This window comes from Pristiophorus japonicus, chromosome 12, assembly GCF_044704955.1.
Source record: "Pristiophorus japonicus isolate sPriJap1 chromosome 12, sPriJap1.hap1, whole genome shotgun sequence".
Taxonomy (NCBI): domain Eukaryota; kingdom Metazoa; phylum Chordata; class Chondrichthyes; family Pristiophoridae; genus Pristiophorus; species Pristiophorus japonicus.
The window spans coordinates 76,658,159-76,802,337 of NC_091988.1; the positions used below are offsets into that span (position 1 = coordinate 76,658,159).

The 144,179-nt window shown below is 45.6% G+C and overlaps 3 protein-coding genes across 5 annotated transcripts in view; 2 read left to right on the forward strand and 1 right to left on the reverse strand.

The window, feature by feature from the left end:
* Positions 1-9,895: 9,895 nt before the first annotated feature.
* On the reverse strand, positions 9,896-47,096 carry mcm2 (minichromosome maintenance complex component 2). The gene is made up of 17 exons (XM_070895701.1): positions 47,003-47,096; positions 45,010-45,197; positions 38,816-38,988; positions 36,578-36,666; positions 35,469-35,643; positions 34,742-34,961; positions 30,535-30,742; positions 27,159-27,293; positions 26,186-26,377; positions 24,890-24,983; positions 23,322-23,572; positions 21,938-22,064; positions 18,811-18,923; positions 17,945-18,187; positions 15,701-15,883; positions 14,061-14,216; positions 9,896-10,531 (listed from the first exon to the last, which is right to left on the reverse strand). Exons 1-17 carry the CDS (start codon positions 47,006-47,008, stop codon positions 10,421-10,423), a joined length of 2,664 nt encoding a protein of 887 aa, XP_070751802.1. The 5' UTR covers positions 47,009-47,096; the 3' UTR covers positions 9,896-10,420.
* A 139-nt stretch (positions 47,097-47,235) lies between these two features.
* On the forward strand, positions 47,236-117,208 carry tpra1 (transmembrane protein, adipocyte asscociated 1). 3 transcript variants are annotated; one of them, XM_070895703.1, is made up of 12 exons: positions 56,324-56,504; positions 80,138-80,307; positions 85,422-85,639; positions 90,747-90,879; positions 97,338-97,424; positions 99,082-99,154; positions 99,689-99,768; positions 102,363-102,473; positions 110,094-110,154; positions 113,849-113,951; positions 114,757-114,837; positions 116,155-117,208. In XM_070895703.1, exons 3-12 carry the CDS (start codon positions 85,434-85,436, stop codon positions 116,375-116,377), a joined length of 1,158 nt encoding a protein of 385 aa, XP_070751804.1. In that variant the 5' UTR covers positions 56,324-56,504; positions 80,138-80,307; positions 85,422-85,433; the 3' UTR covers positions 116,378-117,208. The 3 variants fall into 3 exon arrangements, with proteins under 3 accessions (XP_070751805.1, XP_070751804.1, XP_070751803.1); XM_070895704.1 differs by lacking the exons at positions 56,324-56,504; positions 80,138-80,307 and adding an exon at positions 47,236-47,287; XM_070895702.1 differs by lacking the exon at positions 80,138-80,307 and having other exon boundaries at positions 56,325-56,504.
* A 25,183-nt stretch (positions 117,209-142,391) lies between these two features.
* Positions 142,392-144,179, forward strand: part of LOC139276947 (MICOS complex subunit mic25a-like) — a 556,647-nt gene continuing 554,859 nt past the window's right edge. Inside the window, exon 1 of the mRNA XM_070894945.1 lies at positions 142,392-142,567. Within this exon, the coding sequence (XP_070751046.1) occupies positions 142,487-142,567 (81 nt within the window). The 5' untranslated portion in view covers positions 142,392-142,486. The remainder of the gene's footprint in view (positions 142,568-144,179) is intronic.

Below are 144,179 nucleotides of genomic sequence, written 5' to 3' on the forward strand. Positions count from 1 at the left end.
CTCTGATGATTGAGGGTAGGTTGGTTGGTCACTAATTGAGTCTTCCTCAGACTGTTCCGGTTCATCCGTGTGCTGCAGGTTTATCTGATCGACATGTTTTCTGCATGTCTGCCCATTCTTGAGCTTAACGATAAACACCCTGTTACCCTCCTTGGCCGTAACAGTACCGGCAATCCATTTGGGACCTTGACCATAATTCAGTACATACACAGGATCATTGATAGAAATGTCACGTGACACAGTAGCATGATCATGATACCCTTGCTGACTTTGACGTCTGTATTCGACACGATGATTCAAGTCAGGATGGACAAGAGCGAGCCTGGTCTTGAGACCTCTCTTCATCAATAGTTCAGCAGGGGAGACCCCGGTAAGCGCATGGGGTCTTGACCTATACATAAGCAATATGCGTGACAAGCGAGTTTGCAGTGAACCTTGAGTTACACGTTTCATACTCTGCTTGATGGTTTGGATCACACGCTCTGCTTGTCCATTGGATGCATATTTGAATGATGCTGACCTCACATGTTTAATACCATTGAGTTTCATGAACTCTTGAAACTCCATACTGGTGAAGCAAGATCCGTTGTCGCTTACAACGATGTCAGGCAGACCATGCGTAGCAAACATGACACGAAGGCTCTCAATGGTAGCTGTGGATGTGCTGGATGACATGATTATACACTCTATCTACTTGGAATAAGCATCCACCACAACTAAGAACATCTTTCCCAGGAAGGGACCTGCAAAGTCGATGTGGATCCTGGACCATGGTTTAGATGTCCACAGACTCAGCGGCGATTCCGCTGGTGCTTTACTAAGCTGCATGCACACATGATTCCAGATCAGAGTCAATTCCAGGCCACCATACATGAGACCTGGCAAAGGCTTTCATCATGACAATACCGGGACATGCTATGTAGATCATGTACAAATTTCTCTCTACCTTTCTTGGGCATAACAACACGATTACCCCACAGTATACAATCTGATTGAATGGATAGTTCGTCTTTTTGACGGATGTAAGGTTTAGTCTCCTCACACATTTGCTTGGATATGGCAGACCAATCACCACTAAGGATACAATGTTTTACAACCGATAATATCGGGTCCTGGCTGATCCAGGTCTTAACTTGTTGGGCCATGACAGGGGTTCCTTCACTTTCAAAAGCATCCATAACAGTAGGTCTGCCGGTTGTGGAGTTTCCACTTCCGGTGTGGGCAACGGCAGACGGCTCAATGCATCGGCACAATTCTCAGTGCCAGGTCTGTGGCGAATGACATAATCATAGGCAGATAATGTCAGCACCCACCTCTGGATGCGGGGCGATGCATTGGTATTGATACCTTTATTTTCCAAAAACAATGAAATAAGTGGCTTGTGATCTGTTTCCAGATCAAACCAAAGACTAAACAGGTACTAATGCATCTTTTTAACCCCATACACACAGGCTAGTGCTTCTTTCTCTACCATGCTCTTTCTGCCTTTGACAAACTTTTAGAAGCATATGCAACAGGTTGTAATTTGCCCGACTCATTAGCTTGTTGGAGCATGCAACCAACTCCATATGACGAAGCATCACAGGCCAATGCTAGATGCTTACACGGATCATAATGTACCAAGCAGCTTGTTAAAGCAAAGCAGATTAGTAGCTTTCTCAAAAGCTCTATCTTGAGACACACCCCAAACCTAGTTGCCGCCTTTTCTTAGCAGCATGTGCAGTAGCTCTAATAAGGTGCTCAATCTAGGCAAGAAATTACCGAAGTAGTTGAGTAGACCAAGGAAGGAATGCAGCTCCGTCACATTCTGAGACTTGGGTGCATTTTTGATGGCCTTGGTTTTCGAGTCTGTAAGCCTGATACCGTCAATAGCAATTTTCCTCCCCAGGAATTCGACTTTCGGTGCCATGAAGACGCACTTCGAGCATTTCAGTCTGAGTCCCACTTTGTCCAGACAATGTAGAACCTCTTCCAGGTTGTTTAGATGTTCGGCGGAGTCACGATCTGTGACCAGTATGTCATCTTGGAACATGACGGTTCTGGGGACGGACTTCAGTAGACTCTCCATGTTCCTCTGAAATATGGCTGCAGCTGAGCGAATTTCAAAAGGGCACCTGTTGTGGATAAACAGTCCTTTATGAATGTTGATGCATGTAAATTTTTTTGACGTGTCGACCAGCTACTGTGTCATGTAGGTGGACGTCAGATCCAGTTTTGTGAATGACTTGCCCCCGGCTAGCGTTGCAAACAGGTCATCAGCCTTCGGTAACGGGTATTGATCCTGTTTCGAAACTCAGTCTCCACAAATCCTGACAGTGCCATCACTTTTTAACATGGGAACAATGGGGCTGACCCATTCGTTAAATTCGACTGGTGATATGATCCCTTTACACTGGAGCCTGTCCAGTTCGATTTCGACCTTCTCCCTCATCATGTACGGAACTGGCCGAGCTTTCTGATGGACGTGCCTTGCATCCGAGTTCACGTGGATCTGCACCTTGGCTCTCGTGAAATTGACGATGCCTGGTTCAAACAGCGAGGGGAACTTGCTCATCACTTGAGCACATGGAGTATCCTCCGACGATGACAACGCTTTGATCTCGTTCCAGTTCCATTTGATTTTTTCTAACCAGTTTCTGCCAAACAGTGTTGGACCATTGCCTGGAACAATCCATAACGGCAAATCGCGAACCGGACCATCATACAACACCTTGATTACAGCACTGCCAATCACCGTTATGAGTTCTTTAGTATACGTACGCAACCTGGCATTGACTGGACTCAGCTTAGGCCTCACAGTCTTAGTATCCCACAGCCTATCAAATGTCCTCTGGCTCATTATTGATTGACTCGCACCCGTGTCCAATTCCATCGATACTGGCACACCATTAAGTTTTACATTAATCATTATCGGTTGGCTCTTTGTTAGGAACGAATACAGTCCATACACTTCCTCCTCTGGTATCTCAGATTGCATATCCGGATCCGCGCTAGACTGGTCATCATCCTCCACGTGGTGTGTCGCAGCACTCTTGCTCAGTTGCGGACACATGCGCTGAAGATGCCCCACTCTCGAACAGCCTTTACAAATATACTGTTTAAACTGACACTGATGATGCTGATGATTTCCCCCACAATGCCAACACGGTGATATCGGATTCATTCCCGTTGGCGGACTTTGAGCAGCCACAGGTTTCGTGAATGCAGTCGGGTAGGCCCTGCCATATTCAGCTCTGCCAAACGATGATACTATCTTGTTTACAGTACTTGCCAAGTTCCGATTTTTCAATGATATCTGCTTTAAGCTTTTGTCCATCGTCATACATGATTGGGCAATTGTGATGGCCTTGCTCAAATCCAGCGTCTCTGCCGCCAGTAGCCTACACAGGATAACCTCGTGGTTGATGCCGATTACAAAGAAGTGCCGCAGCATGTTTGCCAACACAGTTTCGAATTTACACAGTCCAGCTAGACGTCTTGGGTCGGCAACGAATTCCGATACATCCTGGCCCTCAGAACGAACATGCGTATAGAATCGATATCTTGAGATGATGCTGCCTTCATCTGGTTTGAGATGGTCACGTACCAGAGCACACAATGTTTCATATTCCTTGTCCGTTGGACTTAAGGGCGAGAGGAGATTCTTTGAGTCCATAGATTTTCGGACCACAAACCGTGAGGAGGACCGCCCAGCGCCGAACTGCGTCTGCCTCTTCCTCCATTTTGTTGGCCACGAAGTACTGGTTCAAGCCGGCTACAAAGTCTGCCCAATCTTCTCCCTCCATGAATCGCTCCAGAATTCCAATTGTGCTCATTTTTGCATGCAAATGTTCTTGTTACCTCGTCACCAAATGTTGTGTATGAAATAACTCAATAGACAAAATACTGTAAACTCCGAACAGGTACAAACCTGGCTCTACTTTATTAGGGCCCAAAAGTGATTACATTACAAGATGGCTGGCCCTTTATACCTGGGCCTCACACACGTGCGCACAGCCCAATGATCTCCGACAGTAGCTCCACCTGGTGGCTAGTAAATCCAAGCATACATACATGACATCACTCTAGGGACTCGAGTACAAAATCTAGGCAGACAATCCCAGTGCAGTATTGAGGGAGTGCTGCACTGTCCGCGTGTCGTCTTTCAGATGAGACGTTAAACTGAGGCACCGTCTGCTCTCTCAGGTGGTTGAAAAAGATCCCTTCCACTATCTCTCATCCAATGTCACTAAAACAGATTATCTGGTCATTATCACATTGCTGTCTGTGGGAGCTTGATGTGTGCATTTTGGCTGCTGGGTTTCCTACATTACAACAGCGACTACACTTCAAGAATACTTCATTGGCTGTAAAGCACTTTGGGAGGTCCTGAGGTTGTAAAAGGCATTAAAAAATGCATGTCTTTTCCTTCGTGTATGAGCTAAAGTCCGCAATACCGGCAGAGTATTCAAGCACTGGGACCATTAGATCCTAAAAAGAAAGACTTACATTTATATAGCACCTTTCATGACCACCGGACATCTCAAAGAGTTTAACAGCCAATGAAGTACTTTTGGAGTGTAGTCACTGTTGTAATGTGGGAATCACGGCAGCCAATTTGCGCACAGCAAGCTCTCACAAACAGCAATGTGATCATTACCAGATAATCTGTTTTCTTATGTTGATTGAGAAATAAATATTGGCCAGGATACTGGGGATAACTCCTTTGAAATAGTGGCATGGGGTCTTTGACGTCCAGCTGGGAGAGCTGACGAAATCTCCGTTTAACAGCTCATCCAAAAGATGGCACCTCCGACAGTGCAGCACTCTCTCAGCACTGCACTGGGAGTGTCAGCCTAGATTTATGTGCTCAAGTCCCCGGAGTAGGACTTGAATCCACTCAGAGGTGAATGTGTTACCCACTGAGCCACAGCTGACACATTTACCAGGTTTTTGGGAAAGAGCAGGGGAGTGGGACTAATTGGATAGTTCTTCCAAAAAGCCGGCATAGGCATAATGGGCCAAATGTCTTCCTTCTATGCTGTATGATTCTTTGGTTACTTTTAGAAGTATAGTAACTGTTGTAATGTAGAGAAATATAGCAGCCAATTTGTGCACAACAAACTCCCACAAACAGCAATGAGATAAATAACCAGATAATCTATTTCAGTAACATTGGCGGAGGGATAAATGTTGGCCAGGACACTTGTTCTTTTCTTCAAACAGTGCCATGGAATCTTTTTTGTCCACCTGTGAAAGTAGACGGTTTAACATCTCATTCGAAAGACGGCTCCTCCGACAGTGCAGCACTCCCTCAGTACTGCACTGGAGTGTCAGCCTACATTTTTGTGCTCAAGTGTCTGGAGTGGGGCTTAAAATTGCAGGGATGCAGATGTACAACCAACCTCTCATCCCAAATAATAATTCTTTATTTCAGCGCGGTACGACATTTGACTGGATTGGTGGCCCTAACAGCATCACAGCTGTTGTGATGTTCAAATAAATATATACACACACTGCCAGCAAGTTGGGGATGGAAACTGCAGCTGTTTTTTTCCTGCTGCCTCGCCCAGGAACTTCAGCCGCTGCAATAACTGCAGATGTTGCACTGGCTATGTCAACTTTCACCCATACAACAACAACTTGTACAGCACTTTTAATGTAGCAAAAGGTCCCAAGGTGCTTCACAGGAGAGTTATCAAATTTGACACCAAACCACATAAGGAGATATTAGGACAGGTAAGGTGATCTTCCCTCCATTATAAGGTCAGAAGTGGGGATGTTCGCTGATGGCTGCAGTGTTCAGTTTTATTGTCAAATTCCTCAGATAATGAAGCAGTCCATGCCCACATGCAGCAAGACCTTGTCAACATCCAGGCTTGGGCAGATAAGTGGTAAGTAACATTCACGCCACACAAGTGCCAGGCAATGATCATCTCCAACAAGAGAGTCTAAGCATCTCCAGTTGACATTCAACAGCATTACCATTACTGAGTCCCCCACCATCAACATCGTCGGGGTCACCATTGACCAAAAACTTAACTGGACCAGCCACATAAATACTGTGACTACAAAAGGTGGTTAGCGGCTGGGTATTCTGCGGCGAGTGACTCCCCAAAGATGTTCCACCACTTAAAAGGTACACATCAGGAGTGAGATTGAATACTCTCCACTTGCCTGGATGAGTGCAGCTCCAACATAACTGAAGAAGCTCGACACCATCCAGGACAAAGCAGCCTGCTTGATCGGCATTCCACCCACCACCTTAAACAAGATGCACTGCAGCAACTCACCAAGGCTACGTCGACAGCACCTTCGAAACCCATGACCTCTACAACGTAGAAGGACAAGGGCAGCAAGCGCATTGGAACACCATCACCTCCAAGTTCCCCTCCAAGTTACTTAGAGACGTGGACCATGTACAGTAGACACCTCAAGTTGCTGGAGAAATACCACCAACGATGTCTCCGCAAGATCCTACAAATCCCCTGGGAGGACAGACGCACCAACATTAGCGTCCTCGTCCAGGCCAACATCCTCAGCATTGAAGCACTGACCACACTTGATCAGCTCCACTGGGCAGGCCACATAGTTCGCATGCTAGACACGAGACTCCCAAAGCAAGCGCTCTACTCAGAACTCGCCCACGGTAAATGAGCCAAAGGTGGGCAGCGGAAACGTTACAAGCACACCCTCAAAGCCTCCCTGATAATATGAGACATCCCCACTGACACCTGGGAGTCCCTGGCCAAAGCCCACCCTTAGTGGAGGAAGTGCGTCCGGGAGGGCGATGAGCTCCTCGAGAATCGGCGCCGAGAGAATGCAGAAATCAAGCACAGCAGCGGAAGGAGCGTGCGGCAAACCAGGCTCCCCGCCCACCCTTCCCTTCAACTACTGTCTGTCCCACTTGTGACAGAGACTGTGGTTCACGTATTGGACTGTACAGCCACCTAAGAACCTATGCTAAGAGTGGAAGCAAGTCTTCCTCGATTCCGAGGGACTGCCTATGATGACGACACACCATCCCGACTTGGAAATAAAACACCATTCCTTCATTAGCACTGGGTCAAAATCCTGGAACTCCCTATCTAACAGCACTTCACCACAAGGACTGAAGTGATTCAATGCGGCAGCTCACCACCACCTTCTCAGGGGCAACTGGCGATGGGCAATAAATGTTGGCCTTGCCAGCGACACCCACATCTCAAAAGCTTGGTCAAAGAGGTAGGCTTTAAGGAGCGTTTTAAAGGAGAAGCAGAGGGGTTCAAGGAGAGAATTCCAGAGTTTAGTGCCTAGGCAGCTGAAGACATGGCCGCCATGATTAAAACGGGATTATCAAGAGACCAGAATTGGAGGAGTGCAGAGATCTCGGAGGATTGTAGGGCTGGATGAGGTTAGAGAGATAGGAAGGTGTGGCCATGGAGGGATTTTAATACAGGGATGAACAAACGTCGCAGCACTAAGTTGCATTGTGAAATGTGCAGTATACGATCATGGTGATAACAACTGCAGAAAATCCACTGCAACTCTTGACTTATTGAGGGCAAGAACCCATTCCAAGTGTTACTGAAGATGCCGTAGTTGTTCCTGTTTTAAGCGCAAAGGATAAAAAATCTGACACTCATCATGCGGGTACGGTAGTGCAGTGGACTAGTAATCTAGCAAGTTAAGAGTTCAAATCTCACCATGGAAGTTGGAGATGTTAGTGTTCAGTTGTAACAAAAAAATCTGGAAATAAAAAGCTGGTATCGGTAAAATTACCATGAAGCTAGATCCAACAGGTTCAGTAATGTTCCTTAAAAGGAAATCTGCTGTCCTTACTCGATTTGGTCTATATATTGGTGGGACTGGAGTCACTCAATTGTATCAGCAAAAGACTGGCATTTATATAGCGCATTTCAGGACCTCTGGACATCCCAAAGTGCTTTACAGCCAATAAAGTACTTTTGAAGTGTAGTCACTATTGTAATGTCGGAAATGCAGCAGCCGCCAATTTGTGCACAGCAAGCTCCCACAAACAACAATTTGATAAATGACCAGATAATCTGTTTTTGTAATGATGATTGGGGGTTAATATTAGTCAGGACACCTGGGAAGAACTCCCCAGGGAAATTCAGGATGGGAAATAAATGCTGGCCTTCCGAGAGAATGGAAAAAACCTCACTAATTTGAACTTTAATTCTCCTCTCTACTCCCACTCTGACCCCTCCACCCTTGGCCTCCTACACTGTTCCAATGAAGCTCAACGCAAGCTCGAGGAACAGCACTTCATTTTTTCTTTAGGCACTGCTCAGCCTTCTGGATGCAACATAGAGTTCAACAATTTTAGACCATAAACTCCGACCATATTTTTTTCTCATTTCCTCCCTTTCTTTTTATAACCGCCCCCCCCCAACCCCCATTTTATTCTCTTGCCCAGGGCAGCTGGTGATGATTCCACCATTCACACCCCATCTAGACTCATCTTTTGTTTCTTAATTTGTGCCATTACCATCTCATTTTTGCCCATCATCCCTTTTGTATCTTAAATCGCTCCTGCCTGCCACCCTATCGCAGACCTTCCCTTTTGTCTTTCCTCCCTACCAGCTTTCAGTGCCCCTGCACTTCAAGAATTTGTTATATCTCGAACTTTTTACAGTTCTGACAAAGGGTCAGACCTAAAACGTTAGCTCAATTTCTCACCACAGATGCTGCTTAACCTGCTGAGATTTCCAGCAGCATTGATTTGGACACAGTGAGGCCCTTCACCATCAGCAGAGACTACTCCCAGCTGGGGAATAAATTAAGCTGCCCAAGGCCATTAACCATCAGCAACTCCTGATGGCAATACATCAGACACATTTGCCATTATAAATGGAGCAAAGCCAGAGTCTGGGTTGTTTTCCCACAGCTATGCTGGAGAATGCCACAAAGCAGGTATCGGCATGCAATACTGGATGGAGAGCAGCGTTGTCAACCTTAGTGCACTAAAAGTGGAAACTCATAAGCAAACTGAAGTTCACAAATGACGGGTTACCTTATGTCTCTGTTGTGCATGCCCTTTTCTAAAGCTGACCCATAAATTAGTATTGATCAGTGTGTCAGGGGCAACTTTGCGGCATGGTGGTTAACCTCCAGTTTAGAAGTGAAATTATGCACCAGAATAGACTGGGTCAAGCACAAAGCTAAAGGGCACGGATAGCTTTACATATCTGGCCCACATACACAATTACAGCAGGAAATCAATAGCTATCTAAAAGGCACAAAGCCAACAGTAACTAACATAGCCTGAAGCTGTGCTCACTATATTTTTAATGGCCATTCTTTTCACCATGAAACACTGAAAAATGATTGAAGACAACAGAATCTCTCAGGCAAGTTAAGTGCCATTGACCACCAAACAACTTGCATTTATATAGAGCTTCTAACATAGTAAAACGTTCCAAGGCGCTTCCACAGGAGCGCCATCAGACTAAAATTGACACCGAGCCAAAGAGGAGCCATTAGAACAGGTGATCAAAAGCTTGGTCAAAGAGGTAGGTTTTAAAGGAGGTGATAGGCGGAGAGCTTTAGGGAGGGAATTCCAGTGCTTAGGACCTACATAGCCGAAGGCACGGTCACCAATGGTAGAGTGATTAGAAGTCGGGAATGCGGAGGAGGCCAGAATGAGAGGACGCAGAGTTCTCGGAGGGTTGCAGAGCTGGAGGAGATTACAGAGATGGGGTGGGGCAAGGCCACGGAGAGATTTGAACAAAATGAGAATTTTAAATTCCACTTGGATTTATTTAGTTTAAAACACAAAAAAGACTCCCAGAAGTAAGGAAGGAAAGCGAGGAATCGAGCGGACGAGAAATGTGGGAATTGTATATTAATTATATAAGCTTGAAGTTAACAGTTTGACAATGTTTGGAATGGTTTGAAACCAAAACACAAAAGCTTGGAAAAATCATCTTTATTGACATTTACTGTAACAAGTTAGAGAATGTACACCTAATTTTAATTATATAGTGAAAAGAGCACAAACTGGGTGAGGGTGGAAATGGAAGGAAGTTACAATGCAAAGTAGGACAACTTCAGCTAAAAATTGCATGTGACAGTCTTATTACAAAAAGACAACATTACATTGAAACAAAATGGAGAAAGTTTTGCACAAGTTCTTTTTTCCCCAAATCTGTTGAAAATGCAGACATTAGTTGGTAAAGTTGGAATCATTCGGCAGGCTGGATGGCAGAAACAAAATTGCTAAGGGGACATTCACAATGCAACTGGATGAGACAGTTCAGGTACTAGAAGGAATGAGCTTTTGATGAGTCGAATGGCCTTTTCTCATCCCACACCTATCCTGCGTTAAGTACACAGTTCATCGCTGCTATCATCCAGAAATGCTCGTCTGTTCCAAGGACATGTGGTCAGTCTTTGCGTTACGCCAGTCTCCTCTCCGATTTCTTCTCTCTATTTTTAATTAGAACTGCTGTACAATTAACTTCCTTCGCACATCGTGAGTGAACTTGTTAATTCTGAAGAGGTCACTTTCGTAGAATGCAGACATGTTGTGAATGCTGATCTGACGAGCCTAGAGGGGAAAAAAAAGAGCAATTCAGAAATCAGCAACCTTAAAGCAACTGAAGACAAATCACGGTAAAACAAAAGGCTCCTTTAACAGGCTGCGCGGCTCATTCAAAAGTCCACACATGCGTGTTTTTTTTCAATTTAAAAGCCGGCTACGCGGGACTCCTGGAGCACAGTGCGGCCATGCAGCTAAAAGGGAACATTGCTCTCAACAGCTTCTTTTGAACTAAATACAGACAAAAAAAACGATTGGATTCTGTAAACTTCACTATTACTAGTAAATGAGGACACAGTGAGGAAGGACCAAATGCACACTTCAGAAGCGATGTTAGAGAGAGTGGGGGGGATAAGTGGACCAGGTAGCACAAATATAATTCAGTCCCCCATTGCCATTATAAGTTGCTATGACCACATTTACAATGGCAAACTTGTCACACTGTAATTCGATCCTCCAGCTTGTTCGTTTTCACAGGAAAATGGACAGAAGAGTTAATGTAATTCCCTAAACACCAGGTGAAAACCTTGGAATTCCATGCAACTGAAACAGAATTAATTTATTCAGTCACTAAATCAACATGGCTGGTTATGATCCAGAAATTCCTAAATTTAGAGCACTTCCTTAAAACAAACTCTGCGCACAGCAGTGTTTTGTTGACAGTTCTGTTTTTACAGCGACATGACATTATTTTGCAATTGCTGAGATATCTTGGATGCTGACTGGGCATGGCAGTTACTCAATGCATTTAACAGCACAAGATCCCAAGCGGATCAGTTCCCATCATCATGGGGAAGTTGCAGAGGAATTTCCCAGATTTCTCTCCCTCCCCCCAAGCCCCCAAATTGGCCTGGGTTTTTAAACCTGGTTTTGTGCCTACCCCAGGAGATCCCATGGTTTTTGGGCGAGGTGGAGAGAGCGTGTATATATCGCGATACACGAGGTATCACAATTGTGCAGGGCAGGCTAGATGGACCAGAGGGTCTTTCCCTGTCCTTCATTGTTTGTATAAAGAGGCAGAGGCAATTTAAAATTGGTTCTTGTGAAGGTGAGGCAATGGAACAGAGCATTCAATTGGCTAAAGTAGAACAGCATTCTGTTCCACACCACAGCACAGGTCCCCAAGTCCTAGAACTGACCCCGCTGTACATAGTTCAGAGCCCAGTCATAATATGGACACACACTGATGGAGGATGTAGAAATAGCTGCAAATTAAACCACCCACCTTTACAGGCCAGTAAACTCGGTGGTGGGTAAACTATTGGAAAAAATTCCAAGGAGCAGGATAAATCTTCATTTAGAAAGACACGGATTAATCAAGGACAGACAGCATGGATTTAAGGGAAGGTCTTGTCGAACTAACTTGATTTAATTTTTTGAGGTGGTAACAAGGAGGGTCGATGAGGATAGTGAGTTTAATGTAGTGTATATGAATTTTAGCAAGGCTTTCGATAAGGTCCCACATGGCAGACTGGTCACGAAAGTAAGTGCCCATGGGATCCAAGGCAAAGTGGCAAGTTGGATCCAAAATTGTCTCAGAGGCAGGAAGCAAAGGGTAATGGTCGATGGATGACTGGAAAGCTGTTCCAGTGGGGTTCCACAGGGCTCGGTACTAGGTCCCTTGCTTTTTGTGGTATACAGATTGAACCTCCCTTATCCGGAACCCTCGGGACCTGGCATGTTCTGGGTAAGGGATTTTTCCAGACGAGGGGTGGTCACATTAAATTGGATGGTATAGGTACTGAGCAAGGGATATCGGCGCTGTCTGACTTGGGGCTGGGAGTGCGACAGAGAGATCATTTGGGGGGGGGGGGGGGGGGGTGGATATGGGGTCAGGCCAGCAATTGCAGGAGTCAGCAGCGAGGAAGGACTTCAATTTGTTCATGTCGGAGTTCTACGCATGTGCCACCAGATGGTCGGGAATGGTTCTGGATGAGGGGTGCTTCTGGATAAGGGAAGTTCAACCTGTATGCCAATGATTTAGACTTGAATATAGAGGGTAGACTTAAATAGTTTGCAGATGATACAAAAATCGGCCCTGTGGTTGATAATGAAAAATAAAGCTGTAGCCTGCAGGAATATATCAATGAACTGGTCAGGTGGGCAGAACAGTGGCAAATGTAATTCAATCTGGAGAAGTGAGAGGTAATGGATTTGGGGAAGGCTAACAAGGTAAGGGAACACACAATAAATGGTAGGACGCTGAGAAGTGTAGAGGTACAGAAGCACCTTGGAGTGCACATCCACAGATCCCTGAAGGTAGCAGGCCAGGTAGATATGATGGTTAAGAAGGCATACGGAATATTTATTAGCCGAGGCATAGATTATAAGAGCAGGGAGGTCATGCTTAAACTGTATAAAACAATAGATAGGCCACAGCTAGAACACTGCGTGCAGTTCTGGACATCACATTACAGGAAAGATGTGATTGCACTAGAGAGGGTCCAGAGGATATTTACAAGGATGCTGCCTGGACTGGAGAATTTTAGCTGAAAAGATTCGATAGGTTGGGGTTGTTTTCTCTGGAACACAGGGCTGAGGGGAGACCTTATTGAAGTGTATAAAATTATGAAGGGCCTAGATAGAGAGTGGATAGGAAAGACCTATTTCCCTTAGCAGAGGGGTCAATAACTAGCGGGGCATAGATTTCAAGTAATTAGTAGGCGGTTCAGAGGGGATTTGTGGGGAAATATTTCTGCTAGAGGGTGGAGGAGCTCTTGAACTAACTGCCTGAAAGGGCGGTAGAGGCAGAAACCCTCACATTAAAAAAAAGTTCTTGAATGTACATTTGAAGTACCATAACCTACAAGGCTACAGACTAAGAGCTGGAAAGTGGGATTAGGCTGGATAGCTCTTTGTTGGCTGGCACGGACATGTTGGGCCGAATGGCCTCCTTCTGTGCTGTAAATCTCTGACTCCCATCCCTTCAGGTGACATGCTAACTAATGCTGGGGCATGGTTGCACAGGCACAGACTGCCTTGTGTTATGTTACCCGTTATCTATTCGCAAGTGTGTGTGCCTAAACAGTGTTGGTAAATTGTTGGAACATGGGGGTGTGGGTGGCGGGGATATATATACCCAATCGTATCCTTGGGGTGCATCCACTTTCTACTACGGATCACTAGATAGTGATTAACACTGGGAACCAACGTTCTCCTTCTACCGACCCCCCACCCCAAATCTAAAAAATTAGAGGGAACATTGCAGGGAACCCAAGTTGAATTTCCCCCCCTCCTTCTTCGCTCATGGGCCACAAATCCCTATTGCTGCCTTCGCTCAACCAAACCCATCTGAGAGTTTCCTAGTCCACAACATACAGGGCAATGTACTTACCAATTGGATCATCCGGAGTTGTGCTGCTTAGGTTTCATTTTCAGTTATTAATAATGGATCTTAAGATTGAAATGGCTAGTCTTAGCAGAAGTAACTTTTTAAATAAAAAGGGGGTTAAAACAATGCTGGTAGCAGACTACATAAATTTCACTACATGACTGCATCAAATGAACAAAAAAAAAAGACAACCATATTCTCATTTACCTTTTCCACCAAATCCTTTTCTGGGATTTCAATGGAGTCCTGCTGTGCTCCATATCTATTGCGTTGGTAAGTGGCCTGTTCCGCCACTAATTGCTTCAGGATGAAGAGCAGCAGCTCATTATTGTCTCGTTTGAATGTCAAGTATCGTGAAAATGTCTGTGTGGGGGAGAGAGAGAGAGAGAGAGAGAGAGAGAGTGAGAAAACATACTTGCGATGGTTATAAATAAACCTTTTTTTGATTAACACATCTCCCACAAGTTCAGTTTAAAAAAACCAAAATGAAACTTAACAAGCAGGGAGCCAGGTAGCACGGTTGGCTAAGAAACAAGCCTTTTACTTGCAGCATCCATTTTAATTCTGAACGATCCAATTCTCTCCTCCTCGTTCCCCATGTGTAATAGATTTGAACAGTTCTAATCTAGCTTTTAGTGAACATGGACCCACAACACAATCATAAATGTCCCCGGTGAGATACCATTACTGAAGGGGTCATAGTGAATCTCAGCAGCACCAAGGCACCAAACGCCTTTAATAGATTCCCTCAGGCAGCTGTACCAAGCAGAACTCCAGTTTGTACATTAAAATTTATTTTTTAATTTTTAAAAATGATTTCAAGCATTACCAAATGAAAATTTTATTTCCCCAGGGCACCAACATTTCTACAATTTGTGGACCCGACCAGTCTCTTGCACCTGCAATTTCTGTCGTTGCGGTCACATCTTTAAAACAAACTGAACTACCACTCCTGCACTTAATTCAATGTTGTCAGGTGACATAATCGTACAACAGATGGCACACTGCCACAGATTAAACCATAGGTGTTTGAAAGCAGGTCCGTGATGAGATTCCAGACGATCCGCAAGGTGAGAGTTATAACCACCTGAAATCAGACAGCAAGAATTCTGCATTTCAAACAATTATTTTTTCCTCGTCATTGTTGGCCTGCGAGCACATTATCTTTTTGTGCTGTATACGAAAACATTTTTTGTCACCATGTTCTTTTGGCTAGCTGACAATAGTTCACAGGGTTCCCCGGGTGCACGTCATTCAGAGGCTCCTGCTCACGGAAAACCACTGGGTTAAACCCGACAAATTCCGAGCCAGCCTTGTAGAATGCTCTCTGCCAGTCCACGACCACGCGTGCCCAGGAGCTGGACGAACACCGGGTCAGTTTGACATGACTCGGTAAGGCCAAGAATATCGAGGGGAAAAAAGCAGAGATCACAGCGGATTGGAAAACCGCAAATGTAACGCCCTATTCAAGAAAGGAGACAGAAAACTGTGGAGGCTGGGTCATTGAATATATTTAAAGTGGAGATAGACAGATTTTTGAACGATAGGGGAGTCAAGGATTATGGGGAATGGGCAGGGAAGTGGAGTTGAGATCAGCCATGATCTTATTGAATGGCGGAGCAAGCTCGAGGGGCCAAATGGCCTACTCCTGCTCCCATTTCTTATGTTCTGATACCCATGTATTTTACTTGTACGGCAATCTATTTATACCGAGTAGAAAAGGATGAAAACAATTCATATTTAGTCAGTCACTCAAAATTCAAGCCATCTTCTGCCTCACCCCATGAGCAAGTACACAACTTCCTGTTCGAATAGACATAATGGCAGCAAGTGTAACAAGGGCTCACCTTCCTCATGCTCCTCATGACGCTAAACTTCTGAGTGTCGATGAAGCTCTCCAGCATGACCCGAATGGCCATGTTGACATCATCCTCCATCACATAGTCTCTCAGGTGAATGCGAGCATGTGCTTCGGCCATGCGAATCATGGATTCGATATGTCGCACCGTGATGGGAATACTGCCCGTGGCCTTTAGAGAAACAAAACGTCATTACCGATAAACCTATACTAAAAAGGGTGACATTCGAAAATGCCTAACAATTGGCACAGATGATTTTTTGCAAGACAGGGTTAAGCCCCCTACATGATGCACATTTAATTCATTTTGCTGTGTTTGTAAGTCTGTCCGTCCCACCCTACCAATTATTTAAGCCCGTCGGTCAGTAACTAAGTTACTCAATAACCAATTAAGTCAGTCAGTACAAATGCAAAATACTGCAGATGCTGTAAGCCTGAAATAAAAACAGAAATTGCTGGAAATACTCAGCCGGTCAGGCAGCATCAGTGGAGAGATAAACAGAGTTAACGTTTCAGGTGTGTGTCACCGGCCTGAAACATCCAGAGGGTGAACTCACTGCCTGAAAGGGTGGTAGAGGCAGAAAATCTCATCACATTTAAAAAAATACTTGGATGTGCACTTGAAGTGCCTTAACCTACAGGGCTACGACCAAGAGCTGGAAAGTGGGTTTAGGCTGGATAGCTCTTTTTTGACCAGCACAAACACGATGGGTCAAATGGCCGCCTTCTGTGCCGTAAATTTCTATGATTCTATGAAATTACAGTTGAGTTCTATTGAGAGTGGATGTGTGCTGGATAACTGGAGTGTGCCCAATGTAATATCCATTTTCACAAAGAGAGCGCTAACCCAGATAATTATAGGACAGTTAGTTTACCATCTATGAGGAGGAAAACTTGGGGAGTTTTAAAGATTAAATGATTACAAACCAAGAAGAAAAAAAACAATTACAAGCAGTAAACATGGATTTCAGAAAGAATGATTGCACTTGACAAAGCTGATTAGAACTCTTTTTTTTCAGTCGACAGATATAGCAGGTGGCAGTAATGCAGTGGATGTGGTATATATGGACTTGCATAAGATTCCAGCAGTTGTCACACAGAAGATTGAGGGGTATGGAATTGGAGTGAGAGGGTATTAAATTGGATTTAAAACTAAAGAGTTGGAATTAAGGGCAGTTTCACAGGGATTGAGTAGTGAGTAGCAGTCTCCCACAGGGTTCTGGGACCACTTTGGTTCAATGTGCGCATCAATGATTTACAGAGTATTTACAGCACAGAAACAGGCCTGTGTTCATGCTCCACGCGAGCCTCCTCCCACTCTTCATTTCATCTCCCGCTATCAACATATCCTTCTATTCCTTTCTCCCACATGATTTATCCAGCTTCCCCTTAAAAGCATCTCTGTGATTTGCCTCAACTACTTTCTAACCAAGCTGAGCGGCAGCTTGGGTTTTACCACTAGATGACACGCTTGCAAAAGTGTCACGGGAACAGGGTGAAAGAAAAAGATCTGAGGTGGCGCTGCCCATCTCAGCCAAACTGTAAAATGTATTTCCTGCAGTCGATCGTGGAACTGTTTTGATAACTCTTAAAATTTGAAATGACTGTGCCTTGATTCAGTGTGATATGGGGAGAGTCTAATTTTCCATTAAATTAGAAGCTGGCAAGACAGCAAATAAAACTGCTACAGATTGGGGTGGGGGTGGGGAGAAATGTGCTAAAAAGTATTAAATGTTGTTTATAAACAGGGTAACTGTAAGGTAACACTTAGTTTCATTGTTTATGTATATAAAAGAAAAATCACTTGCGCGAAAAGAAAATTGCATTCAGAATTTTAATTTAAGAGAACGAGGTCTGTCCCAACTTGTAATTCATCCTCAGAACTAAAAGAAAGTGATGGTGTGGTGGCTTAGAATGCTAGATTTTGACATCTCAAAGATCTGGAGAAGTCAATAATTTGGACATAGGGCAAGAGAGAGTGGTCAACGCTCCCTTTGAGCTGTGTGGCTATATAGCGCTTCAGGGTTCCTGCCCGTTAAAGGGGCAACATAGCCCCCCAAAAATTAAAAGAGTGGCACCCAAATTTGCAGACGACACTAAAATAGGAGGCATAGCAAAGAAAGAAAGCTGTATGGGGATATTGATCGGATAGTTATTGATAAGAGTTAGCAGGAAGTAAAACAACAAATGGGTCAGAAAGAGCAGAAATGCAATAACCAAAGTCTTTTCCTACCATCGACTCCTTTCGGAGGTCACTGTACATCTTGGCCACTTTGTCCTGGTCCATCTGGTTCAGCTTGGGATGGACTTTCTCTTTACCGTAGATTATGTATTTCTTCAGCAGCTCCTGTGGAATGGGATCCACCCCGTACGTGTTTGGTAAATAAACTTCGTCTGGTTCTCCGTTCACATGATCTTTGTTGCTTGGGTGGTTTTTAATGTGACTGGACACAACAAAACGAGCCAGCAATTCATCCTGTGCGAGAAAGGCAGTCAACATAGAATCGTTAATAAATGACATACAGCATCAAAAACTCTCAAGTTAGTAGTGGATAAGGGATGGCACTGTATTCCGGTAGCCCACTAGCTCTCTTCCTTTAAGATGCTCAACACCTACATCTTTGACAAAGCTTTTGGTCACATGTCCCAATATCTCCTTCAGATTTGAGAGTTCCACACTTCCACCACCCTTTGCGTGAAGTGTTTCTTAATTTCTCTCCTGAATGGCCTGCCTCTGATTTGAAGCAAATATCCCCTTGTCCTAGAGTCTCCTACCAACAGAAAAAAATTCTCTCCATCTACCGTATCAATTTTTTCCAAAATCCCCCAAAACTCTCAATAATTCCTGTTGGAAGGAGTGCATGAATGGAGAAAGCGGAGGATCAAAAGGGTACCTGGAGAACAGTACCCTGGCACAGAAAAACACACACACAAGGACAAATCGTACCATTTATATCACTGCAGCAACCTAGGACAAATTGAAATCACAGCTGAAGTCAGTGATAGGTAGAACCCTTCTATTTTAAGCGGGAGGAGGGATAGGTGGAGATTTACACCAGTAATACCATGCCGAAAACAAGGACAGAATTTAATTCATACCTGAACAGGGTCAATGGTGTCTCGAACAACACAAAGAACGTCAAATCTGGACACAATGGGCTCGGACAGATCCACATTCTCCGCAAAGGTCAAAGAGGGGTCATAGCGACCACCTGAACAGAACACAAGTATACAAAAAAAATTAAACATGGCCTCACAGATCATTCCTGGAAAGTTCTTTCATCATTTGTCATCCGACGTATCAATGATGTTACATGCTGAGTGTCAGCTTGGATCAGCTGGGAGAATAGGCTAAAGCACCAATGCAAGACTGACGGGTGCTGCATTGTCAGAGCACTGTCTGAAGAAGAGATATTGGAACTGGGCCTATTTCACTGATTCAAGTGGTCATTAAAGATCTCGCGGCAGTATTTAAAAAAAAAGTTTCCCCCTCCCACCCAATGTACTGGTTAGGATTACTCCCCACCCAATCAAAAATATCAAAAGCCAGTCATTAATCTCATTGCTGTGTATGTGTAGCATTTTGCTTTGCATAATATGACTGCTGCATAAAGTTTACAACAGCAGTGACTATACACAAGTTTGAGATTTGATCAGGTACTATATAAATTCCAAATCTTTTTCATATGAGAGCTAATAAGAGTAAAACTTTACCGTTAGCAGTGCGAAGTTATTTGGAGTATCGAAAACAACTCAAATCTCTTAAATTGTATGCAGTTAGACACACACTGTAGAACCATGATATGGATGATTCAAATATTGGCTTGGTCCCGGCCTGCAAGACCATCAGCAGGCCGGGGCCATTGGAGGGAGCAACGTGCGTCGGCCCGGAAATCGGCATGGTCCCGGCCTGCAAGACCATCAGCGGGCCGGGGCCATTGGAGGGAGCAGTGTACGGCGGCATACCACTGCAGGGAGCAGCGCGTGCTGCTGCAGGAGGGCGACGGCTGTGAAGCCAGGTCGCTGATTGCAGTGCGGGTAGGCACAGCAGGAGGGGTAAAGGAGCAGCAAGAGTTTGTCGATGGAGGTGACCGGGGCCCAGGAAAGGCGTGAGTTTGGGACTCAGCGGAGGCGAGGGCCCCGTGGGTAGCATGGGCCAACCCACACTGCGATATGTGCGCGTGCTGAATCTGCAGCAGAGCTGGTCTCCAGTTGTCTTGGTTAATCCTTGCCACTGGACCAAGACCTAGCTCTGTCAAGCCCGTGTGGTGGCTGGTGTGCAATGGCCACCACACGTTAAAAAAAATCCACGCACAGGCATCTTCCACTCTTCAAGATGTAGTTCAGGATCTGGAATATTAGTTCGGGATCTGGAACATTGAAACACCTGTGAACTCATCCCTTATTGGCGTGGAAGCAAGTCATCCTCGTTTCGAGGGACTGCCTACGATTATTCAAAAATCAACATTTAAACATGCGGTTTCTCTTTACAGATGTGGATGGACCTGCTGTGTATTTCCAGCAGTTCGGTTTTAAAATTCAAACTTCCAGAATTTGCAAGTTTTTTTCTCTTTGGACACAGTAATTATAAGCTAAACAAATCTATAGTTTTTCAAATCCGATCTCTAACTTTTGCCAAGCATGCCATTTTCTGATTCCCAGTGCCAGTAGCTAAAAAACATTTTCCAGGAGTGAGCGCTCCCTTTAACTAAAACGCAAGACTTGCACAGACTAGATGCAAGTACCAATTTATGCTCAGAAAGACCCCACAAACAGCAATGCGAAAAATGACTAGTTTTTGGCAGTATTCAATTGAGGGGAGAAATGTTGGCCAGGACACCAGCTAAATTTTCCGCTTTACTTTGAACAGTACCAAGGAATCTTTAAATCCACCTAAACAAGGTCTTGGTTTAAGACAAAGGACAATACCTCTTCATCCCTCAGTACTGCCCTGGAGTGTTTTGCGTGGAGCTTGAGCACACAACCTTCCAACACAAAAGGAAAAAACTTGCATTTCTATGGTACCTTTCACGGCTTCAGGATGTCCCCAAGCACTTTACAGTCCATTAAGTACTTTTGCAGAACAGACACTGCTGTTATATATGAAACGCAGCAGTCAATTTGCGCACAGCAAGTTTTCACAAACAGCAATGAAATAAATGGCCAGATAATCTGTTTTAGTGATGTTGGTTGAGGGATAGATAGTGATCAGGACACCAAGTAGAATTCCCCTGCTCTTCATCGAAGTACAGTCATGGGATCTTTTACATTCACCTGAAAAGGCAGATGGGGCCGTGGTTCAAAGCACTGCCTCAGCACTGCACTGGGAGTGTCAGTCTAGGTTATATGCTCGAGTCTCTGGAGTGGGACTCGAACCAACAATCTTTTGATCAAGAGTGCTACCCACGGAGTCAAACTACCCACTTACTTAAGCGGGATGAAAAATGTTGAAAGCAAGATATTTGCATCTCTTTTAAAAGGCTCGACTGTTGTGTACATTTGCTATCTTTGTTTCAATGACCTATTTTTCCTGTTCATACAACCAGCGCTGAAAAAACTAAAGAATTGGTTCAAATTGTATAATACACCGATAGTACAGAGGAAGTGAATGGAGTATCTGTAGAATTGAAATAATTAACACTGGTGTATTATCTACTATTTCAACCACATAAATTGATTCAGCTCCTTTGGGGAACTGGCTTGAAGGGTACACATCAGCCCAAAAAATACAAAGACCACAAGCACAGGTAAATCTGATAGATTTTGAATCTGTTTAAGACTGTTACAATGAATTGAAACAGTGGGATTTGTTTATACTGTGAATGCACTTTATATTCAGAGAAATCCAATCTTTGCTTCCAAAAGTAGGAACATAGGAAATGCTTGAGAGATCAAAAAAGATCCGTCTAGTTCGCCTTCTACCATTCTGATAGCCACTTATTACAATGATAATGACTGATTGGAGCAATCAATTAGTCCACACAGATCTAGACACGACACGAGGAAAACCCCAGTGGTGGAGAGCTTTGGGAACCATAGGTCCACACATACATGTGTAACCGCTCAAAGACTGTATATCTACCTAGATTTTCTCCAAGTTACTCATAACAAACAATTAATTCTGGTTTGTGCTCTCTTGGGGCACATTCCAAATTCAAGGCAGTTTGGGTTTTGGATTCTGCACCCTGAATTTATTGCAGAGACAAATGATCTGATTTATTCCCACCTATGGGATTGGCAGCAGCAATTATCGTGCATCTGGCCTGTAGAGAGGTCACGATACCAGCCTTCGAGATGGAGATGCTCTGCTGTTCCATCGCCTCGTGAATACTAGTCCTGTCCTGTTCGTTCATCTGAAAAAGAGAGCAGCATCATACACACGTTCTTCGGTATACGTTTGAAACTTTTGACAGGAACCAGAACAGTCCCAGGCTCAATTCCCAACCGGTGGTGTGGAGTTCGGCAGCAGGCAGAGTGTTACAACTGGCCCAATAATCCGCTGATGCTCTCTGGGGAAGGTAGGGAGGGGAGGAGGAGCCAGAGTTCCAAGTCCAGGGGCCGGATTTTTGGCTTTCGGGGTGTTTTGGCGAAAACGGTAGCGATATGTGAAACTTACCATTACCTCGGTAAGGGGGGCATTGCACAAGCATTCACAGCGCAAAAATGTGAGTTTCGCCAAATTTAGTCCTGGGCCGGGAGCGCTGCGAGGCACACCTGGCAGGGGATTTTCAAAAAAAACATTTACAAGACATACCCTTAAGTATCTAATAGCTGCAAAAAAAAAAATTAACTTACCATTGCTGGCACAGCTGCGTTTGACCTGTTGCTATTCTGGGCGTGGCGTTTGTGTCAGAGAGATGAAAGTCTGTTCCAAACGCAATCCGCGTCGTTGCGCCTCTCCCCGGCTGTACTTGGAAGCGCCGCCACGCCCGGGCTTTGAGACTGGGTTTTCGCCGCAGAGGGTCAAATTGTGGCAAAAACCCTGTCGCAAACTTCTCGAAAATCCGGCCCTATATTTCTTGAGTGATTCCTAGGGGAGAGTGCATGTGTCTTTTTTTCTCCATTCTGAAGATGGGCATTTACTACCCATCCCCAGTTGCCCTCAAGAAAGTGGCCATGTTCCACCTTCATGAGCAGCTTTTGATGCAAGCAGGTGGTTTGCGAGACCACTTCAGGAGTCATATAGGCACAGACTGGGTAAGGACGACAGGTTTCCTTCCCAAAAGGACATTTGTGAACCAGTTGTTTTTTTTAAATAAAAAAAACGACAATCCAACAACTTTACTGGCATCAGCTTTTTCATTCCAGATTTCTTTTTAAAAATCAGGTTTAAGTTCTCAGACAGCTATGGTGGGATTTGAACTTGCGCCGTCTGAATTAGCAGCCCAGTAACATCGCCACTACGCTACCATTACTAGAGTGCGAGTAACAGGCAAGGATCGGACTAGGCTCAGCAGTGATTCCTTCTCGAATAAAAAATAAATCCCCTAAAAAGAGTGGTAGTGGAAAAGTACAAGACCACAGCTGCACCCAGGAACCAACCCCGCGCATGACTGTCTTTAGAAGGCGGGGAAGAGAAAGTAGAAACAAAAAAGTGTGGTCTTTCTTACCTTGTCGAATTCATCTATGAGACAGACTCCTCTATCTGCTATCACCAGAGCACCAGCTTCCAAGGTCCATTCCCTGCTCACTGGGTTCCTCTGAACGTAGGCGGTCAGACCCACAGCAGAAGCACCTTGGCCGGTGGTGAAGACCGCTCGACTGGAGACCTTCTCGACATACTTCAGGAACTGAGATTTGGCCGTGCCTGGGTCACCACACAGCAGGACGTTGATGTCCCCGCGCACCTTGTGCTTCCCACCTGAAACCCAAGCAACCAGAAAACGAGAGATATTGGTTTAAAATCCTCAAAAATAGTGTCGGGAAAATCTGAGGTCTTCGTCAAGTTAATTCATTAATCGCCACTTGTGGGAAATCCAAGGCTCGGGGTTACAAATATAAGATAGTCACTAATAAATCCAATAAGGAATTTAGGAGAAACTTCTTTACCAGAGAGTGGTTCGCAATGTTCCGTGTAATTTACTTTTGGCCGGCAGCTCATTCTAAATTCCACGCATAGGCGAGTTTTTCAATTAAAAAAAACGGCTGCGGCTGCGCAGGACCCCAAGAGCGCTATGCTCATGGAAACATTATGGAAACATTAAGAATTTGAGCAGGAGCAGGCCAGTCGGCCCCTCGAGCCTGCTCCGCCATTCAATAAGATCATGGCTGATCTTCTACCTCAACTCCACTTTCCTGCACTGTCCCTATATCCCTTAATTACCGACATTGGTGGTTACTATGTGGAACTTTCTACCACAAAGTTGAGGCAAGCAGCATTGATGCGTTTAAGGGGAAGCTGGACAAGTACATGAAGGTGAAAGGAATAGGAGGACATGTGGATAGGGGGAGATGAAATAGGGGGGGGGGGGGGAAAAAGGAGGCTCGTGTGGAGCCGAATGATCTGTTTCTGTGCTGCAAATTTTTGTACAATATATCAAGGTCAGCTGCTAATTGAAAGATAGAAACAGCACACCAAAATAATGCACAGGACTTCCAGGACAAAATAAGCAAAGAAGGATGGAAGATAGTACCCAGATCATTAAAAATCTAGATAGCTACAAACATCCAAAATGGTCAGGAAGACACCATTAGAACAACCATCAACACTCAAAAGCCAGCCTTGTGCACCAAATTGTTAACGATGCTAACTTTCGGGGAAAGGGGGAAACGGTGCACAGATTAAAAATAGGAGAAGATGTGATGGATCAAGCAGTCGTAGTTAAGTGAAGTGAAGCCTTAAAAGAAAAAACACCATTTTACAGAAAAATAATTGAACTCAAAATACATACACACACTGGGGGGGGGGGAAGAAATAGCAGTTAATAATTTATAAAGAGCCCCTTTAATGTACAAAAGCATCCCATGGCGGCATCAAAAAAATACGAGCACTCCAAAGGAGGAGATATTCGGTGGGGTGATGAGAAGCTTGGTTGAAGGGGTGGGTTTTAAGAGTCTTGAATGGCAGAGAGGAATGTGGCAATGCAGAGGGAATTAGGGAAGAGAATTCCAGAATGTGGGACCTGACACGGCTGCCAACATCACTAAGAAAAGTTACTTTCTCAATCAATGGGCCTACCTGGGTTTTTAGCTTCACCTCCAAACAGTGCCAATGCAAGGCCCCTTTTTATGCCCTCGTGACCGTATATAGAAGGTGCGATACTAGCAAAGATCTAGATGAGAGGAAAAACAGATGTTATAATCGGCAGGCCCAACTACAAAATCAATTGCAACAGAATGCTTAGCCAGTTTAATCCTTGTGCAGTATCGCCAGAGCCTATCTGGTTAATATCCAGTGGTGTAAAATGTCCCGTCTACCGTGACCCACTGTGTACAACAGGAATACGGTTTATATACATCACACGCAGACAAACACAAATGCTTGACCTCGCACAAGAGCGAATTTCAAAAATGTAGACTCCATGAATACCACTGCTGGTACAAAGGCACAGAACAATTGCAAGACTATGCTGATCTGAGTCAATCAATCTTTTACACATAAAATATACAATTGTCCAATTTTCTCAAAAAAAAGCATCTCAAGTTTAATTGCCCAAAAGCTGTTCAAATTTATATACAGCTCAAAATTTGTGTGCTCTTTCGGTGAACGGATGCTGGTGCTGGGAAGGAGAGGGGGTCCAAAATATTTTCACACTTCTGGTATCTAGCATGAGCATCAAGGAGCAACAGGTCTGGAGCAGGAGCAGCTGTCCATCACGTCAGACAACATGGTGGACATCACTTTAAACTACCCACGTGGGACATAGAGCATCCCCCCCTGATTCCCCCCCCCCCACCCACTACTGTTGGGTGTATGCTCAGTAAAGCCCAATCGTGTAGATTACTGTGCAAAAACCACAACCTCTGGATGCAACAGGTGATCACTCCATTTTGCACACCAGATTCCCAATACCCTCTGGACACAGAGCCAAACTGTATCTGGGGGTGACTGGCTTGGTTTGGCTTAGTGCGGAAACTCACGAAATTAAATGATTTTCTAAGCATTGATTGAGAGGGCGAGATATTAGGCCGGGCTCAATTATCAGGTGAAAAAAAATAAGCGCGGTGGTGTCAGGGTAATTACATTTTAAGCGGCAGTGTTCTGAACCTAATGTCCCCTGGAAGTATGCCAGCTGCCGGCAATATCCAAGTGTCCAGGACACTCGTTTGAAACAGACACTTGGCTCCTTGAACATGCTAACCAGGGAATAATGCTTGTTTCAAGCCTACAGCCAGGCAACAACGCGTGTATATGTAAATAAATACGAATTTCATTTTATTTTTACGCAGAAAATAAAACAGCACACATTAATCAAGTTTGAGAGTTGACTAGGAGTTTTGCTTCAGAAGCCTCACCATCACAAAACATACTCACCCTCTCTCCAATTCGCTCGTCTTTGGAGAGACCAACAATGGCTTTAACATCTTCATCTGTTAACTCACCAACCGCCACTTTATTGTCCTTCTTGGTGATGTGATTCGCCATAATCACTGTAGCGAAGACGGGGAACCCGTTGGCAGTATTGAGGGAACCATCATAGTTGTTGTGATAGATGCCGGTGAGCTCCTGCAGGAGCAGACAGGACAAGCTTACAAATGGTTCACCCGTCAGAAGGGCTGCAAATTATATTACCGTGCAACTGTTAAAATGAATTCTTACACGTTCGTACTCATCAAACCATAAAATATAAATGAGGGCGATTCATTCAGCTCACTTGGGGATAGGGTGGGAAAATAAAGTTGAGGTGGAAGATCAGCCATGATTTTATTGAATGGCGAAGCAGGCTCGAGGGACCGAATGGCCAACTCCCATTTATGTTCTTATTTGGCTCAATCTTTACAATCTTCCTTTCCTGCCCCCTCCCTCAGCAAGTATTAGGACTTCACTCTGCCATAACACACTGGCAAAACAATTCTTCAGCAACACATTTCAAGGTTGATGTGCTAATTCAACCTTCTGACGCTTTACTTTCAATAGACTGCAGCCCATTATTCCATAGTTTTTTTTTGTTTTGTGTGTATAAGTTTGAGACCAGTAGTTTAAGACCATCATGGAACCAAGACCAGTTATACTTCAAGTCTGACAGTCGGGATAAAGTTTGTCTGGCACAGATTGCAGCTATACGGTGCTCTCAGTTTGCCCAAATTGGAGTCGGGCAACTTTCCACAGATTTGTATTCTCTCAAGTTGGCGTAGAGCTGAAAGTGCTTCATGCAGTCACAAAATGACTAGCACATAAAGTGGCCATCCTTTTAAAAAGTTGATTGAAAAAGAAAAAGCACTTTCCTGGATAACAGTGGCCCATTTTTTTTGTACGTTTCCCCACGTTAAAAGGTTTGATGACTTACAATTTCATCACCCGGTTTACAGCTGTCCACCAGATCGGAGAGAAGAATGGCATCTTTCGAGCGTGGCAGCCTCCCGGCTGCAACCTTGCCTGGACTTTCTTGAATGGTGATCCGTTGGTAATTCTGGTACACGGTCTGAAGGGAAAGAGACACTGATCTGTAAACAGGACATCGACACAAAACCCTTCTCAAGATGAACATTCACATTTAACTGGAAGAGCATGTATAGGTAATGATTCATTCAAGCGAATCAATCAACAACTGGCATTTTAATAGCATCTTTAATGTTGAAAGATAAGGCGCTTAAACACTGTCCTATGTCAGAAGCAAACAGGATTTTTTTGATCTTCTAACAATTTAAAAAGGGCTAATCACCTGAAACAGGTAGGCTTTCCAGATGCCCAATAAAAGGCCCCTTTAAGGATGGCAGCAGCCAGAGTACCAGCGTAAACAGGGAGGTAAGCCCCCTTCATGTTGCCTTAGTAATGCATGGTGGCCCAAGTCAAAATCGACACCTGTGTGTCAAGTGCTTCATTTTGTTTTTTTTGTTTTTCTTGTTGGTGACCATGTTTTCAAAAGTGGGCTAAGTGACTCCTTTAAATAAAAACTACTGGACAGAGACACACACAAACCCCACACACAGGAGCGAGGAGGAACAACAACTTTTATTTATATAAACACCTTTAATGTAGTAAAACATCCCAAGGCGCTTCACAGCAGTGTTATAGGACTAAACAAATAAATTTGACACTGAGCCACATAAGAAGAAATTACGGCCGATGACCAAAAGCTTGGTCCAAGAGGTAGGTTTTAAGGAGTTTTAAAAAGGAGGAAAGAGGTAGAGAAGCGGAGAGATTTAGGCAGGTAGTTCCAGAACTTAGGGCCCAGGCAGCTTAAGGCACAGCCAACGATGATTGAGCAGTTAGAATCAGGGATGCACAAGAGGGCAGAATTTGAGGAGCGCAGACATCTCATGGGGTTGTGAGGCCGAAGGAGATTATGGAGATAAGGAGGGGAGAGACCATGGAGGGATTTGTAAACAAGGATGAGAATTTTGAAATCAAAGCTTTGCTTAACCGGGAACCAATACAGGTCAGTGAGCACAGGGGTGATGGGCGATCGGGAATTGGTGCGAGTTAGGACACGAGCAGCCGTGTTTTGGATTACCTCAAGTTTACTTAGGGTAGAATGTGGGAGGCCAGCCAGGAGTGCATTGGAGTAGTCAAAACTCGGGATACAAGGTCAAAACTTTCAGGCTCACAAACGTCAGAGCATAATGGCAAATGAGAACCGTGAGAATAGTACGGAGTTATCAGTTTTGGAGGATACCGTAGATCTTTGCAATGCGACAGTTCCTTGGCTACCAGAACCCTGGAAATACCATGCTCAGGAAAACAGCTGGCCAAAGGTGAATCAGGATAGTATACAGGTACAAGGGATCAGGAAGGCCAATGGTATCTTGGCCTTTATTGCAAAAGGCATGGAGTATAAAAGCAGGGCAGTCTTACTACAGCTATACAAGATACTGGTGAAGCCACACCTAGAATACTGCGTGCAGTTTTGGTTTCCATATTTAAGAAAGGATATACTTGCTTTGGAGGCAGTTCAGAGAAGGTTCACTAGATTGATTCCAGGGATGAGAGGGTTGACTTATGAGGAAAGGTTGAGTAGGTTGGGCCTTTACTCACTGGAATTCAGAAGAATGAGGTGTGATCTTATTGAAACGTATAAGATTATGAGGAGGCTTGACAAGGTGCATGCAGAGAGGATGTTTCCACAGATGGGGGAGACTAGAACTAGATGGCATAATCTTAGAATAAGGGGCCGCCCATTTAAAATAGAGATGAGGAGAAATGTCTTCTTTCAGAGGGTTGTAAATCTGTGGAATTCGCTGCCTCAGAGAGCTGTGGAAGCTGGGACATTGAATAAATTTGACAGAAATAGACGGTTTCTTAAACGATAAGGGGTTATGGGGAGCGGGCAGGGAAGTGGAGTTGAGTCCATGACCTTATTGAATGGTAGAGCAGGCTCGAGGAGCCGTATGACCTACTCCTGTTCCTATTTCTTATGTTATGTAAATTGTAACCTTTGGTAATATCCTGAAATTTCACTCATGTCCTCTGCAAACTGTGCAGAATTTTTCTTACAGAAATGAAAATTTACAGAGACAAGGCAAACTTCACGGTCCATAAAAGCAACAGACTTATTCCCCCTCCACTAACATTCACCCTTCCACTCCTGAAGGTGTTAAAAAACCTTCTGGGTTGTATGGCTATGTCAAGAAAAAAGGCAGATGGCTGACCCAATAGAAGGCTTAAAAATTATGAAGGGATTTGATAATGTAGATGTAGAGATGCTGCCATTTGTGGGGGAGACCAAAACTAAGAGTCATAAATACAAGATAGTCACTAATAAATCCAATTATGAGTACAGCAGAAATTTCTTTACATAGTATTTACATCACAGAAACAGGTTATTCAGCCTCACAGGTCCATGCACACGAGCTTCCTCTGACCCTTCATCTAACCCCATCAACATATCTTCCTATTCCTTTCTCTCTTGTGCTTATCTAGCTTCCCCTTAAATGTATCTATGGTAGTCTAGGACAAAGCAGCCCATTTAATTGGCCTCCCATCCACCACCTTAAACATTCACTCCCTCCACCACTGGCACACCGTGGCTGCAGTGTGTACCATCTACAAGATTCACTGTAGCACTCACCAAGGCTTCTTCTACAGCACCTCCCAAACCCACGACCTCTATCACCTAGAAGGACAAGGGCAGCAGGCGCATGGGAACACCACCACCTCCAAGTTCCACACCATCCTGATATATCTACGTTCCTTCATCGCCTCTGGGTCTAAATCCAGGAACTCCATACCCAACAGCACTGTAGGAGTACCTTCACCACACAGACTGCAGCAGTTCAAGAAGATGGCTCAGCTTCTCAAGGGCAATTAAAGATGGGCAATAAATGCTGGCCTTGCTGTGAGTAAATACAGTGTGTTTAAAAGACTTGTTTGGTGGTTAGAATGTGGAAATTGCTACCACATGTAGTAATTATGAATAGTAGAGATGCATTTAAGGGGAAGCTAGAATAACAAACGAGGGAGAAAGGAATTGAAGGTTATGCTGATCATGTTCGATGAATTAGGCTGGGAGGAGGTTCGTGTGGATCATAAACACTAATGTAGAGCAGCTGGGTCAAATGGCCAGTTTCTGTGCTGTAAATTCTAGTTACTTTTAAAAGTAAGTAGTGGTATGACCAGCGTGTCATTCCACCTCTTGCGTAGCTGCCCAGGAGAGTAATTCAACCAAATAAGAGACTTTGTAGATGATACCAGATCTAGTCTCCTAATGGACCACGTAAATTTACCTCCTCCATGTTGATTTCAAATGGCCCCATAGATTGACACTCGGGACAGGAGCCTGGCTTCACTTCCTGGCTTTGGGACTGGAAGAATGGTCCCAGGATGAAGTTACACTTGTTGCAGTTGTACTTGACCATGCTGAGCTGCGGTAGGACCCCCGTACAACTGGTGACCACGCCACTCGTCCGGATCAGCTGATTCAAATGAAGTTGTCTGTAATGAAAACAAAGAGGCACTTTGAAGGTGGCAGGACAAGTTGCGTTGGTGGTTAAAAAACACTACAGGATCCTGGGCTTTATGAATGGAGGCAGAGTACCAAAACAAGGAAATTATGCTGGATGTTTATAAATCATTGGTTCGGTCTCAGCTGGAGTACTGTGTCCAATTCTGGGCACCAGACTTTTTGAGATTGCATAAACTGGGATTCTTCTCTTTCAAGCAGAGATGGTTATGGAGAGATCTAATAGGAGGTGTCCAAAATTGTGAAGGCTTTTAATAGAGTAGATAGGGAGAAATTGTTTCCACTGGCTGGAGGATCACAGAATGCTCCCCCGCCCCCCCCCCACCCCCGCAAGTCAATCGGGAGGTCCCACGCTGGTCAGTTACAAGCTGTTGTTGCTGGAAGGTACCATGCAAATTTAAAGGGACAGCGCATGGAAAACAAATTAGAGGAAACACTGGTCACAGATGTAAGATAATTGGCAAAAGAACCAGAGGGTAGATGCGAAGATGTGCAGCGAGTTATGATGATCTGGAAAGCACTGCCTGAAAGGCTGGTGGAAGCAGATTCAATAGTAACTTTCAAAAGGTAATTGGATAAACACTTGAAAAAGAAAAAAATTGCAGGGCTATGGGGAAAGAGCAGTGTAGTGGGACTAATTGGATAGCTCTTTCAAAGAGCCGGCACAGGCACGATGGACCAAATGGTTTCCTTTCTGCTGTATCATTTTATGACTGCTGATGATTCTGGGTTTATCCAATCATGATGGTTACATTTTGACAAAGCATTTTTAGTCATGTGCAAGAACTCAGGAGGCCTGGAGTTCAAAATTATTTAAACTTGACAACCTGGATATAGATGCACTGTGAAACCAAGATTCAATATTCAAGTCTGTACCAAGTGAGCTGATCTTAGTGAGGCAGCAGGAGCTATAATTGGCCATAGAACACATTGGTTTAATTAAGGAAAAAAAGAACAGGGATGATTCCAAGCACCAGACTCTATGGAGGTGCACGCTGAGGCTTAACTGTGATGCCTCCTGCAACTGAATAGCATGTTGAACCCACTGGGTAAACTCAGAATAACCGCACGAGTGTGGAGAGGGAGCACTGCTCTCAGAGTGACACCAATTTTAGTTGGACTAAGCTGGAGAAATAAAGCGATCCAGTGGGAAAGGTGAATATAAATTCAAACTAACACTACGGGCCCAAGTTTCCACACAATAAAAAACGGGCGCCCATCCGAGCTGGGCGCCCCTTTTTCGTGCCTAAAACAGCGCCGGAAAAAAAAAAACGCGCGATTCTGGAGCGTTCTGCAGCTCCTTGTCTGTTTGGCGCGGCACCCAGGGGGGCTGAGCCTACACTCGCGCCGATTTTTTAAGTGGGAGGGGGCGGGTACTATTTAAATTAGTTTTTTTCCTGCCGGCAACGCTGTGCGTTGAAGCGTTCGCGCAGTGTGAAGGAAACATTGGCACTCGGCCATTTTTGTAGTTCTTTGTAGCTGTTTAATTTTTGAACATTTTTTTAATAAAAGCACATTGCCATCAGCACAGAGGCTTCCTGCTTACTGCCCCTTCCTCCCTCCCGTTCGCGGGAACGACACTGAGCTGACTGTAAGGCTTCCACCTCAAGTGGAAGGCTGCTTGCTGCCTGGTTACTGCCTGCCTGCCCCTCCCTCCCTCCTTCCCGTTTGCGGCAACAACGCCACATCGCTGAGCTGACTGAAGCACTTTCACACAGGTAGGAAGATGGTTTATTTAATCTTTTCTTTGCTTATAAATGTTTATTCAGGTTGGATTTATTTGTATAATAATATTTGTAGAAGTATAAATAAGGATAGATTGTAGAATTTAATGACTTCCCTTCCCCGCCCCCGCCCCCTCCCCCCCCACCTCGTTCTGGACGCCTAATTTGTAACCTGCGCCTGATTTTTTAATGTGTAGAACAGGTTTTTTCAGTTCTACAAAAATCTTCACTTGCTCCATTCTAAGTTAGTTTGGAGTACGTTTTCACTGTGGAAACTTTGAAATCAGGCGTCAGTGGCCAGACACGCCCCCTTTTGAAGAAAAAATTCTGTTCCAAAGTAGAACTGTTCTACCTGACTAGAACTGCAGAAAAAAAATGTGAAGAATTGCGATTTCTAAGATAGTCCGTTCTCCACCAGTTGCTCCTAAAAATCAGGCACAAATCATGTGGAAACTTGGGTCCTACGAGTGTACAATCACTGTCGGCAAGACCATCTCACAGCCTGCAAGCATCATTAAGAAAAGTGGGTGGCACAGTGAATTAGCACAGCATCCTTGCAACTTGAGAACCTGGATGTGAATCCAGCCCAGACTGATGGGACCAAGGGCCTTCCTCTGTCAGCTGTAAGAGGTCTGTGCAAACTTGTTAACCCAGTAATTTGTGGGCGCGGGCTGGAAAAAACAAACTCTTCAAGCTCAGCGTGAGCTGAAGCTCAGAGAGCGAGAAAAATTGACTGGTGTGGGAAAAAAGCAACTGGTGCGGGAAAAAAGCAACTGGTGCAGAATGATGTCTTAATTAACTAAAAATGAGACGAAAAGTAGTCCAACTAAAATTGACATGGTTTGGCAAATTAAAATTAGAACTCATGTTCTTATGAAGTCTAAAGAAAGATTTGGATTTATATAGCGCATTTCATGACCTCTAGACGTCTCAAAGCGCTTTACAGCCAATGAAGTGCTTTTGGAGTGTAGTCTGTTGAAATGAGAGAAACGCGGCAGCCAAATTTGCCACAAGCAAGCTCCCACAAACAGCAACATGATAATGACCATACAATCTGTTTTTTTGTTATGTTGATTGAGGGATAAATATTGGGCAGAACACCAGGGATAACTCCCCTGCTCTTCTTCGTAGTGGTGCCAGGGGATCTTTTCTGTCCACCTGAGAGCAGACGGGGCCTCGGTTTAACGCCTCATCCGAAAGACGAAACCTCAGCACTGCACTGGAGTATCAGCCTCAGAGTGGGACTTGAACCCACAACCTTTTGACTCAGAGGCGAGAGTGCTATCCATTGAGCCACAGCTGACACTACAACTGAAACTAGCGATCAAAAGAGACAAGACCAAAATAAACACTCCGGACTCAAGTGATGGTAACTAATCCAGAAACCTTGTAAAAGAACACAAACCGAAGCAAAACAAATGAAAAATTGGGTACAAAAAACTGCAGATTAAAACTAGAGGTCCAACAACAAAAAGAAACAAGATTGTGGTGCATAGTGGCTTGCTCGGCTGAGGTGAGGTTTAGCCTTTTTGTTGAAGCAAAGTATACAGTACACATGCCAATGCAGTATTTGACCTAGTGGAGCTTGATGTTGACACTAGCTGTTCACACGTATCCTTTTTTTTTGGCAACATACAGCACAGGAGTCCATTTGGCCCATCGTGCCTGCTCTATGAAACAGCTATCTTTTTAAATTCGTGCACAGGAGATGGGCATTGCTGGCAAGGTCAGCACTTATCGTCCATCCTGATTACCCTCGAGAAGGTGGTAGTGAGCCGTCTTCTTGAACTGCTACAGTCCATGTTGTGAAAGTACTCCCAGATACTTCTCTGTCGCAGTTTGGTAAAACCGAGTGGCTTGCTGGGCCATTTCAGAGGGCAGTTAAGAGTGAACTACATTGCTGTGGGTCAGGAGTCACCGGGTAAGGACGGCAGATTTCCTTCACTAAAGGACACTAGTGAACCAGATGGGTTTTACCAGTAGTTACATGGTAACCATTACAGATACTAGCATTTAATTCCAGATTTAATTAACCCATGTCCCAATTATTAGCCCAGGCCTCTGGATTACTAGTGCAGTAACATAACCACTATGCTACCGTACCATAACAATTAGGTAGTTAGTATCACATTCATATATGTTTTTTTATGAACAGCATATAACTACAACACACAAATTCAAAACAGGGCAAACAAGTCAGTCAAACACAATGGTACACTTCTACTGGAAAGCACCGGGATACTGTACCTCAGTGATCGGAGCTCCTCGACCAGTGGCAGGCTAGAAATCCTGACATGGATCTCTTTGGCGATCCGGTCATACTTCGGGTACATGGAGAGGACCACCTCTTTGGCCGCTTCGTCGAAGATCTTCAGCATTTCTGCTGGGGCCTCAGGCAGAAAGTAGGCCAGCACGTGCTCCCTGGCAGCCAGGTCCTCATAATTAACCACCAGACTCTCTCTGTTTTCTGTAAGTACAACAGCCACTCCATGACCACAGGCAATACTAGCTGAAAGGCTGGTGTCATTTATTAGGATCACTTAGGAGAATGTCATCAAAAGTCTCACTATGCATTCTAACCCTAACCCTAAATACTGACACCACCGTGTCAGCCAATAATTTGGGGACAGGGCAGGACGTACAGCAGTCAATTTTACTGCAAAGTCTAAACAGAGTCTCTACGAACTACAGCAAACAGAACTCAATGACCGAAACTACAGCAACATCTCCCGATAAATGCAGGCTTATTTTCCTGCAAAATGCAATGAGTGGAGGATAGCTATATAATGCAAATTGTGCACAAAATCAATACACCCCCCTCCCCGATCTATAAATGATGTTTTTTGGCCAACTTGGTTTTCATGAGCACTGGCAAGCTGTCTCTTGTCACTCCTGATCTGACCTGGTCACCAGGATTTGTGCAAGGGCTGATGTTCTGTGCTCACCTTCACACCGATGCCTTTATCGGACTAACCTTTGCACATGTCACTAATCTTCCCCTTGAAAACATTGTGCCCATGCTCATCGACATGGGTCCTCAGGAAATTCTTGAAACGGTGGTAGATCTCCAGTCTAGGTGCTGCCATGGAGACCCACTCCCTGACCGAGTGGCCTTTCATGTCCTCCAGGTTCTCAATACTTTCAATCATCTGCACGAGATAAGGAAAAAAAAAAATAAACCTCGCACTGCTGAGTTAGAAGCTTCCATATGTCCTACTTTATAAACTCTTAAAGGGATTGACAGAGTAGATGCGGAGAGGCTGTTTCCTCTGGCTGGAGAGTCTAGATCTAGGGGGGCACAGTCTCAGGATAAGGGGTCGGCCATTTAGGACAGAGATGAGGAAAAATATTTTCACTTGAGGGTTGTTAATCTTTGGAATTCTCTACCCCGGAGGACTGTGGATGCTCAGTCGATGAGTATATTCAAGACTGAGATCAATAAGATTTTTGGATACTAAGGGAATCAAGGGATATGGCGGGAAGTTGGAGTTGAGGTAGATCAGCCATGATCTTATTGAAGGGCGGAACAGGCTCAATGGGCCGTACAGCCTACTTCTGCTCCCAATTATGTTCAACAGTTTTACCGTTAAGTCCAAAAGGATAATTTTCCTTCCTGGCTTTGCACCATATTCTGATTATATTATCTAATTGGGCCCCAGGATGGCTCAGAGTTTGGGCAAAATCAATCGTTCTGAACTAGCTGAGACAGCAATAAACCTAGCACAAGATTTCTAGATTTGCCTGCATCCTGCTACAGCAAGTCAATTTGGGCTCTGTCTTGTGCATCTCTAAATGCGTCAGTGACCAGGTACACAGCATTGGATTATTGCACAGTGCATTTTGTAGTCAATCCGTCCTACCCATTTTAGCAAGTTTATAGGATCAATATAATGAACCCAAATTCTGAGTTGGCCTGTTTCTTTACTCAATCTGATTCCCGCCTCTTCCCGGAGATTACATGATGGGTGGGGAGTATATGTATCGTGATGCACAAGACATCACAACTGTGTGGGATAGGCTGGACGGACCAGTAGGTCTTTTCCTGTCCGTCATTTTCCTCTGTTAGATCAGGGTTGCACTCACCTCCTCGTCATCCTCGGCTGCCCCGTCCGCTGCTCGCTCGGCCAGGCGGCGCTTTCTTGCGGGCCGCTCTTCATCCTCATCGTCGCTCTCTGAAGCAAGAGGAGACATTTCTGTTGAATGTGTTTCCCTGATATCCCTATGCCTCCACACACACATTCAAGCTTTGTGTCAGGTTTCTGTACTTAAAAAAAAAAAAAATTGTTTCCTGCATATTTGATGGAATACTATAAAAAAAAATCTCCATAATAGCACCTCAGAGCAAAGAGCCTGCTATATCCACTAGTGTGTATGAAGGGAAAAAAGTTACAATTCTACATCTGCCTCCTGACTGGAGCATGACACTGCCTTGCTTCCAAGGTGAAACACTGAATTTCTTTTTAATCCCAAGCTGCTTTTGATGTCACAGTTTGGATTACAGGGCAACTGTGGTGTCCACGATCTGACTCCAAGCTCCCTTATCTGGGTGACAGGCTTGTAAATCCAGTCTTTCCATGACCACTGGCTGCGGGGAGCCGGATTTCGTGGTATAAATGCCGGGAGCCAGACCATGGGCATCATCAGTATCCTGCAATTTGAACTATAATAGCCCGGGTATCAAAGTGGCAAAGGACTCTCAGCAGAATAGCTGTTGACTATACAGAAGACTGGCTGCAGTGCTGGATTGTAAAAAGCTGCAATTTGTGATTCCGACGATAAACCAGTACGAGAGAGTCATTTTATTCTCGAATATGCATCTCCACCTCACTTTGCCTGAACGGCTGCAACACGCACTGGTATACAATTCCAGACATACAGGCTTTCAAGTACCATACCCAAGTCATCATTTTTCTCACGTGAACCTAAATAGTGACCGTCAATAGGTATTAAACTGTGAAGATCAAAATACACAGCCTAGCCCAATCTGGCACCATCCAGTGTCCACACATGCTCACGATCCAATACATGGCAGTGGACATCAGGAACCAGTCGATAAATGTTGCCCTTCCCAAGCCCAATGGCACAAAGGAGAGTTGCAGTAACCCTACCATTGCCCCAGTTAGCTTCAGCTAACTCAAGAAAGACCAGTAAATGAATATGGGAAGCAAACTCTACTGAACTCCTTCACGATGCTAAATAGATACACCCGTACTTGGCAATCACCCTTGGTTCCCCATTTTATTCATTAAAACTGCTCGTCTGTGGAAGACAGGAATCAAACTTGATGTAGCTCTCCTCTTTGGGAACTTTCAGCCCTGGCTCAGTGGGTTGCCCTCTCGCTAATCAGAAGGTCGTGATTTAAACCTCAGACCAAAGACTTGAGCACATAATCCAGGCTGACACTCCAGTGCAGTGCTGAGGGAGTGCTGCACTGTCAGAGGTGACGTCTTTCGGATGAGATGTTAAACTGAGGACCTGTCTGGACGCAAAAGATCCCACGACACTATTCGAAGAAGAGCAGGGAGAGTTCTTCCAAGATTTAGCACTCAACCAACACAAACAGATTATCTGGTCAATTATCACGTGGGAGCTTGCTGTGCTCAAACTGGCTGCCGCGTTTCCTACATTACAACAGTGGCTACACTTCAAAAATACTTCATTGGCTATGAGTAGTTACAAGAAACATGACAGCACACATAACTCACGGTATTCTTCACTGCTGATAGGCACAGTATTTGGAAAGAATGGAAAGCCAGCAACTGGCTGTCATCAGGTAGCCGACAAGGACACCGTAGTAGAGAAAGAAAAAAAGACTTGCATTTCTATAGTGCCTTTCAGGGCATCCGAAACGCTTTACAGCCAATTAAGTACTTTTGAAGAGTAGCCACTGTTGCAAAGTAGAACAGCGGACACAGTCTGGCACCAGCCAACCCCTCACCCACACAGCGGAGCTTGCTTGAACAGGAGCAGGGCCACTGGGCTGCAGTGACCGAACCGCTAAAATACAATCACCAGGAAATGGGATTTCTGCTGGAGTCTGCATGGTGAACATTCCATTCTTCCACGGTCTCGTCCATACTAAAGGGCTGCTATTTCCTACCACAAGGCTTGCGCACAAGGCTGATGATCTAAATCAAACAGCAAGGTAGCTTCTACGCCATGTCTTGTGGCCGGATAAGATTAGCACTGTTAAGAACTCGCAACACATTCCCAGCCCATCTTTCAACGCACAAGATCAAGAGAATGAAAAAATAAATAGATGAACTTGGAAAAATTAACTCTTCACTGCCAATCTCCCTACACAGGAGAGTTGGCACTTACCGTACAGGAGATCTATCCTCATCCGGCCTTGGCGCATACCCTCTGCATGGTCTCTCCTTCGCATTTCTCGTTCAGCTTCCGCTCTCTGGCTAGCAGTCATCTCCTCCAGATCCTCCTCGTCATCCAGACCTTCCCGCTCGTAGACATCCAGTTCCGGAATGGCACGGTAGTCGCTGGAGATGGGAATATGCAAGACATTGTTTCATAATCAATATGAGGAACAAAACAAGTGCGGAAAGGCGAAGGCAAGTATTGGGGTAAACAATGTTTTTTGTAAGCTGTGCTTTATTGTGTGTGGACTGTTTCTTTTAATGTACTATCCCTTTAAATTTCTGCGCATGCAAAACAAGGCGAGCGGCCTGCGCGGAAACTTTCAGATTAACTTAGTGCGCACCTTAGCAGAAACACTGCGGTAAGCTATAATTGAGTGATGATGAATTCGCTCAGAAGGGATTGTGGCGGGGGTGAAAAAAAGAACTAGTTAGACACTGGCCATTCACCACTGAAACCTGGATTCAAATCCAGCCAAGAGGGCTGGCTGCACATGAAATGAGATTGGGCAATCTTAGCAAGATTGGATGCAAGACAGCTGTGCAAAGCTGACACTATTGGATAATACCAGGAGAAAAATATAAAGACTTGCATTTATGTAGTGCCTTTCACGACCATCGGACAGCTCAAAGCGTTTTACAGCCAATGAAGTACTTTGAGTGCAGTCACTGTTGGAATGTGGGAAAAGTGGCAACCAATTTGCTCACAATAAGCTCCCACAAACAGCAATGTATGAATGACCAGATAATCTGTTTTTTCGTTATGCTGAGAGAGAAATATTGGCAAGGACACTAGGGATAACTCCCCTGTTCTTCTTCGAAATAGTGCCATAGGATCTTTTACGTCCACTTGAGAGCGCAGACGGGGCCTTGGTTTAACGTCTCATCCGAAAGACAGCGCCTCCGACAGTGCAGCACTTCCTCAGCACTGAGTGTCAGCCTAGATTTTTTTTGTGCTCAAGATCCTGGAATGGGACTTGAACCCACAACCTCCTGACTCGGAGGTGAGAGTGCTACCCACAGCCACAGCTGACGGAGAGATGTGGGAAATGGAAAAATCCATACTGGTACAGCAATGGGTGATCTCCCAGATTTGCCACCTTGTATTTTGCCATAACCCCACTTTGGGCAGAATCCCAATCCTGTAACACCCATCATTCTGAATCACACAAAATTCACCTTATTCTTATTTGGTTAAATACATCCAATGTCCTTTAAAAATTAAAAAAAAATACAAGAGTATGCTGTGTGATGGAGAGGTAAAACGTCCATAGCTGCTACCAACATATGGAGCTCTTAATTACTGCTGTAGATGCACGAGACAACAATAAGTGACAATTTTTACAATTAGGTTGAGCCACTGAAACAAAGATTAATTTGTCCTCTTTTCCCCCCCCCCACTCTGCAGAGCAGCTGGCAGCTACATCTAAACAAAGAAGCTTCATGTTTCAAAATTATCAGACAAGGCTGCAAGAGGCGACGCCAACTTGAAGCCAAGAACTACGGTTCAAGTTCCACTCCAGAGACTTGAGCACATAATCCAGGCTGACACTCCCAATACCGAGAGGGGGCTGCATTGTCAGAGGTGCCAGCTTTTGGATGGGATGTTAAACCAAGGCCCGCCTGCCATTTCAGGTGGAAGTAAAAGACCCCATGGCACTAACTCGAAGAGGAGGGAAGTCCTAGCCAACATTTATCCCTCAGCCATCACAAACACATTATCTGGTTATTCGCTTATTCCTGTTTGTGGGATTGGCCGACAAGTTTCCTATTGTTCAACAGTGATTACATTACCCCCACCACAGTTGCATGGCCCCTGCCCTGCGAGCGCCATCGGAGCAGGCCGGGGAGCGGAAGGAGCAGCAAAGCAGCATACCACGCCAGGGAGCATCACGTGCTGGAGCAGGAGAGCAACGGCAGTGAAAAGGGATGTCACCAAGGTCCAAGTCGATGATTGGAGCATGGGCAGGAACAGCAGGAGCAGCGAGATCGGGGCGAAGGAGTGGCAAGAGACTGTAGAGTGAAGTGATCGGGGCCCAAGAGAGGCGCGGGTTCGGGACCCAGAAGAGGCGAGGGCCCTGGGGCAGCACGGGCCAACCCACACTGCGATGTGTGCGTGCACTAGGTCCGTGCAGCAGAGCTGGTCTCCAGTCGTCTTGGTTAATCCTTGCTACTGGAGCAAGACCTAGCCCTTTTGGTGGCTGGTGTGCAACAGTCACCACATGTTAAAAAATCCAAGCACAGGCATCTTCCACCCTTCAAGATTTAGTTTGGGCCTGGAACTTTAGGTCCATCATTGAAACACCTGTGAACTTTTTGACGTGGAAGCAAGTCATCCTCGGTTCGAGGGACTGCCTATGATGATGATGATATTTAAAGAACTTCATTGGGCGTAAAGCATTTGGGACGCCCTGAGGTCGCGATAGTCTGTCTCTCTTTACACGGAACTCTTTTTAAAAAAAAAATATGATTCTATTAATTAGATATCTAGGGACAAAGGTAGCTTCGGTATAAATTCATGAAGAGGGTGTGAGCTTTATCGCCAGTGACTGGTGTCAGGCCAGGCAGATTTGCCAAGCACTCCAATGTTTTATGACAGTGTTTTCCAAATGCACTGTGCTACTTCGTGTTTCCCACAGCAACACAATGCCTCTGGGTATACTTGTACACATGAATTAGGACAGATCCTGTACAACTGTCAGCTTTGAAGCAAGTCATGAGTGTGCAGGTGTTGCATGGAACCCATTAGAAATCCAGTAAATATAAAAACAAAAGATCACAAGATCCAAAAGAAAAATCCCATTTACAGGAAACATCAGTGCCTTCAAACGAGAAAAAAATGAAAGGGGGAGGGAGAGGGTCAACTTAGTATTTTCCATGAGTAAATTCACATCTTTAAAATCAATGTAAATGATGTAGTTACAAAAACTTCTTACTTTGCGATAATCTGGGGCATCATAGATACCGAGGTTGAGGGACAGGGAAATAGTGAGGTCAGATGGAACCTCACCTTGCGGGGGTCACCAGTATTGAGGCAGCGAGAGCTGGTGATACTGCATCTCTTTTAAACAAACCGAGAAAGTGAAGGGGAACAGATATAGCCGTCAAATTCTCATCACGGCTTCTCGCCTCAGAGTCAGAAGGGTTTAAAGTCGCACTCCAGCGACTTGAACATATAATCCAGGTTGACACTCCAGAGGCCCCATCTGGTGGATATTAAAGATTCCGCAGCATTTTTTGAAAAGAGCATGCATTCTCCTGGAGTGCTGGTAAATATTCACACGAAACCAACACTGCCACAAGCAGATTATCCCATTGCTGTTTGTGGAACCTCGCTTTGCAGAAATCGCAACTATTGGCAATGAAACATTTTGGGACGCCCCGAGGCCATGTTTTTTAAATGGCAATTTTTAATTAAATACATAAATCATAATTGATGGTTTCCTTACTAACGCAACGAGCTGCCAGAAGTCCCAAGTTTTATCTCAGTCTGTGCGTGCTTGCTAACCTTGGCTGAGGCAGTGTTAGAGGTACTACACGTTGGTGCGTCTGTCCTCCCAGGGGATTTGCAGGATCTTGTGGCGACATCGTTGGTGGTATTTCTCCAGCGATTTGAGGTGTCTACTGTATATGGTCCATGTCTCTGAGCCATACAGGAGGGTAGGTATCACTACAGCCCTGTAGACCCTGAGTTTGGTGGCAGATTTGAAGACCTGATCTTCGAACACTCTTTTCCTCAGGCAACTGAAGACTGGGCTGGCGCACTGGAGACGGTGCTAAATCTCATCGTCGATGTCTGCCCTTGTTGATAATAGACTCCCGAGGTATGGAAAGCGGTCCACGTTGTCCAGGGCCGCGCCGTGGATCTTGATGACTGGGGGGGGGGTAGTGCTGTGTTGTGGGGTCAGGCTGGTGGAGGACCTTAGTCTTACGGATGTTTAGTGTAAGGCCCATGCTTTCGTACACCTCAGTGAAGATGTTGACTATGACTTGGAGTTCCGTCTGAATGTGCGCAGACGCATGCGCCGTCCCGTCCGCATACTGTAGCTCGACGACAGAGGTTGAACAGGTTCCCACTAGTTCTGTTGTTTAGTTCCACTCCAGCGGAGAGCTTGTTGAGTGTGATGTGGAGCATTGCAGCGAGGAAGATCGACAAGAGGGTTGGCGCGATGACGCAGCCTTGCTTGATCCCGGTCTGCACAAGTATTGGGTCTGTAGTGGATCTGTTGGTCAGGATCACAGCCTGCCTGTCGTTGTGGAGTTAGCATCCTCGAGCAGGCCAACATCCCCAGCATCGAAGCACTGACCACACTCGACCAGCTCTGCTGGACAGGCCACACTGTTCGTATGCTTGACAAGACTCCCAAAGCAAGTGCTCTACTCGGAACTCCTACACAGCAAGCGAACCCAAGGTGGGCAGAGGAAACGTTTCAAAGATACCCTCAAAGCCTCCTTGATAAAATGCAACATCCCCACCGACACCTAGGAGTCCCTGGCCAAAGACTGCCCTAAGTGGAGGAAGTGCATCCGGGAGGGCACCGAGCACCTCGACTCTCATCAAAGAGAGCATGTAGAAACCAAGCGCAGGCAGCGGAAGGAGCATGTGGCAAACCAGTCCCACCCACCCTTTCCTTCAACGACTGTCACACCTATGACAGAGACTGTAATTACCGTATTGGACTGTTCAGTCACCTAAGAACTCAGTTTTAGAGTGGAAGCAAGTCTTCCTTGATTTCGAGGGACTGCCTATGATGATGATGATGATGATGATGATGATGATGGAGGAGGAGGGGTACTACAGCGGAGATCTGGATTGGGAGAGAATCAATCAGCCGTGGTTACCATCAACGTTCCCCCTGGAGGTGCACATGGTCGTGCAGCAATTGGGACATCCCGTGCAGGCAGCTTTCAACAATAACTTGTATTTATATAGCGCCTTTAATGTAGTGAAACTGCCCAAGGCGCTTCACAGGAATATTATGCGATAAAAATTTGACACCGACACATAAAAGTAGAAATTAGTACAGGTGACCAAGTAGGTTTTAAGGAGCGTCTTGAAGGAGGAGAGAGAGATAGAGGCGGAGAGGTTTAAGCAGGGAATTCCAGAGCTTGGGGATAGACAACAGAAGGCACGGCCACCAATGGATGAGCGATTACAATCAGGGATGCTCAGGAAGGCAGAATTATAGAAGCGCAGACATCTTGGTGGGTTGTGGGGCTGTAGGAGATTAGAGAGCTAGGGAGGGGCGAAGCCATGGAGATTTGAAAATAAGGATGAGAATTTTGAAATCGACGTAGGTTGGCGAGCACATGAGTGATGGATGAGCGGGACTTGGTGCACATTGGGACATGGGCAGCCGAGTTTTGGATCCTCTAGTTTACGTAGGGTAGAATGTGGGAGGCCAGCCAGGAGTGCATTGGAATAGTCAAGTCTAGAGGCAACAAAGATGTGGATAAGGGCTTCAGCAGCGGATGGGCTGAGGCAAGGGCAGAGACTGGCGACGTTACGGAGGTGGAAATAAGCAGTCTTAGTTACAAGTTGGAAGAGATGCCGTGCAACAAAATTAAAAGGGGCCACGCACAGAAATAAATTAGAGGGAACATGGGTTACCATTACAGATTGCTTTCCAGCAATCCAGCACTAGAAAATGCCCATACATGGACTTCAGGTGTGTACTGGGTTCAATGTGATGTTCCTCATGGTAGAATAGCGCAAGGCACTGATCATCAAGATTCACTACATGAAGCATGGTCACCTGGAACATATCTTTGTAGGGAGTCAATGCCTTCAGGCAAAGAGAAAAATAGAATTGATTTTTAAAAAATTCTAAATATATAATCGCTGCCAAGTTCGTTATACTAGTCAGTACAGTAAAGCAGACTTAAAATAACTGTCAGCGAGTTAAAAAAATTGATGTTTCATTTTGAAAGTTATTCGAGATATTCATAAATATAGTGGAACATTATTCAAACATATTGACTGAATAGAACCTAATTGCTTTTAAAATAATGCACACCACTTGAATATCAACTCTCAAATTAAACCCTTTCAGATAGAAACACTTGTATTTACACAGACAATCCCCCTTCCACAAAGAGAGCAAACACCAGGCAGAATCGCAGTATGTTGCAATCATTACTGACCGTTCCAGCTCATCTCCCATCAGATCCTCTCCGTCCTCTTCCTCCTCCACCAGTACGTCAGTTCCCAGCAATCCTTCCGATTCATCTTCAAATGGAGGGAGATCTCTTCCCGGGCTGGAAGTCAACGCGTCCCCACGCCGAGGGGTCTGGTTGGGGCTAGTCGCCATGGTGAATGACTCGGAAGAATCCTAAACAGGGGGAGATAAGCAAAATATAAAAATAAAGTGCTTCAAGTTATAACTGATTCGTCCACTCGGCTGTGCAAGATCTTTCATGCCACCAGTACAGTACAAACGAGCCAAAGGTGGCCAGTGAAAACGCTGCAAGGACACCCTCAAAGCTGCCCTGATAAAGTGCAACATCCCCACTGACACTTGGGAGTCCCTGGCCCAAGACCGCCCTAAGTGGAGGAAGTGCATCTAAGAGGGAGCTGAGCACCTCTCAACGACGAGAGCATGCAGAAATCAAGCGCAGACAGCGAAAAAAGCATGCGGCAAACCAGTCCCATTCACCCCCTTACTTCAACGACTATCTGTCCCACCTGTGATAGTCTGTGGCTCTCATATTGGACTGTTCAGCCACCAAAGAACTCACTTCAGGAGTGGAAGCAAGTCTTCCTCGATTCCAAGGGACTGCCTATGATGATGACAGTACAGAAGTGGAATAATCCTGTCAAGTTCTCAAGCTACAATGGGGGAAGACTTCCCTATGCGAGTTGTATTAAAATCATCAAACATTCGTTGCAAGTGGGTCTACGTGTTTGCTAGTTAGTATTAAGCCGAAAGACAGCTGATGCAATTGTCACCAAATTTTCGGCGTAAGCATCAGATCGCACTTTTGACAGTGCAGCAGGCAGCAAACCAACCCAGCAGCAGCTCACCAGACTCACTGAAAGTTGGAATTGCACAGGGCGAACCCTTTACAAGTGCCAATGACTGTACAACTACACTACAACTAGTAGCACTCTTGCCGAGTCAGAAGGTTGAAGTCCTAATCCAGAGACTTGTGCACATAAATCTAGGCTGAAACTCCAGTACAGTGCTGAGGGAGTGCTGCACTGTCAGAGGTGTCATCTTTCAGAAGAGGTGTTAAACCGAGGCCACAACTTCCCTCTCAGGTGGGCACAAAAGGTTGGAGACGTCTGGCAGTTGTGAAAGGTACTACTGTTAAAAATAGTGCTGTGGGATCTTTTACATTCACCTGAGAGCGCTTTACAGCCAGTGAAGTACTTTTGGAGTGTAGTCACTGTTGTAATGTGGGAAAGGCATCAGCCAATTTGCACACAGCAAGCTCCCACAAACAGTGATGTGATAATGATCAGATAATCTGTTTTTGTTTTGTTGAATGTGGGATAAATATTGGCCAGTACAACGGGGATAACTGCCCTGCTCTTCTTCGAAATGTATGGGATCTTTTACGTCCACCTGAGCGCGCAGACTGGGCCTCGGTTTAACGTCTCACCTGAAAGACGGCACCTCCGACAGTACAGCGCTCCCTCAGCACTGCACTGGAAGTCAGCCTAGATTTTGTGTGTTAAAGTCTCTGGAGTGGGACTTAAACCCACAACCTTCTGACTCAGAGAAGTCCCAACTGAGCCGCGTTTGACACTAAAGCAAATTATGTATTTTTAAAAATTGTTTGTGAAACATTCAAGACATTGTCTCATCTTGAAGCTACAAGGCTGATGGTCACTTCGGCCGCGGGGGCACAAATTAACAAGTGTTTCCCTCTCCCGTCCAATTAAAAATATAGCCATCAATTGCTGGCGGGGCTCAGGCCTGGCTCGGTATTGCGGGAGGCCTGCCACTGCTCGGCTTTCACCGGTCGGCTCCGGACACCGGCAGCCGCGAGTGGGGGGGGGGGGGGGGGGGGGGAGGAAGAGGAGGTCGGGGTCTGCAGCAGCACCGCAAAACAAACTTATTTTCTGTCAGATCTTAGTCCGCCGCCCGCCGCGACCATCTCCCCCGGCGCCCCTTCCCTCGCTCTCACTCACCGCCATTGTTTGTCTCTCTCGGCAACAGACGAAAATTTTTCGCGCCAAAACTCCCACCTGACCTACAGATCCCGCCAAATAAATCCCTTGCCGATTAATATGCATGAGCCCTCATGCATATTAATCGGCAAGGCCATGGCTCCGTGATCCGCGGCGTCTTCCTTCTGAATATTAATCAGCACAACGCATGGCGTCACAACAGCCTTGCGCATATTCAATTAGCACGACGTCATCGGCGCCGCGCGAGCACGAAGCGTTACGCTCGGAGCGTCAGAAGGATGGGGCGTACGTATTCCAATTAAAAGTCCGGTTTGTCGCCTCGAATATGCGACGAGCCGATTCCTGTTATTATCTTTAACAGAGTAGAATTAATTTTATAACAAAAAAAGAGACGATAAGTCCATGAATGGAAGGATGATAGCGCGATGATAGCTCGGGTCCCGCCCTCAGAGGCTAGCTATTGGCTGTTGACAGCGTTGCTCTGAAGCCATGTCGTTATCCCATTGGCCAGTTGCCTTGTCAATTAACTTTTCTGTCAGGGATGATCTCCAAATTGCAGAGGAGGTTAACAAAAGAAAAAACTTGCACTGATAGTCACCCTCCACCTTGCTCTGCAGCCTTTGGACTCGGTCGACCACTCCATCCTTCGAAGGATGTGATGGTCTTAGAGAAGGTTTTATAAAAAAGAAAGAAAGACTTGGATGTCGATCGCGTCTTTCACGACCACCGGACATCTATCTACTTCTTAGGTAGTCCCTCGGAACCGAGGATGACTTGCTTCCACACTAAAAATGAGTTCTCAGTTGACTGATGAATCCAATGCGGGACCTACAGTCTCTGTCACAGGTGGGGCAGACGGTGGTTGAAGGGATGGGTGGGTGGGATGCTTTGAATGCCCTGATGTTGATTTTTCTGCGGCCTTGTTTCTGTTGCCGTCGCTGCTTTGGGGCTATATTGATATGATGACGGAGCGGATTAGGCGGTGGTCCGTCCAGCAGTCATCAGCTCCTGTCATGGCATGGGTGATGCGCACGTCATTGTGGTCCCTCGCTCGGACGATGACGTGTCGAGCAGGACCAAGACCTCAAATCTGGCACCAAGCTTATAGTCTACAGGGCAGGAGTGATACCCACCCCCCTCTATGGCTCAGAGACGTGGACCATATACAGTAGACACTTCAAAGTGCTAGAGAAGTACCACCAGCGTTGCCTCCGCAAGATCCTGCAAATCCCCTGAGGACAGACGCACCAACATTAGTGTTCTCGCTCAGGCCAACATCCCCAGTATTGAAGCACTGACCACACTCGACCAGCTCTATTGGACGGGCCACATCGTCTGCATGCCCGACACGAGACTCCCAAAGCAAATGCTCTACTCGGAACTCCTACACGACAAACGGGCCCCAGGAGGGCAGAGAAAACATTTCAAGGATACCCTTAAAGCCTCCTTGATAAAATGTAACATCCCCACTGACTCTTGGGAATCCCTGGCCCAGGACCACTCAAAATCAAGAAGAAGCATTCAGGAAGGCAGTGAACATTTTGAATCTCTTCATCAGGAGCACCCAGAAGGAGCACATGATAACCCAAGCACCCTACCCACCTGTCCCTTCAACCACTGTCTGCCCCACCTGTGGACTCATCAGCTGCCTTCGAACTCATGACAGTGTGGAAGCTAGTCATCCTCAAATCCAATGGATTGCCTAAGAAGACTGATACTAGCATTTAATTCTACATTTATTTAATTAACTGAATTTAAATTCCTTAGCTGCTGTTTCAGGATTTGAACTTACATTTCTAGATTATTAGTCCAGGCCTCTGGATTATTAGTCCAGTAACATTACCACTAAGCTACCATACCCCATGTTTGTTGTGAGTCCTGCCACAAATCCTGCCCTGCCTCCAACTCATTGGCCGCCATCATGGTGTTAATAGACACAATGAAGGTTTAACAGACCTCACATACCCAACTGATCGTTTGATGAGGATGAGCTCTGAGACCAGTTCTCAGCATCTGACTTATCGATCAGAGCACATGGCTTGTGCCTTACAGAACCTCCAGCCCCGTTACTCCATTTTGTAACCAACAGGGTGAGACAACCAGCATGATAACACTCGTTATAACAAGCATATCACCCTATAATTTAAATTGAAGCAATTGAAAAATAACCCTGTATAATTGCCGCTGGACGGAGCTCGCCTTCAATCACGGAGAATTTTCTACTCTTAAAGACTTTCCCAAGGCAGATTGATTTAACAACAACTTGTATTTATATAGCGCATTTAACGTAGTAAAATGTCCCAAGGCGCTTCACAGCAGTGTTATAAGACAAAACAAATAAATTTGACTGAGCTAGATGAGAAGAATTTACGGCACATGACCAAAAGCTTGGTCAAAGAGGCAGATTTTAAGGAGCGTCTTGAAGGAGGAAAGAGAGGTGGAGAGGTTTGGGGAGTGAGTTCCAGAGCTTAGGGCCCAGGCAGCTGAAGGCACAGCCATCAATGGTTGAGCGATTATAATCAGGGATGCTCAAGAGGCAGAATTTGAGGAGTGCAGACATCTCTGGGGGTGCGGAGTTGTGAAGTTGAAGGAGATTATTGAAATAGGGAGGGACGAGGCCATGGAGGGATTTATAAACAAGGATGAGAATTTTGAAATCAAGGCGTTGCGAAACTAGAGCCAATGTAGGTCAGTGAGCACAGGGATGATGGGTGATGGATAACAGATTAATAAGGGGAAACTGAGAGACATAAGCAGATGTTGTGAATCTTTGGAATTCTCCAACCCAGCGGGCTGTGGATGCTCAGTTGTTGAGTATATTCAAGACTGAGATCGATAGATCTTTGGACTCTAAGGGATTTGGAGCTCGGGCGGGAAAGTGAAGTTGAGGTGGAAGATGAACCATGATCTGATTGAATGACGGAACAGGCTAGAGGGGCTGTATGGCCTACTCTTGCTCCTGTTTCTTATGTTCTTAATGCATCGAAGGCATGAGGCACAAAATGTAGTATACCGCCAGTCTGAAAGACACTAGCAAGTTAACAACTAATGATCCTTTGTTAACATTTGTGAGGTACGGTAGTATAGTGGTTATGTTACTGGACTAATAATCCAGAGGCCTAGACTAATGATTAGGAGTCATGAGTTCAAATCCCACCACAACAGCTGGGGAATTTAAATTTAAGTTAACTAAATAAAGCTGGAATAAAAAGTTAGTATCAGTACCATGGAACCACTATATTGTCATAAAAACCCATCTCGTTCACTCATGGAAAATCTGCTGTTCTTCCAGACCCACAGCACTGTGGTTGACTCTTAACTGTCCTCTGAAATGGCAGCTCAGCACCACCTTTTCAAGGGCGATTAGGGATGGGCAATAAATGTTGGACTTGCCAGTGGCACCCATATCCTCTGATTTATTTTTTTTAATTGAATTTAGGGAACATAGTATTTTCCCTTTTAATTACTATATACACAATTGTAATTTTGCACATTAGGCACAATGCAGAACACAAAAAGGAGAAGAAAGATAACAACTACATTTAAAAAAAAAAAGTTTTAATACCCCAAATTCAGATGCGAGGATTTCTACATCTAAATACCACAGCAGGTGGGGATTATTATCCTCTTCACAGTAACACATTAGATGGCATTTTATCCCAGAAGAAACGTCAGGCATAAGGAAGATAGATAGAGACAAGGCAACAGGAAAATCAACATTAATCTCAGTCATTTGCAGTCCTGAATATTATAACAATGCTTTCTAGTGCCAGCCTGTGACACAAGAACACAAGAAATAGGAGCAGGAGTAGGCCATTTGGCCCCTCGAGCTGCTCCGCCATTTAATATGATAATTGGCTGATCTGATCACGGACTCAGTTCCAACTCCCTGCCCGCTTCCCATAACTCTTTATTCCCTTATCGCTCAAAAATCTGTCTATCTCCGCCTTAAATATATTCAATGACCCAGCCTCCACAGCTCTCTGGAGAAGAGAATTCCACAGATTTACAACCCTCTGAGGGAAGAAATTCCTCCTCATCTCAGTTTTAAATGGGCGGCCCCTTATTCTGAGACTATGCCCCCTAGTTTTAGTTTCCCTTATGAGTGGAAATATCCTCTCTGCATCCAGCTTGTCGAACCCTCTCATTATATTATATGTTTCGATAAGATCACCTGTCATTCTTCTGAACTCCAATGAGTACAGTCCCAACCTACTCAACCTATCTTCATAAGTCAACCCCCTCATCTCCGGAATCAACCTAGTGAACCTTCTCTGAACAGCCTCCAATGCAAGTATATCCTTCCTTAAATACGGAGACCAAAACTGTACGCAGTACTCCAGGTGTGGCCTCACCAATATCCTATATATTTGTAGCAGGACTTCTCTGTTTTTATACTCTATCCCCCTTGCAATAAAGGCCAACATTCCATTTGTCTTCCTGATTACTTGCTGTACCTGCATACTAACGTTTTGTGTTTCATGCACAAGGATCCCCAGGTCCCTCTGTACTGCAGCACTTTGCAATATTTCTCCATTTAAATAATAATTTGCTTTTCTCTTTTTTCTGCCAAAGTGGATAACCTCACATTTTCCTACATTATACTTCATCTGCCACATTTTTGCCCACTCACTTAACCTGTCTATATCCCTTTGCAGATTTTTTTGTGTCCTCACAATTTGCTTTCCCACCCATCTTTGCATCATCAGTAAACTTGGCTACATTACACTCGATCCCTTCATCCAAGTCATTAATACAGATTGTAAATAGACTGCACAGCGATATCAGCTTCACTTCCCCTTTAAAACATATTTCTATTTACTGTGCCCATGAGTCACAGAAATTTAGGCAAACTCAGCTATAAACTCCTAATGTATGCTGTTTATCAGAGTATTAATGATTAACCCTTAGACTGCTGACTTAGTTACTTGGTCGGAATTTTAATTGGGAGGCTGGTTGGGAGCGGAGGGGCTCAGAAGCAGTCGGGAAACCTGGGAGAACGGGTTTCCCGCAGGCCATGCTGAATTTACCAACCGGGCCTGATTTGCATCTGAAACCTCTGTTTGCCACCTGCAGCCAGCGCGATGGAGAGGTTGGCTGGCTATGGTTGGATAGACCTGTGGCACTGGACCACAGAAAGGAAGGAGGGAGAGTTTAAGTGGTGGGTGATCGGGGGAGGCAGGACGGAGAGAACCTCGGTGGGGGGTGAGGGAGTGAACATTGGGGACCAGGGGCTGATCGGGGAAGGAGAGGACATCGGGGGCCCACAGCCAGTTAAGTACTTTTGAAGTGTAGTCACTGTTGTAATTAAGGAAACACAGCAGCCAATTTGTGCGCGACAAGCTCCCACAAACAGCAATCGGATCAATGACCAGCTAAGCAGTTTTAGTGATGTGATTCATCTTTCGGACGAGACATTAAACCGAGGTCCTGTCTGCTCTCTCAAGCGGATGTGAAAGATCCCATGGCACCATTTCGAAGAAGAGCAGGAGAGTTATCCCCAGTGCCCTGGCCTATACTTATCTCTCAATCAACATAACAAAAATAGATTATCTGGTCATTATCACATTGCTGTTTTTGGGACGTTGCTGTGCGCAAATTGTCTGCCGCGTTTCCCACATTACAACAGTGACTACACTCCACAAAAGTACTTCATTGGCTGTAAAGCGCTTTGAGACGGCCGATGGTCATGAAAGGCGCTATATAAATGGAAGTTTTTCTTTTTGATTGCGGGATAAATGTTGTCTCGGACACCAGAAAAATTCCCCAACTCTTCGAAATAGCGCCGTGGGATCTTTAACATCCACCTGCGAGAGCAGACTGGGCCTTGGTTTAATGTTTCATCCAAAAGATGGCACCTCTGACAATGCAGCACTCCCTCAGTACTGCACTGAAATGTCGACTCAGATTTTGTGCTCAAGTTTCTGGGGTGGGACATAGATCCATGACTTTCTGACTCAATCAAGAGTGCGACCCACAGAGTCACGGCTGACACTTAACCACCGTGGGGTGAAAACATTTATCCCATCAATCCCGCTCCACCATGTCTGATTATTCTATCACTGACTTCCCTCCCTCACCGTCTATTAATCCAGAGAGCACTAATTTCCTTCCCTGACCTCCCATTAAAAAGAAACTCAAAGCGGTGTTGTTAAATATCTCTGAACCTCCAATCCAGCTTCTCAATAGATATTGACCCAGCTCCTACTAAAAGGTGTCACCGACCCTGAATTAACTTCATTTTCTGGAAGATTGTTTCACACGATGACAAGTTTGAGATAATGTTGAAGGAAATTTCTGATGAGTTTTGTTCATTTTCAGCTGTAATGTGGTGCTGAGACAAACACAAATATTACTGTCATAAACCTCCTCAGGCACCCAAGAACAAACTACATAAAAATTAACTCGTACAGTTTTGGTCTCCTTCCCTAAGGAAGGATATACTTGCCTTAGAGGGAATGTACCAGAGGTTCACTAGACTGATTCCTGGGATGGGGGTAATTGTCCTATGAGGAGAGATTGAGGAGACGAGGCCTATATTCCCTAGAATTTAGAAGAATGAGAGGTGATCTCGTTGAAACATATACAATTCTTACAGGGTAGATGCAGGGAGGATGTTTCCCCTGGCTGGAGAGTCTAGAACCAGGGGACACAGTCTCAGAATAAGGAGTCAGCTATTTAGGACTGAGATTTGGAGAAATGTCTTCAAAGATTTGTGAATCTGTGGGATTCTCTACCCCAGAGGGCTGTGGATGATCAGTCTTTCAGTATATTCAAGACAGAGATTGGTAGATTTTTTGGATATTAAGGTAATCAAGGGAAAGACGATAATGCAGGAAAGTGGACTCGAGTGGAAGATCAGCCATGATCTTATTGAATGGCAGAGCAGGCTCAAAGGGCTGTATGTTCTACACCTGCTCCTAATTCTTATGTTCATATCTTGAGCACTGTGTCCAGTTCTGGTCAGACCCACCTTGAGCACTGTGTCCAGTTCTGGTCAGACCCACCTTGAGCACTGTGTCCAGTTCTGGTCAGACCCACCTTGGGTATGGTGACCAGTTCTGGTCAGACCCACCTTGAGCACTATGTTCAGTTCTGGTCAGACCGCACCTTGAGCACGGTTTCCAGTTCTGGTCAGACCCACCTTGAGCACTGTGTCCAGTTCTGGTCAGACCCACCTTGAGCACTATGTTCAGTTCTGGTCAGACCGCACCTTGAGCATGGTGTCCAGTTCTGGTCAGACCCACCTTGGGTATGGTGTCCAGTTCTGGTCAGACCCACCTTGAGCACTATGTTCAGTTCTGGTCAGAATGCAACTTGAGCACGGTGTCCAGTTCTGGTCAGACCCACCTTGGGTATGGTGTCCAGTTCTGGTCAGACCCACCTTGAGCACTATGTTCAGTTCTGGTCAGACCGCACCTTGAGCACGGTTTCCATTTCTGGTCAGACCCACCTTGAGCACTGTGTCCAGTTCTGGTCAGACTACTTTTTGGAGTGTAGTCACTGTTGTAATGTAGGAAACGTGGCAGCTGATTTGCGTACAGCAAGCTCCCACAAACAACAATGTGATAATGACCAGATAAGTGATGTTTTAGTGATGTTGAATGAGGGATAAATATTGGCTAGGACACCTCTGCTCTTCGAAATAGTGCCATGGGATCTTTTACACCAGAGGTGAGAGTGCTGGGAATTTGGCTCCAATCTGCTTTCGTTCTGGCAAATGTTAGCAACGGCCCATAATCAAACACCGTTTTATGTAGTAGATATGGAAAATAGTATTATTTAATTTGTTTTTTTTTATGGTATGAATTTTGTTTTGTTAGTTGTGCCCCTCTAAAAAAGGGGCACATTTGTTAGATTTTTTGAGTTGATGACACTGGGCAACACAGTTTTGCCTTATGGGTTAACTAAAAGAGGCACACCTTTTTATGGTGTGGGGGTGACAAGGTGGATTGTCAGCAAGGGAATTGGCTATAGGTGTCAGCTGTGGCTCAGTGGCCAGCACTCTCACTTTCAGGCAGAAGGTTGTAGGTTCAAGTCCCAGTCCAGAGACTTGAGCACAAAATCTAGGCTGATGCTCCCAGTGTAGTAGAGTGGGTGCTGCAGAGATGTTGTCTTTTAGCTGAGATATTAAACCCAGGCCCCATCTGCCCTCACAGGTGGAGGTAAAAGATTCCATTTTGAATAAGAGCATGGGAGTTCTATCCGATGTCCTGGTCAATATTTATCCCTCAACCAACAGCACTAAAACATCACTTATCTGGTCATTATCACAACTCTTTTGGTTGGATACCAATAAAACAGTTAAGTCAAGTACCCTCCAATCTGGGGGACACTCCAAACATTTTTCAAGACCCTTTTTTCCTTTTTTTTGTTTTTTGGTTTTTTTTTGTGTTTTTTTGGGCTTTAAAATCATAAATTTTACAAGTGCCCCCTATAAAAGGGGAGGGGGACACTAAAATCCGGCAATTAAAACAAGTTAAACTTTAAAACATATAAAATCAAATTAAAATTTGATTGCTGGGGTGACGATGCCTCCAGTCCCTCCGGTGCCCACATCTCGCAGAAGGCCGCGAGCGTACCGGTGGACACCGCGTGCTCCATCTTCAGGGACACCCTGGCCCGGATGTAGGCGCGGAAGAGAGACAGGCAGTCAGGCTGAACGACCCCCTCGACCGCCCGCTGCCTGGACCGGCAGATGGCACCCTTGGCCGTGCCAGGAGCAGTCCTACGAGGAGGCCCTCGGACCTACCCGCTCCCCTCCGCACAGGGTGCCAAAGAAAGACTTGCATTTTATATAGCACCTTTCACGATCACCAGATATCCCAAAGCACTTTACAGCCAATGAAGTACTTTTAAAATGTAGTCAATTTTGTAATGTTGGAAACACAGGAGTCAATTTGCACAGATCATGTTCCCAAAAACAGCAATGTGATATTGAGCAGATAATCTGTTTTTTTGTAGTGATGCTGATTGAAATAGTGTCATGGGATCTTTAACGTCCACCTGAGAGAGCAGACGGGTCTCGGTTTAACGTCTCAACCAAAAGGCAGCGCCTCTAACAGTGCAACCACACTGGAGTGTCAGCCTGCATTTTTGTGCACAAGTTTCTGGTGTGGGACTTGAACCCACAACCTTCTGTCTCAAAGACGAGGATGCTACCGACTGAGCCACAGCTATTTGAATTGCTCTTTCAAACAGCCGGCACAGGCACAGCCAACAACAAAAACTGTCCCTTGTCCATTTCGGCGGCGATATAGCTGTGCACTTTGGAGACAGTGCCAAAGCTTTGGACGGTGGGGAGGAAGTGGCCGTTCAGCAGGAAACTGTTCCTGTGCAGAGTTTATGTGGAAGGAGGCTGCAGTCAGGTGATTAGCTGAGCCTGTACAAGTCGCATAAAGCAGCCCAGGAGAGAGACAGATAGATAGATAGACATGTTCTGCCTGAGGTGTGGGAGCAAGCTGCTTATCCCATTTTAATTGCTTGGATAGCGCTGCAATCGGTAAGTAGCGATCAGTTTTGTGCGGACTGTGTCACATTGAAACTGACAGAAAATTGACACATTGTCCAATTGTTACACTGTGCCTGTTACATTTTGTATCCATTCTGACTGGGATCCCCTTTCACATAGAACTCGCATCAAATTATTTTGACCCGAATAGTTTTTTTTTTATTGCATTCGTCTCCTTTTCAGCACTGGGAGCTAAGTTATTTTTTTTAGGAAGTATCGACCTTTAGGTTGAACAAGGGAATTTTGGCCTAGACACGAAATTGAAAGGAAAACAAAACCCAAAATCAATGGCTCTCGAAGCAAGCTTAATGTCAGATAATACAAAGGGGAGGGGTGCACATCTTTTTAATAAGGCCATTTATGTATTTAGTCTCTGCGTTAGAATGAAGGTGGATTTTATTTAAGGAGTTCGAATAGGCGGTGTTGCTATTGGATCAACCGGGGGGGGGGGGGGGGATTGTGCAACCCAATGTTACTGATACGTTTATGTGATCATTAAAGGGTGATATGTACAGGAAAACGCGCAGGGTTAGACTGTGTTACAAGACAATGAGGTTCAGCTACGCTCAGAATCCAGTGTTTTAACTTGCTGTTTAGAGAACTCAGATTTGTGCTTTATGTATGTAAGTTTATCAGCTTGGAGGGAGGTTGTAAAATGGATGTGTGGGGGTGTATGTATGTGTGTTAATATATAATACCTGTATATCCCTATTTCCTGTCTGTCTATCTGCATATGTCTTTATATCTGTCAACATACATATTTATACACACACACACACCACAGTTTGCATTTATATAGCACCTTTAAGAACATAAGATTTAGAAGCAGGAGTAGGCGATATGCCCCCTTGAGCCTTCTCTGCCATTCAATAAGATCATGGCTGATCTTTGACCTCAATTCCACTTTCCTGCTCTATCCCAGATCCCTTGATTCCCCTAGAGTCCAAAAATCTATCGCAGTCTTGAATATACTCAACGGCTGAAAATCCACAGCCCTTGAGGCAGAGAATTCCAAAGATTCATGACCTTCGGAGTGAAGAAATTCCTGCTGATCTAAGTCTTAAATGGCCGACCCCTTATCCTGAGACTATGACCCCTAGTTCTAGACTCTCCAGCCAGTGGAAACAGCCTCTCAGCATTTAACATAGAACAATGTCCTAAGGTACTTAACAGAGGGAAAAATTGAACACTGAGCTAAAAGGAGAAATTAGTAGGGGTGACCAAATACCTGGTCAACAAGGTGGGTCTTTAAGTAGCAGAGGGTGATGGAGGGTTTAGGGAGGGAATTCCAGAATGTGGGACCTCGGTAAGGCCACTAACGGTGGGTGGGGGTGAGGGGTGATACACAAGAGGCCAGAGTTGGAGGAGTGGAGAATTTGGAGAGACCTGTAGGGCTGGAGATAGGGAGGTGAGTTGTGGGGGAGAAGGTATTGAGAATTTCAGATTTGAGGCATTGGCTCCCAGAGCCCCAACGTAGATCAGCGAGAAGAGGGATCCGTGAGAATTGGTGTCGGATAGGTTACAGGCATCAGGGTTTTGAATGAGCTGAAATTTGTGGAGGATGGGAGGCCACCACAGGGGAGTGTTGGAATAGTCAAGTGTGGAGATGGCCTGATCCGTGGTTGAGGTAACAAAGGCACATGGACTAAGATTAGGCCGGAGGTGGACAATGTTTTGGAAGTTGAAACGGGCAGTCTTGGTGGGGGAGAGGACATGGGGTTCGAAGCTCAGCTCCAGGCTACGGGTTGATGAAGACATCATGATTACAATGTTTGGTTCAACCTGAAGCTTCTGGAATTGGTGGTAAGGGTATGGCGATGGTTGCGAGGAGCAGAAGATGTTGGCTTCGATCTTCCCAGTGTTTGATTGGAAGAAATTGTTGCTCATCCCAAGACTGGATGTCAAGCAAGCGGTCTGACAGCACAGAGACAGTGGAAGGGTTGACCGTGATGGTGGAGAGCTAATTCTGCATGTCACAGTGTACAGATGGAAGCTGACCCCGTGTCTGAATGGGGCATTTTGTAGATGAAGGGGGACTCCCAGGGTAACAGCGTGGGGGCAGGAAGAAAATCCATTGCTGGCTATGGTCTGGTTATTGACCAATAGGCAAGAGTAGAAGCGAGCAAGTCTGTCTGTTGGGGAGGAGTTAAACTAACATGGCAGGGGGATGGGAACCCATGCAGGGAGACAGAGGGAAATAAAATGGAGGCAGAAACAAAAGATAGAAAGGAGAATAGTAAAAGTGTAGGGCAGAGAAACCCAAGGCAAAAAACAAAAAGGGCCACATTACAGAAAAATTCTAAAGGGGCAAAGTGTGTTAAAAAGACAAGCCTGAAGGCTCTGTGCCTCAATGCGAGGAGTATTCGGAATAAGGTGGACGAATTAACTGCGCAGATAGCAGTTAACGGTTAAGATGTAATTGACATCATGGAGACATGGCTCCAGGGTGACCAAGGCTGGGACCTCAACATCCAAGGTTTTTCAACATTTAGGAAGGATAGACAGAAAGGAAAAGGAGGCGGGGTGGCATTGCTGGTTAAAGAGGAAATTAATACAATAGTTAGTGGGAGTTGTGTACAGACCACCAAACAGTAGTAGTGAGGTTGGGGACAGCATCAAACAAGAAATAAGGGATGTGTGTAATAAAGGTACAGCAGTTATGGGCGACTTTAGTCTACATATTGATTGGGCTAACCAAACTAGTAGCAATGCAGTGGAGGAAGATTTCCTGGAGTGCATTAGGGATGGTTTTCGAGACCAATATGTCGAGGAACCAACTAGAGAGCTGGCCATCCTAGACTGGGTGATGTGTAATGAGAAGGGAGTAATTAGCAATCTTGTTGTGCGAGGCCCCTTGGGGAAGAGTGACCATAATATGGTAGAATTCTTTCTTAAGATGGAGAGTGACACAGTTAATTCGGAAACTAGGGTCCTGAACTTAAGGAAAGGTAACTTCGACGGTATGAGGTGTGAATTGGCTAGAATAGACTGGCAAAGGATACTTAAAGGGTTGATGGTGGATAAGCAATGGCAAACATTTAAAGATCGCATGGATGAACTTCAGCAATTGTACATCCCTGTCTGGAGTAAAAATAAAACGGGGAAGGTGGATCAACCATGGCTAACAAGGGAAATTAAGGATAGTGTTAAAGCCAAGGAAGAAGCATATAAATTGGCTAGAAAAAGCAACAAACCTGAGGACTGGGAGAAATTTAGAATTCAACAGAGGAGGACTAGGGGTTTAATTAAAAGGGGGAAAATAGAGTATGAGAGGAAACTTGCAGGGAACATAAAAACTGACTGCAACAGCTTCTATAAATATGTGAAGAGAAAAAGATTAGTGAAGACAAACGTAGGTCCCTTTCAGTCAGATTCAGGTGAATTTATAATGGGGAACAAAGAAATGGCAGACCAATTGAACAAATACTTCGGTTCTGCCTTCACGAAGGAAGACACAAATAACCTTCCGAATGTACTCTGGGACAGTGGGTCTAGTGAGAAGGAAGAACTAAAGGATATCCTTATTAGGCGGGAAATTGATGGGATTTTAGGCCGATAAATCCCCAGGGCCTGATAGTCTGCATCCCAGAGTACTTAAGGAAGTGGCCCTAGAAATAGTGGATGCATTGGTGATCATTTTCCAACAGTCTATCAACTCTGGGCCTATGGACTGGAGGGTAGCTAATGTAACACCACTTTTTAAAAAAGGAGTGAGAGAGAAAACGGGTAACTATAGACCAGTTAGCCTGACATCAGTAGTGGGGAAAATGTTGGAATCAATCATTAAGGATGAAATAGCAGCGCATTTGGAAAGCAGTGACCGGATCGGACCAAGTCAGCATAGATTTATGAAGGGGAAATAATGCTTGACGAATCTTCTGGAATTTTTTGAGGATATAACTAGCAGAGTGAACAAGGGAGAACCAGTGGATGTGGTGTATTTGGACTTTCAAAAGGTTTTGACAAGGTCCCGCACAAGAGATTGGTGTGCAAAATCAAAGCGCATGGTATTGGGAATAATGTACTGACGTGGATAGAGAACTGGTTGGCAGACAGGAAGCAGAGAGTCGGGATAAACGGGTCCTTTTTCAGAATGGCAGGCAGTGACTAGTGGGGTGCTGCAGGGCTCAGTGCTGGGACTAGCTCTTTACAATATACATTAACGATTTAGAAGAAGGAATTGAGTGTAATATCTCCAAGTTTGCGGATGACACTAAACTGGGTGGTGGTGTGAGCTGTGAGGAGGACGCTAAGAGTTTGCAGGGTGACTTGGACAGGTTAGGTGAGTGGGCAAATGCATGGCAGATGCAGTATAATGTGGATAAATGTGAGGTTATCCATTTTGGGGGCAAAATCACGAAAGCAGAATATTATCTGAATGGCGGCAGATTAGGAAAAAAGGGAGGTGCAACAAGACCTGGTGTCATGGTTCATCAGTCACTGAAAGTGGGCATGCAGGTACAGCAGGTGGTGAAGAAGGCAAATGGTATGTTGGCCTTCATAGCTAGGGGATTTGAGTATAGGAGCAGGGAGGTCTTACTGCAGTTGTACAGGGCCTTAGTGAGGCCTCACCTGGAATATTGTGTATCGTTTTGGTCTCCTAATCTGAGGAAGGACGTTCTTGCTATTGAGGGAATGCTGCGAAGGTTCACCAGACTGATTCCAGGGATGGCTGGACTGTCGTATGAGGAAAGACTGGATTAACTGGGCCTTTATTCACTGGAGTTTAGAAGGATGAGGGGGATCTTGTAGAAACGTATAAGATTCTGATGGGACTGGACAGGTTAGATGCGGGAAGATTGTTCCCGATGTTGGGGAAGTCCAGAACCAGGGGACACAGTCTTAGGATAAGGGGTAGGCCATTTAGGACTGAGATGAGGAGGAACTTCTTCACTGAGAGTTGTTAACCTATGGAATTCCCTGCCGCAGAGCGTTGTTGATGCCAGTTCATTGGATATATTCAAGAGAGAGTTAGATATGGGCCTTACGGCTAAAGGGATCAAGGGATATGGAGAGAGAGCAGGAAAGAGGTACTGAGGGAATGATCAGCCATGATCTTATTGAATGGCGGTGCAGGCTCGAAGGGCCGAATGGTCTACTCCTGCACCTATTTTCTATGTTTCTATGTCTCACTAAGCTGACCAATGGAAGAGAGGCGTTGATGAGGGGTGGTGTGGCCAGTCACATCAAAGGCTGTCGGGTAGAGATAATATACCACATTCACAAACTATGTTATTTGTGACTTTGGCAAGGCTGTTTCAGTGATGTAAATCTTATTGGAGAGATTCAAATATGTTGCAGGAAAGATTGGTGTGGATTTGAGAGGTGTCAACTTATTGAAGGACTTTGGAGAGGAAAGGGAGGTTGGAGATGGGGCGGTAGTTTGCAAGGACAGAGGATAGCATATTTGAGGAGGGTGGGGTGGGGTGATGATGGTTTTGAAATGGAGGGGGACAGTGCCTGAAAATAGGGAGCAATCTAATCTGGTCTTGAGTGCCTGGAAGGGAAGTTGGGTGGCCAGCAGGAATAAGGTCCAGGGAGCAGAGGTGGGTCTCATGGTCATGCTGATCTTGGAGAGGGCAGGAGTGGAGATGGGAGAGAAATTAGGATTCAGGGCTTGGGCATGGTGAACCTGGAGGGAGGTTTGGCTTGCCGGGAAAGGAAGAAGCAGCAGAGGCAGCTGACCGGATGGTCTCAATCCTAATGACAAAGTAGTCCATGAGCTCCTTGCACTTGTTGCTTAGGGTAGAGAATACAGAGGAGAAGGTTTTAAGGAAGTGGTTAGTTGTGGAGCATAACATGAGGGGTTATCTTTGCTCTCTAGAAAAAAAGTAATGCTTTCATTTCTGTAGCACCTTTCACAACCTCCGGATGTCCCAAAACGTTTAACAGTCAATGAAATGTCTTTTTGAAGTGTAGTCACTGTTGTAATGTAGGAAACGCAGCAGTCAGTTCACGCACAGCAAGCTCCCACAATGTGGTAATGACCAGATAATCTGTTTTTGTGATGTTGCATAAGAAATAGAAGCAGGATTAGGCCATTTGGCCCCTTGAGCCTGCTCCGCCATTCAATAAGATCTTTTCTGATCTGATCTTGGCCTTAATGCCACTTCCCTGCCCACTCCCCATAACCCTTGACTCCCCTAGTGTTCAAAAATCTGTTTTTCTCCACCTTTAAATATATTCAATGACCCAGCCTCCACAGCTTTCTGGGGTAGAGAATTCCAAAGATTCACACCCCTCTGAGAGAAGAAATTCCTCCTCATCTCTGATTTAAATGGGCGACCCCTTTTGATGTTGTTGATTGAGAAATAAATATTGGCTTCTTTGAAATAGTGCTCCTGAGAGAGCAGATAGAGCCTAGGTTTAAAGTCTCATCCGAAAGACGGCACCTCCAACAGTACAGTGCTCCCTCAGCACTGCACTGGGAGCGTCAGCCTAGATTTTTGTGCTCAAGTCTCAGAGGTGAGAGTGCTTCCCACGGTGGACGCAATGGCACGACTCCAGGATGATCTTAAAATATTGGGCAGTTTTGGCACTGGACAGAAGTCCAATTGTCCCTTGTGTGATCCAATCAGATCCTGTCGATGGATGGCTAAGTCAGTTGTGTACCAGATATTCAAAAGTCTGTGATCCTTGGACTTGAGGGAGTAAAGATAGGGCAGGAAGGGTTGGCGCGGTGGAGAGAGTAAAGGTTTTTCTGGGAACAATAGATGAAGGTGAGGGAGTGGTTGAGCTGCAGATGTATCGTAGCGAATGGAGGGCCAAAGGATAGGCCATTTGGAGTCTGAAAGTACAGTTGTAAGTGATTTGGGGGAGAGTTTTTTTTTTCCACAGGAATGGACCCAGAATGGAGTGGAGTTGGAAGGACGTGGGGTATGTGAGTAGCGAGAGTTACAAGGGAGTGCTCTGAGATGGCCTTGTCAACAATTGAGGCCAAGCGAGTAGAGAGGCCAGGGGAGATGGCAAGGTCAAGGGGATGGCAGTGAATATGGCTAGGGATGAGTTCAGGGAAGACAGGAGGGCAGTGGATTCAGAGAGGAGGGCAGTGGATTCATAGGAGAGGGCAAGGGGAGCTGAGCTGGAAATTGAAATCACTAGGATGGCCTGTCGCTCAATGCAGAGGCTGAGGGAGGATGCCTTGGGAAGCAACTCTGGGTGAAGCTTGGGGAACACCAGGCAATGAGGATATTAAAGGAGAGGCAAGAGGGGTTCATCATGGTATAAGAGGAGAAAATACTTGGGGAGAGATCAGGTAATATGGTGATAATGGCCTCACCGCCACCAAGTTCAGGCGTAGCACGTGGTGAAAGGCCTAGCTAGCCGGGGAGGCTTTGTTAAGCAGCACGGTATAGCCATGTGAGCCAAGTTGCTAATTGGACAGTTCTTTCAAAAACCCGGCAAAGGCACGATGGGCCGAATGGCCTGCTTCTGTGCTGTATGATTCTATGAAGTTTCAGTGTATCAGAAAGAGTACCCTCTGCTGATCACAATGTAATGACTCTTGCTGGAAAACACGTGCAGACACTGGGTGCAGGCAGAATGGGGCACTGCAGTGATGTTCTCCATGGTTGAATAGGCTGGTGATACTCGCGTATGATAAATGCTCACTTGAGTGAGGTATTGGGAGTTGTTCTGGTACCCTTAGAAATATACCTCAGCAAGAATCAGTGCCTACGCCAGAGGAAGACCGTCAACAGGATAAGAACATAAGAATTAGACGCAGGAGTCGGCCATACGGCCCCTCGAGCCTGCTTTGCCATTCAATAAGATCATGGCTGATCTTTGACCTCAATCCATTTTCCCACACTATCCCCATATCCCTCGATTCCTCTAAAATCTCTCTTAGCCTTAAATATACTCAACGACTGAGCATCCACAGCCCTTTTAGAGCAGAGAATTCCAAAGATTCACAACCCTCTGACTGAAGAAATTTTTCCTCATTTCAGTCCTAAATGGCCACCCCCTTATCCTGGGACTGTGCCCACTCCGCTAGTTCTCTACTCTCCAATCAGGGAAATCAACCTCTCAACATCTTACCCTGTCAATTCCCCTCTAAGAATCTTGTACATTTCAATGAGATCACCTCGCATTCTTCTAAACTGTTTGTATGCATGCCGAATTACGTTTCAGTGACATTTTCCTTTCTGTTTGTATTAAGTGTCGCAGTGGACAGTGGGTACCCAAACTAACTCTCTTCTTTTATTAATTCTTGGAACGTCATATCACTACCACAATTTGACTTTCCTAACTCTATGCACGTGAAGATAAAATGGTTATCCAAAACTTGGCAGTCCCTGTCCTAACTCGCACTAAGTCCTGCTTACCCATCACCCCTGTGCTCGCTGACCTACATCAGCTTCCGGTTAAGCAAAGCCTCGATTTCTAAATTCTCATCCTTATTTTCAAATCTCTCCATGGCATCGCCCCCTCCCGATCTCTATAATCTCCTTCAGCCCCACAAACCACCCCCCGACACCCGAGATGCCTGCACACCTCAAATTTTGCCCTCCTTGAGCATCCTTGATTTATAATCGTTCAACCATTGGTGGCTGTGCCTTCAGCTGTCTCTAAGCTCTGGAACTCCCTCCCTATACCTCTCCACCTCTCTACCTCTCTTTCCTCCTTCAAGACGCTTCTTAAAACCGACCTCTTCACCTGCCCTAATTTCTTCTTATCTGGCTCAAATTTATTTTTTTGTCTTATAACACGCCTTTGGGCGTTTCACTTCGTTAAAGGATCTATATACATACAAGTTGTTGTTGTTGATCATAGATTGCACAGTCACTTGGTTTTGGGAACGCAACAGCAGAGCATTAGCTGGGTTCAGGTTATTGCAGTGCGACTCGGTTCATTATTACAGCTTCGCTGCCTTAGCTGGGTTCAGCTTTTAACATAACGTAGCGCAGCTCACAGTTTTCAGCATCACAATCTTGCAGCCAAAGCTGGGTTCTGCTTATTGCATCTCTCAGTTCAACACTTGTGGGGACCATAAATATAAGATCGTCACTAATAAATCCAATAGGGAATTCAGGAGAAACGTCTTTACCCAGAGAGTGGTGAGAATGTGGAACTCGCTGCCACGGAGTGGTTGAGGCGATCAGCACAGATGCATTTAAGGGGAAGCCAGATAAGGACCTGTAGAAGGAAGGAATAGAAGGTTATGCTGATAGTGTTTGATGAAGAGTGTTGAGCAGAGGCTTGTGTGGAGCATAAACACCGGCATGGACTAGTTGGGGTGAATGGCCTGTTTCTGTGCTGCATATTCTATGTAATATGGGTGTCATCGGCAAGGCCAGCATTTACTGCCCATCCCTAGTTGCCCTTGAGTTTGTGGTGATGCGCCGTCTTCCTGAACTGCTGCAGTCCATTCTTTGTAGCGGTGTGATACAACGGAGTGGCCTGCGAGGCTACTTCAGAGGTCAGTTAAGATTGGTGTGGGACTGGAGTCACATATAGGGTAAGGAACGTCTTTACCCAGCGGTTTCCTCCCTTTAAAAAAATATATAAAAATAGACTCTCCTGTAATTTCATTTTATTTGAATACATGTAGTGATAAATAAACAGTCTGCTCCCTCTCTCTAAAATAAGCAGGCCTGGAAGTTGCCAGTGCTGGAATAGCAATGATCAGCACTGTTTCTACTCCAGACCCAGGGCCCAATTTTAGCCATGACTTGCATCAATTTTTTTGGAGTAAGTTTTTTCTGGCGTAAGTTTAAAAAATGCCATTTTCCCCAAAAAATTTGCTCCAGAGTAAGCCAGTTATGTATGATTTTTTTTTTAGGTCAGTTTTTTTTCCAAAAGTGGGGTGTTCTCAGACACTTGCGCCCGTTTTGACCATCTGTGCCACTTTGGCCAGCAATAACTTACTCCAAATCGACTTAGGTCAGCGTATGTGGCCAGCTCTGAAAAACCTTGTGGGCAGTGAAGAAAAAGCAGCACACATTCGGCAGATATTAGGGCAGGGATAGGGGAGGGAAGGGAACTGGAGAGGACCTCAACAACCAAGCAGCAAACATTGCAAGGAAAAGCTCAAAATTAAATACTAATAAATGAAGTAAATCCTACTGGAGAAATGAGAGCTGCTGGCAGGGATGCCACAGGGTGGGGTAGAGAGGGTAGTATATAAAACACTCTTTCTCCTCCCCCCACCCCCATACACTCTTCCTCTTCTCCTCCCCTCCCACTTCCCCCCCCCCCCCCCCCCTCAAAAACTCTCCTCCTCCTCCCCCCCCGCAATCTCAAGCACAGCCACTAAATAAAAAAAATAGAACTCCGCCCGCGGGAGGCCAGTCGGCTGGGGATAGGGTGCGGCGAGATCGGGCATCCCTTCGGCCGGGGATAGGGGCTGCGAGCATTGGATCCTGCTCACAGCCCATAGGGCGTGCTGGGAGGGCAGGAGCATGCACGCAGCCCTCACTGAGCATGCGCGCAGGTGCCAGTAGTGCTTTCTGCACTGGCCTGTTGCTCCGTCCCCCGCCCCCCGCCATAAACTGTACGCCAGCCATGATTCCGGGGACTCTGAAGAGTAGCCAGGATGGGGCCCCTTTTTTCTGGTGCCCTTTCCAGTGCGCAAAGTCGGCGCGCTTCAGGTTAGTGCGCCGAAAAAACGGCTTGGGCGATGTTGGGCCCATGGAAAGGATCGGTTCATTAGCTCAAGTAAGTCAGGGGTGACCAAAAATTATGAGCCCCAATTCATGGCAATCCAATCTCTCAAAGTTTAGGCAAATGGCTTGTATTTGCCCCCTCATTTTTAAAAATCATTAGTTCGTCCTTTTGGAATTTTATACCTCCTGAAAGTTTGGAAATGGGCACAAAATCAACGCTGGCTCATTGGTGGATAGATCCTAAAAGAAAGAAAGACTTGCATCTATATAGCGTCTTTCACTGCCTCAGAACCTCTCAAAGTACAGCCAATGAAGTACTTTTGGAGTGTAGTCACTGTTGTAACGTAGGGAACGCGGCAGGCAATTTGCATATAGCAAGCTCCCACAAACAGAAATTAGATAATGAGCAGATAATCTCTCCTTTTTTGGTGATGTTGGTTGTGGGATAAAAGTGGGTCGGGACACAGAGGAGAACACCACTGCTTTTCTTCGAAATAGTACTTCATTGGCGATAAAACATGTTGGGACATCGCTAGGTCATGAAAGGCACTGAACAAATGCAAGACCTTTCTTTGTACCTTTTGTGATTCCTAGTCTGGCCTTGTTGAAAGTTATCAACTGATTACAGGAGCAGTATCACGCTGACCGAAGGCCATGGGAGGGTTAGTCATGGAGCAGCTGAGTGGCTCCAGTCTTACAACAATGTGTGGAGTGATGCGCTGAGGGAATCTGTTTGTGATGAACTGTTGAGGCAGTGCTGCAATAACTCTTGTTGTGGGATGACACATCTGACTTACATTTAGGCTCTGAATTGCCCTCAAGATTAAAAACAATCCTTTGATGTTTTCTGTGTAAACGATGGCTTGGAACTATGGGTCTCTTTTTTTTCTTTACGCAAGCGAAGGATTGTTTTATCTTTACACAAGTGGAGGATTCATGTGACCTCTCGAACCACGCAAGCAGTGACATTCTCCTGAAGCATTGAAAGAAAGACTTGAATTTATATAGCGCCTTTCACGACCACCGAACGTCTCAAAGTGCTTTACAGCCAATAAAGTACTTTTGAAGTGTAGTCACTGTTGTAATGTGAAAAAGCTCGCATTGCAGCTTCTAGCGTTGACGCTGGTCTTTCAGTATAGTGTGACGGCAGGTGCCGGAAATCTTTTCACTGTGCCTACATCAACTGCCAGTCGAAGCATCCAGCAGTGCAATTACAGACTTGGACCAACTTCATCATCTCGGGTTGCCGCCACTGACAGGTGTGTGGCTGCTAACACTTCGCCTTAGTGTCGTGCTGCTCAAGTTTCCATCTCTCGACGCAACCCTGGTTTGTATAAACAGAGAAATCTAAAGTGTAAGACTAATGATATCTTGCTGCAATTATATAGGGCCCTGGTGAGACTGCACCTGGAGTATTGTGTACAGTTTTGGCCTCCTTACCCAAGGAAGGATATACTTGCCGTAGAGGAGTGCAACAAAGATTCACCAGACTGATTCCTGGGATGGGGGGATTGTCAGTGAAGAGAGATTGAGTAGACGAGGCCTATATTCTCTGGAGTTTAGAAGAATGAGAGATGATCTCATTGAAACATATAACATTCTTGCAGGGTTTGAGGGAGGATGTTTCCCCTGGCTGGGGAGTCTAGAACCAGGGGTCACAGTTTCAGAATCAGGGGTCGGCCATTTGGGACTGAGATGAGGAGAAATTTCTTCACTCAGAGGGTGGTGAATCTTTGGAATTCTCTATCTCAGAGGGCTGTGGAGGCTCAGTCGTTGAGTATATTCAAGACAGAGATCGATAGATTTTTGCATATGAAGGGATATGGGGATAGTGCAGGAAAGTGTTGACGTAGATTAGCCATGATCTCATTGAATGGTGGAGCAGACTCAAGGGGCTGAATGGCCTACTCCTGCTCCTAGTTCTTATGTTCTTGTGTGCTAAAGTAGTACTGATGGCTGTTTTTAACAGTCAAGTGGATATCTATCTATAATGTGCATATTTTTTTTTTTAATTTCATCTACGCACACTTTCAGGTGTCAACCTTTTCCATTATAAATTGCTGGGTCCACACTTATAATGGAAATTGTCTCTGTAAACGTGTTACACTGTAATTATGCCCTCCGACCATTGTTGATGCTGTGTTTCTGAGCTCCTCCAGAGAAATGCCTATAATTCTAACCAATTCCAATGAGCTCTACTTCTTTGCTTCCCACAATGCAGTAGGAACAGAGGAACAGGAGTCGGTCATTTAGCCCCTCGAGCCTGTTCTGCCATTCAATCGGAGCATGACTGATCTGTGACCTAACTCCATATACCGGTTTTGCCCCATATCCCTTCATATCTTTGGTTAATAAAAATCTATCAATCTCAGATTTAAAATTAACAATTGATCTAGCATCAATTGCTATTTACGGAAGTGTGTTACAAACTTCTACCACCCTTTGTGTTTCTGAATTTCACTTCTGAAATGTCTGGCTCAAATTTCTAGACTAGTCTTAGACTCCTCAACCAGCGGAAATAGTTTCTCTCTATCTACCTTATCTGTTCCCTTTAATATCTTGAAACTTTGATCAAATCATCCCGATCTAAATTCCAGGGAATATAACCTTGTGTAATCTCTCCTTGTAATTTAACCCCTGGTTGGGCAAAGTATTATATAAATATTTTTTAAAGGACAGATTGTATAGCTTTAAAATAGGGACTGAATTATGTCTGCATATCCTGAGCCAATCAATCTCGCCCTCTTATCCCTTCACCTGGCCTTCACTCAGTTATTGGTGATTGACTAGTGCATTATTTAAAAGCTTGCATAGGACATGCTCTTCTTTTTTTTGTGTCAGCATTTCCCATTCAACTTTGCTATGTCAACTGTCACAACATAGTTGTGAGGCTCTAGCCACTAGGTGGCTCCATGGAGCGAATTTCTGAATGCTGTCTCCCAACTCTCGTCATCTTGTGTATATAAAAAAACTTTATCTCAACTGACTCTGGACACCGCCACAGGCAATTTACTAGTAGGAAAATTTTACGCCCCTTCTTTACACGCTACTGGAATTTTAATGCTAACTGTGCTGTCGTATTAAAAGTATAAGCCATTATGAGCACGAGAGTAGTGCTACTTTTTGTAGGGTTGATAGTATTTGACTCTGTCATGTGACTATTGCAGTTTTACTGATATGATGACCAACTTGGCACAGGCCACAGCTCAACCTGACACTCACCCTGTGGTCTGCTGCACTGGCAGAGGATGATCCTCTAAATTAATACCTCCTTGATTCTTTGGAATTATTCCCTGATAACTCATTTGTCTTGCTGCATCTCTCCCTCCCTTATCATTTACATAGCATTTAATTTATCATCGGAACTGCTGGACGAAAAAAGACCAAGGTCCATCTAGTTTGCCTTCTACCATCCTGGTAGTCATATGATATAACGACAATGGAGTTGTTGACTAATCACAGTAATCAATCTCAGATATCAGTGAGTCTACAACAGACCCAGACATAAGGCGAGGAAAACCCCCAGTAGTGGAGAGCTTTGGGAACCCATCATTATAGGCAGTCCCTCGGAATCGAGGAAGACTTGCTTCCACTCTTAAAATGAGTTCTTAGGTGGCTGAACAGTCCAATACGAGAGCCACAGACTCTGTCACAGGTGGGACAGATAGTCATTGAGGGAAGGGGTGGGTGAGACAGGTTTGCCGCACGCTCTTTCCGCTGCCTGCGCTTGATTTCTGCTTGCTCTCGGCGTTGCGACTCGAGGTGCTCAGCGCCCTCCCGGATGCACTTCCTCCACTCAGGGCGGTCTTTGGCCAGAGACTCCCAAGTGCCAGTGGGAATGTTGCACTTTATCAGGGAGGCTTTGAGGGTGTCCTTGTAATGCTTCCGCTGCCCACCTTTGGCTCGTTTGCCATGAAGGAGTTCCGAGTAGAGTACTTGCTTTGGGAGTCTCGTGTCTAGCATGCGAACTGTGTGGCCTGCCCAGCGGAGCTGATCAAGTGTGGTCAATGCTTCAATGCTGGGGATGTTGGCCTGGTCAAGGACCCTAATGTTGGTGCGTCTGTCCTCCCAGGGGATTTGTAGAATCTTGCAGAGACATCGTTGGTGATATTTCTCCAGCGACTTGAGGTGTCTACTGTACACCAAGTCGCCATACAGGAGGGTGGGTATTACTACAACCCTATAGACCATGAGCTTGGTGGCAGTTTTGACCAAAGTCACCTATTTCCCACCTCCCCCCGCCTAGCTCGCTACACTCATGACACATCATGTCTCAGATTACCTATGTACTGTATCCCAAAATATTAAATGGAGCCACAACACTCTCCAAGCTCTAACAACATAAGAATTAGGAGCAGGGGTAGGCCGTACGGCCCCTCGAGCCTACTCCACCACTCAATAAAATCATGGCTGATCATCAACCTCAACTCCACTTTCCCGCCCAATCTCCATATCCCTTGATTCCCCTAGAATCCAAAAATCTATCTATCTCCGCATTGAATATACTCAGTGATTCAGCATCCACAGCCCTATGGGACAGTGAATTCCAAAGATTCACCACCCTCTGAGTGAAGAAATTCCTCCTCATCTCAGTCTTAAATGGCTGACCCCTTATCCTGAGACTGTGCCCCCTAGTTCTAGATTCTCCAGCCAGGGGAAACAGCCTCTCAGCATCTACCCTATAAATCCCCCTCAAAATCCTATATGTTTCAATGAGATCTCTCATTCTTCTAAACTCCAGTGAGTATAGGCCTAATCTACTCAATATCGCCTCATCGGTCAACCCTTTCATCCCAGGGATCAATCTAGTGAACCTTCGTTGCACCACCTCCAAGGCTTGTGCACCAACGTCCTTGCAATAAAGGCCAACATGTCATTTGCCTTTCTAATTGCTTGCCGTACTTGCATGCTAATTCTTTGTGTTTCCTGTATGAGGACACCTAAATCTTTTTGAACACCAACATTTAATAGATTCTCGCCATTTTAAGAAGTATTCTTTGTTCGATTCTCTGGGTCTGTTGTGTTCATGTTGGATGCCATCTTCACTACTGTTGGCATCTTGTGCCTGCTCTGCAACTCCAACTTCCCTTCGCCATCGGCTGATGAACACCCCTCTATTACTGTGCCATTCACTGCGCTAGGTTCAGAAACCCTTGCATACCACATGCCCCATAACATGTAGGATGCCTTGTGTGCTTCCCAGCTCCCAGTGGATTTGCAGGATCTTGCAGAGGCAGTGCTGGTGGTACTTCTCCAGTGCTTTGAGGTGTCTACTGTATATTGTCCACGTCTCTGAGCGATATAGGAGGGCGGGTGTCACTATGCCCTATAGACCATAAGCTTGATGCTAGATTTGAGGTCCTGGTCTTCAAACACTCTTTTCCTCAGGCGGCCGAAGGCTGCGCTGGCATATTGGAGTCGGTGTTGGACCTCGTCATTGCTGTCTGCCCTTGCTGATATTAGGCTCCCAAGGTATGGAAAATGGTCCATGTTGTCCAAGGCCGCGCCGTGGATTTTGATAACCGGGGGAGCAGCGCTGTGTGGCGAGGTCAGGTTGGTGAAGGACCTTTGTCTTCCGGATGTTTAGTGTAAGGCCCATGCTTTCGTACTTTCGGTGAAGATGTTGAACTCACTTTGAATGGAAGCAAATCTACCTCGATTTTGAGGAGCTGCCTATGATGATGATGATGATGATCCCCGGCTTAAATACCTTTCTTGCTGAGGGCATTGCCTCTTGCTGGATGCAGTTCTGCAGGTGTCACCAGACTTTGCCCCCTCACCCGAGGCCAGGGCTAAATGTCCATTTGATTGCTGCTCCAGATTTAGATTTGTTAACTAATTGCATGCTGTGAATTGAACACTGCAACCTTCTGATGTGCGTGGCTCACATCAGCACTACGTACCTTGATCCACAAGACCAAACGTTTGAGTTGAAGGAATGAATTCAGCAAGGGCCAAGATCCCAAAAGAAGCATGTGTTTGTGTGTGTTCCTATTTGTGTTTCCGCAAGAGTCCTTGAACTGTGTGTGAAAGATAAATGGAAATGTTATTTTTTGTTTTCAAGCTGAAATTACACTGAAGTGGGCTGATACACTGTCAACAGCCAACCGCTTTGCTGTTTACCCCGCTGCTTGCCTAAGTAAGCTACTGGAGGGCATGCCAATCTGATTGATTGATTGATTTAGGTCAGTGATTACAGCACAAGGTAGGACCACAGCAAGCAGAGAGAGGATATATGGCGATCCCTGGGATAACAGTTTATTTCCAAAGCACTTCTTTCTTATTCTTTGGGATGTGGGCATCGCTGGCCATTACCCATTGCTAGCTGCCCTTTAAAGATAGTGAAGGACTGCTGCCTTGAAGCGCTGCATGCCGTGTGGTGAAGGGGCTATCATACTTCACAGCTGTTACATAGAAACAAAGAAAATAGGTGCATGAGTAGGCCATTCGGTCCTTCAAGCCTGCACCACCATTCAATAAGATCATGGCTGATCATTCCCTCAGTACTCCTTTCCTGCTTTCTCTCCATACCCCTTGATCCCCTTCGCCACAAGGTCCATATCGAACTCCCTCTTGAATATATCCAATGAACTGGCATCAACAACTCTCTGTGGCAGGGAATTGCACAGGTTAACAACTCTCTGAGTGAAGAAGTTTCTCCTCATCTCAGTCCTAAATTGCCTACCCCTTATCCGAAGACTGTGTCCCCTGGTTCTGGACTTCCCCAACATCGGGAACATTCTACCCGCATCTAACCTGTCCCGTCCCGTCCCGTCAGAATCTTATCTGTTTCTATGAGATCCCCTCTCCTTCTAAACTCCAGTGCATAAAGACTCAGTTGATCCAATCTCTCCTCATGTCAGTCCAGCCATCCCAGGAATCAGTCTGGTGAACCTTTGCTGCACACCCTCAATAGCAAGAACGTCCTTCCTCAGATTAGGAGACCAAAATTGAACACCATATTTCCAGGTGAGGCCTCATCAAGGCTCTGTACAACTGCAGTAAGACCTCCCTGCTCCTATACTCAAATCCCCTCGCTATGAAGGCCAACATACCATTTGCCTTCACCGCCTGCTGTACCTGTATGCCAACTTTCAATGACTGATGAACCATGACACCAGGTCTTGTTGCACCTCCCCTTTTCCTAATCTGCCACCATTCAGATAATATTCTGTCTTTGCGTTTTTGCCCCCAAAGTGAATAACCTCATATTTATCCACATTATACTGCATCTGCCATGCATTTGCCCACTCACCTAACCTGTTCAAGTCACCCTGCAGCCTCTTAGCATCCCCTTCACAGCTCACACCGCCACCCAGTTTAGTGTCATCTGCAAACTTGGAGATATTACACTCCATTCCTTCATCTGAATCATTGATGTATATTGTAAAGAGCTGGGGTCCCAGCACTGAGTCCTGCGGCACTCCACTAGTCACTGCCTGCCATTCTGAAAAGGACCCGTTTATCCCGACTCTCTGCTTTCTGTCTGCCAACCAGTTCTCTATCCACGTCAGTATATTACCCCCAATACCATGTGCTTTGATTTTGCACACCAATCTCTTGTGTGGGACCTATTCAAAAGCCTTTTGAAAGTCCAAACACACCACCACATCCACTGGTTCTCCCTTGTCCACTCTACTAGTTACATCCTCAAAAAATTCCAGAAGATTTGTCAAGCATAATCGTCCCCTTCATAAATCCATGCTGACTTGGACCTATCCTGTCACTGCTTTCTAAATGCGCTGCTATTTCATCCTTAATAATTGATTCCAACATTTTCCCCACCACTGATGTCAGGCTAACCGGTCTATAATTACCCACTTTCTCTCTCCCTCCCTTTTTGAAAACTGGTGTTACATTCGCTACCCTCCAGTCCATAGGAACTGATCCAGAGTCAATAGACTGTTGGAAAATGATCACCAATGCATCAATTATTTCTAGGGCCACTTCCTTAAGTACTCTGGGATGCAGACTATCAGGCCATGGGGATTTATCGGCCTAAAATCCCATCAAATTCCCTAATTCAATTTCCCGCCTAATAAGGATATCCTTCAGTTCCTCCTTCTCACTAGACCCTCGGTCCCCTAGTACTCCCGGAAGGTTATTTGTGTCTTCCTTCGTGAAGACAGAACCAAAGTATTTGTTCAATTGGTCTGCCATTTCTTTGTTCCCCATTATAAATTCACCTGAATCCGACTGCAAGGGACCTATGTTTGTCTTCACTAATCTTTTTCTCTTCACATATCTATAGAAGCTTTTGCAGTCAGTTTTTATGTTCTTCTTGTACTCTATTTTCCCCTCTTAATTAAACCCTTTGTCCTCCTCTGCTGAATTCTAAATTTCTCCCAGTCCTCAGGTTTGCTGCTTTTTCTGGCCAATTTATATGCCTCTTCCTTGGATTTAACACTATCCTTAATTTCCCTTGTTAGCCACGGTTGAGCCACCTTCCCTGTTTTATTTTTACTCCAGACAGGGATGTACAATTGCTGAAGTTCATCCATGTGATCTTTAAATGTTTGCCATTGCCTATCCACCGTCAACCCTTTAAGTATCATTTGCCAGTCTATTCTAGCCAATTCTCGCCTCAAACCATCGAAGTTACCTTTCCTTAAGTTCAGGACCCTAGTTTCTGAATTAACTGTGTCACTCTCCATCCTAATAAAGAATTCTACCATGTTATGGTCACTCTTCCCCAAGGGGTCTCGCACAACAAGATTGCTAACTAGTCCTTTCTTATTACACATCATCCAGTCTAGGACATCCAAGCTAATGTCCTTTCTTACTATTGCATTCATTTCCTCTTTAACCAACAATGCCACCCTGCCTCCTTTTCCTTTCTGTCTATCCTTCCTAAATGTTTCACCTAAATACTGCACTCCCATACATCGAAGTGCAGCTACCCTTGTGCCAGCTGATTTGCGGACAGCAAGATCCCACACGCAGCAAATGAAAGGCTAGTTCGGTTTTGGTGGTGTTGGTTGCGGGCTGAATGTTGGTCAGGACACCTGGAGAACTCCCCTGCCCTTGGAATAGTGTCATAGGATCTTTGTACAGACAGAGCCTCGGTTTAAGGCAGCCCCTCCGACAGTGCAGCACTCCCTCAGTACTGTGCTCAAGTGTCAGGCAAGATTATGTGCTCAAGCCTGGGGAGTGAGGCTTAAACCCACAACCTTCTGACTCTGAGTCGAGAGTGCTACTAACTGAGGCAAGCTGACACTTATCTGGACAGATAACTCGATGAATGCCAGTGTTGGAAATGAGCTTGGTCAGCTCCATCTGTGGGATTTAGTTGTATCTGATAACTCTTAATTGTATATTCTGTTTATGTCACTTGCTCAAACTATATTTTGGCCCCACCATGGCTTTTGTCTTCTTGTCTCCATTCCTTTCCTGAAAGTACAGTATCCTGGGCCTCTCACAAGTCACCATTCCTCATGTGTGCGCCAATGCATTAAGTGCTGAGCAACAACAACAACTTGTATTTATATAGCGGCTTTAATGTAAAAATAAGTCTCCAGGTGCTTCAAAGGAGCGTTATTAAAGAAAATTTGACATTGAGCCACATAAGGAGATATTAGGACAGATGGGGGTAGGTTTTAAAGGAGGAGAGGAATGTTTTGAGGCAGCGAAGTTTAGGGAGGGAATTCCAGAGCTTGGGACCTAGGCAGCTGAAAACACGGCCGCCAATGCTGGTGTGATTGAAATCGGGGATGCACAAGAAGCCAGAATTAGAGGAGCACAAAGATCTCGGAGGGTTGGTAGGCCTGAAGGAGGTTACACAGATGGGGAGGTGCGAAGCCATGGAGGTGTTTGGAAACAAGGATGAGAATTTGAAAACTGAACAGACTATACGACCACCTGTTTGTGGGGGAAAATCGCAGCTGAGATTTCACCTGCCCTCATCTGGTGTCCATGCACCAAGGAATTTTCATCCAGCGGCAAAACCCTGGCCTCCGCCATGGCCTCACCCCTCCGATCGCTGTAATTTCCTCCAGTCCTCCAACCCTATGAGATCTCCGTGTTCCTCCAACTCTAGCTTCTTGTCCAACCACCTCCCCTACCAGCCGCCCAGCCCCACGCCTTCACACCATTGGCGGCTGTGCCTTCAGCTGTCCAGGCCCTAAGTAAATCTCTCCGCCTCTCTCTCCTTGAAGACCTTCCTTAAAACCTACCTGTCCTAATGTCATCTCCTTTGGCTCGTTGTCGATTTCTTGTGTCTGATAACACTCCTGTGAAGTGTCTTGAGACGTTTTACTCCATTAAAGGTTTTTATTTGTTCGTTCCGGGGTGTAGGCGTCGCTGGCAAGGCAAGCATTTATTGCCCATCCCTAATTGCCCTTGAGAAGGTGGTGGTAAGCCGCCGCCTTGAACTGCTCCAGTCCGTGTGGTGAAGGTACTTCCATGGTGCTGTTGGGGAGGGAGTTTCAGGACTTTGACTCAGGGACGATGAAGGAACAGCGATATATTTCCAAGTCAGGATGGTGTGTAACTTGGAGGGGAACTCTCAGGTGCTGGTGCTCCCATGCACCTGCTGCCCTTGTCCTTCTAGGTGGCAGAGGTCATGGGTTAGGGAGGTGCTGCTGAAGGTAAATGCAAGTAGTTGTTGATCCCCATTGGGTTTGAAAACTTCCACCAATGAAAGTAAAAGTAACAATACTATAATAAATGATATGGAAGAATGGGGAATGACTCGAAACAATTACATTTGCTTATACAAGTTGGCTGGCTCCTCCTAGGAGTGCAATAGAAGTTGATAACCACCATTTATAAGCCAGCATCAGGATAGAGTTGGTATTTGCTTGGGCGGGAGTCTCTCTGGATTTGGCTAGATTTCCATTTTGGAAATTGTCATTCGCTGATCCTGTGTGCTGGAAGAGGTTCTGATTTACTGCTCACCCGCCAATAGGAGGGGGCGTGGAGATTTTTAAGAATGTTTTACATAGGATGTACAGCACAGGAACAGACCATTTGGCCCAGCAGGTCCGTGCCGGTGTTTATGCTCCACACGAGCCTCCTCCCAACCCTCTTCATCTCACCCCATCAACATATCCTTCTATTCCTTTCTCCCTCTTGTGCTTATCTAGCTTTCCCTCAAATCTATACTATTCGCCTCAACCACTCCCTGTGGTAGCATGTTTCACATTCTCACCATTCTCTGTGTAAAAAGAATTCCTAATTGATTTATTAGTGACTATCCTATATTTGTGACCTCTAGTTTTGGTCTCCTCCACAAGTGGAAACATTTTCTGTACGTCTACCCTATAAAACGCTTACATAATCTTGACGACCTCCTATCAGGTCACCCCCCCCCCCCCCCCCTCCCCCTCAGTCTTCTCTGATTTAGCTCTGTTACTCTGTTTAATAAAAGCAAACATGGGTACATTTCAGTGAATTCATATCCACTGTATAATTCAGCACTTTATTTCTCTTCTCCCCCCCCCCCCCCCCAACCCCACCCCCTGATATCCTTTTAAGAAGGTTTTTTGAAGGGAGAACAAAAGATAGAGAATGTATTTGTAGCCTTCTGTGGCCTTCCTCTCAGTTCCTGCATTCCTGCCTGTTATAAAATCGCTTTCCTGGCCCTTATCTTCCTAGAGTTGTCACGTGGATCCGAATGGCTTGGCTAACGCCAGTCGTTTGTCCATCAGGGAGCGGTTCTCATCGTGTTTACGTGGGTTGGCTTCCTTCATGGGTGCCAGCTCTAACTTTGTACCTGAAAGGTCTGGCTCCAATTTTTAGGTTAATGTCCCCAAGTAATGTATTTGCTTCATGGGTTCTTTGCTTAAGAATTCATAGCAACACATTGCTATTAAGAACTAGTTGGTTTGTTAACCGAGGTTTAACAATCACACTACACATTACCAGTTCATCCACTAGGCTCAACTGCATACCTCATCGAGGATGACCGAGACCCAACTGACTGGGGTTTTATTGAGTCTTGTGAACATCACGTGACTGGCTAAGCCACTCACAATGCAACAGCTCTACAAACCTGTGAACATACTCACGGGTGCATACATTACACCAGCCATTATAGAATTGGCCATCGGTGTTCAATGTATGTTATTCTTTTCTCCTTTTCAATGAATTGTGAGGCGGGGCCATCGGAAAGCACAGCAGAAGCTCACGCCGGCAATGCCTACATAGTGAGAAAGGGAAAAACCTGTCCTTAAACAGTATCCTCTTGTGTCTTGGCGACATCTTAAACTGCTACTTGTACATTGAATTGCTTTATAAAGGTCAGTGCAGGCAAACACAGCAGCCAATCTGTGCACAGAAAGAGCCCACAAATAGCAATGAGATGAATGACCAGTTAGCGTGATTTTGGTGGAGTTGGTGTAGGGAAGCGATTTGGCCAAAGACCCAAGGGATCTTTAACATTCACTTGCACCTCTGCAACAGGCAGACGGGGCTTTGATTTAATGTCTCATCCGAAGGCCGGCGCCTCTGACCGTGCAGCACTCCCACAATACTGCACTGCAGCGTTATCCCAGATTATGGCACCAAGTTTCCACACGCGGCAAAACGGGCGCCCCTCCGAGCTGGGCGCCTGTTTTCCGCGCCAAAAACGGCGCCTGAAAAAAAACGCGCTATTCTCGAGCGCTTTGCAGCTCGATGTCTGCTTGGCGTGGCGCACAGGGGGCGGAGCCTACCACTCGCGCCGATTTTGTAAGTAGGAGGGGGCGGGTACAATTTAAATGAGTTTTTTTCGTGCCGGCAACCCTGCGCGTGCGCGTTGGAGCGTTCGCGCACGCGCAATGTGAAGGAAACATTGGCACTCGACCATTTTTAAAAGTGCTGCAGAAAAAGTGAAAATTTGTTTATTGAACCCTTGCAAAGGCTTGTATTTTAATTTTCTTGATATTTCTGTGTGTGAGGGTGAGGGAGTGCATTCTGTAATTAAAGATAGACTGTGATAAACGGGACACATGCACTTGTTTGAGACTATTCAAATTCTTTGTAGCTGTTCAATTTTTAAAATTTTTTAATAAAACCACATTGTCCTTCCATGATCAGCACTGAGGCTTCTTGCAGCTTTCTCCCCCTGCCGTCCGTCGGGCCTGACAGCAAACGGCTGCCTCAAGTAATGTGGCTTCCTGCAGCCTTCTCCCTCCCTCCCCCTGCCGTCGGTTGGTCTCGACGGCAAACCGCTGCCTGAAAGGCCTGTCTGAAGCACTTTCACACAGGTAGGAACATGGTTTATTTAATCTTTTCTTTGCTTATAAATTTTTATTCAGGTTGGATTTATTTGTATAAGTATAACTAAGGATTGATTGTAGAATTTAATGACTTCCCTTTCCCCCCCCACCTCGTTCCCGACGCCTAATTTGTAACCTGCGCCTGATTTTTTTAATGTGTAGACAAGGTTTTTTCAAGCCTACAAAAATCTTCACTTGCTCCATTCTAAGTTAGTTTGGAGTACGTTTTCACTGTGGAAACTTTCAAATCAGGCGTCAGTGGCCGGACACGCCCCCTTTTGAAAAAAAATTCTGTTCAAAAGTGAAACTATTCTACCTGACTAGAACTGCAGAAAACTTAAATGTGGAGAATTCCGATTTCTAAGATACTCCGTTCTCCACCAGTTGCTCCTAAAAATCAGGAGCAAATCATGTGGAAACTTGGGGCCTGTGTGCTGGAATCCTGGAGCATGCCTTCAACCCACAACCTTCTGACTCAGTGGTGGGCATGCTATCAATGAGGCAAACTGACACCAGCTGAACTGGGGTCAAGCTACAGCATACTGGGATAGATTAAGCATGCATTATCTGCGTGTGTAAACTGCTCAATCGGTTTCAATTTCCAATGGTCTTTTTGGGCCTGAGTTAATTCTTCCAGGTACCTTGCAACCTATATCAAACTACTGTCAAGGTGATTATATCCAGGAACATAGAATGATACTGGGCCTTAGAGGGCTAAATTATGAGGACAAGTTGCATAAACTTGGCTTGTATTCCTTATAGACAATTGAGGGTGATCCAATCAAGGTGCTTAAATGTTAAAAGATTCAATGGATTAGATATGAAGAAACTATTTCCTCTGGTGGGAGAAAAAAATAAGAAAGACTTGCATTTATATAGCGCATTTCACGACCATTGGACGCCCCAAAGTGCTTTACAGCCAATGAATTACTTTTTGAAGTGCCAACATTGTTATAATGTAGGAAACATGGTAGCTAATTTACACCAAGCGAGCTCCCATGAACAGCAATGTGATGATAACCAGATAATCTGTTATTGCGATGTTGATTGAAGGATAAATATCGGCCAGGAATCGAGAACAGGGGACATAACTTTAAAATCAGAGCTAGGCCATTTTAGAGGGAAATCAGGAAGCACTTTTCACACAAAGGGTAGTAGAAAGCTGGAATTCTCCCCCGAAAAAGGCCGCAGATGTTGGGTCAATTGAAATTTTCAAGACCTTTTTTCTTTTTTGTCTCTTTTCCAGCCTAAACCAAGCTATGTTTTTTTTAGAAGTTCTTTTGAGACTTTTTAATAACTTAATAATACGTCTTGCATTTAATACATGGAGTCTTGCAATGCTAAAGAGTTACAAATGCTGCATCTAGTGTAACTTGATATGTTTTAGCTGGAATTGAGTGTCTGCTCAGCAAACCTGTCAATCCTAAATGGTCTCGATTCGCTTCGTGCTGCATTCGCTCGGTTTGATGAGCCAGCATTCTGCTGCCGATGCTTTTCAGTCACTTACTGCTGGTGACCGATGGAGACCTGGAGATTGCATAATTAATTGAGCCTTTGGCTCTGGGCCCGGGATCCGGTGGATGGAAAGTTTAACTCTTAGGAGAAAGCCATGCTTGGGGTTGTGCTTCTACCTGCCTGAAATGAGCTCTCGACCACATATCCACAGCATAACTAAGACCGCCTATTTCCGCATCCTTAACATCGCCCGTCTTCACCCCGCCTCAGCTCATCCGCTGCTGAAGCCCTCATCCATGCCTTTAGACCATGACTAAGAACATAAGAATTAGGAGCAGGCCATTTGACCCCTCGATCCTGCTCCGCCATTTAATAAGATCATGGCTGATTTGATCATGGACTGAGCTCCACTTCCCTGCCCGCTCCCTATCCTTTATTCCCTTATCGCTCAAAAATCTGTCTATCTGCGCCTTAAATATATTCAATGACCCAGCCTTCAAAGCTCTCTCGGGCAGAGAATTCCACAAATTTACAACCCTCTGAGAGAAGAAATTCCTCCTCATCTGTTTTAAATGGGTGGACTCTTATTCTGAGACTGTGCCCCCTAGTTTTAGTTTCCCCTATGAGTGGAAATATCCTCTCTGCATCCATCTTGTCAAGCCCCCTCATTATCTTATGTTTTGATAAGACCACCTGTCATTTTTCTGAACTTCAATGAGTATAGTCCCATCTTTATGTTAACCCCCTCATCTCCGGAATCAACCTAGTGAACCTTCTCTGAACAGCCTCCAATGCAAGTGTATTCTTCCTTAAATACGGAGACCAAAACTGCACGCGGTACTCTAGGTGTGGCCTCACAGTTGTAGCAGGACTTCTCTGCTTTTATACTCTATCCCCATTATTGCATTAAAGGCCAACATTCCATTTGCCTTCCTGATTACTTGCTGTATCTGCAAACTAACTTTTTGTGTTTCATGCACAAGGACACCGAGGTCCCTCTGTACTGCAGCACTTTGCAATTTTTCTCCATTTAAATAATAATTTGCTTTTCTCTCTTTTCTGCCAAAATGGATAACCTCACATTTTCCTACATTATACTTCATCTGCCACATTTTTGACCACTCACTTAACCTGTCTACATCCCGTTGCAGATTTTTTGTGTCCGCCTCATAATTTGCTTTCCCACCCATCTTTGTATCATCAGAGCCCCAAGCTCTGGAACTCCCTTCCTAAATATCTCCGCCTCTCTACCTCTCTTTCCTCCTTCAAGACGCTCCTTAAAACCTACCTCTTTGACCAAGCTTTTGGTCACCTGCACTAATTTCTACTTATGCGGCTCAGTGTCAAATTGGTTTATCTCATAATAATCCTGTGAAGCGCCTTGGAACATTTCACTACTTTAAAGGTGCTATATAAATACAAGTTGTTGTTGTTACCTAACTCTGTTTATGGTTTGAAACCAGATCCTGGTTTAGGCTGGCGATGTTGGAGCTGTTTTGCCAGAGTGCCAACATTTTCAGTTTTTGCTGTCTCTTTCTCTCTCTCTCCATTTCTCCTCTCCCGAAAATGCTGACTCCAAACTAGGATTCTATTGCACAGGTACTGGGCGGTAATAACAACAACTTGCATTTATGTAGCATCTTTGACATAGTAAAACATCACAACGGACTTCACTGGAGCATTATTAGACCAGAATTGACACCGAACTACATAGAGATATTGGGACAGGAAGGAGGTAGATTTTAAGGAGCGTCTTAAAGAAGGAGAGAGGGTCGGAGAGGTTTCTGAGGTAATTCTAGAGCTTGGGGCCCAGACAAATGAAGGCACCAGCCATCAGTGGTGGAGCGAAAGAAATCTGGGAGGTACAAGAGGCCAGATTTGGAGAAATGCAGAGATCTTGGATGGTTGAGGGGCAAGGCATGGAGGGATTTGAAAACAAAGATGAGAATATTGAATTTGAAAACAAAGATGAGAATATTAAATTTGAGGTGTTGCTGGACCAGGAGCCAATGTAAGTCAGCGAGTGGTGGGAGAATGGGAGTTAGGACATCCCTTAGTACCTCTCCCATTATTTCTTTGTAAGGCTTTGTCAATGATTATCAGTAGACTATTTGACTGGGATGGGAAGTTAACCACACACAACCTGATCCTGTTCTCCCCGCAAAGTCTAGACATGCGTGTTTTCCAGCGGGGAATCCCCGGATAGATATCGGCAATCAGAAGTCTGGCTCTTATTCTTTGTACTCCTCAGGCCTGGCGTTGGGAATACTTGTAGTTGTCCCATCTCTCAGCCAACTCAGCACAGACCAGAGACTGAAGGCAAGACTCTCCCGAGCTGCATGGCCCAGTACTCTACCACTCAGCATTTTGGATAGTACAGCGTGGAAGAAGGCCATTTGGCTCATTGAGTCTCTGCTGGCTCTTTTGAAGAGCAATCTAATTAGTTCCACTCCACTACTCTTTCCCCATATTCCTGCAATTGTTTTCTCATTCAAGTATTTATCCAATTCTCTTTTCAAGGCTACTATTGAAACTATATCCACCACTCTATCAAGCAGTGCATTCCAAATCCTAACCACTCGTGTAAAAAAAAAAAGTTTTTCCTCATCTTGCCTCTGGTCCTTTTGCCAATTATCTTAAATCTGTCCCCTCTGGTTATTTATCTCTCAGTCATTGGAAACAGTTTCTCTTTATTTACTCTATCTAAACCTTTCATGATTTTAAACACCGCTATCAAATCTCAGCCTTCTCTGCTGTAAGGAGAACAACCCCAGTTTATCTAAATAACTGTATCCCCTCATCCCTGGAACCATCCCTGTAAATCTCTTCTGTACCCTCTCCAAAGCCTTCACATCTTTGAGAAAATGTGTTGCCCACAATTATACACTGTAAAGTCCTGTCCCCTCAGTACAGATTCACACGAGGCATGTAGTGAAGTCAAGGTCACTCTGGACCTGCACCTTTATTTCACAGCTCTGGAATGCTGCACTGGCCTGAGACCTGTCCTTGTATATCTGTCTCTTGCAAATGCATCCCTGGTGGTAAGGTATGCTGGTGGTTACAGGTCATATCTTATTACAGTCATGTATAGCATGTTGGGATACAGTTATATATAATAATGTAAGATACATGATATACACAATACTCCAGCTGGGACCAAACTAGTGTTTTATATAGATTGAGCAGAACTTCCTGGCTTTTCTATATGCTCTCTTTTTTTTAAAAAAAAAAGTCCAGGATCCCATATGACTTATTAACTGCTTTGTTAACCTGTCCTGCCACCTTCAAAGATGTGTGCATAATGACCCCCAGATCTCTCTCTCTCTCTCTCTCTCTCTCTCTCTCTCTCTCTTCTTGCACCCCCTTTTAAAATTGTACCATTTACCATTCTTCCTACAAAAACGTTTCACCTCTCACATTTCTGCGTTGAATTTCATCAGCCATGTGTCTGCCCTTTCCACCAATCTGCCTGTGTCCTCTTGATGTCTATTACTATTTTCCTCACTGTTTACTACACTTACAAGTTTCGTGATGTTCTCTGCACTTTGGTGAAAGTAATTTTCGATGACCGACTTTGGCTAAGGTGACTGGCTAATTGTTCTTTTTAAAAATAAAAAAAAATATATATATATTTTTTTTTCTGACAGGATCAAGTCAAGATGAGGTTCATTTCATCCGTGGTGAGATTTGCGGATTACAGTAATTCGAGCACCACCATGCATGAGAATTCAACCATGACCACGGGCACCAGCTCCGCAACCTCAGTGCCATGGTGGACCTCCAGGGGAGTAACTGACACAGCAGCCAACATTACCCAACCACACAAATGCCTCTTAGTGCTATATGAAGACATCGGTGAATCACGGTAAAGTGTTTATCTTTTTGTTATCGGTCTGCCCCTTTTTATACCGACTGGGCGATGGCTCACGTGGGGAAAGGGTGGGGGTGAGACTAATTGGGTAGCTCTTTCAAAGAGCCAGCACAGGCACAATGGGCCAAACAGCAGCCTCCTGTGCTGTATCAAGAGATTATGGAGATCAGACTAGAAAGTGGTGTTGAGATCGAAGATCAGCCATGATCTTACTGAATGGTGGAGCAGCCTCGAGGAAGCTCATTAAGTTCTTATCATTTAACGGCCAAGTGTGGTGTTGAACTATACAGCTCAGAAAGGCACCAGAGTTGCCCAATGTCAGTCAGGGCACTGGTTGGATGCTGCAGTTGATTTGTTCGCTCCTGGGCTAGAGAGTTAAGGTGGTGAGGAAATAAACCAGGGTTTCTGTTTATAAATGCTATCCAGAGATCCTTGAGGAGTACAAGCATGTCAACTGATTATAGGGTCAGGATTGGGCTCGGCTATGTAAGGATAGGCACGTATAGATTAATGTATTGAATAAGCGAGTTGGTATTTTTTATAAAGAAAGATTTGCATTTGTATAGCATCTTTCAGGACTTCCAAAGCACTTTACAGCCAATGAAGTACATTTAAAGTGTTGTCACTGTTGTGATTTGGGAAATGCGGGAGCCAATTTGCACACAGCAAACTCCCACAAACAGCAACGTGATAATCAGATAATCTGTTTTTTTTTTTGTGATGTTGGTTGTGGGTGAGATATTGGCTGGGACACCGGAGATAACTCCCCTGCTCTTCTTCAAAATAGCGCCATGGGATCCTTTACGTCCATCTGAGAGAGCAGACGGGTCCTCGGTTTAAAATTTCATAGAAAGACGCAAATCTCCGACAGTGCAGCACTCCCTCAGCACTGCCTTGGGAGTTTCAGCCTGGATTATATAGAATTATATAAGCAGATAAGCTCGAGTGCTGTCGGGTTAAATTAGGTGTAAACACATTTCAGACAGACTCACAGATGGGCTAACCAGACTCTTCAGCACAGCAGGGGGGAGTGTGAGAATTGGATGTCCGTTTCTGAACGGATTCCAGGATGGCTCGAGAATAATTCTATTTTGCAATAAGGATCAGAAGAGACGAGTGGTTAAAGGTTACAGCGAATCATAGTGAGCGCTCATGCATGAGGAACATCCAGAGTGTAATATACCTAAAAAGGCATTAATGGAGATGTGGACTGAATGATAGCGACTGACTTAACCACTGAACAAGCAGATGTAGCCACAGCATGTACACACAAGGTAATGACTTATTGGAGCAGTAGTTAACCCTATAAGTACAGGCTTTGCTTTAGGCACTCTGTAAAGTCTGACGCAGGACTATTATGAACGGTGGAGAGAAGCCAGTATGTGTTCAATGCCTGTGAGTGATTGACCTTGATCTCGTAGGCATTGCATACAATGGATTGTATTAATGTGTTTATTAATAAAAGTTATTGATCAGACATCTCTATATTTCCTGGCCCTTGAACCTGCATTGAGGTGAAGGATAAAAACCTAACTGGCTGAGATGCCCTTCCTTGATGTTGGAGATGACATACTCATGGCTGGGTGTAGCGGGGAGTGTTACATTTACTCTTGGGGTGAAGGCACAGCATGGTAGGGGAGAGGGACGCATGGCTTGTTCATTGTACTCATTGCAGAGCTAAGAACCTGGAACTGTTACACAAAAGGAAACATCTGATTTCTCAAGGGCTTGACTGTGTAGATGCAAGGTGGATGTTTCCCCTGGTTGGGGAGTCTGGAACTAGGGGGCACAGTCTCAGAATAAGGGGTCGGCTATTTAGGACTGAGATGAGGAGGGACTTCTTCACTCAGAGGGTGGTGAATCTTTGGAATTCTCTACCCCATAGGGCTGTGGAGGCTCAGTCGTTGAGTATAATCAAGACCGAGATCTATACATTTTAGGACATTAAGGGAATCAAGGGATCTGGGCAGGAAGGTGGAGTTGATGTCGAAGATCAGCCATGATATTGAATGGCAGAGCAGGCTTGAGAGGCCGAATGGCCTACTCCTGTTCCCAGTTCTCTCTCCAATATAACACTGAAAATTTGAAGATGAGAAACTACTTTGAAAGAACCTGTTATTTTAAGCTTCAACAACATCCTCCGTTGTTTACAAGCCCCAATTGTAAACGCCAACGAAGACAAAACACCCAGTTGTATTTATATAGCGCCTTCAACAAAGCAAAGCATTCCAAGGCGCTTCACAGGAGCGTTATCAAACAAAATTTGACACTGAGCCACATAAGGAGATATTAGGACAGAAAGAGGTATGTTTTAAGGAGTGTCTTACAGGAGGAAAGAGAGGTTTAGGGAATGAATTCCAGAGCTTGGGGCCCAGACAGCTGAAGGCACGGCTGCCAATGATGGCGCGATACAAGAGGCCAGAATTGGAGGAGCGCAGAGATCTCAGAACGTTGTAGGGCTGAAGGAGATTACAGAGAAGGTGTGTCACAAGATGCTGAAGGGAATTGACAGAGTAGATGCTGAGAGGTTGCTTCCCCTGACTGGAGAGTCTGGAATTAGGGGCCACAGTCTCAGGATAAAGGGTAAACCATTTAAGATAGGGATGAGGAGGAATTTCTTCACTCAGAAGGTTGTGAATCTTTGGAATTCTCTGCCCTAGAGGGCTGTGAATGCTGAGTCTCTGAATATATTCAAGGCTGTGATAGATAGATTTTTGGAGTCTAGGGGAATTAAGGGATATGGGGATCGGGTGGGAAAGTGGAGTTGAGGTCGATGATCAGCCATGATCTTATTGAATGGCGGAGTGAGGTGGGCATGTGGCCTACTCCTGCTTCTATTTCTTATGTTCTTATCGGGAGCCAGTTGCCCAGCCCAGGGGCATTTGAGACCAATTATACCACCTTCAGCGCTGCCCCCTGACTGGGACCAGCCGACTGGACACCGAGCAGGTATCCCATCTGAGACTCTCTGGGTCTTCAGGGCTCAGTACAGCACCATGGTGATGCATTTCCATGGCTGCGCCATTCTGGGTGATGGTGGGGGCGGAGAGCCAGTGCATTCATCTTGGCACGCAGCCGTTTAATAAAACCAGCCTGTGGGATGGCTGGTGGGCTAATTGAATCGCACTGAAGATGATTCTCTCTCCAAACTCAATTTCCTTTAATGGATATTAGAATTGATTTGTGTTGTAAAAGCCCAGGACACCGGGGAAGACAGTGCTGAATTGCAATGCATTGCCTTTTTGATTAGCTTCTTAGTTAAGCTTCTAGATTCGGTTTCCATTATTACTGCAAAAATAACAATTGTTTTTGGCTGATGAATGTACACTTAGTCTGCAGACTCTCTTTTTTTTTAACTGCTAGAACCATAGAAATTTACGGCACGGAAGGAGGCCATTCGATCCATCATGCCTGTGCCGGCCGACAAAGAGCTATCCAGCCTAATCCCACTTTCCAGCTCTTGGTCTGTAACCCTGTAGGTTATGGCACTTCAGGTGCACATCCAAGTACTTTTTAAATGTAGTGAGGGTTTCTGCCTCTATCACCCTTTCAGGCAGTTCCAGACCACCACCACCCTCTGGATAAAAACATTTCTCCTCAAATCCCCTCTAAACCTCCTACTAATTACTTTAAATCTATGCCCCCTGGTTATTGACCCCTCTGCTAAGGGAAATAGGTTCTTCCTATCCACTTTATCTAGGCCCCTCATAATTTTATGCACCTCAATTAGGTCTCTCCTCAGCCTCCCCTGTTCCAAAGAAAAAAAACTGTTCATTCGGTCTGCGTTCCTTTAGACCCCACCATGAATTCCTCACCCCAACTCCCTTAACCCTCCTTTCCTGCAGGCACTGACTCATGGTGTTATGTGATTCCACAGTTGCTAGCGGCTCCCCTTCCGATCTTCACACGTGAGTCGAAACAGCAAGTGTCGGCTAGCTATTCAACCACAGTGGGTCTCGTATTCTGTTCTCCCCCTCCCCCTATCACCCTCCTCCGCCCCGCAGACTCTCTGACCATGAGTATGCTGCACACTCTCTCCCTACCTGGGTCGTGGCGTGCGGTGGGGGGAACGTGGAGACTTTTAAAATCAGACCAGAGAACGAACCTGGGACCTTCGTGTATGTCCGTCTGAGTACCCTACTGAGCCAAGCTGTACATTGCGCATCATTCCACCCTCCAAACTAAAGGATGTTGACAACGCAGGAGGCTGAGAAAATGCTAAAACAATGTATGTTCCACAAAAAGAAGTCCACATTCTGGCAGGGCTGGGGTAATGGGGGGAATTGAATTAGACTTGCTGCACTGTATCTCTCTCACAGCTTCAGGTCATCGAGCCCGTTCCACCATTCAATCAGATTATGACTGTTCAAAATGCTTTCATTTTCCTGAAGTTTGGCCAAAATTGAGGTTTTCAAATCTCTCCAGGGCCTTGCCCCCTCCCTTCCTCTGTAACCTCCTGCAGCCCCACAAATAAAGATCCTGAGTGCAGTGGTCTGGAGGTACTGCGCAGCCTGGGGGTGGCTTTTGAATGGGAGATTTCGCGCATGCGTGAAATTCTGAATGGGCTGCGCATCCCATTAAAGGGACTGCGCACTCAAAACAAATTAGTGGGAACATTGCCTACAAGCATTGGCGATCTCTGCACTCCTGCAATTCTGGCCTCTTGTGCATCTCTGATTTTCATCACTCCACCATTGATGGCCGTGCCTTTAGCCATCTGGGACCTAAACTCTGGAATTGCTTCCTTAAACCTCTCCACCTCTCTCTCGTCCTTGTTAAAAAAGCTCCTTAAAACCTACCTCATCACCTGTCCTAATATCCTATTATGTGGACTCGGTATCAAATTTTGATAACTCTCCTATGATATTTTAACAGAAAGACAGACTTGGATTTACATAGTGCCTTTCACAACCACCGGACGTCTCAAACTGCTTTATAGCCAATGAAGTACTTTTGGAGTGTAGTCACTGTTGTAATGTTAAAGGCGCTATATAAATGTAAGCTGCTGTTGTAAAGTTGTGTGAAGCAAATGACTCCATGTATGGGTTCCAGGTTTCACATCATTTAAAATGATTGTTTCCCCTCATCTCTCTCCTAACAGGGTTCGATTCTGGGATGTCTTCCTGCTCATCCCCAATGTGCTTTTTTTTGCGTTTTTGCTCTGGAAGCTTCCGTCGGCTAGAGCAAAGATTCGGGCCACATCTAGCCCCATCTTCACTACATTCTACATATTGGTGAGTCTCCTGCAGTGAATTAGCAGACTGGTGTGACGTACGGGATAACTGCAAGATGTCCAGACAATCGGAATCAAATTAGAAACACTTGACCTGCTGCACTGTATGTCTCTCTCAGCTTCAGGTCATCTCTCCTCCCCCACCTCGCATCCATCATCCTGCTAAAGCTGTTGACACTGTGTTCTTCCAACTCTAGCCTCTTGATTATCCCCCACTTTCTTTGCTCTGCCATTGGTAGCCTTGCCTTCAGCTCTCTAGGCCCTAAGCTCTGGAGACTTACTTCAATGACTTAAGTGCATAATCTAGGCTGATTAGCATGATACTGAGAGAGCACTGTTCCGTCGGAGTTTCTATCTTTTGGATGAGATTTTAAACTGAGATTTAAATCCTTCGGGTAGATGTTAAAGATCGCACGTATGGCAGTATTTCAAAGAAGAGCAGGGGAGTTTTCCCAGTATCCTGGCCAACATTTATCCCTCATCCAACATCACTTAACTCATTGCTGTTTGTGGGAGCTTGCTGTGTGTGGGAGCTTGCTGTGTGCAAATTGGCTGCTGTGTTTCCTAGATTACAACAGTGACTACACTTCAAAAGATACTTCATTGGCTGTAAAGTGCTTTGGGTTGTCCTGAGGTGATGAAAGGCACTATATAAATGCAAGTCTGTCTTTTTTCTCCTTTTATGCTTTTAGTGCTAATCTCAAGGTTATCCTCTTGTTACCAATTCACCAACCAACAGAAGTAATCTATTTATTTACTCTCTGAAAATCTTCCTTGAATTGTGAACACGCTCTTAGATTCTTTTAACCACCTCTACTCCAACGCATGCAGGCAGAGTTTCCGTTACGCTTCACGACCGTGATTGATGTAATTAACTTAATATCAAACTTGTTTCATGCAGAGACTACACCTCAGTTATCTGAAATTAAAAATGTGGAAATGCACAGCAATTTATTTGTCGTCTGACAGAAAGAGGTTGTTGGTCTGGGTGTGACTGACCTGCACCAATCTCTCTCTCTTGCATTCTCCATCTTAACTTTTATTTTTTATTATTTTGATGTATATTTTGTACTTTTTTCAAAGTCATATTCGTACGAACAAACTTGCAATGTTGTAACGTTTTTCACATAGAAACATAGAAAATAGGTGCAGGAGTAGGCCATTCGGCTCTTCAACACTGCACCGCCATTCAATGAGTTCATGGCTGAACATGCAACTTCAGTACCACATTCCTGCTTTCTCGCCATACCCCTTGATCCCTCTAGTAGTAAGGACTACATCTAACTCCTTTTTGAATATATTTAGTGAATTGGCCTCAACAACGTCCTGTGGGAGAGAATTCCACAGGTTCACCACTCTCTGGGTGAAGAAGTTTCTCCTCATCTCGGTCCTAAATGGCTTACCCCTTATCCTTAGACTGTGACCCCTGGTTCTGGACAGCTGGGGTCCCAGCACAGAACCTTGCAGTATCCCACTAGTCACTGCCTGCCATTCTGAAAAGTACCCATTTACTCCTACTCTTTGCTTCCTGTCTGACAACCAGTTCTCGATCCACATCAGCACACTACCCCCAATCCCATGTGCTTTAACTTTGCACATTAATCTCTTGTGTGGGACCTTGTCAAAAGCCTTCTGAAAGTCCAAATATACCACATCAACTAGTTCTCCTTTGTCCACTCTACTGGAATTTTTTGAGGATGTTTCCAGAAGATTTGTCAAGCATGATTTCCCTTTTTCAAATCCATGCTGACTTGGACCTATCATGTCACCTTTTTCCAAATGCGTTGCTATGATATCCTTAATAATTGATTCCATCATTTTACCCACTACCGATGTCAGTCTATAATTCCCTGTTTTCTCTCTCCCTCCTTTCTTAAAAAGTGGGGTTACATTGGCTACCCTCCACTCCATAGGAACTGATCCAGAGTAGATGGAATGTTGGAAAATGACTGTCAAAGCATCCGCTATTTTCAAGGCCATCTCCGAACGTTCCAGTCATCTCACAGCCATCAAAGTACTTTCTGACTGTAGTCACTGTTGTAATGTAGGGAAACATGGCAGCCAAATTGTGCACAGCAAGATCCCACAAACATAAATAAAATTTGATTCCTGATTTAGTTCAAAAATGGTGCCTTTGGAAGCTGAAAAGGTCCCAACTCTGTAATGGAGAGTGAAGCAGAGTTACTGAGCGAGTTACTTTGTCAATGATTCTCAGAAGGGTACAGGTCCATGATTGTGAAGGGTGAGTTTAGGATGCATATAGGGTGATCAACAGCTGGAATGCTTTGCAAAGAAGGATAGTTGGGGCCCAGAACGATTGGGAAAAATAGCTGGTGAAAGGGTAGGGTTAGTATTTTGAAAGGGTAAGATCAGATTGGCTGAAGGGCCTCCTCATCCAAATCTACCTCATGTTTTCAGAGTCATTTTGGTAGTGGAGCAGTATGGAGCACTTTGATATATCTGCAAGGTGGAGGGGGGGGGACTTTATTTTTTAGGCAAAAAAGAAGAAAGGGAGATTTTACATTTCTATAGCGCCTTTCACAGCCTTCGTGTGTCCCAAAGTGCTTTACAGCCAATGAAGTACTTTTTGGAGGTTCCACATCCAGCAATGTGATAATGACCAAATAATTTACATAAGAACATAAGAAATAGGAGCAGGAGTAGGCCATACGGCCCCTTGAAGCTGCTCCGCCATTCAATAGGATCATGCCCTCAGCACCGCTCCCCATAACCGCTTATCCCATTATCATTTAAGAAACTATCTATTTCTGTCTTAAATTTATTCAGTGTCCCAGCTTCTGTTTTTAGTGATACTGGTTGAAGTATAAATATTTGTCAGAACACCGGGGATAACTCTCAAAGTGCCCTGCTCTTCTTCAGCCGTGGCTCAGAGGGTAGCGCTCTCGCCTCCGAGTCCGAAGGTTGTGGATTCAAGTCCCACTCCAGGGAAGTTTCTGCACAAAATTTAGACTGACATTCCCAGTGCAGTATTGACGCAGTGCTGAGATGGTTTTATCAACACTTAGCTCCTCCCCATATTATCATCATAGGCACTACTTCGAATACGAGGAAGACTTGCTTCCACTCTAAAAGTGAGTTCTCAGGTGACTGCACAGTCCAATACGGGAATTACAATCTCTGTCGCAGGTGGGACAGACAGTCGTTGGAGGAAAGGATGGGTGGGTAGTCTGGTTTTCCATGCGTTCTTTCCGCTGTCTGCGTTTTGTTTCTGCTTGCTCTCGGCGACGAGACTCGAGGTGCTCAGCATCCTCCCGGATGCTCTTCCTCCGCTTAGGACGGTCTTGGGCCAGGGATTCACAGGTGCAGGGTTGCACTTTATCAAGGAGGCTTTGAGGGTGTTCTTGAAACATTTCCTCTGCCCACATGGGGCTCGTTTGTCATGTAGGGGGTTCTGAGTAGAGCGCTTGCTTTGGGAGTCTCATGTCAGGCATGCGGACGATGCTCGACACACTGATGGGCATAACGACCAAACATACCACTGAGGGGATTGGCAGACTGCTGTAAGAAGCCATTCTGAACATGGGAAAGAGTTAACTGCAGTCTGTGACATATTTCCATAGGGCATAGCTAGAAGTTTCTATTTATTTGTCTTCGGTCAGTTTTATAAGGAGTGAGACATTTCTCAGCTGCAGGAGAATGAACAGAATTTAGATGCGAATCAGCTGACGACAGAACAACAAGTGCCTGACCCATCCTGTGAAAACATTCCCCAGCATCAGGGATATTTGCAATGCTGGTTTTGAATGGGAGGCTATTAAAGGAAAGGAACTTGCATTTATGTAACATCTGCATCTTGCTGCATCTACAGGATGCATGGCAGCAACTCGCCAAGGCTTCTTCGGCAGCACCTCCCAAACCCGTGACCTCTACCTCCTAGAAAGACAAGGGCAGCAGGCGCACGGGAACACTATCACCTGCAAGTTCCCCTCCAAGTCACACACCATCCTGACTTGAAAATATATCGGCCGTTCCTTCATTGTCACTGGGTCAAAATCCTGGAACTCCCTCTCTAACAGCACTGTGGGAGCACCTTCACCACACGGACTGCAGCGGTTGAAGAAGGCGGTGGCTCACCATCTTCTCAAGGACAATCAAGGATGGGCAATAAATGCTGGCATTACCAGCGCCGCCCGTGTCCCGTGATTGAATAATTACAAAAAGCAGCACTCGGGAAGGATCCTTAAACTGCAATGAGCTGAATGATTGGTTGATCTGTTTTTGATATTGGTTCCATGCTCTTCTTTGGCCTGCCACATTCCCATTCCCACCTCCACATTCCCATCCAAGTCACACACCATCCTGACTTGGAAATATATCGCCGTTCCTTCATTGTCGGTGGGTCAAAATCCTGGAACTCCCAACTTAACAGCACTATGGGAGCACCTTCACCACATAGATTGTAGCGGTTCAAAAAGGCGGCTCAGCACCACCTTCTTAAGGGCAATTAGGGATGGGCAATAAATGCCAGCCTGGCCAGTAACGCCCACATCCCGTGAATGATTTTAATCTCTATGTACGTCCCAAAGCACTTCCTGTGCAATTAATTACTTTGAAGCGTAGTCACTTGTTATGTAGGGGTCCCACACATAGCAATAAGATAAATTACCAATTAACCTGGTATTTGGTTGGTGTTGGTGGAGAGAGGAATGAGGGACAAACTCCCCTGCTCTTCTTCAAACGGTACCGTGGGATCTTGTAACAGCCACCTGAACAAGCAAACAGAGCCTCAGTTTAACACCTCATCCGAAAGACGGCACCTCCGACAGTGCAGCACTCCTTCCGTACTGCACTGGGAATGTCAGCTGAAATTATGGGCTCAGGTTGCGGAGTGGCTAATTGCACCTTTTGCATTGTCGCACCTGTTGCAGGAGAGTGGCACTTCAGCAGTCTCTGACCGCTGGTTGCCCATTACTTAGGTTTCCCCTTGGCGCTGTTCGCCATCGGGTGGCAGCCAGTACCAGAGCTGGGGAATTGGGCAGCATTTCCCCCAACCCAAACATGCACTGTCGCCAAATCAGATTCAGTTGTCAGGTTCGATTACTAACTTCCAATAGCAAGACAGACGAGCATTTTGTAGCATAAAAGCACCTAAAGCTCTAGCTTTCTGGAATACATTTTCTTGGGGATTGGAGAAGATCTGAGAGTCTTTTTTTTCAAGTCTTTAGATTCTTTCCCCCAAATTTTACTCCCCTGCTCTTCCACAGGTGTGGTCTCCATTGATGACTCAATGATGGAGTAGGTGGCAGCATCTATTATGACCGTCTCAGAACTGGTCATGGTCGGTGCTGCCACCTTCTCCATAGGTGGAAGATTAAAGCATCCCCGTCATGCGACTGTGGAGCTCCTAATCAGACCCTGGAGCACATCATTGAGCACTGCCCTCAGAGGAAATTTGCAGGCCACCTTCAAGATATCCATGGTGTTACATCAGAAGCTTTGGACTGGATCTCCAACTTGGATATTGATGTTTGATTTGCTTTGCTACTTCCATACGGAAGAAGAAGAAAACGACGACGACGACGACGACTCAATAATGAGGTACAGAGACATTGAGATACGGAGGATGGTGGGGATCAAATCCGTAGACGTTGCCTCATGGTAAATCTCTTTCATTTTGGGGTACTCTATCTACCTGCCTCGGTTCCATAACCCCTACCTAACAACAATCTATCAACCTCAGTTTTGACATTTTCAATTGCCCCCCTCCACCCCCCCCCCCCCGCAACCCTCAACAGCTTTTTGGGGGAGAGAGTTCCAGATTTTCGCTCTCTTTGTGTGAAGAAATGATTCCTGACATCGCCTCTGATTTGCCTAGCTCGAATTTTAAGGTTATGCCCCCTTGTTTTCCTTATTTTCAAATCCCTCCTTGGCCTCACCCCTCCCTAACTATAATTTCCTCCAGCTCCCGCCCCCCCGAGATGTCTGTGCTCCTCTAATTCTGCCCTCTTGAGCATCCCTGATTATAATCACTCAACCATTGGTGGCTGTGCCTTCTGTTGCCGAGGCCCCAAGCTCTAGAACTCCCTGCCTGAACCTCTGCACCTCTCTTTCCTCCTTCAAGACGGCCCTTAAAACCTAACTCTTTGACCAAGCTTTGGTCACCTGCGCTAATTTCTACTTGTGCGGCTCAGTGTCAATTTCTTATCGCATAATACTCCTGTGAAGCGCCTTGGGACATTTCACTACGTTAAAGGCGCTATATAAATACACGTTGTTGTCCTGAATTCCCCGACCAAAGGAAATAGTTTCTTTCTATCTACCCCATCAACTCCTATACTCCTCATCTTAAAACACCTCATTTAGATCAACCCTTAATTTTCTACGCTCGAGGGAATACAAGCCTAGTTCATGCAACATGTCCTCCATAATTTAACCCTTGTAACCCGAAAAAGAGATTTTGTGTGCAGTGAGGTTAATCGAGGAATTTTTCTTTTGCAGGTGTTTGTCGTGGCAACAGTGGGCATCGCACGTGCTATTGTTTCCATGACGGTCAGTGCATCCAGCGTAGCTATGGTCACGGACAAGGTAGGTGGAGAATATTTGTCTGTTGCTTTCAATTTTTTCATTGGATTAATATAACTTCTTTACAGGACGGGTTGGTGTCTTGGGTAAAGAATGAGAGGTGATCTCATTGAAACATACAAAATGTCTACAGGGCTTGACAGGGTAGGTGCAGGGAGGATGTTTCCCTGGGCTGGGGAGTCTAGAACCAGGGGTCACAGTCTCAGCATAAGAGTTTGGCTATTTAGAACTGAGATGAGGAGGAACTTCTTCATTCAGAGGATGGTGAATCTTTCGAATTCTCTACCCCAGAGGGCTGTGGTGGCTCAGTCTTTGAGTATGTTTAATATAGAAATAGACAGATTTTTGGATAGTAAGGGAATCAAGGGTTATAGGGACAGTGCAGTAAAGTGGAGTTGAGGTAGAAGATCAGCATTATTAAATGGCGCAGCAGGCCCGAGGGGCCGAATGGCCCACTCCTGTTCCTAATTCTTATGTTCTTGTGTATTACAGTCTTGAAATGCTGCTCCCAGCCAGGAATCCTGGTCTTGGTTAGTCCACCCTGGGGATACGAGTGAGAGGAGGCCAGGTGCTTCCTTATAAAATGTCCAGAAAACATTAGCTCCATTTGGTCTCTGGCAGTATTGTAAGGAGACTGGGAGTTGCTGTTCAGTCTGGAGAGGGGAGGAAACTGAGGGGAGGAAGTCGCTATTTAAATTATTTTTCTTTCTGTGCAGCATTGATAACATTTTACTTCCAATTTTGAGATTTTTCCTCTCCAATATTTCTTCCCTCTTTTCCCTGAAGACATTGGCATCCTCGTTAGAGCCCACAGGTGGCGCTCTGCCTCAGCACCACCCCAAGCGCCCTCTACCTGTGTCAGCCGTGACAACAAATGCCGGTAGGCTTTCCGGCCATGGAAGGCTTCACAGCGGAGCTCGATCCTGTTCCTTACGTCCATGTGTCTACACTTCCCCGGAAGGGAGTCACTCGATGGTATTGGGAGTAGAAACCCTGGATAATGGGACTTGGCGCAAGTTAGGTAAACGGCCAGCAGCGTATTGGAAGGATTCAAGTTTCTGGAGGGTGGAAGATGGGAGGCTGGGCTGGGAGAGCTTTGGAATAGTCAAATCTAGAGGTAACTTCAATGGAAGGCATGGAATGAGGGTTTCAGCAGCAGATGAGCTGATGCAGGGGCGGAGATGGGCGATGTTACGGCGGTGGAAGTAGGTGGTCTTGGTGATGGCGTCGAAAGTTCAGCTCCGGAAAGAGGATGCCAAGGTTGCAATCGGTCTGGTTCAGCCTCAGACAGTGGCCAGGGAGAAGGACGGAGGCAATGGCTGGGGAAACAGAGTTTGTGGTGATTCTGTCCAACACCGGCTGCAATTTAGTTCTGGGGCTTGACTAATCCACCACAACCCAGATCTGTTCCAAGAACAATCCTCATTCCCATCACCCCATCCTCAGTTTTCTCCCCTCCGCCTGAGGCTCTGGGTCGCAGTTTCACTTGGTTTCCTCGCTCAAGGGACCATTCTTTGTGTAAGTCTCGATGGATGTGTTCTTTTAATGGTGGAGTCTCCACAGCTCAGCTCACCTCATTGAAAATATGGAGTAAAATAATTTGACCAGTTTGTGTTGCGATTGCCATTAGTGACTGATGCATTTGCTATTTCTCTTTTAGATTCTTTGGGAGATCTCACGATTCTTTCTGTTGGCGACTGAGCTGAGCGTAGTAATATTAGGCCTGGCATTTGGTAAGTCGTAAAGTTTATACATGTTTGATGCCATTGGCTCTCGGTTGAGCAAAGCCTCGATATAAAAAAAAATTGTCGTCATTGTTTTCAAATCGCTCCATGGCCTCGCCCCTCCCCATCTCTGTAACCTCCTCCAGCGCTACAATGCTCCAACATCTCCTCCAATTCTGACCTCTTGCGAATTCCCAATTTTAATTGCTGCACAATCGACGGCCATGCCTTCAGCTGCTGAGGTCCTAAGCTCTGGAATTCCCTCCCTAAACCGCTCCGTCTCTCTTCTTCGTTTTGCTCCTTTAAGATGATTCTTTAAACCTACCTCTTTGACCAAGCTTTGGGTCATCTGTCGTAATATCTCCTTATGTGGTTCGGTGTCAAATGTTGTTTGATAACGCTCCTTGGGACATTTTACTGCATTAAAGGTGCTATATAAATGCAAGTTATTGTTGTTTCTGCCATGAGCAAATGATACATTGATTTTTATATATTATAAACTGATATTAATGTGTGTCTTTCTCTCATTCTCCCTGGGTTTAGGGCACCTTGAAAGTAACTCCAGCATCAAGCGTGTGCTGGCCATAACTACAGTACTTGCTCTGGGTTATTCGATAACACAGGTCTGTCCGAATGCTCTTGTTTACAACAGCAATGCCTTGTTTTTGCACTTTCACCCTTGCCTCAGTGGGTCGTACTCTCACCTCGCAGTCAGAAGGTCTTGGGTTCAAATTCCACTCCAGAGATTTGAGCACTGTGGTGTATGTAGCACACAAATCACTGACTCCATACGGTCTGGTGTAAATCTAACTGCTGTGACCTTCGTCCTTTATTGTTCAGCTCCAGAGTGCCTCTCAGGTGTGGTGGTCAGCCTTGTATAGCACCTGTTGCAGGTACTACCAGGGTTTCCCACCACAGCGCCCTTACATTACATTTAAGGTACTGGGATGATACACACATCATTACATAACGAGCACAAAATCCAGGCTGACACTCCCAGTGCAGTACTGAGGGTGCTGCACTGTTGGAGGTGCCGTCTTTCGAATGCGAGGTTAAAAAAACAGGGCAGAGTTTGCCCTCCTAGGTAGATATAAAAGATCCCATGGCACTATTCTAAGAAGAGCTGGGGAGCTCTCCTGGGCAATATTTATCCCTCAACCAACATCACTCCAAAACAAAACAGAAAGTCGATGTGGTCATCATCACATTTCAATAGTATTTCATTGGCTGTAAAGCGCTTTAGGACATGCTGAGATAGTGGAACGCGCTGTATAAATGAAAGTCTCTCGCCCTCTGCCTGTCTCTTGTAATCAGCCCTGAGGTGTCGCCTTTAAAATAATCAACAGAGAATCTTTCACATTAGCATGCTGAGGTCTTCGTTAGTAATATTATACACAACGTTTCCAGGGTTAGGAGTGTTTTGTTTTGTTAATGGAGGCACCCTGGATACCATCCACGGATGCTTAATGTATGATTGGGATCTGGATTGTGAAACTTGCTTTAGTAACATTTTGGGAAGATCTGAGGAGGAGTTATATTCTGCTCCACTCTAGTGCTCCTTTGACTAGGTCCTGTGTCTCCTCCTTCATGATATTTCTTAAAACCTACCTCTTTGACCATGTTTTGACCTGTCCTAATATCCCCTTATGTGGCTTGGTGTCAAAATTTGTTCGAGAAGCGCCTTGGGATGTTTTACTATGTTAAAAGCACTATATAAATACAAGCTGTTGTTGTAGAAATACAACATTGTTTAACCTTGGGCTTGTGTTGAACTCATTATTTATTTGTAATATTTAGCCAGCACCCTCCTTGCTGACCTACCCAGCACACCCATTTGTTGCTGGCAGCAAGCTCACACTTGTCCTGCGAGTCCTTTTGCTGCGTGACCTAGGAGACTGGGGCGGTGGGGGGAGAGGGGTAGTGGAATTTCAGACTCCCAGAGGAAAAGGTGATTTCAGACTCCCACAGGAAAAGGTGTGGAACAGCATACTTGTTAGTCTCATTCAAGTAGATTGGCAGAACGAAATTGCATTGATGAAAGACTTGCATTTATATAATGCCTTTCACGACCACCGGATGTCCTGAAGTGCTTTACAGCCAATCAAGTACAGTCACTGTTCTAATGTACACAGCAGCCAATTTCCACAAGCAAGATCCCTTTGGAATTCGCTACCCCAGAGAGCTGTGGATACTGAGTAGTTGAGTATATTCAAGGCTGAGCAAGATAGATTTTTAGACTCGAGGGGAATCCAGGGATGTGGGAAAGTGGAGTTGAGGTAGAAGATTAGCCATGATCTTATTGAATGACGGAGCAGGAGTGGGGAGGCGGGGGGAGGCGGTGGGGTGGCGCCGTATGGCCTACTCTTACCCCTAATTCTTGTTATTATGCAAACAGCAATGAAATAGCTGACTAGATAATCTGTTTTAGTGTTGCTGGCTGAGGGTTAAATATTGGCCAGAACGCCAGGAATAACTCCACTGCTCTTCTTCAAAATTCATGGGATCGTTTACGCTCACCTGAGTGGGCAGATGGGGCTTCTGTTTAACGCCTCATCCGAAAGATGGCACCTCCGACAGTGCAGGGGCAAGCGAGGTACCACTGAGCCACGGCTGGCACCCAGTGTTTATTTGTATAGCACCATCGGGAAATCCCAAAGTGTTTCATATCCAATGAAGTACTTTTGAAGTGGTTGTTCGTGCAAATGCCTTGGCAAATGTGTGCACGGCAAGATCCCACAGACAGTGATGAGATGGAAAGTCCTGGACGAGGGATAAATATTGGTCGGGACATCTGCAAGCATCACCCGCTCTCAGTCTACACTGCCAGAAGTACATGTTTGAGGCAGAGCTTCCATTGGCTGCGCAGCAGAGCTGGGTGACCTCTGAGGAATCCGCTGTGAATCCCCCTCTTTCCCCCCCCCCCCGACTCTTCCCAATACCCCTTCCCTCAGGCTGGCCACCACTCGGAGCTGTCTCGCTTCTGGGCGGTGAGGTGTGGAGCTGGTATTGGTGCGAATGTGGCCGCCCGCCCTAGCGCTCCGCGGCACGTTGACCTTGGACATGATTATTTTCAGTGGCCACATCTTTTCCCAAAATCAATAAAAGTCTTAATTCTAAGGTTGTAAATGTAATGCGCGGGGGGAGGAGCGGGGTGGGATGGATGAAGGAAATCTCCTGTGGCTTGTCTGATCAGCACTGCCGATGTCCGTCTTTCTAGGGGACCTTGGAGATCTTGTATCCTGATGCGCATCTGTCTCCCGAGGACTTCAATGTTTATGGTCACGGAGGCCGCCATTTCTGGCTTGCCAGCTCTTGCTTCTTCTTTCTGGTAAGAAACTCCATTTTTTTAAATATTTGCTTCAAGGGATCTGTTTCCATTAATAAAGTTGCCAAGTGTTGATTCTTCTCTTTCGCAAAGCTCCTACACTCCATCTTCTGAAATCCTCAGTGTTGACAATCCAGACACATCGCACCGTCTCCCACTCCTACTTGTTGCCGCATCATGGTGTCTCATAGACACCATGACGCGGCAACAAGTAGGAATGGGAGACGGTGCCTGCTCATGATTCTGGCAAGAGGCACCGCACAGAAGCCGGGAGATATCCTGAGTGGGTAAAATTCAGAGGAATCGAATTCAAAGAATCTCTGCATTGCTGTTCCCCGCTCCACAATGCTTTCATGAAGATTGCATTCTTTGTAGAGGTTGCACCACTTCTGCACTGACGTTTCCTGAGGCTTAAGCTGCTCACTGCGCTATTCGAATCCAGTTATGCCAGAACTTGCACCAATTCAAATTTATTATGGGCCATAAATACAAGATCGTCACTGATAAATCCAATAAGGAATTCAGGAGAAACTTCTTTACCCAGAAAGTGGTGAGAATATGGAACTCGCTACCACAGGGAGTGGTTCAGGTGAATAGCATTTAAAGGGAAGCTAGATAAGAACATACATAAGAAATAGGAGCAGAAGTAGGCCATTTGGCCCCTCGAGCCTTCTCCGCCATTCAATAAGATCATGGCTGATCTGATTTTGGCCTCAACTCCACTTCCCTGCCCGCTCCCCATAAGCCTTGACTCCCTCGTGAGTACACGAGGGAGAAAGGAATAGGTGGTTATGTTGATGGGGTGGGAGGAGGCTTGTGTGGAGCATAAACACTGGCACGGCCTGTTTCTGTGTTGTAGATTTGATGTAACTCGATGTTGCCCTTTCCCAAGATCTTGTATCCTGTGGAAATGCCTTCACCTCCCTCAGTCTTCCCCCTTCCTCAAAACATATTCTAAACAAATAGAATCAAAGCAGAGGGAAACACCTAGGACAAATGGTTTTTTAAACATTAATACCTCATAAAACCCTGATTCTGGTACCCAAATAATTCCGAGACTATAGGGCAGACTCATAGTTTTGAAGGGCACTCTTACCGTGAGCCCAGCGAGGAGCAATTGTTTGCAATATCCAAGCTCAGCTTCATCTAATTGCTTTCCCTGGTTTACCCCATCTTCCCTCTCGCGAGTCCCCCGCCCCATAATTACAGAATGGGATATTCATGTATGTGACCTCAATGTAATGCCGGGGGGGGGAAGCGGGTTGGAATGGGGTTTTAAAAAAAATCCTTTTTATTTAATTCTCGTGTTGTGGGCATCGCTGACAATGCCAGCATTTATTGATGAGCTCATTTGCCCTTGTCCAACTGCTCGGCCACTTCAGAGGGCAGTTAAGAGGCATGGTGATGTGGGACTGGAATCACATATTGGCAACAGTGGGTAAAGAGGGCAAATTTCCTTCTCTAAAAGGGCATTGGTGAACCAGCTGGGTTCTCGGGAGAATCCGATAGTCACTTTTACTGACACCGAAACTCAAATTCTCAAACTGTCCATGGTGGAATTTGAACTCCCGTGCTCTGGATTACTAGTCCAGTAACATAACCATGACACCACCGTACCCTTGGAGTGTAAGTATCCTTTAGCGTGGATTTAATTGGAAATTTATGCCATGATGAAACCCGCTAAGGTAAAGCTGGAATACTATACCTGTTTGAACCCTGAGCCCCAAACCCCCTCAATGGAATAGTGGAACAAGGAAGAAATAAATTCTCCAGGGAAAGAAAATAAGAGTTTGTCCCTTTTTTTATTACCTTGTGCAGAATGTACTTTAATGCATTATTTGACTGCCCTTTAATACTTCGTTGGCCCATTGTGTTTGGGCCCATTGTGTTTGTGCCCATTGTGTTTATGCTGGTGAGTTTATTTTTAACTCTCCCATCCTATGTTTATATTTGCTTTACAAAGTATTTACAGCACAGAAACAGGATATTCAGCCCAACCGGTTCATGCCGGAATTTATGCTCCACACGAGCCTCCTCCCACCCTTCTAACCCCATCAGCATATCCCTCTATTCCTTGCTCCTTCGTGTGGTTATCGAGCTTCCCCTTGAATGCATCTATACTATTCGCCTGAGCTCCCTGTGGCAGCGAGTTCCACATTCTCACCACTCTCTGGGTAAAGAAGTTTCTCCTGAATTCCCTATTGGATTTTATCAGTGACTATCTTATATTTATGGCCCCTCATCCTGGTCACGCCCATAAGTGGAAACATCTTTTCTACGTCTACCCTATCGAACCCTTTCATAATCTTAAAGGCCTCTATCAGGTCTCCCTTCGGTATTCTCTATTCTAGAGAAAAGAGCCCCAGCCTGTTCACTCTTTCCTGATAGTTGTAACCTCTCAGCTTTAGCCCTGTCTGCAAACCTGAAACCTTAATCGCTCCCTCCCCCGTGCTTAAAATCTACCTTTTTTCGCCTTCCTCCATTCCTTCTCCCACACCACGCTCTTCATTATGTATGCCTTGTCTCCCTCTTTCCCACTCAAACCTCATTCTTCCCCCTCGCCCTTTCCACACTCACCACCCCCAAGCTCCCTGGAATCCCTGCCTTTTCTGTCCCGTCCCAAACATTTCACTGCTTCCCATCACTCAGTCCTCATGACTAAACTCTTCGCTGCCCCATTGTCTCCTCCTCCTCCTCGCTCGTCCCCCCACCTTCAATATTTCTTCTCTCTCCATCACACCACCCAACCCACCCCTATCACATATCCAACTTAACACCAGGGTAATTGTAATGTATGCACCTGTGAGTATGCTCACAGGTTTGTACAGCCGTTGAGTTGGGAATGATTTCGCCAGTCATGTTCACAAGACTCAATAAAACCCCAGCTAGTTGGGTTTGGGGGATCCACGATGAGGCAGGTGGTTGTGAGCCTAGTGGATGAACTGGTAATGTGCAGTGTGATTGTTGAACCTTTTGCTAATAAACCAACTAGTTCTTAATAGTAATATGTTCTATAAATTCTTAAGCTAAGAACAGATGAAGCAAATACGTTACAGTAACAAACTTCAAGGTGACTCAACCTCTGAAAACAACACGCCTGTCACTTAATCTTTGGCACACGCACATACGACATTCCACAAAATAATCATCCAACCAGCACAGAAACTCATGTGAAAACTTCATAAACATATATCTATATAGAAAATACTCCATACAGTTGAATCAATACACATTATACGGGCATAAAATATTCAAATCTATGAACATTGCACAACTACGTTATTTCCGATATTTCACATTGATTTTAATTCCCATTACTTTTATTCTTAAACCTCTGCAATGATATAACCGTTCCAATATATAACTTTTCAATTACATTCATTTCAATTTCTCGCTACCATTTAAGCTATTTTACATTCAATTGTTAAGCAACATCCTCTTTATTCCTAGCAACAAGTAAAATAGCTAAAATATCCAATGAGGTCTATAACAGATCCACGGATTGTAAATATTAGTGATTTCATTATCACTCCCCTCTCAGCAATCTGCTTGTAGTGTATTAAAATATTTCATTTAAAAAAGAAAAAACCCCATATACTTTAAATTTAATCAGTTAACCAGAGGTCACAGATTTAAGATAATTGGCAAAAAGACCAGAAGGGAGATGAGGAGACTGTGGAGCCGAAATTGCCCCTTTTTGAGAGCAGTTACCGCCTCAAAGGGACGGACTCTCCGACGATCTTTTGAGGCACAGAACCTGACCCCCCCCCCCCCCCCGGCTCCTGTGCGAATGACGATAGTGATGTTATAAGAGCCTGTCCCTGCCCGGAAGCGACATTGCCCTCAAATAATCGTTCCACCGCTTGTCGGTGCCCCTGACAGATTTGCGCGGCGGGAACCTGCCAGTAGCTGGGCGGCGCGTCTGCCCTTAAAGGGGAGGGTGCACTGCCATGGCTGCCATTTTATTTTAATTGTCAGCCGACCCTGCAATCGGTCTGACAATGGCAGCCACGGGTTCAGCCGGGCCACCAACAAGCAGCCTAGCACCCCGCCTTGGGTGCCGGCCCTCTGGCCTGGCCGAAGCCCTCCCTCGTGGTCCAGTGGGCGCCAAGTAGGTCTCGCAGCGTCCCTCCCCTTTTTAAGTGAATGGGAGGGATGTGCGCTGACACCGCCTGCCTTCCACCCTGCTCCCGACTTGCTTCCGCCCCTCTGCCGCCCCAAACACGGCCCCTAGGATTTTTCACAAAAAAGAGAGCAATTTCCCTCTATACCCCACCCCATCGATTGGGGCGGTAATTCACCAAACAATATTAATTTTCTGCCCCAAGCGGGGTGGAGAGCAATTTCAGCCCGGTTGTTTTTCCCACACACCGAGTCATTGTCTGGAGAGACTGGAGAAGCTGAGATTGTTTTTCTCAGAGCAGAGAAGGTTAAAGGGAGATTTAATGGAGGTGATCAAAATTATGAAGGATTTTGAGGGTAGATCGGGAGAAACTATTTCCACTGGCAGGTGGGTCGGTAACCGGAGGATACAGATTTAAGATAATTGGCAAAAGAACCAGAGCGGGGAGGGGATGAGGAGATTTATTTTTTAATGTCGCCAGTTGTTCTGATCTGGAATGCGCTGCCTGAAAGGCCAGTAGAAACAGATTCAATAGTAACTTTCAAAACTGAATTGGATATATACTTGACACACAAAAATTTGTAGGGCTGTGGGGAAAGATCAGGGGAGTGGGACTAATTGGATAGCTCTTTCAAAGAGCCGGCACAGGCACAATGGGCCGAATGGCCTCCTCCTATGCTGTAAGATGATACGAAATTTCTGTCCCACGAATAAAAAGTACAAAGAAACATTCTAGAAACACGAAATAACAGGTGCCAGAATATCTGGAGTTTCTTAACTAACCCTTGTATGAATTCATCTCGTGTTTACTTCATTGCATTTAGACCTTGTGGCCTTAAAGGGGCACACACCTACACTTGTTAGCTGATAATTGTATTTCACATGATATAATCTTGCTGTCCTTGTAAAACAGTAACTGTTGAGACTTGCTGTGAGTAGTACCACAGGTGATCTGTTACTGCTATTTAAAATGTCTTCCTGGATTGCATGTCACAAACACGCCCCGTAACACGCACACAGTTTATTGTACCTTTCTGATTGATTCGATCTATCAACGCCTCGATTTAAAAATTTTCATCCTTGTTTTCAAATCCCTCCATGGCCTCGTCCCTCCCTATCTCTACAACCTCCTCTAGCCTAACAACAACTTTTATTTGTATAGCGCCTTTAATGTAGTAAAACATCCCATTCCCCCAAGATCTCTACATTCCTCCAATTCTGGCCTCTTGCACATCCCAATTTTCATCGCTCCACCATTGGCTGTCATACCTTCAGCAGCCAAGGTCCTAAGCTCTGGAATTCCCTTCCTAAATCTCTCCGCCTTGCTCTCTTTTTCTCTCTCTCTCTCATCTTGTCGTCTTTCTCCCCCCCCCCCCCCTTTTTTTAAAATGTAAAACCTGTCCTAATAGTTCCTTTTGAGGCACAAATTTTGTCTGATAAAGCTCTTCTGAAGCACCTTGGGAAGCTTTACAACTTTAAAGGCACTATATAAATGGAAGTAGTTGTTGTTCTTCGATCAAAAAACACTTAATTCTTACGAACCCCCACCACTGATTAGCGCTCTACTTGAGCAGATCCAACGAGTCTTCATTTGAATTTCATGAGCATCTGTGCAATATTAATCCCACCCATCCCCTCCTCCATCTCCTTTCAGGAATGTTAAAAAGGACAAATTGGCTTCAAGAAATGTTTTGACAAACAATTCACGATGATAAATTGCATTTCGTGTTTGATGGGCAGCTGAACAGCTCCTTAATAAAAAAAATATATATATTCATTCACGGGTTGTGGGCGTCGCTGGCAAGGCCGGCATTTATTGCCCATCGCTAATTGCCCATGAGAAGGTGGTGGCGTGCCGCTGCCTTGAACCGCTGCAGTCCGTGTGGTGAAGGTGCTCCCACAGTGCTGTTAGGGAGGGATTCTGATCCAGCGACCATGAAGGAACGCCGATATATTTCCAAGTCGGGCTGGTGTGTGTGACTTAGAGGTGGCACCTGCTGCCCTTGTCCTTCTGGGTGGTGGAGGTTGCGGGACTTGTCCGACCACACAGATGAGGCAGTGCCCCTTTTGTTCTGCACAAAGGCACAAGGTACAAAGGCACAAAGCTTCCTGCTTTGTGCCTTGTGGCTAAAATCTCACCCTAATGAATCGGGACAGCTCTTGGCTGCTGCTCAGTTTTCCATCGATAATTGATTTACCTTGGAGCAGCCTCGAAGTGCATCGACGAATGCTGCGACTATTCTAGTGCACAAACCCAGAACTTTCCAATGCAGGGCAAGCTGCCCTGTGTTTGGGCGTCAGCAAGCTCGTGACCCGCTCTGCAAATGCTACCATTCAACACGAGCAGTGCCCCCAGGGCTGCCATTCATTGCAGTTCAAGAGCTTTATTGTGTTACAGCAAAAAAAGGACGAGGAAAAAAAGCCAGGCTTAACAAGCTCACTCCATTCAAACGCAATGCGTCCACGGGCATAATTGACTCACCTGCTAGCCTGCCCATCCCCTGCAACAGGTGAATTCAGGATAAATGTTGGGATATTCTCTGGCTCCCCAAGGTTCCAGGAGCCCATACTGTCTCCTCATTCCTTTGTCATCGCTGGGTCAAAACCATGGAACTCCCTCCCGAACAATTAGGAATGGGCAATAAATGCTGGCCATGCAAGCGATACCCACATTGTGAGAATTACCCTTTTTTTAAAGGACTGTAGTGAATCTATGCCCACTGCATGATTAGGTTAACTGCTGATGGTAATCTCAAGATTGTGTTTCATTTTAGAAACAACTTCAAAATGTTTGTGACTTTTTTTTTACCAGGAGCCCAATCCTGTCCTCGTGCTTTTTTTAAAATATTCGTTCCTGGGATTTGGGCGTCGCTAGCATGGCCCAGCATTTATTGCGCATCCCGAAATGCCCTTGAGAAAGTGGTGGTGAGCAGTCACCTTGAGCCGCTGCAGTCCGTGTGGTAAAGGTGCTCCCACAGTGCTGTTAGGGAGGGAGTTCCAGGATTTTGACCCAACGACGATGAAGGAACGGCCGATATATTTCCACGTCAGGATGGTGTGTGACTTGTTGGGGAACTTGGAGGTGGTGGTGTTGCCAAGCGCCTGCTGCCCTTGTCGTTCTATGTGGTAGAGGTCGCGGGTTTTGGAGGTGCTGCCGAAGGTTGTGATTCACTCAAGTCCAGCAGGTCGATTGGATAGCGAGGGAGGGAACATCAGCTAGGCTTTTTGCTCTATTGAACCCGGCTGCTGACTATATTTGTCTGGCTGTCGAGCGAGAACAGAACTGGGTGTGATGCCCTCATGGTTGAAGGGTTTCGACATTCAGTGTTGAAGTCCATGGTTGAACACTGAGTGAGGTACCAGAGGGGGCTGTCTGCCCACACAATGACCAGGAAGGAGAAAAAATTTGTTTTTTTTTTAGCAAAAGGATGAGGCATTGTTTGCATTGTCTTTCCGGTCTTGTCTTAATGCCTTCTAATTATGTTCCATCTTTCCTCCAGGTTTATTCAATGATCGTCATTCTCCCAAAAACCCCTTTGCGGGAGAGAATATCTCTGCCATGTGAGTTATTTCATGCTCATTTTCTGCTGCTTTACCAACCTGTATTTACACGCAGCGCAGTTAAGGTCTCTCATTCCTCTTGTCTCCAATTTCTCCCCCCCACCCCCCTCCTTGTTGCTGCCCTCCTGAAGGCGCTGACACCTGCTGGTGGGTACAGTTTCACGCAGGGCCAGCAACTCCTTCCCGTACATCGCCTTCAGGACCACATTCACCATGTGCGTCTCGGCGAGCTGGCCAATCTGAGCCGGGCCTGGGCGCAAAGCCTGCGGCCTACCTTTTCTTTTCTAGACTCCATTCTCCAAAATGGGCCCCTGCTCGTCGCTAAGGGTTTAAAATTAGGCCGTTGTCAGTCCTGCTCTCGTTTGCATGGGGAAATTCCCCACTGGCAATGCAGAGAGGGGGGCAGAGACCCCGAATCTCCATCCTTCTTTCCTTTGACATTTTGCCTGATAACTCCGCACTTCTAAAGGCCCTGCTATTCTCTGCAGTGCGTCCAGGAAATAGAAAGAAGGAAAGAACTTGTGTTTTATATAGCACCTTTCATGACCACTGGATGTTCCAAAGCACTTTACAGCCAATGAAGTAATGCTTTACAGCTAATGAAATACTTAATAAAAAAAGTATAGTCACTGTTGAAATGTAGGAAAAGCGGCAGCCAATTTGCGCACAGCAAGCTCCCACCATCAGCAATGTGATAAGATACCATATAATCTATTTTTGTGATGTTGGATGAGGGATAAGTGTTGGCCAGGACACTGGGAGAACTCCCCTGCTCGTTTCTGAAATAGTGCCATGCGTGCAATCTTTAATATCCACCCGAGGGATTTAAATCTCAGTTTAAAATCTCATCCAAAAGATAGCAACTCCAACGGAGCAGTGCTCCCTCATTACTGTGCTCGTCAACCGAGATTATGGAAAATCTTGGACATAAGTCTCCAGAGTTTGGGACCTAGAGTGCTGAAGGCAAGGCTACCCATGGCCGAGCAAAGAAAGTGGAGGATATGCAAGAGGCTAGAGTTGGAGGAACGCTGTGTCAACAGCTTTAGCAGGATGGTGGGTGTGAGGTGGGGGGAGAGGAGAGAGAAAGAAGAAATGATCTGAAGCTGTGAGAGACATACAGTGCAGCAGGTCAAATGTTTCTAACTCGATTCCGCTTGCCTGGACATCTTGCAGTCATCCCATACTTCACACCAGTCTGCTAATTCACTGCAGGAGACTACTAATGTATAGACTGTAGTAAAGATGGCACCCTCAACTTTGCCATCCTCGTCTGCTGTCCGGACATGCCATGGCGTACCATCTTGCCGTCCGGAGGAGGAGGGGGTCCCCGATGGAGTGCACTCTACGCGGGAGTCCTCCCATTATTTATCGGGGACTTGGCCTGGAGGGTGGTGCACGGAGCAGTCCCGTGCAATAAATTTTTAAGTCGGTTCACTGGCTCCCAGGCCGCCTGCAATTTCTGCGGTCTGGAAGAATCCGTGTTCCATGTTTTTATTGAATGCACGAGGTTGTAGCTCCTGTTCCAATATTTAAAGGGGCTGCTCCTGAAATTCTGGCTGCACTTCAGTCCCACACTCCTGATCTTTGGGCACCCTGTGCGGAGGGGAGCGGGTAGGTCCGAGGGCCTCCTCGTAGGACTGCTCCTGGGCACGGCCAAGGGGGCCATCAGCCGGTCCAGGCAGCGGGCGGTCGAGGGGGTCGTTCAGCCTGACTGCCTGCCTCTCTTCTGCGCGTACATCCGCGCCAGGGTGTCCTTGGAGATGGAGCACACGGTGTCCACCGGTACGCTCGCGGCCTTCCGTGAGAGGTGGGCGCCGGAGGGACTGGAGTGCATCATCACCCCTGGCAACCAAATTTTAATTTGATTTTATGTTTTAAAGTTTAATTTGTTTTAATTGCCGGTGTTTTTAGTGTTCCCCTCCCCTTTTATAGGGGGCACTTGGGAAAAAAAAAATGATTTTAGTGCCCAAAAAAAACCAAAAAAAAAATGTTTGGTGTGTCCCCCAGATCGGGGGGCGCGATTTAATGTTTAGTTTCCTCCCAAAAGAGTTGTAGTAAAGATGGGGCTGGATGTGGCCCGGATCTTTGCTCTAGCCGACGGAAGCTACCAGAGCAAAAACGCCCCCCAAAAAAAGCACATTGGAGATGAGCAGGCAGACGTCCCAGAATCGAACTCTGAGGAGAGAGATGAGGGGAAAAAATAATTAGAAAAGATGCGACCTGTGATAAATTACCAGATAATCTGTTCTTTCAGTGAATGTTGGTTGGGGGATAAATATTGACCAGGACACAGGGGAGAACTCCCTCTTGCTCTTCTTCGATATAGTGGTCGTTAAGAAGCAGTTGAGGTTCGTGTTGCCGAGGGACTGGGGTTGCATTAACACTGCGTGATCTGGTTTGATACTGATGTTAAAACCTGTACAAGTTAATGGGACTGTGGGTTTCAGCTCTGGTCTGCGGTGTGAGGCTCGGTGTAAAGCACCAAAAAGAGGCCCAGTAAGGCAAAGAAAAAACTTATCTGCCTCTGCCCCAGAGGTTACCAAGGGGGCGAGGCTCTGCTCCATGGTGCGCTGGAACATTCACAGCGCGAGCGGACAGGCCAGCTACGAGTGAGAAAGCTGTGACTGTCTGGTCGGGTCGGTGAGTTGCCAATCGGGCGCCGAGGCCCGAAGTAACGAAGCAGAGCGTGATTCCAGTGTCGGTTAGGGGTTGCCAAACCTCCAGGATTGCTCTGGAGTCTCCAGGAATTGATGATCAATCTCCGGGATACTGCGGCACGCAAAAAGACCTGGGGAAAATAAATTATAGGGGGGAGGGGCATTAAAAAAAAGAGTGTGTGTTTTTCATTTTTTTTGTTTTGTTATAAAAATATTGCAGAGGACTTTCATTTAAAAAGGCTGTTGAATGGGAGGGATGGTTGGAGGCAGGAGGTCATGTGATGAAATCTCCAGGAATACGTCCAACCAGAGTTGGCAACCCTAGTGGCAGGTGTTGAATTTTTTAAAACTGTGCGTCGTTCCCTTGAGCAACAATAAAGTCAGCTTTTGGTTACAGCACTTTTTTTCTTGCTTCGGCACACAGAGTACAGCTACACTGGGTATGCACTCCTTGCATTATATCGTTAGTGGACATAGGCTATTTATACATTCCCACTGTAGGTGTTGTGGAAAAGAAAGAAAGACTTGCATTTATATAGCGTCTTTCACGACCACTGGATGTCTCAAAGCGATTTACAACCAGTGAAGTACTTTTGAAGCGTAGTCACTATTGTAATGTAGGAAACGCGGCAGCCAACTTGCATACAGCAAGCTCACACAAACAGCAATGTAACAATGACCAGGTAATCTATTTTTTTTTTAATGTTGATTGAGGGATAAATATTGGCCCAGGACACCGAGGATAACTCCCCTGCTCTTCGAAATAGTGCCATCGGATCTTTTACGTCCACTTGAGAGGGCAGATGGGGCCTCGTTTTAACGTCTCCTCTGAGCCTTCCTGTCTCCAATTGGTCCTTTTTATCGCTACAGTACCTGGTCAGGCCCCGAGTACGGACTCTGACCGTGTTCACGCATTAACTGCAATGTTGGTGACCGGTGAAACCGCCTCCCTTTTTTAGTTGTCTTGTGTACATTTATCTGAAAGGAACCCAGGTGTGTCTTCACTTATTTCTTCTCTTTTCCAAACCCCTCTACAGCCAAGAAAAGCTTCTACATGTACGCTGGGACCTTGTCGTTGTTGAACCTGATCCAAGGGGTTGGCAGTGCACTGCTGTGTGCTAATATTGCAGCGGGTCTGTGGTAAGTGAGAGCTGCGGACAGGAGCTACGAGAGACATTTCCATGTATTCCAGGTTGTTTCCCCCTGAATGGAGTGTTTAGAACCAGTGGAACAGTCTCAGGATAAGGGGTCAGCCATTTCGGACTGAGAGGAGGAATTTCTTCACTGAGGGTTGTGAATATTTAGAATTCTCTACCCCAAAGGGTTGTGGAGGCTCAGTCGTTGAGTATATTCAAGGCTGAGATCGATAGATTTTTGGACTCTAAGCGAATCAGGGATATGGGGATCGTGCGGGAAAGTGGAGTTGAGGTTGAAGAGCAGCCATGATCTTATTGAATGGCGGAGCAAGCTCGAGGGGCCGTATGGCCTACTCCAGCTCCTAATTCTCATGATTGTATTTAGGCATCTCGCTTGGTTTATCGGGGTGGTGCTGGCAGTGGATTTACCCATCACTTCCAGCAGCAGCAACAACGACAATAAATTGTATTTATATAGCACCTTTAAGGTAGTGAAACATCCCAGGTCACTTCGGGTCACCCCTCAGCCTTCTCTTTTCTGGAGAAAAGAGCCCAAGCCTATTCAATCTTTTCTGATAGTTATAACTGCCCAGTTCTGGTATCATCCTTGTTAATCTTTTGCACTTTCTCCAGTGCCACTATATCCTTTCTTGTAATTTGGAAATCAGAACTGTGCACGGTACTCCCAAGTGCGGTCTGACGAAGGTTTGATACAATTTTGACATAACTTATCCAGAACTGTGCACAGTACTCTGGATGAATTTACTGTTTTACCTTGTCTAATGGTCTTCTCTTGCCTCCTGTTGCAGCTGTGTGGATATCACGACGTTTCTCTATTTCAGTCTATTCGCTCCGCTGATGTATGTTACATTCCTGAAGGGTTTTTTTGGGTAAGTCACCAGTACTTGTAACTCTACCTCAGTAAGCTCTGTTCCATTTCCACAGTAAAATTATCGTTTCCATTTATGGTTTCTGTGTCGTGAACCGAGACGCCAAATGATTGAAAGGAAAGCCCATTTCACTACCTCAGGATGTCCTTGAAACGTTTTACTGTCAATTAAGTACTTTTTGAAGTCTAGTCACTGTTGTAATGTAGAATACAAGGCAGCCAATTTGCACAACTCCAGCTCCCACACACAGCAATGTGATAATGACCACATAATTCCATTTTAGTAATGATGGTTGAGAGATAAATCTTGGTCTGGACAATCTTCGAAATAGTGCCATGGGACTTTTACATCCACCTGAGAGGGCAGTCATGGCCTCGATTTAACATCTCATATGAAAGGCAGCACCTCCAACAGTGCAGCGCTCCCTCAGCTCTGCAGTGGGAGTGTCAGGCTAGATTTCTTTTTTTGTGCTCGAGTCTCTGGAGTGGGACTTGAACTCGGGGGCGAGGGTGCTCTCCACTGACCCACAGCTAAAAGAAGGGTTGGAAAAGCTTCCCTTGGTATGCCGTTGGCTGAGTCCCAAGCTTTGCTTCTATAACCCAGTATGCCCACAAGCCTCGTTGTTTCATCAGAACATAAGATTTCGGAGCAGGAGTAGGCCATTCAGCCCCTCGATCCTGCAACACCATTCAATAAGATCTTGGCTGATCTTCGACCTCAACTTTCCTGCACTGTCCTCATATCCCTTGATTCCCTTAATATCTAAAAATCTATTGAAAGCTGTCTTGAATATACTCAACGACTAAACCTCCACAGCCCTCTGGAGTATAGAATTCCCGATATTCACCACCCACTGAGTGAAGAAGTTTCTCCTCATCTCAGTCCTAAATGGCCGACCCCTTATCCTGAGACTGTGATCCCTGGTTCTCGACTCCCTAGCCAGGAGAAACATCCTCCCTGCATCTACCCAGCCAAGCCCTGAAAGAAATTTTGTATGTTTCAATGAGATCACCATTCTTCTAAACTCAAGAGAATATAGGCCTAGTCTACTCGATCTCTCTTCGTAGGACAATCCCCCCATCCCAGGGATCAGTCTGGTGAACCCTCGTTGCACTCCCTCTATGGCAAGTATATCCTTTCTTAGGTAAGGAGACCAAAACTGTACACAATAGTCCAGGTGCGGTATCACCAGGGCCCTATATAATTGCAGTATAATTGAAGAACTTTTCGAGCGTCTGTAGGGAAACGAGGCAGACAATTTTTTTTTTAGTTGAGGTATTTTTGACGCTCTTCAATGTCTGTTCTTCCCCCCGCCAGGTCCGAGCCCAAGATCCTCTTCTCCTACAAGTCCCAGATCGACGAGCCGGACGACACTGATGTGCACCTGCCCCAGACGCACTCGGTGGCCAAGAAGGAGGCGCTGGAGCCCGGCCCCTACTCCAACACGCAGATCGACGGCTCAGCTTCCTACCTGGATGACTTGACGGTTGGCAGCATCAACAGCGTGGACAGCGACCGCTGGAAAATCATGAACGCTTGAGAAGAGGCGGGGTGGGGGTAGAGGGAGGATGCGGAGGGAGGAGGGCTGGGGATGTGTGTGTGTGTGTGGTTAGGCAATCTGCCACATCGCTCCTCCAGTCGCCTCAGCTGACATCCCCTAGATTTCAGTCATGGAACGTACCGATTATGGGATTTTATAAATCCTCCCGGTTTTGAATACATTCGCCATTCTGAGGACATCAGAGCTGTGTTTCCACCTTCCCCCCCCCCCCCCCCCCACTCCCTTTGCCGTTTTTTTCTTCTTGCCACCGCACCATTTAAAAAAAAAAGTAATGATCCCCAACTTTGGAAGATTCCACACAGTAATTGAGCCCCAGTGATGTAAAGCTGTGCTTTTTGTTTCAAGAGTTTTAAACATTATCGTCTATCCAAAAAGTTACAAGATACAGGCTCATTTCCCCCCCTCCCCCCCCCCCCCCCCCCTCTTTGAAGTTATTGCGAAACAAATTAATTCAGTAAAAGTATAAAAAAAACACCGGGAAAGTTTAAAACTGTGTGCCCCCCAGTGTTTGCTCGCTCTCTTTTACTGTACTGCCTTGTTTCCCATTCTGCATTTAAGCTTTCGTATTGATTCTTTGGGGGGAAGGAGAGGGAGATGAGAGAGAGTCTGTCTGCCGCAGTATTAATTAAGACGGTTCTCTTCGTTCCGAACGGCTGCTGCTCGGTGGAGTGGTGGTTGGGGAATTTCCCAGCCTGTCGGTGCTCGGGCGCTCCAGCCTCTAGCCGTGGGTCAATCTTGAGCACCCCCGCCCCCCGTGTGCTGTTTATTGAAGGATCGAGGGAGGACGTTTAATAAAAAATTTATTTTTAATTTTTTTGGTCTTTGACTTTGTTGATACATAAACATTTTCAATTTGAGAACCATCGTGAATGTTTTGTACAGTATTTGAGTTTATTACTGAATGTTTTTAATTTTACAGAGGGACTCCCGTAGAGTTATAATTTTACAGAGGGACTCACTTCAGTGTCACATAGCTCGGAATTCTCTCTCCAGATAAGTTTGGAGGAGCAAATTCAAGAATGAGCTTTTACAGTTTAAGGGATTCCCATTAAAAAAAAATTGTTACCCTTAACCCACCCACCGTTACAGAAATTGTTGGAAGGAAAAAGAATGAGGTCTATCTAGTTCGCCTTCTACCATCCAGGCCATCACCCAATCCAATGATAATGGTGTTGTTGACTCATCACAGCCATCAACAGACCCAGACATTTAAAAAAATTATTCATACACAGGTAGGCGTCGCCGGCAAGGCAAGCATTTATTGCCCATCCCTAATTTCCGACAAGAAGATGGTGGTGAGCCGTCTTCTTGAATAAGTGGCATTTCAGAGGGACAGTTGAGAGTCAACCACATTGCTGTCAGTCTGGAGTCACATAGGCCAGACTGGGTAAGGGCGGCAGATTTCCTCCCCGAGTGGACATCAGTGATGGGTTTATACGACAATCTGGTAATTTCATGCCACCATTTACTGATACTATCTTTTTAATTTCAGATTTATTTAATTTCCCCCAGCTGCCGTAGTGAGATTTGAACTCGCGTCTCTCAATCATTTGTCCAGGCCTCTGGATTACTAGTCCAACAACATAACCACTATACCACTTTACCCCATTGAGGCAAGGGAAGCCCACAGTGGTGGAGAGATTTGTGAACCACCGGTCCAGAGTCACCTGTTCCTCCTCAGCACGCTATACTCACCAAATTACTCATGTACTGGATCCTGCAATCTCAGTGGCATCACCCTTGTGTATGAGCAATACATAGAACTTATTTCCTTTGCTTTTTGAGGGTCCCATGCCACTTTGTACCTTAATCATCTTGTCCTAAGTTGTGGTTTTACTTAAAATAATGGCCATTGTAATGTATTTGTTTCATGGGTTCTTTGCTTAAGAATTCATAGCAACACATTGTTATTAAGAACTAGTTGGTTTATTAACAAAGGTTTAATAATCACACGACACATTGCCCGTTCATCCACTAGGCTCACAACTGCATACCTCATCGTTGATGACCTAGATCCAACTGACTGGGGTTTTATTGAGTCTTGTGAACATCACGTGACTGGCTCAGCCACGCACAAAGCAACAACTCTACAACTCTTTTTGGGGACACAAAATAAACATTAAATCAAGTGCCCCCTGATCTGCTCTACAACTCTTTTAGGGAGTACAAAATAAACATTAGATCGCGTGCCCCCCGATCTGGGGGACACTCCAGATACTTATAACTGCCCTCTTTTATTTTCTTTGGTTTTTTTTTGTGTTTTTTCTTTTGTGATTTTTTTTTTGGGGGCATTAAAATCATATAATTTACAAGTGGCCCCTATAAAAGGGGAGGGGGACACTAAAACCCGGCAATTAAAACAAATTAAACTTTAAAACATAAAATCAAATTAAAATTTGGTTGCTGGGGGTGATCTACTCTACAAACCTGTGAGCACACTCACAGCTGCATACATTACAGCCATAATTACATTTCTCTGCTCCATTTAATATTGTCTACATTCTACTCTTCAATCAAAGTTGCTTCATTCCAATGACCTGCATTTACACTTTATTTAAGCATGAAGCTCCCACTTTGCTGTGCTGCTCATGTTGCTTAACTCAAATGATTGGAGTTTTTTTTAATGAGAAGTAGTCAGTGAAACTCTGGGTGGGTTCCCTTCCATTCACTTTATAAAGACTGACGTGTCATAAGTTCTTCTTAATCTACCCTGAACTTTCTCCGCACCAATCTCTGGATTCTGGGTGTTCCCTTTCTCTGCTCACTGAATGTGGTGCCCAGATACTGTACAGCGTCAACAAGGCGCCCCCCCCACCTCCCCGTCAGACTTGTACTCTGCTGATGTGACATTCTGTGTGCTCGGTTATTTGGTACACTGCAATGTCTGGATATGGTCAGTGTGGAGTCTACTCTCTTTTTCTGTGCAACTTTTACACAATTCGTTCAGTCTGTCCTTCGCATTCTCTTCCAGTGCACAACTTCAGGACGTGCTTTGCAGCCAGTGAAGTACTTTTGAGTGTAATCACTGTTGTAATGTGGGAAACGCAGCAGTCAATTTGCACACAGCAAGCTCCCACAAACAGCAAGGTGATAATGACCAGATAATCTGTCCTTTTTTTAGTGATGTCGATTGAGGGATAAATATTGACCAGGACACTGGGGAGAACTTCCCTGCTCTTCTTCGAAATAGTACCATGGGATATTTTACATTCACCTGAGAGAGCAGATGGGGCCTCTGTTTAATGTCTCATCCGAAACATGGCACTTCTGACAGTGCAGCGCACCCTCAGCACTGCACTGGGAGTGTCAGCCTGGAATTTGTGCTCGAGTCTCTGGAGTGGGGGCTCGAACCCACGATCTATTGACTGAGAGACGAGATCTACTACAATATATACCAGAGGCAACAAGGGGGCATGCCATATTGGATTTATTAATGAGTAATGAGCCAGATTTAGTTGACCGCCTAACTCTGCGTGAACATTTATGCAATAGCGATCAAAACATGATTGAGTTCAACATAGATTTGGGTAAGGCCGACTTCAAAGGGATGAGACAGAGACTGCCCACAGTAAACTGGGCAAACAGTTGATGGGTAAAATGACAGATCAGTGGGAGATGTTCAAAAAAGAATTTAAGGTGGTACCTGAGGGACTATTTGCCAAAAAAAAACAGCCATGGATGATTAAAGGGTAAGGGACAGCATAAAACTGAAAGAAAAAGCGTACAAAAATACAAAAAATAGCACAGTTCCTGGCAAATGGGAAAGATACAAAGAACAGCAAAGAGTCACAAAACAGATAGTAAAAGCTACAAAAAGGGAGTATGAAAGGAAACTTGCCAGGGGTATCAAAATCAACACTATCTTTTTTACAATTATATTTGGAATAAGAGGGTAGTCAGGAGAAATGTTGGTACCTTAAACTGAAAGCGGTGATATCAATAAGGAAATTGCGGACATGTTGAATATTTACTTTGCGCCAATATTTACAGTAGAGGAAGAAGAAAGACTTGCATTTATATAGCGCCTTTCACGACCACTGGACGTCTCTGTGTTTTACAGCCAATGAAGTACTTTTGGAGTGTAGTCACTGTTGTAATGTGGGAAATGTGGCAGTCAATTTGCGCACAGCAAGCTCCCACAAATAGCAATATGATAATGACCAGATAATCTGTTTTTGTTATGTTGATTGAGGGTTGAATATTGGCCAGGACACCGGGGATAACTCCCCCTGCTCTTCGAAATAGTGCCATGGGATCTTTTACGTCCACTTGAGAGAGCAGACGGGCCTTGGTTTAGCGTTTCATCTGAAAGATGGATAGCATAAGATAGAAAACATGCTGGAAATCCCAAGAAAAATAAATCACTGGGACTTCCAGAATTAAAATTAATGTAAGTAAAATAACAGTAATGAAGAAAATTATGGCATTAAAGAGTGACAAATCTCCAGGAGCAGATGGTTTCCATCCCAGGGTTTTAAAGGAAGTAGGTAAGTACATTGCAGATGTCCGAACTATAATCTTCCAAAGTTCTCTCGATTCAGGAACCGTTCCCTTAGATTAGAAAATTGCTCATGTCACTCTGTTATTTAAAAATGGTGATCGAGGGAAACCAGGGAATTATAGACCAGTTAGCTTAATATCTGTTGTCAGGAAATTGCTGTCAATAATTAAGGATAGGGTGATTGAACACCTCACAAATTTTCAGATGATCAGAGAGAGCCAGCATGGATTTGTGAAAGGTAGGTCATGCCAACAAACTTGATTGAATTTTTTGAGGAGGTGACTGAAGTAGTGGACAGGGGAATGTCTATGGATGTTATTCGTATGGACTTCCAGAAGGCATTTGATAAAGTCCCACATAAGAGACTGTTATGTAAGGTAGAAGCCCACAGAATTGAGGGCAAATTATTGGCTGCGTGGCACTCAAATTGGCAGGATGTGACTAGTGGTATCCCGCAGGGATCTGTGTTGGAGCCTCAGCTATTCACAGTATTAACAATTTAGATGATGGCATAGAACGTCATATATCCAAATTTGCTGATGACATAAAGATAGGTACAATTGTAGAAAGTATAAAATTACAAAGGGATATCGACAGATTAAGAGAACGGGTAAAACTGTGGCAAATGGATTTCAACTGTGAGATATTCCACTTTGGACCTTGGTGAGTTGCTGCAGTGCACCTTGTAGATGGTACACACGGTACATCGGTGGTGGATGGGGTGCCGTTCAAGCAGACTCCTTTGCCATGGATGCTGTCGCGCTTCTTGAGTGTTGTTGGAGCTGCACTCATCCAGGCAAGTGGAGAGTATTCCATCACACTGCTGATTTATGTGCCCATGTAGACGTGTGTACATGTGTTGCGTGAGGATAGGATCAGGCACGGCTTTGATTCACGCATTGTCGAATAGTGTGTTGTCGTTGACGGTCTGAAATCACACATGATAAGATACTGGAGGGTTGCCCAGTGGCTGCGAAACTGTACCCCAGACCGAGTCAGGACCTTCAGAGGAGGAGGAGAGAAGAGTGGCAACCCACTCCGCCTCTTCCCCTGAAAGTTTCTCAAGTCCTTGATTTTGTACCGATTGCACATATTTCAGGGTCTTAATTAACATTGCATATTAACAACTGAATAAATGTTAAAAGATCCCATGGCATCATTTGAAAGAAAGACTTGCATTTATATAGCGCCATTCACAACAAACGGACGTCTCAAAGCGCTTTACAGCCAATAAAGTACTTTTGAAGTATAGTTACTGTTGTAATGTGGGAAACATAGCAGCCAATTTGCGCACAAGCAAGCTTCCACAAACACAAATGTGCTTATTTTTAGTGATGTTGATTGAGGGATAAATATTGGCCAGGACACTAGGGATAACTCCCCTGCTCATCTTCAAAATAGTGCCATGGGGTCTTTTACATCCACCTGAGAGGGCACCTCCGACAGTGCAGCACTCCCTCAGCACTGCACTGGGAATGTCTGCCTAGATTTTTGTGCTCAAGCTCCTGGAGTAGGACTTGAACCCACAGACTTCTGACTCAGAGGCAAGCGTGCTGCCCAATGAGCCACTGGCTGACACCTTGAAAAAGAGCAGGTGTTTCCTAACCAGTGTTCCTCTTGATCAACACCACCAAAAAAAAAACAGATTAACTGGTCGTTCATCACATCGTTGCTTGTGGGATCTTGCTGTGTGTAAAATGACTGTGTTTTCCTACGTAACCAGAGCCACTGCACTTCGAAGTAATTAATTGTGTCTGAAGTGCTTTGAGGCACAGGCGGTTTATTTATATAAAAAAGGACTCGCTCATACGCATCCTCAGGACGCCCCTAATCTACACAGCAACTTGTATTTATACCGCGCCTTTAACGTAGTAAAACGTCCCAAGGTGCTTCAGCGGAGCACTACTAAAGAAAAATTCACATCAAGCCACCTAAGGAGACATCAGGACAGGTGACCCAAATGTGAGCAAAGAGGTAGGTTTTGAGGAACGTCTTAAAGGAGGCGGAGAGATTTAGGGAGAGAATTCCAGAACTTGGAGCCCAGGCAGCTGAAGGCACGGCTGCCAATGATGGGGTCAAGAAAATCAGGGATATGCAAGAGGCCAGAGCTGCCCATGTCCTAACTCGCACCAAGTCCTGCTCACCCATCACCCCTGTGCTCGCTGACCTACATTGTTTCCCGGTTAAGCAATGCCTCGATTTCTAAATTCTCATCCCCATTTTCAAATCCCTCCATGGCCTCACCCCTCCCTATCTCTGTAATCTCCTCCAGCCCCACAACCCCCCAAGTTGACTGCGCTCCTCCAATTCAGGCCTCTTGAGCATCCAAGCTCTGGAATTCCCTCCCTAAACCTCTCTATCTCCCAACCTCGCTTTCCTCCTTTAAAACGCTCCCGAAAACCTACCTTTTTAACCAAGCAGTTGGAGGAGCGGGAGTCCAGGGAGTCGGAGGCCTATAAAAGGCCCAGGAGTTCGGGCAGTCGGAGGAGGCTAACTGGTGCAGGGGCAGAAAGTAAACAAAGAAGTAGAAAGAAATCGAAGGGTGACATCACAACCAAGCGGGTAAGTGATTGACTGGTGGATTGGTGAGTAATCTTTTTTTTCTTTTTATTTCGTTATCAGTAGGTAACCTTTGACATTGTTGCCAAATTAGGTTAATCAAAGGGTTAAGTCATAGCAGGAGAGCTCGGGCATGTGTTGTGCTCCTCCTGTGCTATGTGGGAACTCAGGGACGCTTCCAGTATCCCTGACGACTACATGTGCGGGAAGAGTATCCTGTTACAGCTCCTAACAGACTGCATTGCGGCACTGGAGCCGCGGGTGGATTCACTCTGGAGCATCCACGATGCTGAGGATGTCGTGAATAGCACGTTTAGTGAGTTGTTCACACCGCAGGTAAAGGATACACAGGCAGATAGGGAATGGGTGACCAACAGGAAGAGCAGTGGAAGGAAGGTAGTGCAGGGGTCCCCTGCGGCCATCGCCCTCCGAAACAGATACACCGTTTTGGGTACTGTTGGGGTGTTGACTCATCAGGGGAGGGCAGCAGCAGCCAAGTTCAGGGCACCATGGGTGGCTCTGCTGCACAGGAGGGCAGGAAAAAGTGGGTGAGCTATAGTGGTAGAGGATTCGATTGTAAGGGGAATAGATAGGCGTTTCTGCGGCCGCAATCGAGACTCCAGGATGGTATGTTGCCTTCTTGGTGCAAGGGTCAAGGATGTCTCGGAGCGGCTGCAGGACATTTTGGAGGGGGAGGGTGAACAGCCAGTTGTCGTGTTGCATATAGGTACCAACGATATAGGTAAAAAAACGGGATGAGGTCCTAAAACTGAATTTAGGGAGCTAGGAGTTAAATTAAAAAGTAGGACCTCAAAGGTAGTAATCTCAGGATTGCTACCAGTGCCAATACTAGTCAGAGTAAGAATGGCAGGATAGCTAAGATGAATACATGGCTTGAGGAGTGGTGCAGAAGGGAGGGATTCAAATTCCTGGGACATTGGAACCGGTTCTGGGGGAGGTGGGACCAGTACAAACCGGACAGTCTGCACCTGGGCAGGACCAGACCAATGTCCTAGGGGGAGTGTTTGCTAGTGCTGTTGGGGAGGGGTTAAACTAATATGGCAGGGGGATGGGAACCTATGCAGGGAGACAGAGGGAAGTAGAAGGGGGCCAGAAGCAAAAGATAGAAAAAAAAAGTAAAAGTGGAGGGCAGAGAAACCCAAGGCAAAAGTCAAAAAGGGCTACATTACAGCAAAATTCTAAAGGGGAAAGTGTGTTAAAAAGACAAGTCTTGAAGGCTCTGTGCCTCAATGCGAGAAGTATTCGTAATAAGGTGGATGAATTAACTGCGCAGGCAGTAATTAACGAATATGATATAATTGGCATGGCTCCAGAGAAAAATAGGTGCAGGTGTAGGCCTTTCGGCCCTTCGAGCCTGCACCACCATTCAATAAGATTCAGGGTGACCAAAGCTGGGAATTCAACATCCAGGGGTATTCAACATTTAGGAAGGATAGACAGAAAGGAAAAAGAGGTGGGGTAGCGTTGCTGGTTAAAGAGGTAATTAACGCAATAGTAATAAAGGACATTAGCTTGGTTGATGTGGAATTTGATTGGGTGGAGCTGCAGAATACCAAAGGGCAGAAAACGCTAGTGGGAGTTGTGTACCGACCACCAAATAGTAGTAGTGAACCGACCACCAAATAGTAGTAGTGAGGTTGGGGCAGCATCAAACAAGAAATTAGGGATGCGTGCAATAAAGGTACAGTAGTTATCATGGGCGACTTTAATCTACATATAGATTGGGCTAACCAAACTGGTAGCAATACGGTGGAGGAGAATTTCCTGGAATGTATTAGGGATGGTTTTCTAGACCAATGTCGAGGAACCAACTAGAGGGCTGGTCAACCTAGACTGTGTGATGTGTAATGAGAAAGGACTAATTAGCAATCTTGTGTGAGGCCCCTTGGGGAAGAGTGACTATAACATGGTCGAATTCTTTATTAAGGTGGAGAGTGACGCAGTTAATACAGAGACTAGGGTCCTGAACTTAAAGAAAGGTAACTTCGATGTTATGAGATGTGAATTGGCTAGAATAGACTGGTGAATGATACTTGAAGGGTTGACGGTGGATCGGCAATAGCAAACATTTAAAGTTCACATGGATGAACTTCAACAATTGTACATCCCTGTCTGGAGTAAAAATAAAAGGGGGAAGGTGGCTCAACCGTGGCTAACAAGGGAAATTAAGGATAGTGTTAAATCCAAGGAAGAGGCACATAAATTGGCCAGAAAAAGCAGCAAACTTGAGGACTGGGAGAAATTTAGAATTCAGCAGAGGAGGACAAAGGGTTTAATTAGGAGGGGGGGGGAAGTAAGCTTGCTGGGAACATAAAAACTGACTGTAAAATATAGATATGTGAAGAGAAAAAGATTAGTGAAGACAAACGTAGGTCCCTTGCAGTCAGATTCAGGTGAATTTATAATTGGGAACAAAGAAATGGCAGACCAGTCGAACAAATACTTTGGATCTGTCTTCACGAAGGAAGACACAAACAACCTAACCGGAAATACTAGGGGACCGAGGGTCTAGTGAGAAGGAGGAACTGAAGGAAATCCTTATTAGGCGGAAAATTGTATTGAGGAAATTGATGGGATTGAAGGCTGATAAATCCCCGGGGCCTGATAGTCTGCATCCCAGAGTATTAAGGAAGTGGCCCTAGAAATAGTGGATGCATTGGTGATCATTTTCCAACAGTCTACCGACTCTGGTTCAGTTCCTATGGACTGGAGGGTAGCAAATGTAACACCACTTTTTTAAAAAAGGAGGGAAGAGAGAAAATGGGTAATTATAGACCGGTTAGCCTGACCTCAGTAGTGGGGAAAATGTTAGAATCAATTATTGAAGATGAAATAGCAGCACATTTGGAAAGAAGTGACAGGATCAGTCCAAGTCTGCATGGATTTAGAAAAAGGGAAATCATGCTTGACAAATCTTCTAGAATCTTTTGAGGATGTAACTCTATGGGCCCAAGTTTCCACAGGATAAAAAATGGGCGCCCCTCCGAGCTGGGCGCCCGTTTTTCGCGCCGAAAACGGCGCCAGAAATAAAACGCGCTATTCTCGAGCGCTTTGCAGCTCCTTGTCTGTTTGGTGCGGCGCCCAGGGGGGCGGAGCCTACACTTGCGCTGATTTTGTAAGTGGGAGGGGGTGGGTACTATTTAAATTAGTTTTTTCCCTGCCGGCAACGCTGCGCGTGCGCATTGGAGCGTTCGCGCATGCTCGGTGTGAAAAAAAACATTGGCACTCGGCCATTTTTGTAGTTCTTTGTAGCTGTTTAATTTTTGAACATTTTTTAATAAAATCACATTGCCATCAGCACTGAGGCTTCCCTTCTCACTGTCTCCTTCCCCTCCCTCCCCGGCAACAAGCCGCTGTCTCCTTCCCCTCCCTCCCCTGCGCGGCAACAAACGGCGGTTTCCTTCGAACGATGGCTGAAGCACTTTCACACAGGTAGGAAGATGGTTTATTTAATCTTTTCTTTGCTTATAAATGTTTATTCAGGTTGGATTTATTTGTATAATATTTGTAGAAGTATAAATAAGGATTGATTGTAGAATTTAATGAATTCCCTTCCCCCCCCTCCCCCCTGCCTCGTTCTGGACGCCTAATTTGTAACCTGCACCTGATTTTTTAATGTGCAGAACAGGTTTTTTCAGTTCTACAAAAATCTTCACTTGCTCCATTCTACTTTAGTTTGGAGTACGTTTTCACTGTGGAAACTTTGAAATCAGGCGTCAGTGGCCGGACACGCCCCCTTTTGAAGAAAAAATTCTGTTCTAAAGTAGAACTGTTCTACCTCACTAGACCTGCAGAAAGAAAAATGTGGAGAATTGCGATTTCTAAGATAGTCCGTTCTCCACCAGTTGCTCCTAAAAATCAGGTGCAAATCATGTGGAAACTTGGGCCCGTAGAGTGGACAAGGGAGAACCAGTGGATGTGGTGTATTTCGACTTTCAAAAGGCTTTTGACAAGGTCCTACACAAGAGATTGGTGTGCAAAATTAAAGCACATGGTATTGGGGGTAATGTACTGACGTGGATAGTGAACTTGCTGGCAGACAGGAAGCAGAGAGTCGGGATAAACGGGTCCTTTTCAGAATGGCAGGCAGTGACTAGTGGGGTGCTGCAGGGCTCAGTGCTGGGACCCCAGCTATTTACAATATACATCAATGCTTTAGATGTCGGAATTGAGTGTAATATCTCCAAGTTTGCAGATGACACTAAGCTGGGGGGGGGGGAGGTGGTGTGAGCTGTGTGGAGGATGCTAAGAGGCTGCAGGGTGACTTAGGTGAGTGGTAAAATGCATGGCAGATACAGTATAATGTAGATAAATGTGAGGTTATCCACTTTGGTGGCAAAAACACGAAGGCAGTATAATATCTGAATGTGGCAGATTAGGAAAAGGGGAGGTGCAACGAGACCTGGGTGTCATGGTACATCAGTCATTGAAAGTTGGCATGCAGGTGCAGCAGGCGGTGAATAAGGCAAATGGTATGTTGGCCTTCATAACTAGGGGATTTGAGTATAGGAGCAGGGAGGTCTTACTACAGTTGTACAGGGTCTTGGTGAGGCTTCACCTGAAATATTGAGTTTAGTTTTGGTCTCCTAATCTGAGGAAGAACGTTCTTGCTATTGAGGGAGTGCAGCGAAGGTTCACCAGACTGATTCCAGGGATGGCTGGACTGACATATGAGGAGAGACTGTATCAACTGGGCCTGTATTCACTGGAGTTTAGAAGGATGAGATGGGATCTCATAGAAACATATAAAATTCTGACGGGACTGGACAGGTTAGATGCAGGAAGAATGTTCCCGATATTGGGGAAGTCCAGAACCAGGGGACACAGTCTTGAGATAAGGGGCAGATCATTTAGGACTGAGATGAGGAGAAACTTCTTCACTCAGAGTTGTGAACCTGTGGAATTCTCTACCGCAGAGAGTTGTTGATGCCAGTTCATTGGATATTTTCAAAAGGGAGTTAGATATGGCCCTTATGGCTAAAGGGATCAAGGGATATGGAGAGAAAGCAGGAAAGGGGTACTGAGGTGAATGATCAGCCATGATCTTATTGAATGGTGGTGCAGGCTCGAAGGGCCGAATGACCTACTCCTGCACCTATTTTATATGTTTCTATGTCATCTGCCCTTATTTCTCCTTACATGGCTCAGTGATAAATTTTGTTTTATAATACTCCTGTGAAGCATCTTGGGATGATTTACTATGTTAAAGGCGCTATATAAATGCAAGTTATTGTTATTGTTGAGTGCGCTGATGGGAAGTAACTGTTCCTATGGGTATGCAGTGCCATCAGAAGGAATTATGTGGTAGTGCAACCTTACAAAGCAGGAGAGATTAAAACAAATATATCTGGAAATAGTGCACAGTTCCTTGTATTTCAGTTCTCGTGCCAATATGGACAATGTGGGATGAACACCAGTCCTAGGAGATATTGCAACTGCCACCTTTTCATCGTGAAATGAGCTAGCAGTGAGAAAAGCCATCAATTCCATCTGTAAAGTTCAAGCTTTATTTCACATCAACTTGTATTTATATAGCACCTTTAACGTAGTAAAACATCCCGAGGTGCTTCAAAGGAGCATTATCAGACAAAATTTGACACCAAGCCATATAAGGAGATAGTAGGACAGTTGACCAAAGGCTTGGTCAAACAGGTAGGTTTTAAGAAGCGTCTTAAAGGAAGAGAGAGGAGAAGAGGTTTAGGGAGGGAATTGGGCTCAGCTGCGACGAATGTTGTTGTCCAATAGCCCACTGGCACTGTCTTGGTATGCCCGTGAGTATTCCTGCGGAGAGCTGCTGCTGTCTCTGGAACCTGTAGTCCTGCCAGCAGCACGCAACGTCTTCGGGAGTGGACAAGACAAAATGGAGGGAAGAAATTCAACTTGCGATTCACTTTTATTTTTAATGACGGGAACTGAATTTGCTTTGGGTCTCTGACAGAAAGAAAGAAATGCTTGAAATTATCCAGTGCCTTTCACGATCTTACGACACCCCAAAGCGTATTACAGCCAATGAATTACTTTTGAAGGGTCTTTTTCAGGTTGGCAAGCTGCAACTGGTGGGATGCCGCAAGGATCAGTGGGGCCTCAGCTATTTACAATCTATATTAATGACCTAGATGAAGGGACCGATTGTAATGTATCCAGGTTTGCTGACGATACAAAGTTAGGTGGGACAGTAAGGTGTGAGGAGAACACGGAGCATCTGCAAAGGGATATAGATAGACTAAGTGAGTGGGCAGTAAGGTGACAGATGGAGTATAATGTCGGGAAATGTGAGGTTATTCACTTTGGTAGAAAGACGAGAAAAACAATATTTTTTAAATGGTGAGAAATTTTTTAATGTTGGTGATCAGAGAGATTTGGGTGTCCTTGTGCAAGAAACACAAAGCTAGCATACAGATACAGCAAGCAAAAGGAAGGCAAATGGCATGTTGTCCTTTTATTGAAAGGGGATTGGAGTATAAGAGTAAGTAAGTCTTGCTACAATTGTACAGGACCTTGGTGAGATCGCACCTGGAGTACTGTGCACAGTTTTAGTCTCCTTATCTAAGGAAGGATGTACTTGCCTTGGAGGCGGTACAACGGAGGTTCACTCGATTGATTCCTGGGACGAGGGGGCTGACTTATGATGAGAGATTGTGTAGAATGGGCCTATTCTTTCTGGAGTTTAGAAGAATGAGAGGTGATCTCATTAAAACATAAGATTCTGAAGGAGATTGACAGGTAGATGCTGAGAAGTTGCTTCCCCTAGAACTCAGGGTCACAATCTTCGGATAAGGGATAGGCCATTTAAGATAGAGATGAGGAGGAATTTCTTCACTCAGAGGGTTGTGATTCTTTGGAATTCTCTGCCCCAGAGGACTGTGGATGCTGAGACTCTGAATATATTCAAGGCTCAGATAGATAAGAGTTTTGGAGTCTAGGGCAATGGAGATCGGGTGGGAAAGTGGAGTTAAGGTCGATGATCAGCCAGCATCTCATTGAATGGCGGAGCAGGCTCGAGGGGCCGTGTGACCTACTCTTGCTCCTATTTCTTATGTTACTGTTGTAATGTGGGAAATGCGGCAGCGAATTTGCGTACCACAAGCTCCTAAAAACAGCAATGTGAAAATGACCAGATAATCTGTTTTGGTGATGTTGATTGAGGGATAAATATTGGCCCTGGACACCGGGGAGAACTCCCCCGCTCTTCTTCGAAATAATGCAGTGGGATCTTTTACATCCACCTGAGGGGCCAGACGGGCCCTCGATTGAACATCTCATTTGAAACATAGAAACATAGAAAATAGGTGCAGGAGTAGGCCATCCGGCCCTTCGAGCCTGCACCACCATTCAATAAGATCATGGCTGATCATTCCTTCAGTACCCCTGTCCTGCTTTCTCTCCATACCCCTTGATCCCTTTAGCCGTAAGGGCCATATCTAACTCCCTCTTAAATATATCCAATGAACTGGCATCAACAACTCTCTGCGGTAGAGAATTCCACAGGTTAACAACTCTGAGTGAAGAAGTTTCTCCTCATCTCAGTCCTAAACGGCCTGCCCCTTATTCTAAGACTGTGTCCCCTGGTTCTGGACTTCCCCAATATCGGAAACATTCTTCCTGCATCTAACCTGTCCAGTCCAGTCAGAATCTTATATGTTTCTATGAAATTCCCCTCTCACCCTTCTAAACTCCAGTGTATAAAGGCCCAGTTGATCCAGTCTCTCCTCATATGTCAGTCCAGCCATCCCTGGAATCAGTCTGGTGAACCTTCGCTGCACTCCCTCAATAGCAAGAACGTCCTTCCTCAGATTAGGAGACCAAAACTGAACACAATATTCCAGGTGGTGCCTCACTAAGGCCCTGTACAATTGCAGTAAGACTTCCCTGCTCCTATACTCAAATCCCCTAGCTATGAAGGCCAACATACCATTTGCCTTCTTCACCGCCTGCTGTACGTGCATGCCAACCTTCAATGACTGATGAACCATGACACCCAGGTCTCGCTGCACCTCCCCTTTTCCTAATCTGCCGCCATTCAGATAATATTCTGCCTTCGTGTTTTTGCCCCCAAAGTAGATAACCTCACATTTATCCACATTATACTGCATCTGCCATGTATTTGCCCACTCGCCTAACCTGTCCAAATCGCCCTGCAGCCTCTTAGCGTCCTTCTCACAGCTCACACCGCCACCCAGTTTAGTGTCATCTGCAAACTTGGAGATATTACACTCAATTCCATCATCTTAATCATTAATATATATTGTAAAGAGCTGAGGTCCCAGCACTGAGCCCTGCGGCACTCCTCTAGTCACTGCCTGCCATTCTGAAAAGGACCCGTTAATCCCGACTCTCTGCTTCCTGTCTGCCAACCAGTTCCCTATCCAGGTCAGTACATTACCCCCAATACCATGTGCTTTGATTTTGCACACCAATCTCTTGTGTGGGACCTTGTCAAAAGCGTTTTGAAAGTCCAAATACACCACATCCACTGGTTCTCCCCTGTCCACTCAACTAGTTACATCCTCAAAAAATTCCAGAAGATTTGTCAAGCATGATTTCCCCTTCATAAATTCATGCTGACTTGGACCAATCCTATCACTGCTTTCCAATTGCGCTGCTATTTCATCCTTAATGATTGATTCCAACATTTTCCCCACCACTGATGTCAGGCTAACCGGTCTATAATTACCCGTTTTCTCCCTCCTACCTTTTTTTAGAAAGTGGTGTTACATTAGCAACACTCCAGTCCACAGGAACTGATCCAGAGTTGAAAGACTGTTGGAAAATTATCACCAATGCATCCACTATTTCTAGGGCCACTTCCTTAAGTACTCTAGGATGTAGACTATCAGGCCCTGGGGATTTATCGGCCTTCAATCCCATCAATTTCCCTAACACAATTTCCCGCCTAATAAGGATATCCTTCAGTTCCTCCTTCTCACTAGACCTTCTGTCCCCTAGTACATCCGGAAGGTATTTGTGTCTTCTTCCTTTGTGAAGACGAAACCAAAGTACTTATTAAATTGGTCTGCCATTTCTTTGTTCCCCATTCACCTGATTCTGACTGCAAATGACCTACGTTTGTCTTCACTAATCTTTTTCTCTTCACATATCTATAGAAGCTTTTGCAGTCATTTTTTATGTTCCCGGCAAGCTTGCTCTCGTACTCTATTTCCCCCCTCTTAATTAAACCCTTTGTCCTTCTCTGCTGTATTCTAAATTTCTCCCAGTCCTCCGGTTTGCTGCTTTTTCTGACTAATTTATAAGCCTCTTCCTTGGATTTAACACTATCCTTAATTTCCCTTGTTAGCCACGGTTGAGCCACCTTCCCCGTTTTATTTTTACTCCAGACAGGGATGTACAATTGCTGAAGTTCATCCATATGATCTTTAAAGGTTTGCCATTGCCTATCCACCGTCAACCCTTTAAGTATCATTTGCCAGTCTAATCTAGCCAATTCGCGCCTCATACCATCAAAGTTACCTTTCATTAAGTTCAGGACCCTAGTTTCTGAATTAACTTTGTCACTCTCGATCTTAATAAAGAATTCTACCATATTATGGTCACTCTTCCCCAAGGGGCCTCGCACAACAAGATTGCTAATTAGTCCCTTCTCATTACACATCAACCAGTCTCGGATGGCCAGCTTTCTGGTTGGTTCCTCAACATATTGGTCTAGAAAACCATCCCTAATACACTCCAGGAAATCCTCTTCCACCGCATTTCGACCAGTTTGGTTAGCCCAATCAATATGTAGATTAAAGTCGCCCATGATTACTGCCGCCCATGATTACTGCTGTACCTTTATTGCACCTCTGACAGTGCAGCACTCCCTCAATACCGCACAGGGAATGTCAGCCTAGATTTATGTGCTGAAGTTCCTGGAGTGGGATTCGAACCCACAACCTTCTGACTCAGAAGCAAGAGCGCTACCCACTGAGCCACAGCGAAGAATATCTCTGAGCATCTTACAAGGTGGAAGAGGAAGGTGCCAAACAAGGGACAGAAAGGATTCAGGGAGCAAGAGAGGGTAAACTCAAGGTACAGAAATAAAACGGCAATGATGTTGCAGACTGAGACAGGATTGACTGCAAGTGTAGTTGTGCTGATTTAATTCTCAGGGAGAGTCGAATGGCAGTGTCTTGCTCAGAGTCCTGCTGCACTGTTTCTGACGTTACCATGGTGATTCCATGCCAGCAGTAATATGCAAACCATTCATCAGCTCCAAAAATCACGTACTTGCGAACTTTAGCTCGGTCCAATCCTGAACACTCAAAGGACACCAGGAATATCAATGCTCTCCTGCGAAGGTCACCAGGGCTGTGGCTAAATGTCACATGCAGTAAGAATTTTGCAGGAAAGTATCACAGGGAGAGGGGTGGTTTTGTGGATTAGAAATGGAAAATGCCGCACTGTACTTGGGAATTGGGCAGACAGGTGGATGATGACGTTCAATGTCGAGAAATGCAAAGTGCTTCACACGGGCACATGAAAACTCCAGGGAGGGACAACTACTTAAAAATTACATAAGATATACAGCACAGAAACAGGCCATTTGGCCCAACTTGTCCATGCTGCCGTTTATGCTCCACTCGAGCCCCCTCCTGTCTTTCCTCATCTAACTCTGTCAGCATAACCCTCTATTCCCTTCTCCCTCATATGCTTGTCTAGCCTCCCCTTAAATGCATCTATACTATTTGCCTCAACCACTCACTGTGGTAGCGAGTTCCACATTCACACCACTCTCTTGGGTAAAGAAGTTCCTTCCGAATTCCTCATTTGATTTATTCGTGACTATCTTATATTGATGGCCTCTAGTTATGCTCTTCCCCACAAGTGGAAACGCTCTCTCTGTATCCACTCTATCAAAACCTTTCATAATTTTAAAGACCTCTATTGCATTTACTGCCCATTCCTAATTACCCTTAACTGAGTGGCTGCCCATTTCAGAGGGCTGTTAAGAGTCAACCACAGTGGTGTGGATCTGCAGTGACATATAGGCCAGACCAGGTAAGGACATTAGTGAACCAGATGGGTTTTTACTACAATCCAGTAGTTTCATGGTCACCATTACTGATACTAGCTTTTTATTCCAGATTAATTTTTATTAACTGAAATCAAATTCCCCAGCTGCCATGGTGAAATTTGAACTCCTATTTCCAGATCATTAGTCCAGGCCTCTGGATTACTAGTCCAGTAACATAACCACTATGCTACCGTTCACGATATCCTTCCATGGGATCGGGTTCCACATCCTTACCACCCTCTGGGTAAAGAACTTACTCCTGAATTCATTATTGGCTTTATTAGTGACTATCTTATATTTATGAAACCTAGTTTTGGTCTCCTTCACAAGTGGAAAATTTTTCTCTACTTCTACCCTATCAATTGAGATATTATGGTGCAAACCCTATCATCTCATATGGTATGACATTGGAACAAGTATGCAATCAGTTTTGGAATCTTTGGGGTCGAAATTGGTTATGGTCGTTTTTGAGGCGTTGTCACCGACTGAGTGCTGATTTTAACGCTGGGCAGTCGGTGCTGCTTCAAACTGACAAATTCAGTTTTTATGTCCAAAGATGAGAGAGCAGTATTAAAAGCAGCGTTGCACACTCATCCTTGGCACCAACGGGGCGGGAGCTCAGGAGGCTGTCTCACTTTCGTGACGGGAGGCTCGAGGGGCCGTATGCCAGTTGGGAAAATGGGACGAAAAAAAAACTAAACTTCTCCCACCCACACACACACACACACTTCCCCACTGGTACAACTAGGAAATAAATGTTGAAATAAATAAAGAAAAAAACTTACCTTGCCCTCTAGGCGATGCCCCCCCGAGATCCGCTACGTTGACACCACTTTTCCCAGGCTGTACGGACGCCTGGTCCATTAGGGCACCGTAGAAATGCAATATCGCGACAGCAGCACCAAGGGGGCGTTACACGCTGGATGGCGTCACCACATGGGTGACGTTGGAGGGCGCAGCGTTACCTCATCCCGCATCCACCAAAGACCAACTCAATGTGCAGGGAGGTGCAGACACCACTCACCCCTGGCAGTAGGCCTTTGCCACCCGTTAGCCACCCATTGCCAGCGTTAACGGGCGGCGTTATCAAGGGAATTTCGGCCCCTTTATCTTTCCCACTTATTCAAGTTGGTATCTTTCCAAATTGTTTAGATAAGTGGCATGATCACACTCTGGATCCTGGAATTGTTTCCCTAAAGCCCTATCACCTTAGTCTATCTTTCATGTTATTGGGTTCTTCTTGTAGTATGAAGGATCTAACACCAACGAAGTGTTTGGTGGAGGTGGCAAAAGGTGTAGTTCAGGAGGCTTTTGAAGGTGAGGAGAGATATAGCGAGGTGGTAGGGCTATGTTAACAACAACAACTTGAATTTATATAGTGTCTTTAATGTAGTAAAACGCCCAATGGAGCTTCACAGGAGCAATTATTAATCAAAATTTGACACTGAGCAATCTAAGGAGATATTAGGACAGGTGACTCAAAACCTGGACAAAGAGATCGGCTTTAAGGAGCGTCTTAAAAGAGGAGAGAGAGGTCGATAGATGGGGAGGTTTAGGGAGGAAATTACAGAGCTTGAGCCCAGGCAACTGAAGGCACGGCCCCCAATGGTGGAGCGATGGAAATTGGTGGTGCGCAAGATGCCAGGATTGGAGGAGTGCAGAGATCTCAGAGGGCTGGAGGAGGTCATAGAGACAGAGGAGGCGGCGGGGGGGCAGAGGCGAGGAGGCCCTTTGTCGAAGATGCTGTATAAGTTGTTGACCCTCCTTGTATTGGTTTGGGAGTCAGTTTTTCATTACCCCAATCCATCTCCCAAATTGAGGTGTAAATAGTAACTGGTTCCAACATTTTTTTTATTTGTTCACAGCAAGGCCAGCATCTATTGCCCTTGAGAAGGTGGTGGCGAGCTGCAGTAGCAGTTTAGTACAACTGAGTGGCTTGCTGGGCCATTTCAGAGGCAACCAATGTGCTGTGAGTCTGGAGTACGGATTTCGTCGCCTACGGGGCACAACGGACATGATTTTTGCAGTGTGACAGCTGCAGGAAAAACGGTCGCCTTCGACCTTACAAAGGCCTTTGACACTGTCAACCACAAGGGTCTATGGAGTGTCCTCCTCCGTTTCGAATGCCCCCAAAAGTTCAACAACATCCTCCGCCTGCTCTACTACGACATGCAGGACGTGATCCTTACCACAGATCCATCACAGACCCAATCCACGTCCGGACCGGGGTCAACCCTATTCTCAATCTTCCTCACTGCCACGCTCCACCTCACAATCAGCAAGCTCCCCGCTGGAGTGGAACTAAACAACAGACCCTGTTCAACCTTCTCCAGGCCAGGTCCAAGACCACTCCAACCTCTTCGTCGAGCTACAGTATGTGCGTCTGCGCACATAGAGGCTGAACTCCAGGACATAGTCTGTCATGTATCTTACATTATTATATATAATTGTATCCTAACATGCTATACATGACTGTAATAAGATATGACCTGTAACCACCAGCATACCTTACCACCAGGGGTGCACTTGCAAGAGACAGTTATATAAGGACAGGTCTCCGGAAAGTGCAGCATTCCAGAGCTGTGAAATAAAGGTGCAGGTCCAGAGTGACCTTGACTCCACTACATGCCTCGTGTGAATCTGTACTGAGGGGACAGGACTTTACAGTGGCGACGAGGATGGAATACAGATCTCGTCCGCACTCATTGACTGGAATCCCCCCGTTGATGAAAAGGACTTTAAAAAAAGCTACTCACCACCATCAATACACATCGAGGCCTTTTCATGTACAATCGATGCCCATTCGGCATCAGGTCGGCAGCTGCCATATTCCAGCGCAACATGGAGAGTCTGCTCAAGTCCATCCCGGGGACGGTTGTATTTCAAGACGACATACTTATCACGGGCAGGGACACCGGCTCCCATCTCCGTAATTTGGAGGAAGTACTAAAGCGGTTGGATCGGGTAGGGCTACGAGTCAAGAAATCCAAGTGGCTGTTTCTCACACCCGAGGTTGAATTTTTGAGCAAAAGGATTGCCACTGATGGAATCCGCCCAACAGAGTCCAAAACAGAAGCAATTCGCCTGGCACCCAGGCCCCGGAATGTCTCAGAACTACGCGCCTTTCTCGGGCTACTCAATTACTTTGGGAACTTTATGCAGAATTTAAGCACACTGCTGGAGCCTCTCCACGTGCTACTCAGGAAGGGGTGTGATTGGTTTTGGGGGGACGCCCAGGAACGCGCCTTCAATAAGGCACGCAACCTTCAGTGTTCCAACAGTGTTTTGACTTTCTTTGACCCAGGTAAAAAGCTAGTTTTCACATGCGATGCGTCAGCGTATGGGATTGGTGCGTTTTGCAACATGTCAATAGTGCAGGCAAATTACAACCCATAGCTTATGCCTCCAGGTCACTTTCGCGGGCAGAGCACGGGTACGGAATGGTAAAGAAGGAGGCGCTCGTGTACGGTGTCAAAAAGATGCACCAATACCTTTTCGGGGCCAAGTTCGCGTTAGAAACCGACCACAAGCCCCTCACGTCCCTCCTATCCGAGAGCAAGGCAATAAACGCCAACGCCTCGGCTCGAATTCAACGGTGGGCACTCCTGCTGGCGTCCTACGATTATACCATAAGGCACAGACAACTGTGCCGATGCGCTCAGCAGGCTACCCCTGGCGACCACAGAAGGGTCTGACGAACAGGACTGTGAGATAGTCATGGCAATCAATGCCTTTGAATCCACAGGTTCGTCCATGACGGCTCGCCAAATCAGAGCCTGGACGGCCAGCGACCCCACGTTATCCTTAGTAAAAAGATGTGTCCTAACCGGTGACTGGGCAGAGGCTCGCGATGCCTTCCCCGAGGAATTAAAACCCTTTCACAGGCACATGCATGAGCTATCATTACAAGCAGACTGCCTGATGTGGGGCAGCCGAGTAGTCATGCCTCTGCGAGGCAGAGAGGCATTTATCCGGGAGCTCCATCGCGAGCACCCGGGGATTGTTCTCATGAAGGCCATAGCCAGATCCCACGTCTGGTGGCCTGGTATTGACACGGACTTGGAGTTCTGCGTCCGAAGGTACATCGTTTGTGCCCAACTAAGCAATGCCCCCAGGGAGGCTCCACTGAGCCCTTGGCCTACCAAACCGTGGTTGCGGGTGCACGTAGACTATGCGGGCCCATTCATGGGCAAAATGTTCCTCGTAGTTGTAGATGTATTTTCAAAGTGGATCGAATGCACCATTTTAAACTCGAGCACCACTGTGGAGAGCCTCGCAACCATGTTTGCAAAGCACGGAATCCCTGACATATTGGTCAGTGACAATGGTCCGTGCTTCACCAGCGCAGAATTCCAAGACTTTATAATTAACCACGGCATAAATCATGTCAAGACGGCACCGTTCAAGCCGGCCTCCAACGGCCAGGCGGAGAGAGCAAGGCGTGCTTAAAATCCAAGGTCCCACGCTGCAGGGTCACCTGTCGCGACTGCTGCTGGCATACAGATCTCGTCCGCACTCATTGACTGGGATCTCCCCCGCGCAACTGTTGATGAAAAGGACTTTTAAAAACAAGGCTCTCATTAATCCTCCCAGACATGTACGAAATCGTTGAGGCAAAGCGCCGTAAGCTGACTGAGTACCATGACAGAAATTCGAGGGGGAGATGGAATGAGATAGGGAACAAAGTGTTTGTACTAAACTATGGCAGGGGTCCCAAATGGCTTGCAGGGACAGTAACGGGCAAGGAAGGAAACAGGCTACTGGTAGTACAAATGGACAATGGAAAAACCTGCCGGAGGCATGTAGACCAAGTCAAAAGCAGATTTACCAACAACACTGCGGAACCAGAGGCAGACTACAATGTGGAACTCGCACCACACCTGGTGGACAGACAGAGGGAACAACCTGAGGAAAGGGCAATCCCAACAGACAGCCCAGGTGAGTCAACAACAATCATACCAATCGAAACACACAGCCCAGGCGAGATACCAGCAACCACACCCAAAGAAAAACAGACACCAAGGCAAACAACTGAACCACATCTCAGACGCTCCACACGAGAGCATAGACTACCTGAGAGACTGAATATAAAGACAATAAGACCTTGGGGGAGGGTGATGTCATGTATCTTACATTATTATATAACTGTATCCTAACATGCTATACATGACTGTAATAAGATATGACCTGTAACCACCAGCATACCTTACCACCAGGGGTGCACTTGCAAGAGACAGGTATATAAGCACAGGTCTCAGGCAAGTGCAGCATTCCAGAGCTGTGAAATAAAGGTACAGGTCCAGAGTGACCTTGACTTCACTACATGCCTCGTGTGAATCTGTACTGAGGGGACAGGACTTTACATAGTCGACATATTTACCGAGGCTTACGAAAGCACGGGCCTTACGCTAAACATCCATAAGACAAAGGTCCTCCACCAGCCTGTTCTTGCCGCACAGCACTGCCCCCCAGTCATTAATCTCCACGGCGCAGCTCTGGACAACGTGGAGCATTTCCCATACCTTGGGAGCCTCTTATCAACAAGAGCAGACATTGATGATGAGATTCAATACCACCTCCAGTGCGCCAGTGCAGCCTTTGGCCGCCTGAGGAAAAGAGTGTTCGAAGATCAGCCCCTCAAATCTATCATCAAGTTCATGGTCTACAGGGTTGTAGTAATACCCGCCCTCCTGTATGGCTCAGAGACATAGACCATTTACAGTAGACACCTCAAGTTGCTGGTGAAATACCACCAATGATGTCTCTGCAAGATCCTACAAATCCCCTTGGAGGACCGACATTAGTGTCCTCGACCAGGCCAACATCCCCAGCATTGAAGCACTGACCACACTTGATCAGCTGCGCTGGGCAGGCCACGTTGTCCACATGCCAAAGTAAGCGCTCTACTTGAAACTCCTTCACGGTAAACGAGCCAAAGGTGGGCAGAGAAAACGTTACAAGGACACCCTCAAAGCCTCCCTGATAAAATGCAACATCCCCACTGACACCTGGGAGTCCCTGGCCAAAGACTGCCCTAAGTGGAGAAAGTGCATCGGGGAGGGCGCTGAGCACCTCAAGTCTCATTGCCGAGAATATGCAGAAATCAAGCGCAGGCAGCGGAAAGAACGTCCGGAAAATCTGTCCCATCCTCCCTTGCCCTCAACGACTATTTGTCCCACCTGTGACAGGGTCTGTGGGTCTTGTATTGGCCTGTTCAGTCACCTCATTCTAAGAGTGAAAGCAAGTCTTTCTCGATTCTGAGATTCTATGATGATGAGTCTGGAGTCAGATATAGGCGAGACCAGGTAAGGATGGCAGATTTCCTTCCCTAAGGTTCATTTGTGAACAAATGGATTTTTATGACAGAGAAACAGAGTTAACGTTTCAGGTCGATGACCCTTTGTCAGTACTGGCGAATGTTCAAAATGAACAGACAGATTCTTAAGGAGCACTGAAAGGGGAAGGGGAGGAAAGAACAAAAGCGAAGGTCTATGATAGAGTCGAAGACAGGAGAGATTAGAGAGACAAAAGAGATGATGGGCCGACTTGAGATGGTAATGGCAGAAGTTAGAAAAAGTTTAGTCTAGTTAAGGTGTGAATGGCGGAATAATTACCAGCTGCCATTGGAAACAGAGAGAGAAAAAAATACATAAGATTGGGGATGGGGGGGCGGGGGTTGTTTTTAAAAGAGGAAAGGGAGAGAAATATGGGCAGAGGTTATGGGCTGATGGCTTTTCAGTGCTCTTTAAGAATCTGTTCATTTTGAACATTCGCCAGTTCTGACGAAGGGTCATCGACCTGAAACATTAACTCTGTTTCATTCCACAGATGCTGCCTGACCCGCTGAGATTGCCAGCATTTTCTGTTTTCATTTCAGATTCCAGCATCCACACTATTTTGCTTTTGTAAGGGTTTTTATGACAATCTGGTAGTGATACTTTTTATTCCAGATTTTTTTAAATTAACGGAATTTAAATTTGCCAGCTGCCATGGTGGGATTTGAACTCTTGTCTTTGAGATCATTCATCCAGACCTCCGGATTATTAGTCCATCATCATCATCATAGGCAGTCGCTCGAACGAGGATGACTTGCTTCTACGCCAAAAAAGGATGAGTTCACAGGTGTTTTAATGAAGGACCTAATATACCAGGTCCTTAACTACATCCTGAAGGTTGGAAGTTGCCTGTGCGTGAATTTTTTTAACGTGTGCTGGCCGTTGCACTCCAGCTACCACACGGACTTGACAGAGCTAGGTCTTGATCTATGGGCAAGGGTTATCCAGGATGATTGGAGACCTGCTCAGCTGCACGGACCTAGTGTGTACATCTATCGCAGTGTGGGCTGGCCTGTGCTGACCCTGGGCCCCTGATCACATCCCTCCACAGTCTCTTGCCGCTCCTGCTGTATCTGCCCACGCTCCAATCACCGACCTGCGTGTTCAAGTACTGCATGACCGAGGCACATCAGCAGACGATTCACTCCTGTTTCACCACTTGGTTTACCATCAGTTCCAAGCAGCCATGAGACAGAATCACGTGCAGCAAACAGACAAGGACCTTTGTCTTGCAGGCTCATATCTCTAGTCCAACAACATAACCACTGTACCACGTCTCCAGACTGTGGGTCGCTCTGCCCTGCTGCACTGCAGCGCCTCATGCCGCAAGTTCGGAGGCACACAGCAACAAGAGTGGAGAGGAAAGAAACTACATCCCCCCACAAGCCATCGCAGCGCGCAAGCGTAGACAGCCACCAGCAGCCGACTCCGGGCTTCGTGACTGCAACTCCCAGAAACTCTGGCGGCGCGCCTGCGTACAGCACCGCTGAAGGTAGCACCGCCCACCGGGTTTCACGGACGAATCCGATTGGTCGCTATGGGCAGCCACCTCCCGGACCAATCGGTTGGGAGGACACTGCGGCGGTTGTTAAGAGGCGGAGGAACGAAAATTATATTCAACGTTAAAATTATATTTGAACTGATTGAATTGACCCGGGGCGATGGGGGCGAACGGCAGTACTCGGCGTGTATCGTTCGGCAAAGACCAGCAGGAGCGAGTGACAGTACTGCAGGGACTGAGGGTGAGAGAGTGAGCGAGGAGCCGGGGGTGGGAGAGGAAGGGGGTGTGAGGGAGGGGGGGGTGTGAGGGAGAGAGGGACCCGGGGAAGAGGGGGTGTGAGGGAGGGGTTGGGGCGTGCGCAGAGAGAGGGGGGCGCGAGCTCACGCGAGGCTGGGGGGTGTGAGGGAGGGAGTTAGCAGATTCGACCATTATTTTGGAAATTTAACTTAACACATGTCCTTGTGTATAATGAGACCCCCTCCCCTCCAAAATATTCCACCCTGTATATAATGACATGGTAAATATTTAGAAGGTTTCCATCCCTCACAATTCTTCGTTTGTTAATGAGTGGGCACAACTATCAGTACCGTCCCTCTCATTTTACATTGGACTTTCCTACTCACATAGGTCCAAGTTTTTCCACCAGCTTCAGTTCTTCGCTCTTGGTGACGGTTTTGATTCTGATCCAATGTGGAGTTGAAAGGGAAAGTTGCCATTTTTAAAAAAATTCTCAGGATGTGGCAAGGAGGCCACATCCCTAATTGCCCTTAAGTAGATGGTGGTGAGCCGCCTTCTTGAACCGCTGCAGTCCATGTGGTGAAGGTACTCCTACAGTGCTGTTAGGGAGGGAGTTCCAGGATTTTGACCCAGTGACAATGAAGGAATGGCTGATATATTTCCAAATCAGGAAGTTGTGTGACTGGGAGAGGAACTTGCAGGTGATGGTGCTCCCATGTGCCTGCTGCCCTTGCCCCAGGTGGTAGAGGTCGCGGATTTGGGAGGTGCTGCTAAAGAAGCCTTGGTGAGTTGCTGCAGTGCAATTTGCAGATGGTACACACTGCAGCCACGGTGCGCCGGTGGTGGAGGAAGTGAATGTTTACAGTGGTGGGTGGGGTGCTGATTTAAATATTTCTCTGCTGATACGAATGTCCTTGCAGAATGCTACTCGTTCCACTTATTTGGAAAAAATTCGGTACCGAAGGGAGCGGAGGATGGGAGTATAAGATGTAACCCACCCTCCCCCTTTTCAGTCCGAAACAGGTCATCAATTTCAAATCTTATACATGAGTAGCTAGTGCAATTTCACTCTCTAGCCCAATTAACCATGTTTCTGGCTGATGATTCCTATCCAGTGACAGACATTTGTGGGATTTCCATTGTGGAAATTCGAGAACTTGATACTCTGAGTCAGTGTTCCCAAACTGGTAGGCATACTCGTAGGGGTATGGGGAACATCTCAAGGGGCGGGGAGGGTAGTTGTACGCGGAAGAAATTATCCAATGATGGATTTTATTTATTAGACATTAATTTATTGCATTTTTATAGTATGCTACTCCGACAAAGCTTTGAAACTCTGGGAATTTGTTATATAAAGTAGTTAATTTACTTCCAGACGTACCAATGAGAACACAGACACACACAGACGATGACATACAGCGCCCTCGCCTCCAGTCACCCAACAGTACAGAATGGTTTCAGTTGCCCAACCATTGTCCAGCCTAAAACCTGTGTGCTGCAAAGGGTACGGGACAGTTGGTAGAGCAGGAAGTGGATACGCAATGTGAAGGTTGGGAACTTCTGGTCTAGTGTCTCAGCTCACTATTGGATGGGACTGCAGTACAGCACTAGTCGCC

What these genes read in the sequence shown, in the direction of transcription:
- mcm2 (XM_070895701.1), bottom strand. An exon ending in GAGGAGCTCCGATCACTGAG is followed by an intron (nt 30,743 to 34,741) that starts GTACAGTATCCC and finishes TTTTCATTACAG; the next exon opens with ACAACTTCATTTGAATCAGC. An exon ending in GTAAACCGGGTGATGAAATT is followed by an intron (nt 26,378 to 27,158) that starts GTAAGTCATCAA and finishes CTGCTCCTGCAG; the next exon opens with GAGCTCACCGGCATCTATCA.
- tpra1 (XM_070895704.1), top strand. Translation starts at nt 85,434, where the DNA reads ATGAGGTTCATTTCATCCGTGGTGAGATTTGCGGATTACAGTAATTCG. An exon ending in TGGGTTATTCGATAACACAG is followed by an intron (nt 99,769 to 102,362) that starts GTCTGTCCGAAT and finishes CCGTCTTTCTAG; the next exon opens with GGGACCTTGGAGATCTTGTA. An exon ending in GGAGAGAATATCTCTGCCAT is followed by an intron (nt 110,155 to 113,848) that starts GTGAGTTATTTC and finishes ACCCCTCTACAG; the next exon opens with CCAAGAAAAGCTTCTACATG.